General features: G+C 53.3%; 5 protein-coding genes across 6 annotated transcripts in view; 3 read left to right on the forward strand and 2 right to left on the reverse strand.

Moving 5' to 3' along the window:
• Positions 1 to 25567: 25567 nt before the first annotated feature.
• Positions 25568 to 56363, reverse strand: Tpcn2 (two pore segment channel 2). 2 transcript variants are annotated; one of them, XM_015999004.3, is made up of 25 exons: positions 56218 to 56363; positions 52554 to 52618; positions 51682 to 51758; positions 51150 to 51327; positions 50224 to 50340; positions 46962 to 47068; positions 46181 to 46256; positions 42873 to 42972; positions 42012 to 42077; positions 41076 to 41140; positions 40662 to 40744; positions 40088 to 40169; positions 39868 to 39954; positions 34521 to 34640; positions 34307 to 34366; positions 33294 to 33422; positions 32484 to 32533; positions 30927 to 31026; positions 29746 to 29817; positions 29128 to 29201; positions 28682 to 28763; positions 28453 to 28535; positions 27829 to 27910; positions 27004 to 27098; positions 25568 to 26199 (listed from the first exon to the last, which is right to left on the reverse strand). In XM_015999004.3, exons 1-25 carry the CDS (start codon positions 56276 to 56278, stop codon positions 26121 to 26123), a joined length of 2190 nt encoding a protein of 729 aa, XP_015854490.1. In that variant the 5' UTR covers positions 56279 to 56363; the 3' UTR covers positions 25568 to 26120. The 2 variants fall into 2 exon arrangements, with proteins under 2 accessions (XP_015854490.1, XP_042114181.1); XM_042258247.2 differs by lacking the exon at positions 50224 to 50340 and having other exon boundaries at positions 56218 to 56358.
• Positions 56364 to 74946: 18583 nt separating this feature from the next.
• On the forward strand, positions 74947 to 83143 carry Mrgprf (MAS related GPR family member F). Its single transcript, XM_006980490.4, has 3 exons — positions 74947 to 75167; positions 78142 to 78256; positions 81302 to 83143. Exons 2-3 carry the CDS (start codon positions 78209 to 78211, stop codon positions 82283 to 82285), a joined length of 1032 nt encoding a protein of 343 aa, XP_006980552.1. The 5' UTR covers positions 74947 to 75167; positions 78142 to 78208; the 3' UTR covers positions 82286 to 83143.
• An 11214-nt stretch (positions 83144 to 94357) lies between these two features.
• Mrgprd (MAS related GPR family member D) lies at positions 94358 to 95320 on the forward strand. Its single transcript, XM_006980761.1, has one exon. The coding sequence runs from the start codon at positions 94358 to 94360 to the stop codon at positions 95318 to 95320; it is 963 nt and encodes a 320-aa protein (XP_006980823.1).
• A 22851-nt stretch (positions 95321 to 118171) lies between these two features.
• Positions 118172 to 139578, reverse strand: Ighmbp2 (immunoglobulin mu DNA binding protein 2). The gene is made up of 15 exons (XM_006980491.4): positions 139289 to 139578; positions 138498 to 138667; positions 136679 to 136868; positions 136409 to 136506; positions 134180 to 134343; positions 132722 to 132922; positions 131634 to 131781; positions 129506 to 129680; positions 126446 to 126628; positions 126069 to 126187; positions 125263 to 125357; positions 124313 to 124436; positions 122627 to 123475; positions 119841 to 120010; positions 118172 to 118926 (listed from the first exon to the last, which is right to left on the reverse strand). Exons 1-15 carry the CDS (start codon positions 139372 to 139374, stop codon positions 118723 to 118725), a joined length of 2976 nt encoding a protein of 991 aa, XP_006980553.1. The 5' UTR covers positions 139375 to 139578; the 3' UTR covers positions 118172 to 118722.
• A 20-nt stretch (positions 139579 to 139598) lies between these two features.
• The window catches only part of Mrpl21 (mitochondrial ribosomal protein L21), a 9568-nt gene continuing 7834 nt past the window's right edge, over positions 139599 to 141332 (forward strand). Inside the window, exon 1 of the mRNA XM_006980492.4 lies at positions 139599 to 139755. Coding sequence (XP_006980554.1) covers positions 139656 to 139755 — 100 coding nt within the window. The 5' untranslated portion in view covers positions 139599 to 139655. The remainder of the gene's footprint in view (positions 139756 to 141332) is intronic.

A 141332-nucleotide genomic window follows, 5' to 3' on the forward strand; every position in this document is an offset into this window, starting at 1 on the left:
TGAGGTTAGCCTGGGCTACATGAGGCCCTGTCTGAGAAATAAAGATTAGAGTGGATCCTTAATCTGATTGGATGGGTCTTTTATTAAAAAAAAACGCAGATGCATGGAAGACAACCATGTGAGGAGGAAAGTTGCCATCTGTGACCCAAGGAGAGACCTGGGGAGCTGGTTCAGTGACGCTTCTGCCTTGAACCTCCAGTCTCTGGCATGTGGAACAATCTGTGTATCTATCAAAGCCACCAACTAGCCGGGCGGCGGTGGTGCACGCCTTTAATCCCAGCACTTGGGAGTCAGAGCCAGGTGGATCTCTGTGAGTTCAAGGCTAGCCTGGTCTACAGAGCAAGATCCAGAACAGGCACCAAAACTACACAGAGAAACCCTGTCTCAAAAAACAAAACAAAACAAAACAAAACAAAACAAAAAGCCACCAACTATGGGGCTCTGTTATAGCAGCCACTGGAAAAGATACCAGGACAATGAGGGAAAGTCCTTCATCAGAGCTGGCATCAGAGGGGGCCCTGCCCAGCACCTCCAGCAGCCCCCAGAAACACAACACCCAGCCCGGGCCCAGGCTTCTGCAACAGGCAGAACCCCAAGACAGCAAGGCAGCCTCCCAGCTCACAGGACCTGGCCACACTGGCCAGGGCTCCTCATCCCATCCTCTCACTCCACACGCCAGGGACCTCGTGGGCAGGAGCACATGGCCAGCTGGTCTGAGCCTTCTGCAGTGGAGGGGCTTGAGCACTTGAGCTGGACTCTGAGCTGCCCCCCTCCCGGCCACCACGCAGGATGACCTGTGCCCCAGACCTGTTTTGACTAAGCCCTGTGAACTGCAGCAATCGGCAGGATGTGGGAAAAGGAAGAGCCTGCCAAGGCCAGAGCCTTATCACCCCTCCAAAAAACGTGCTGAGAAGATGCTGAGTCTGGGGTCCTCCACAGCCCTGCATGGTGCTACACAGTCCTCTGAAGGTGCAATGTCCCAGATCCTCACAGCAGCCCCAGAAGTTGGAGGTCAACCGTAACATGCAGATCAGGAAACAGGCTCAGAAGACTGGAGGCTCATCGTCAAACTCCCATGGATAAGGTGTTGTGATGGGAGATACACACCCACCCCACCCCATACTTTCTCCTGGGAACCTATTGACCCCAGAGTAAAACTCAGCTCCTGTCAGAGGGGCTATCACTCCCTAAGCCCTGCTTGGGCTGGGGCCACACCCCCAAGGTATGGGAAGGGGGTAGATTCTTCTGATTGCCAGTTCTGGTCCCAAAACAGGGACCACAGGACAGAACATGGTCACCAGCATGACTGTAAGTACTCAGAGTTGGGGAAGGGCTCAGGAAGTGAATGAACAGGTTCCATGGCACTCAAAGCCCATATCTGAGTCTTGGGGCTCAGGCCCTTCCCTGTAGATTCAAATCTTACCTTCACTAGGTCCTTTGACCTTGTACAAGTTGCTAAGACCATTGGCTTCTTCAGCCATTAACTAGAGCTGCTGAGGTTCCTATTCTGGGCTGGCTGCAGCCCTTCTCAGTGGCTTCTCAGGTCACTGTTCCCCAAATTTGACCCAGAGCTCTACCCTCAAAAGTACCCCGAGGTTGTCTGGCCCAAAACATCCATGATGAGCCCTTCCAGGCCCTTTGAAGTATAATATATGTATGTTTCATGCTCATCTCTGCCACCCCAGGGGTACTTAGAGACCACCCAAGTCTTCCTGACCTGTAGACAAGAGGCTTTGCTAAATGCATTAGTCAAGGTGAGCTGAGTGTGTGTGTGTGTGTGTGTGTGTGTGTGTGTGTATTTGAGTGTATGTGTGTGTTTGTATGGGTGTATGTGTGTGAGAGTATGTGTTTGAATGTGTGTGAATGTATGTGTGTGTGTGTGAATGTATGCATTTGTGTACATATGTGAGTGTATCAGTGTATGCATTTGTGTGAGTGTATGAGTGTATGTGTGTCTGAGTGTGTGTGTGCACACGCGCACACATGACTGTGGAAGCCAGAGGTAAGTAAGCATCAGGTGTTTTCTTCACTTTCCATCTTAATTAATTTATTTAGCATATGTGTATGATTTGTAAGGGTGGGCGTGCACATGTCGTGACACACTTGTGGAGATCAGAGGACAACTCTTGGGGTCTACTCTCGCCTTCCCCCTTGTTGAGGCAGGGTTCTCGTGACAATTCCTGTGCTTCGTACACCATGCCAGCTAGCCAACAAGCTCCAGGGCTCTCCCACCTCTACCTCTCACCTTGTTGGAATGTGGGGTGACAGATGTGAGCCGCTGCATCTGTTTTATTTGTGGGTTCAAGGGTTGAGCTCTCCTTTGGCTAGTGTTCTCATGCCACGAGCCATTTCCCAGCACATCTCTATCTTTAGACAGAGTCTCGCCATGCAGCCCAGGCTAGCCTACAACTCTCAGAGATCCTCCTGCCTCTGCCTCCCCAGTACTGAGATGAAAAGCATGTGCCACTGTCTTAGTCAATGTTTTATTGCTGTGAAGAGACACCATGACCACAGCAACTCTTATAAAGGAAAGCACTTAATTGGGGCTCACTTACAGTTTCAGGGGTTTGGTCCATTGTCATCATGGAGGGAAGCATGGTGGCATGTAGGCACATCTGGATCTGCAAGCAGCAGGCAGAGAGAGACACTGGGCCTGGCTTGAGCATTTGAAACCTCAAAACCCCACCCCCAGTGACACACTTTCTCCAACAAGGCCACACCTACTCCAACAAGGCCACACCTCCTAATCCCTGTCAAGTAGTGCCATTCCCTGATGACCAAGCATTCAAATATTATGAGGCTACAGAGGCCATTCCTATTCAAACCATCACAGCCACCTTATTCTTACTCTCCAAGGGTCCCTCACCGAATCTAGAACTCACGGATTCAGATAGACTGGCTACCCAGTGAGTCCCAGAGGATCCTTCTGTGCTGGAATTACAAATGTACAGTGGAGTACTAGCTTTTTAAGTGAGTTATGGGATCCAAACTCAGAACCCCAAGAACCTTATCTACTGAACCATATTCCCTCCTAGCCCCAGTTAGGAATAAAAATTGACCACATGTAACTTTCTCATCATGAGGAAGAAGTCCAGGGACAGTAATTTCAAGAGAACTCACCAGGATGCTAACTTCCTTCTGAGTTACTGATTCACCACCCTTGGATGTAGCAAAAGATGGCTGCAAGAGTCATCACATCCACCCCCGAAGCAGCTGAGAGGGGAGGGCATGCCTATTTGCTCCAAGGAACCTATGCTGCTTAGCCCTCACTGGTTAGAACTCAGGCACGTACATGATGATCCCTGAGATGATCATGCTTCCCCACATGGATGACAGTTTTCGACTCCACCATTACTCCTACCAGGATGGGCTCCACCTTGCAGCTGGGAAAATGATACCACAAGCCAGAATCAGTGGGACTCACCCTGACCCACCTCAGTCTATCAGGCTGTGCAATGGCTGTGTAGACCAGCTCTCAACAAGACATCTTCCACACTGTGCTCAGTCTGAGTATCACAGTCCACAAGGGCTGAGCCCTGTACCTTTCATACAGTGTGTCCACACCCCACAGGTCCTGACACTCTGGCAGCATCGGGCAGCCCATACGGTGCTGCAGTTTTCCAGCTCCAGGCATTCCCTCCTTCCACAGAGGAGCCTCTAGGACCCTCCTTGGAGCCTTTGGAAGTGATGAAACCCTGCTGTTCCCTGGCTGTGGACTGCTGGCCTCGAGACCTGTAAGAGAACAGATTTCTTTCTTGGCAGCTGGAGCCACCAAGGTTACAGCAACTTGTTACAGTGTTTGTTTCCTTAACAACAGACAAACACTTCCACAGCCACTGGGCCCCCAAAGTCCAGGAAGGCAGAGCGTGAGTCTGACTCTGCTGGCATACTGGAAAGGCAAGACCCACCTCCCACAACAGCACCTCCCTCCTAGGAGCTGGAGTTCTTTGTTTTACTTTGTTCTTGTTTTTATTTTTTGAGACGGGATCTCTCTATTTAGTCCTGGCTGCTCTGGAACTCACTACATAGCCCAGGCTGGCCTCAAACTCACGGAGATCCACTTGATTCTGCCTCCTGAGTGCTGGGATTAAAGGCGTGCGCCACCATGCCCAGCTATTCTGGGAACTCTTCAAAGGCATTTGAAAGACATGCTTAGTACCGTACACCTACAATCCCAGCACTGAAGAAGTAGTGGTAGGAGGACCAGATGGTCAAGGTCATCCTTGCCATAAAGCAAGTTTAAGGCCAGCCTGAGCTACATGAGACCCTGCATACGAAGAAAAAAAGAAACCCTAAGCTGAAAATAGGTTTGGGGGTGCAGCACAGCCTGTAAAGTGCTAATTTAGTATGCACAAAATTCTGGGTTCCACCTCCAGCACGAAATAAACTCGAGTCTGTGGTTCACACCTGTCATCCCAGCATTTAAGAGGTGGGCTCAGGAGGATCAGGAGTTCAAGGCCATCCTTAACTACAGCGTGTGTCAGAGGCCAGTCTGGGCTGCATGAGACCCTGTCTTAATTAACTAATTAATTAATTAATAGGCACGTGAGTTCCCTAGCTTCTGCCTGCAACGCAGGAACTCCTCACCCACCCACTTCCTGCCCCTGCCACCTGGGTAGGAGGGCAGGTGCTCTGTGTAGTTACAGAAGCCAGGGTGGGGAGCCAGACCCAGAAGCCTCAGTGAACCCCAGTGCCCTTCAGGACAGCCTCGCCAGCATGGAACAAAGCCGGCTCTCCCCAGGGGAGGAGGCTGTCACCTGGCAGAGGTGCCAGGCTGGTGAAAGGCCACCACCCCTCTCCTGGCACCGCCATCCACTGCAAATGCCTGGCCAGAGTTGGTGCCAACAGCTTCCAAGGCTGTCACGTGCTGTGGCCACCGGCTGAAGGGCCTGCCCGCCCTCCCCGGGACACACCTTTGATTCGGAGGAATGTGTGTGTGTGCTTTTTATTTCTTGAAGGGGAAAAAGCTCCCTCTCGGCAGAATTCCTCCGGGGACCCTGGCTGCAGGCTGGTGGTGAGGAGTCCTGAGAAGGTCAAGCCTCCACAGGGACCCCAGCCCACCTTCCCACGGCGCTCCCTGAACCCACAAGTGCCCCTGCTTGGCTCCCTTGCTAGGGAAGGCTATCAGGGAGTGCCTCGTATGTCCACTACGGAGACTTAAGGTCCAGGAAACCAAGCAGCCCTCTCCCTAATGACCTTGAGCAAATCCAGGCCTTGCCTGAGCACCGAGCTGCAATGCATTCTCTCGACTTCTGGTGTGTGTGCGTGTCAGGGATGATGTGAAATTGACCGGCATCACCATGGGCTTTGTGACCCAGTGAAAGAGTGAGGCGCTTGGCCAATTAGGTGAGAGCCGAGCACTAACTTGCATAGTGCCAGCTCTCGACGACAAGGAGGTCTAATAAACACCCATGCCTGATGGCTGCTGTTTTCTCACACATGGGGCAACGTCACAAGGGCCTGTCACCTGCTGCTACAACACGGTAGCTGCTCCAAGCTCCTCTCCCAGCACCCCTCAAAGGCCACACTTCCCGGGAGCTTTTCTCGCTGGTGGGAGAACTTTCCTGTCTAAGGGCCAGTGTGGATCTCTCCTTCACCTTTTTGTTTCTGGTCTTTTCTTTCCTAATCACAATGTGTGCATACAGGACTCTGGAAGAAGGCCAGTTTCTGGGCAGTGTAGGGCCCAAGGTCCCCAGGAGCCAGGGGTCATGCACCTTTCTTTAAGGTTCTGAAGCAGCTGCAGGAGGTTTGGTATTACTGCACACAACCCCTTGGGGACGCCAAGAATGTGAAGGCCCCAGACCCAGCCCTGTCCCCAGCCCTCCCAGCTGCAAGCAAATCTGGACTTGAACCCGGATCCTGCTTGTCCTTCATGAGAGAGAGGCACTTTCTTCCCAAGCCCCCAGCACAGGTCACCTTCCCACAACGCTTCAGGATCTCCTCCTGCCAGAGCACCCTAAAGCAGCCAGAAACCTTCTCCCTCTTCTCAACCTGACCCCAATAACATTCAGAATCCATCCATGATGAAGTCCCATGCTCAAGGTGGGGCCCAGGCTCCCTGATCCCCTTCAAAGTGCTCCCAGACAACCTGCATTATTAGGTGAAGAAAGCCAGGATCAGAGAGGTTAGAAAGCTTGTTGAAGGCCACACAGCAGCTGGGCTGGAGTCTACCCCAGGTCTGTCTGGCCCCCTTCACCCTTTCCCTTCAGCTGAGCAGTAAAACCAGGGCAGATCCCCACGTGCCTCCCTACCCACTCACACACATGCGTACCCTTCCACCCATCAGCAACAGGAACTGGGGCTGACTCTTCACAGTGCAAAAAGGACCCTGGGCACCCCCACAGGACACAGTGCCATCAGAATAGGCTTCCTAGTAGGTGAGGGGGCAGAAGAGGGGACAATGAGGCCATGACTAGGGAGCTATGAGATGTTTTCCAAGCCATCAGGGTCCAGAAGGGAGGGGAGGGCTGACTGAGCAGGGCCTTTTAGGACCAAGCCAGGAAAGAGGTCTTTTATGTAGTATCTAGTGATGCCATAGAAGTTCTGAGCCCAGGGAAAGTGATACAACATGCCTATTATTATTTTGAAACAGGGTTTCATGTAGCTCAGGCTAGCTTCAAACTCCCTATGTAGCCGAGGATGACCTTGAACTTCTGATCCTCCTAACACCACATCCCAAGTACTGAGATCACAGGTAGCACCACCATGTCTGGTTCATGTGGTGCTGGGGGATGAAACCTGGAGCTTTATGCACACTAAGCAAGTGCTCTACCAGCTGAGCCCCAGCCCCAGCCTGGAAGCTACCATTTAGAAGTGCTCACTAGGAGACCCTGCCCCAGGAGAGCAGACAGTAGAGAGGAGGAATTGATGGGAGGCAAGGTGGGCGCTTGGGGTAGGGGCAGGCCAGTGAGAGACTTTGTACTCAGGGCTGTTAGCAGGACTGAGGAGGGACTAGAAGTCTGTGTATCACAGGTGTGCGTGTGTATTGTTTTACTGTCTTATGATTTTACCAAAAAAAAAAAAAAATGTTTCTGGAAGCCTGATAGAAAATTTGATAAATACAAAAATAAAAGCCTACTTGTATGGGGTGTGGTGGGTTGTGTCTATAGTCTCAGCTACTTAAAGGGTCTGAGGCAGAAAGATGGCTTGAGCCTATGAATTCTAGACCATCCTGGACAATATAGTCATACACACACACACACACACACACACACACACACACACACACACACACACCTCCCATGGCAGCTGACCCACCTGGCTCTGTGTCCAAGAATCCAGTGTGGAAGACTTCAGACTGGCCAATAACCCTACTCTGATAGGAATCTTTAGTAGCTGAAAATCACAGGAGGTGCTTGTGGTGGTCAGACTACATCATGAACTTGACTGGATTTGAAATCACCTAGGAGATACACCTCCTCTTCATGTCTGTGAGAGTGTTTCCAGGGAAGAGGGAAGGGGGAAGACTTATTCTGAATGTGGGCAGCAACATCCCATGTGCTAGAGTTCTAGACTGATTAAGGAGGAAGTCATCTCCCTGCTTCCTTATCTGCTGAGGTGTGAGCAAGCAGCCATGTGCTCCCACCGCCTCAGAGCCTCCCGGCCACCATACTTTCCCCACCATGATGGACTGTAACACACACCCCCCAAACTGTGAACCAAAAGTAAACCTCTCTTCACTGAAGTTGCTTGCCAGGCATTTGAAGCCAGCAGTAGGAAACACAACTAAGCAAGTTCCCGGGCCAGGCCCCCAGGTCCCCAACCCCCCAGGTCCCCTGGCCCTCTGGTTCCTAAACCCCCAGCCCCCCAGGCCCTCTAGCCCCCATGCCCCCAGCCCCCCAGGCCCCCAGGCCCATCGAGGGTGTGAGGACCCCAGCCCCAGAGGGATGCTCAGACACCAATGCCTGTGTCATTACCAGGGACCATGCAGACATGAGGCTAGCAAGAATCTAGCTGCCACCCCATCTGGGGTGGGCCCTGGAGGGGTGAAAAGAGGACAGCAGTCCAGGGTCACGGGCAGGCCAGACTTCCAAAAGGTAGAGGTAAGCATATACAGCAGACCCTGAGGGAGCCCGTGGGCCACCACAAGAGCCCTGTCTCTGGCATCAGGGGAATTTGCACCACCCCTATGGCTCAGCCATGGCCCAATGGGTAGACGGAATCAAGATGCTGGACTGAGCTATCTTGAGCTAGAATTTGAAATGCCACACGTAGCAAACAGTTAATGATCAACTGGTCACCCCTGTCCAGAAGTCCTGGAAGTCACAAGGCTATAAAATGTGTAAAATGCCTGCCCCTGACCATGCCAGACATGACAACTTCGGGTGACGATTATTCCTTGGTTTCTCCTTTGCATAACTTTGCACTCGAATGCCGGCCATGAGATTTGCTGTGGGAAGATCTTCCCACCACGAGCCACTGCACTAGAGGAGTTTCCCACGTACTCTGCTCCTCCCTGGCCAAGAACTGCTCTCCCTGTGGCCATCACCAAGAGGGCATGTACCCTTCTCCAAGCTGCTAGTCTGGGAAAGGAGCAGAGTGTGTGTCTTGGAAGCAAGAGAAGAGTGTGGGGACCGGACAGGGTTCATCCCACGGCTGCCCCGCCTGACGGCACCGGCTACTGTAAGAGCTGCTGACTTCTGCCAATTTATATGCTAATTCCATAAATGATTCTTCCCACATTCAATCAAAGCTAAGGAATGTTCCAAAGGTCCGAACAGACTGTACCCATGAACAGACAGGGAAAGATGTGCAAACGCTGCCATGGGAGTTCTGGGGGGGGGTTCACACCTGCCTAATTTTAGGCCCACATGTTCCTTCAGCTGACTTGGCCAGAGCAAAGTGCTTGGGCATTGAGAGCCTGCAGGTGCCCATCTTGATCGTGAGATCCCATTTCCCTGTAACCTCTGAGAAAACCGAGTGCGGAACAGAATTGGGGTTAGCAAGGGAGAAATGGGGAGGGGGGATGCTTGGAGAGAGGGATGGAAGAGGAAGAAAGGGGAAGAATTAATTTGGTTGATGAGTAGGTGGATGGGTAGCTAGAGGAAGCAGGAAGAAGGGAAGAAGGAGGAGGGAGGAAAAAATTACTTTGGCTGGTGAGTGGTGGGTGAATGGATGGATGGCTGGAGGGATAAATGGACATAGGAATAAATGGATAAATGTTGATGGAGAGATGGTTGTTGGGAACATAGGATGAGTGTTGGATAGATGAATGTTGGAGAGATGGATGGGTGGACAAACAAACAAGTGTTGGATAGATGAACGTTGGGGAGATGGATGGGTGGATGAATGGATGGATGGATGGATGAGGGTTGGATAGATGGATGGGGGAGAGGGAAATATTGATGGGTAGAGGGGTGGAGGATAGCTGGGAGAGAAACAAGTAATCCTCCAGAAAGCTCATTGTCTCCTTAGAACTGGACAAGGATCTCAAAAAGGGACAAGGCCAGGTCTCCCCTCAGTCTTGTGTTTGTCCCCTGAGCACTGTGCAGAGTTTTCTCCCAGGACACCTGTCCCTCCACATCCTGCACCCAAGCTTCACCTCCAGCTCATGCCCTCTGGCCCATGTTTCGGACCTATCCACAGATAGGTAGCCATGTGCCTCATACTCTCCTCCATGCAAGGACAGTGCAGAGGACAAATGTACCAAGCAGGTGACAGCACCATCCTGAGTAGTCTGGAGCTACTCCTGCATGATCAGAAGTGGATAGAGACCATGACAAAAGCAGAAGGGTGAATTATGTTGAGGCTCTCCAAGGGGCAGGAGTGACCCAGACAGCCACTAGGAAGTGGGTATCAGCTGAGACATCCAAGATGCACAAGAAAGGCACATCAGGTCCAAAGAGAACATATGAGTTCCCAGTGGCAGCCATGACAAATGATTTCATGCCCAATGGTCGGAAAGCAACTAATTCTTCCACATTCCCAGAGGTAACCAGTCTGAAAACAAGCCACGGCAGAGCCATGCTCCCTCCAGAGGAAGGATCCCACCCCCTGCCTCTCCAGCCTCTGGTGGCTGCCTGTGCTCCTTGGCTTGTGATCACATGCCCAGTCTCCACCTGTGTCCTTCTCTTGCCCATGTCTTTCCTTCTTCTGTGTCTTAGAGGACACTTGTCATTGGATCTCAGGCCAACAAGGATGACACAGAATATTATTGGCTTGAAATTCCTGTCATTCTGCTTTCTGTTATCAATAACACAGTAGCACAGGCTGGGTGAGTTGCAAAGACAGGTTTATTTGGGCTCACGGTTCTGATAAAGGGCTAGGGGCTGCACCTGGCACTAACCCTCTTGTTGGTGGTGTCCCCAGATGGCACAGGGCATCCTGTAGAGAGACATGGGGTGTGTGTGTGTGTGTGTGTGTGTGTGTGTGTGTGTGTGTGTGTGTGTGTATGTGTGTGTGTGTGTGTGTGTGGCTTTGATAAAGCCATCAAAATTCTCTCTCAGGCCCCTACTCTGGCCTCATCTGACCCTAACCACTCCCTGGAGGTTCCATAAAGCACCAGAGAGGATTAACTCCAGCTCTTTACACCACACAAAGGGAACCATGATCTCAGAGGATGGGCAAAAACCCAACATTGTGTTACCTTCATCACATGATGAAAGAGGGTCATGATCACGGGTCTTGATCTCTTCTATTGGAGACAGGGTCTCAATAGGTACCCCAGGTTGGCCTTAACTCTCAATCCTTTGCCTCCACCTCCTGAGTGCTGGAATTATAGGGGTGTGTGACTTCAGGGTCATATATTTTTCAGACCCCATCTGGCACAATATGAATGTTCAAGACACTGGCCCTGAGGCAGGGAGGCATACTACAGGACAGTGATAAGTCAGGACCACAGATGGAGGCATGTGGATGGTGAGTGATACATCCTCATAGTACCCAGGGCTACCGCTGGCAGAAGTCCATGACTGGATCTGAACCAGGGAGGGACATGATCCACTGGCATAGAAAACTAGAGAGGGCAGGAGAGGAGAGGAATCAGTGTTGGAGGGGAAGGGGCATGCCTGAGGTGTGTCTCAGACCAAGGGGCTCAGGTAGGGAAGGGAGAGGTCTAGCTGCAACAAGCCCTACAGGCTAGGGCATGGAAGGGAGCTGTAGCATTGGTACTGGGGCCTGGCATGGAAGGCCCTTCTCCTGAAATGGGGAGTAGGCATGGCCATGCATGCTAGCCCTAACATCCCTGGGTTCCACATTGCTCTCATCTCCTGGGGCCAGATCCAAGAGACAGAAGCCAGGGCAAGGAAGGCCCTTCCTTCTTCAGACTTCTCCAGCCCTGTAAAGCAGAGCCTCGGCCATTTGGAGAACATACTTGCTGGCCAGAGTCAACCAGTGGTCACAGCTCACCAAAGAGGGGGCGCCACCTGGGTGGCCTACCCTTCCCAGGATTCTGCCCAATTGCCACAGCTCAGATGTACACAGAACACCATAGATGTTCCTCCCCAGCCATGATCCCGAACCTCAAGTACTCCCTCTTCCCTCCCCATGGTTCCCGTTAGTCAGGAGCTGGGGTCACCAACAACCCTTACACTGGCCCCTTGCTGCCCCATCCTGTCCTCTGGGCCTTCCTTAGAGACGGACAGTTCAGCTCTCACCTGCCTGGGACCACACAGTAGGGGAGAGCTGAACACTGGTGGCACCTAGGCCTGTCCTCACCAGGCCAGTTCATAGAGGACAGGGAGTTGGGACCTGCCCCTTTCTTGGTGCCCACGGGCTCAGAGAATGGCCCAGAGGCATCTTCCCACGGAGGCCTGGGAGACAGGGCCAGCAGGGCTCTGGGCCTGGATGATGCGGTTTTGCACTGTGGATCTGGATAAACTGGAAATGCAAAGGTCTGCACTGGGCACGCGCGGAGCCGGGCACAGGAAGGGCTTCGGAGAGCTGAGAGGCGGCCCAGGCCAAGCATGGTCACTGGAGGCAATTGTGTGCACCAGCCGCTTCCCACCCGCCCCCCTGCACACAGAGCCCCTCCACAGCGGGATGCTAGGGGGCCTAGCCAAGCACGGCCTGTGTCCACGTGGTAGATTAATCAAACGCACCCTGATCGTGATCAATGAGAGCCCTTGGCAGCGCCCTCCTGGCCGGGCTCCAGACTCACCTTCCAGCTTTGGGAAGGCCGAGGGTGGCAAATGTGATCTTTGGCAAGGGATGGGGGCATTGTCTCCTGGCTGTGGGAAAATCATACCGTACAAACATTTCCTTAAAATGAACTTACGAGGAAATGTCCATGATGGCCTCATTAAAGATAACCACCCTGACTGAACATGACAAAAATAAAGTGCCCATCCAGACTCAGATCCGGCTAAGTGACCTCAGGGGACCACCCCTAAACCAATGAGGGCACAGAAGGGGTCAGGGGAGACACCCTGTTTGGTTGGACCACTCATGGACGTTTCCAGAGGGAAATCCAGAAGCCTTTGTACCCTCCCATCCCAAAGCTCCAAGACAGGGTGAGTTCACGAGGTCCCCAGGCTGGCAGAGCCAGGGTGGGCTGCATGTGGGAGGCACTTTGGCCTCCAGGGCCCTCACACAGGAATGTCAGGGTCTGGCTTAATTTCTGAACCTGCCATATGGCCCTGCGTCCTGGGACCCAGGCTAGTAGCCAAGGAAGAGCCGAGGGCGAGGTCTGCCACCCCACAGCTCAGTGCCTAGAGCCATTTTTCAAAGGTGTTTCCCAGGAGCTCTGGAAGGAAGCAGGCTTGGGACAGGGCCAGGCAGCGGTGTCTGGGGCTCTTGGCAAAAGTGCTACCCTCCTAAGATCAAAAGTCCTTCTCTGGGCTCCCACTGGCTTGAGAGCCAGGTGTGTGTGTAGGGGGCGGGGGCGGCACTCTGCAGGCTGGGCAACACCAGGGTTGTCTTTCTGGGCTATAGGGGGGCTGACCACAGGTGTGCCCCTCGGATCCATGGGAACCCTGGCCCAAGGGGATGTGGCTCATGTTACAAAGACCCACAGTGGGGCCCCTTCAAATGGGCAACTCCCTCCCTGAGGACACTGCCTGACTTGTTTGGGAATCACTAGCCGTGTGACAGAGGGGCCCAGACCAAGGAAATGGGAAAGCTGAACAGTTCACAGCCCTGCCAGCTGACATGGAACTGTCCATGAAGGCCCAAGGAGACCCGAGGAGAGTGATGGGAACCCCACATGTCCCACAGGCAGAAAAGGCCTGGCACAAGGAAATGCCTGCTGTGAGTGCCATAGCCTAAGGGCTGGCTATCATGGTCTTACACTCATTCAGGGTGGTCTCCCCACCAAAGACAAACTGGTAGCCACCTCTTGGAATTTACACTGCTGGGTCCCTTGGCCTGCTGGCTAGCAGCAGGGAGAAGGGCCCTGGGTGTTGTTGGCCTAGGGACCCTAAATTTTTTATTGCCAGTTTCATATGCACGGCAGCCAGGACCAGCCTCAAGTACATGATGTAGCAGGAAACTGAGGCAGTGGCCAGCTTCGTCCTGGGTACTAATAGGGGCATCATGGAGTAGACCAAGTCTCCAGAGAAAAGAAGGTTGCTTTCAGAAGACCCGGTCTGACGTTCAAAGGAGGGACAGCCACTATTGGCCATCTACAGATAACTGCCAAAGAACAGGAAGCATGTGACCCACTTGGCAGAGGAACCCCAACATCAGCCCTTGGCCCTTGGTCCCCCAGAAGCTGCCCCTGCTATCTCCATCTACTTCACGAACCAGCAACTGGCTGGAGTGGGAGAGAGATCTGTTTGCGCCATCCATCCTAGAGGCCAAACATCTATGAAGCCGCGGGTAGGGCTGGGGCTGAGAAGGGATGCCACAGCTACCCTGCCCTGCTTTCTCTTCTCCTATCTGTCCTCTCCACATCTGCTATGTCTAGCACATGTCCGTTCACAACAGTGCCAGGGGCAGGAGTCCTTGTGTGAGGCCAGAGGATGTGGCAGCAGGTAGACCCTGCTTGTCAGGAGAGAATACCTATGCTGAGCCAAGCATGTCTGCAGATTCATAACCTACCTCATAACACGGTTTTGTTAACCAGGGGTGTGCAGGTGTGACCAGCCAAGCCGGGGTCATACTGGAATGAGATGTGTCCTAAGCCCAGCATTGGCAGCCTTGTCAGAGGAGGAGTGTCGGGCAGAAGAGGAGGCCAGGTAACGGCACAGAGAGAGGCAGGACTGACCAGCTACATGTCTAATGGGAAGACTCATCCGCCATCATCAATCTGCCTGGATTCACACTCACCCGGGAGACACAACTCTGGGAGTCTGTGAAGGGGTTTCCAGAGAAGTTTAACTGAGGGGAGACCCCACCCTGGAGGTGGGGGGCACCACCCCACGGGGGAGGGTCCTCAGTAAATGAAAAGGAGAAAGTAAACTGGTCACCAGCATTCATCTCTCTGCTTCCTGAGCCAGAGTTGTAAGCAACTGCTCCCACAGTTACACAGCTTCCTGAGGCCATCGCGCCTTCCTCACCCCCGGGGGGCTGTGGCCCTTCAAACCATGAACTACACTGACTTCCTCCTCCCTTAAGTTGTTCTTGTGGGGCCAGAGCGACAAGGTGGATGATACACCAGGGACACCAGCAACATCAAAAGCTAGGAAGACCCTCCCTGCACGTCAGAGGCCGCAGGCACCACCCCACCTTGACCTTGAACTTCAGGCTTCCACATAGCCTGCTTGGCTTCCAAGGGGCTACCCCAGGAGGTCAGGACAGCACCCTACAGGTCAGCTGCTGCCCACCATGTGGACTCCATCCTTGTCACTTTCCTGACCACTTGGGGAGGAGGGAAATAGAAGCAGGTGGTCCACCACGGGGGGGGGGGGGGGGCCCTCGGAGGAGGGCTTCCTTCCCCCTCCCCTCGTCAGCTTCACCTCCCCGCCTCCTGCCTGGCCTGGAGTTCCCCTCCATTGGCCACCAGCCACCATCACTGGCAGGAGCAGAGATCACCGCTCTGCATGCCGTGGTCACGAGGAGTCCCTGCCCTTTAGTTATGTGGTAGAATGGCCTGCCAGGGGAAAGCAGGGCCATCCGGTCCCTGGTGCCCCCAAACACATTCCTGGCATCTCACAAAAATGCTGAACGTATCTGACTACAGCAGTGCTTTGGACTCTAAGGGACCATGAACCCTGAGCCTGAGGGAGGCAGTGACTTCACACCTCCACTACCCCTGCCTCCCCTTCCCCCCAACCCCCCCCCCCCCCAATCACCCCGCCAAGTGTGAGCTGCCTATCACATCAACACCAGCTCAGTCTCTGTTCATGCTCACAGCCCCAGGTTGATTTCTGGAAGCATCAGATGTGTACAGAAGGGGAGTGGGTATTAATGTGGGAGAGGTGTCTAGAAAGGCCTTGAACCCCAGTCCCTTCCCGTCAAGCAGAAATAAGGATACCCACGTGTGCATGTTAAATGGCACGTGACAAGTCACTCCAACACTGGACTAGCCCAAGGTCAACCATTTCCCCATTCAGGCTCCAGTGCCTTCTGCCTTCTTCGGTGTCCATAGAGAACAGAGGGTATGTCAGAACACGGCCAGACTGGTACTCCAAACTGGACCCCTTTACCCTCTGGCAGCTCAGAGGCACAGTGGAACCCATGTGGCTGGCCCAGCAGCAGACACTCACTCATTTCTCTGTCAATCTGCCCACTGGCTTGGTCAATAGATACTTAGTGGGCATCTTTCTATATGCTAGGACCTCACTGGTCATCAGGGACTTGACCAGAAGCAAACACAGCCCTATCCTGGTGGGGTTCACATTCTAGCCAAAGAAAGCCCATGATAATGAACCCCCAAATACACACCACACCAGCCAAGAGGAACATGGAGGCTCAAACCAGGCCAGGAGGGGAGGAAGGCAGGCCTGTATATCCAGAGGCCAGCTGCAGAACACTCAGAAAATGCTGTCTGTGGCCCCAGGACAGTCCTGGAGACACACTCCTGCCACCACACAGGTCCTGGGGGGTGGGGGGGTGGGTCTCTTAGGCCAGAAGATGGACAAGTATATGCAAATGGGGAAGGACAGTAGAGAGGACAATGTACATGGGCCTTGGGGGTCAAGGAAAGCTGCCCAGAGGAAAAGGCCTTTATGAAAATTGTAAGGAAGACCATTTGGGTAATCACCAGCCTAGCATTCGTGTGGGGGGATGAGGGTACTGGGACAGGATCCATCATCGCCACTGGAGCTCTGCTGCCCTCTGCTGGCCAGACCAGGGATTTCAGGTGCCCTGGTCTGGGACTCTTTATACCTGGACAACCCCGGGCCTGCCACAGGCCCTCACCTGTATGCAAATCACCTCTGGGCACCAGTTCATACTGCCAGCCGGACCCTATGAAGGGCACATATCCCATTACCCAAGCCAATGCTGGGCATCTTGTGTGTTTTTACAAGGTACTGGTGATGCCAGCCCACCCCAGGCTCCACTGGGATTAACTCAGACACCAGGGGCCTCTGGGTCTGCACTCAGGTGCCTGCTACCCCAGTGGACACTTCACTGGGGGAGGGATGTTGCTCAGAACACTCACGGGACAGGTGAACACAAGACCAAGCACTGGTGTACAGACACAGGGAAGAAGGAGGTACTGCCAGAAGCCCCAAGCTGCTGCGACATGCAGAGAGCCAGGTCCCCACTGGCCAAGAGCCCACGAGGAGTGAAGTCCCTTCCCTGTTCCACTGTCACACCAGACTTCTGACAGCCGTGCCCCAGTGATGCTACACACCGTACAGAAGCTTTCTTAAGAGCTATAGTCTCCAGAGTGCTTACAGTCCCAGAGGCCATGCCCATCCTAACATGTACACCAGGAAACAGAGGCAGCAGGAGAAGGTCTCAGAACAGAGCCCTGGTCTGGAGAAACCCCTGGCTCTTCTCTCCCAAGAGCCACTGGTAAATAGACCTAGCTTCTGAGGTCCACAGATCCCTGAGGCTGACAGAGCCATGTCCCCACCTGGGAAGGCAGTGGTGAGTACCAGCCAGCACATGCCTGCTTGGGGACCACTCCAGCTCAGGACAACATGCTTTCCCTATGACACAGCCTCATGACACGTCACCGCAGAGCAGCCCTCTGTCCCACGGGTGGCCCTGGCCCCAGCTCAGACAGCTTCCAATGCTACCACCGCAGAACAAAGTGGCGGGCCAGTGTGGACAGAACCTGCTTCCCTGGACCACTATGCAGAGACACAGCCAGAAAATAGCGTGTAAGCCACTCCATCCCCGCCAGCTTCCAACGCCAGTCCAACTCTAGGGGTCTCGGTGGCCTGGGGTCCAGCAGCAGCAGGAGATGCTGGTGAGAGGCACTTGAAGAGAGCGGTGCTGCCTCAAGCCTCTGTGACAGGCCACCACTAACTGGGGACTCAGACCAGATACTGTGTCCCTTCACAGCTCACAAGGCCCCATCCAAGCTTGTTTATTATTATTGAGTCAGGGTCTCATGTTGCCCAGACTGGCTTGGAACTCACCCTTGAAAGTCCCACCCTCATGTTTCCACCTCCTAAGTCTGGGGTGACAGATGTGACCACACCTGGCTAAGACTTGGAAATCACACATATGCCAGTGTATCAGGCTGCCAGGTACTCCCATCATTCAGAACCCCTCTCTAATACACACACTCCTGTTGTGTCTCGGGCACGATCTAAAATCAGTTCCAAGACAAAACCTGGGATCCTGTAGACCTGCAAAGGTCCTGAGCACAGAAAAGTACACAAGCCTAAGCTTTGACCCTTATCTCTACCCTATCCAGAATGTCCTATCTAAAGCAGCTCCTAAATAGTCACAGTTGGGATAGGATTTGGGGGAGGTGATTATTTCTTCAAACACCTTTGTTTTCCAGGTACTTGGAGTGTGCTGTGGAATGGATTAGAACACTGAGAAGCACAAGTCCAGGCCCAGGGGCCTGCAGATCCACCCTCAGGGGAAGCCTGGCAGGCTCACCTGAGCAGACACCTGCAGCAGGCAGGATGGTTCGGTGGATAGAAGTACTTGCCACCCAGCCTGATGATCTGAGTTCCATCCCGGATCCCAGGCTAAAAACAATAAAGAAGAAAAAAAAAGCAAGCCAGATGTGGCAGTGGGCATCTGTGATACCAGACTCCTACTGAGAGATGGGTGGCCAAGAGAGGAGAATCAGCAAGAAGCTGGTGGGCTGGCCAGCCTAGAGTGTGCTCCAAACAAGAGACCTGGCCTCAACGAAGTGGAGGCTGAGAACTAACTCCCCAAAGTTGTCTCTGATCTCCACACACATGCTGTGGCAAGCACATGCTCCCACCCTACTCCACTACACACACACACACACACACACACACACACACACACACACACACACACACACCTCAATAAAAACACATTTAAAATAGGGCATTTCCATCAGAACATGAGATGTGGCTCATTCAGGCAGGGGCCTTCTGACATCTAAAGATCTGGGGCTGGAGAGACGGCTCAGCAGTTAAGAGCACTGGTTTAAATCCAGTGAGCCTAGGTTAGATCCTCAGCACCAAATGGTGGCTAACAACGGTTTGAACTCCAGTTCCAGGGAATCCAAGGTCCTCTTCTGGTCTCCAAGGACACTGCATGCAAATGGTAGAGATATATTCAGGCAAAACATCTATACACACAAAATAATACAAATGGAGAGAGAGAGAGAGAGAGAGAGAGAGAGAGAGACAGAGACAGAGACAGAGACAGAGAGACAGAGAGAGAGACAGAGACAGAGAGACAGAGACAGAGAGAGAGACAGAGACAGAGACAGAGAAGAGGAGAGAGAAAAAGAGGAGAGAGAGAGAGAAGAGGAGAGAGAGAGAGAGAGAGAGAGAGAGAGAGAGAGAGAGAGAGAGAGAGAAGAGAGAGAGAGAGATTGAACAGGATAAATGGACCAGCACCGGATCCCTGGTTCTCATGTCCCGTGTCACCAGAGAATGCTAAGGGAGGGGGAGGTGTGTCCTCCAGTGCTAAGCCCAAGGACAACAGGGATGCCACCGTGGCAGCAGAATGGAGTGGGTTAGGCTAGGGGAGGGCTGCTGCCAGCCAATGTGGTGAGGGCAGATTTGGGGAGGCGAGAGCAAGGATGCAGAGGTGAATTATCCTAAGACCCGACAAAGGTACCACGAGAGAACACGGGTGTCCAGTAGGTCTGGAGACAGACAGGTTCTATGTCAGTATCCAGTCAGGCACGGGGAGAAGCCCAAGGTCCCAAAGGCAGCTGTCAACACCTGCCATCTTCTTCCCTGGGGAAGCAAAGCCTCTGACCCAGACCACCTCCCGCCAGTTCCACTGCTGCTGCCCTGGGGGAGGGTGGTTCCAGGAGGTTCGAGGGAAAAGGCAAAGGCCTCAGGTCCTGCTAAGAGCCTTGCAGGACTGAGGAGACAGCTGGGTTAAAATAAGTAAATAATAAGGCCTGGTAGCATGCACTTGCAATCCCAGTGCAAGTGTGTGTGTGTGTGTGTGTGTGTGTGTGTGTGTGTGTGTGTGTGTGTGTGTGTGTGTGTGTGTGTGTGTGTGGTGGCGGGGAGTCACTTGTTGAGTTCCAGGCTAGTGGGAGATCCTGTCTTAAAAACAAGGTGGATAAGTCCTGAGGAAGGGACATCTGAAGTCATCCTCTGGCCCCCACATGCATGTACACACATGCACCCGCACACATGAGCCACACAAATCCTTTCCAGGACTCAGATATCAAGACATTAGAGTCCCATTCTTTTAGTAACCACAAATGGCTAGAGTCCACATGTCCTTGGGAGTGTATGAAGCCCTGGGTTTAATCACAAGCACTGAAGAATATGATAAAAATAATGTGATGGGATGAAAAACTGGTACTTCACACCGAGCTGAGGCCCTCAGAGGCAGATTGACCCCCATCATGAGCCACGATGCTTGTCTCCAGGGGAAGAGGGAAGGGAAGGTTCTCCCATTCTGCATCCAGCATGAGTCTAGTGAGGCCATCATGAAGCAGCCCCCACAAGAGCAAGGGACCACCTGCTCTGGGCCACACAGCATCAGCAGCCCCTCTTCTCTCTGGCCTCAGTTTCCCTATCTGGAAAACAAGGGTCCTGACCTTGGTTTCCCAAGTGCCCCCATACAACGGATGCTCTAGGTCTGAGGAAGCTGTTGATCCAGATTACCATCCCTAAATACACCAGGCCCCTCCCCCAGCCCTGTCCAGGATTGGCCCTTGCTCTCTCCAATGGCAAGCAGAGCTCATACAAGACCACCAGGCGGAGTGGGGTCACCCCTGTGGCAGAGCCCATGAGTCTGGCTGGTCCTGGGCTCTAAGCACACGTGAACAGTTGGGCACTGATGGCCCCCAGCCCAGGGTAGGAGGTGGGGACACAGTGGACCCTAGCAGAGAGTGCAGCCACTCCAGAGCCTTCTCACCCATCCCCCAGCAACATCAGGGAAGGTGAAAGTCTCCTCATCCATTACCAAGGCCTGGAAACCCAGTGTGCCCTGCAGGAAGTCCCTGGTTAAGGTTGGGCTTCCTCACCACCTCATCCAGAAGAGGGACAGATGGAAGACATGCTTCACATATTTAGAACCAAGGCAGGAAGCAAGTGGGCCCAGACCTTGACCACCTCATGCACAGCTTCAGGTAGCGGCTACGCTGTGGGATTCAATCTCTGCCCAGAAACTCTAAGTCCCTCTCTGCCCCTGCACAGGACATGCTCCAACCAGGTTCTCCACGACCAACCAAGAGGCTTGAACACAGATCCTCAGGCAAAGTGATGGAGAGGAGGATGTCCTGCTAGGACCCCACTGGCCAAGGCACACATCCCAACCTCAGTGAGGAGGGGACCATGGCTAGAGCTCTTCCCCGAATCCACTGCCCACGGGGACCATTTGCATCCTCTGACCTCTGGAGAAGGGCCTGGGTTAACTGTGCCTCTCCAAGGCTGCTTTGAGAATAAAACCAACAGCAACTATGGATGTTCCTCCTGTTTGCTGGAAACAAGAAAGAGGCAGAGGAGCAGGAGGAGGGAGGCCAGCCACGCTCCCGGAATGGTCCCTTGGCCACCACCGCAGTCAGAAGTTCTGTGGCAGGGCCCTACACTGGGCCCACACAGTCCTCCTCTTGGTGCGTGCCAGGACTTGGACCTGGGTTCAGCTAGTGTCCTTGGCCCATCCGCTGTGGAAGGCAATGCACCTGTCAGCTGTGCTCCAGAGGTCACAGCTGGGGCTGGGGCTGAACCGGTGGACTGCTTGTCTAGCCCCACGAAGCTCTGGATTCGATCCTGGCACTACATAAGCTGGCCTTGGTGGTACAGGACTGTAATACCGACATTGGGGCGGCAAAGAAAGGAGGACCAGAGTTCAAGGTGAGTACAAGCCCAGCACAGGCTATCTGAGAACCCCACTTCCCATTACAGGCCAAAGGCTCAGGGCCAAGGAGGGGAGGAGGAAGGCCCGGATCACCCAGAGACAGGTGCTGCCGGGGGCCCAGTCCCTGCCGGGGGCCCAGTCCCCGCATGGATTAGCCAACTGCTGCAGGGCAGCTGCCCCACAGGTGTGTGTCCCTCTCCTGCCCGGTGAGGCTTTGACTGAATGACCCAGAAGAAAAGCTCAGGCCCCAAAGTGTGATTAGAGGGCAGGGTGATGCCCGCCTGCTGCCCCCCCCCCTCCGGCGTCTGCTGGCCACTTTGATGTGAAGCGCGTCACCTGAGCCCCACGCCTCCTCTAACTTTTAAGAGCAGTGGTGTGCCCAAGACCCACAGGCTTTCTTTCTGAAGCAAGGTGCTGTTCTAACCTGTGAATAAAAACCACCAATTATCTCCAAGGCTGGAAACGCAATCTGGGCTGTTCTAGGGAGAAGAGACCGCATCTAGGAGGAGCGGACCCAGACCACATCAAACGCCCTGCTCCTGGGCCCCAGCAACAGATCAGGCATCGGTCCTGGATCCCAGCCAGCCAGCCACCAAGAGGAGGCTATCAGGAGGCAACGGGAAGATGCCCGATGGCCACCATCTGCTCCCATAGGTGATACTGATGGAGAGGACAGCAGGATTCCTGCTCCAACTAACACTGCTCTGACCCCCAGGTGCAGTGGATTACATATCTACTCCAACCCCCACCCTGACCCCATCCAGCTGCTGCCCCAACACTTTCTCCTGCTACCACCTCTGTTCCACAGCCCTGTTCAACCACACACCACCCCCCCTCCCCAGGGTGACCAGGTCACCCCCTCTGCCTCAGCAGTGAGCTCAGTACCGTGCACATGGTCTGTCCACACAGCAATCCCATGTGGAAAACAGAGAACTTCCTCCCACCTCTGGAGCAAAACTGCCTGAGGACCCAACCTCGATCGCTGCCCAGCGCCTCTCTTCCCTTTCCTTCACATGACTGTGCACCAGGCCCCGAACCCCAGGCCCCCACACCCCTTCTCTCCAGTCCCGTCTCCCCAAGAGATGATGAGTACATCCTTTGGTCACCTCCTAAGGCACCTGGACCCAGAATTACTGGCATCTCAGTGGCCTCAGGGAATGGCTCCGGGTTGGCCCTGGCCCCACCCAAGGATACCAACATCCACGTGAAGTGATTCGGTGTTCTCATCCTGCACACTTTAAACCACACCTAGAAGACAACTGCAGCTCACTATGGTGCCACTCAGTGTCTACCATACATCACGGAGCAGCAGCAAGCCCCGGGCACATTCACAGTCTTCACATACTTTTGACTGTGAGTCAACACCGTGGCCGAGCGCCCAGTCACAGAGGCCGACTGCACCGTTAACACAGTCAGGCTGAACTTCTACCAAGAGCTCTTTGAAAACTCAGGCCAGGGCCAGTGGCTTACAATATCTCAGCAAGTGGGGTGCTGAGGGGGGAGGACTGGGTTCTACAGAGACCCTGTGCCAAGTAACAGTAGTAATGATAATGAGGAAATGATAAAACACGCAAGTCTAGTCTTCTCCAAATGTGGAGTTGGCCTTGTTTTGTTTCACACAGAGCTGCAATACGCAGCCCTGGCTGTCCTGGAACTCACTATGTAGACCAAGACGGCAACTCACAGGGATCCACCTGCCTCTGCCTCCTAGATGTGGGGATTAAAGGTGTGAGCCACCACACCCATCTGGCCAGAGTTGAGAAAAGCAAGTGATTTGCCTGCAATCTCGCAGCAGCAAAGCAGCTGGAACCTCACTGCAGTAAGTAGTGGTGGTGTTTCTAGCCAGATGATAAAGACTGGAGCAGCCGTTCCCAACCTTCCGAACGCTGCGACCCTTTAACACAGTTCCTCAGGCTGTGCTGACCCCAACCATAACATTATCTCGTTGTTACTTCATGACTGTGATTCTGCTACTGTTAAGAATCACAATGTAAATGTCTGATGTGCAGGATGTCTGACACTCGACCCGCAAAGGGGTCACGAACCACACGTTGAGAACTATTTATCTAGACAAATAAAGGTTCCCAAGGCCACTTTTAGAGACTAATGTGAGCCCTGGGGATGAGACTTGAGCCAGGGGCAACGCTGGGTAGCTCTACAAGTGGAGTGGGCAATGACAGGAACCAGTATCTGGTGACTGTCCTGGAAATGGTTCAAAGGCACCCATTAAGGAGACTGGCAATCAGGGAGAAAAAAAGACACCAGAAGGTTCCCTGTGTAGGGTTGACCCGGAAGTGCTAGGCTGGAGAGAAGGCTCAGCAGTAAAGAGCACTGCCTGCTCTTCCAAGGACCTAGGCAGGTCCCAGGTCTGGCCTGGAGGGCTCACAAAAAACAGGGAGGCAGGGCCACATAGCCATTCAAGTCCAGGCAGTGCTCAGAATATGACCTGGGATTGGGTGTCAGGGACTTACAGGAGCCCCTGGTGACAGCTGCTGCCCAAGGTGTCCATTGTAGAAAGTGAAAATGTCTCAGTGTTCAGGGCAGGCTGAGACCTGCAGGTGGATGTGGTTGGTCTCCATGCATCCTCAGGTCCCCTCATCGACTCCCAGTGTGGACTAGACGTGACTAACAACTCCAACACAGCGCTCTGCTGAAGTGTGGGCAGCCCAAGCTCAGGGCTGAGGCCAAGGGTGCCCACCCCACGCCACCTGAGCTCACTGTTGCTCTGACAGGCTCAGCCTCCCATGCCTCCAGAGCCAGTTGTCTTCTTCAAACATGCCTCCTGCTGACCCCAGCACTCCCTGGGCCATAGGGACAAAAGGCCCCTCATGGGGACCCAGACCCTAGCGCCAGGATCTTCAGCCTTGGCCACCTCTCACCCCCACCTTCTCTTCAGACTCCATCGGGGCTGTGTGACACCAGCCCTGTCCCACGCTGCGTGCTTCAGGCTCCAGCTTTTGTACCCAGTACCAAGAGGTGACGACAGGAAACGGGGAAGCCCGCAGAGCAACCATGAAGGCCCCCTGAGAAGCGCAAGCCCACACTCCTCCAAGAGCTTGTCCCTACGGCCGTTTCGGCCACCCGTGCTGCACAAAGCCCCCACCAGGGCCACTGGGGACTCACAGCATTTGAACAGGACAGGACAGTGAGCCGAGGAAGCCCCCAGAACACCACTGTGGTTCCTCTGGTCCCTCCACACACACTCCGGTGGTTATCATCTCAGGTACCCTCGCTGAGTGGAAGCCATCTCCCTGCACCCAGCTCTGCCTCATTAAAACGCCCTGCAGGGTAGATTCCTGCACAAAAGCTAGGGTGCGTGATACTGGGTGGGCTGGGCAACACTGCTTCAGCAGAGGCAGAACCAGGGCTGACATCCACCCGACAGGCACCGGAGCAGGCTCACTATGAGGTGAGGACAGGGGACCTGAGATTTGTGAACTGGCCTGGAAAACCAAGGAGCGGCTTCTGGGGAGTTTTAGAGGCCACCAGGCCTCGGTAGCATCAGCAGAGCCCATCTTACCAGTAGGTGGCACTCAAGACTTAGCATCGGGATCAAGGAACAGAGACAATAATATACTGCGGCCAGTCTGGTCCAGCCACAGGGCCAGAGACGAGCCCAGCTCCCGACAATTGGACAATTGGGTGTGTCCTCCAATCCAGCCTGCAGGGAGGCAGCTTGCAGAGGGGCAGCTCTCAGACTGTCTTCAGGAGTCTCAAAGGCCCCACAATGAGGATGTCAGGGAAATGACCAGGATTCCCAAGCCGCTCCTGAGCTTGGGTGCCCCGTGCCTCCTGTGGGGAGCCGGTACCTCCCCAGCACTCACAGCCAGAGCACTGTGCTTTCCTGAAGATTCCTCGATGACACGTCCCTCAGATTCCTCCCCCAAACCAGGGGAAAGCCCAGGAGCTTGCAGCCCCAAGACAGGGGTACCCAAGCCCCATCCCTTGTCAATGCCCACGGCAAACATCACTTGGAGGCAGCCCACAGCCTGAAAGACCCCAAGAAACTCCACCACCAACCCCCAGAGTTGGCATCTGAAACGAGAAAACCAAAGGCCAGTCTAGTGCCCGGAGTCAATGGATTCTCCTACTTTCCTGCCCTAGCGACCTCGGCCACAAACCTTGAGGACACACACACACACAGCCACCTCTGCCACAAACCTTGAGGACACACACAAACAGCCACCTCTGCCACAAACCTTGAGGACACACACAAACAGCCACCTCTGGCTTAGCCTTTGAGGTCCACAACGGACGCAACCCTACCCAACAGCCCTGGGGCAGAGAGAGAGAAGCACGGGCAGGGTAAGAACAAGCTCATTCTTTACAAAACAGGAAAACGATTGCCTCTGTGACCCCCAGGCATCCCTGATCACAGTCACCGACACTGTGACATTCTCGACACGTGAGAGCACCCCTGATGCCCCAGAAACCTGCCGGCTACCCTCCACAGACCCTGTGCAGGCTTGGGTTCCCACAGGCCACCAACGCTGAAGGCACAGATAAGCTCTGGGTAACAAGGGGACCTGGAGCTGAGGCCTTCTCACTTCCTGGGCTCTGAGGGCCCTGCAAAAATCACTCTTTCTCCTTCGCCAGTCTCACCAAAGCAGCTTGGAAGAGCAGCAAATGGAGGGATGCAGCCCTGCAGTGTCGACCACCCGTCTGCCGAGGCCACAGAGACAGCACGGTGGCTGCTGCTGAGCAGCCGCGGTCCTTGTCCCAGCCTCTGTCTGTCCCTGAGTGGACTGTCCCAGGCACCGTCTCTTCTTGCTTGGTCTCTCCCAGCTGCTGCCTCCACAGCATGGGCCCCCAGGTCAGCATCTCTGTCCCGCCAGCCCGGCTGGGAGGCCACTCTGACGTCACCTGCACAGCTTCAAGTACGGGTGCGTATGCAGCTTCTCCATCAGCTCCTCCTCCTTGGGCTCTTCTAGGATATCCCTGCAGGGTAGGGACAGTCACACGAACGCTTCAGAGAGAGAGAGAGAGAGAGAGAGACAGAGACAGAGACAGAGACAGAGACAGAGACAGAGACAGACCTGGGTCTCTCAGAGACAGCAAGCAAAGACAGCAGGCAAGGTCTGCAAGGGCCCAGACTCAGTGCCCAACCAGGAGGTGCTTTCAAAACAGGCTGTGACAGGGCATGGGGACATGGGCATGGAGGTCCTGCCTCAGGAAGATACAGATGCGGTGGTGGGTGGTGATGAGCACACCAAAGGGGACTAAGAGCGTAGCATGCACACAGCCTGGGCTCCATCCCCGCACCAAAAGGAATTAAATGAAAAGCCTGGAAGCCTAGACAGCCCTTCTCACACCAACTGGCATGACTGTAGCTGGCGGGTCACAGCCACAGCCAACACTGGTGAAAGGAAATGGAGCCCATGGCAGATGGCCCTGGGGTGACAGCCACTCTTCTATACAAGCGGAGGACAATCTCCATGATGCCACAAGAGGAGAAGGTGTGGCTCCTTCAGGCCACCTGGCTGTGTCCCGTGGCATCAACCAGATGCTACAAGACACTGGAGGATAGATGGTCCCTTCCACATGCTGGACCACAAGTGGAGAAGAGTCACTGTCCCTGGTGGAAGCAGAAGTGTCCACTGTTGTGCGGTGAGCATCTCTGGCCAGCTCAGTGGCAGCACAGATGACTGGGTGGAGGAGGAACCCTGCCAGAAGGCCTTCCTCACCCTCCCTCCCCTCAACTCTCAGCTCCATGCCCCAGAGACGCACTCTCAAGGCCCACACCTGAACATGAGCTCCACAGACATCTGATAGGTGTTCTGGTGGGCACCAACGAGGAGCTGCTTATGATTTTGGGGGTCCCATCTGTGGAGAAAGTTCTGGAACAAGAGGAAGGGTGTAAGTACCCATGTGGCCCCAGCTTCAGAGCTCGCCCCCATCGCCCAGTCTGCAGTCACAGTACAGTCCCTGTGGGGAGCAGCTCACCCTGGACAACTGGATGCAGAGCCTATGAGATCCACACCCATGGAATAGCAAGATGCCCGACTCCAGCCTCAAGCCAGCTTGGGGTCCTGAGAACCCCACAGACCCTATACTGACTGGTTTTGTGTGTCAACTTGACACAAGCTAGAGTCATCAGAGAGGAAGGAGCCTCAGTTGAGGAAATGCTTCCGTGAGATCCAGCTGTAAGGCATTTTCTCAATTAGTGATCAATGGGGGAGGGCCCAGACTATGGTGGGTGGTGCCATCCCTTGGCTGCTGGTCCTGGGTTCTATAAGAAAGCAGGCTGAGCAAGCCAGTCTGCAGCACCCCTCCATGGCCTCTGCATCAGCTCCTGCCTCCAGGGTCCTTACCCTGCTTGAGTTCCTGTCCTGATGTGATGAACAATGATTTGGAAGCATAAGCCAACCTTTCCTCCCCAACTTGATTTTTGGTGTTTCATTGCAACAACAGAAACCCTAACTAAGACAGACCAGCCAGGACAAGCATCTCAGGGGCCCCCAGCCAGGCTCCCTCCAGCCTACAGCCTTGGTGGGTAGCAGGGATCACCCACCAAAACTCTAGACAGCTCAGGAGCCAATCTCAGGCCCAGACAGGGATATCTGATACCTCCAGAAGCACAGCCAGAGACAGGTTGATCCAGATGACAGAGGACACCAACCACCATAGCACAAAATACACCACTGACCACCTGTGAAGGACAAGGAGGCCAGGACCCATTGTGAGTGGGATGAGATCATTCCAGAAAGTCAAAACAGCTCCCAAAGCACATCTGTGAAGGCCTCAGCAGACCCTGCTGCTAACTCCACAGTGTATACTGTGGTAATGTCCCCATAATACCAGGACTTGGAGGTGCCAGAGACACCAGAGGAAGCCTAGCATGAGGAGCAAGTTGGATTTGAACCCAGGCCCCTCTGCTGAGCTGGTCAAAGCTCTCCAAGCTTTGGGCTAAGTGAGCCACCTGACTGTTCCCCTAGGACTGCACGCCATGGAAACCCCCAGAAGCCCCAGGCAATCATATACACCATTTATTTCTCCCACACTGGCACCCCCAGAGTGCATAAGCCCAGGGCCCTGGCTATCTCCCAGTGTAGTGTAGTGTGGATGAAGGTTGAAGCCTGCCAGGGCACAGCTTGGTCAGCATTCCAAGGTCAGGGACTAATTCCCTTCTCAGTCCAGGCCCTGCTTCTCTGCTGTCCAACTAAGAACCAGTGCTGGGACAAACAGACTTACGGGCCTGAGTAGCGCTGATAGGCATCCAGGATCACCTGCCAATTGTTCACCACCATCACGTTCCACAGCGTGATCAGAGCAGCCTGTGGGGCAGCAGAGGTAGAGTCCAGGAGGGCCCAGGACAAGGCAGAGGAGGAACCCAGGGAACAGGGAACAGGGGCAAGGCAGAGGCGGGGTGGGGGTCCCAGGTGAGCTGGACCCAGGTGAGAGGACAAGGCAGAGGACTCACAGCAAAGTCATCAAAGTTGTTGGACCAATAATCCAGCTGCTCGAAGCTTCCACACCGTGCTGAGCTGTTATTGGGCACCAGGCTGGAGGCACAAGACCATGTCCCTTGGTTAGTAGCTGTAGCCAGGGGCCTGAGCAGTTGAACACTGCCCAACTCCTCAGCCCAGCATGGACTCTTAGGCCCCCAGGGGAAAGGGCAAAGGAAGACGTCACTTCCTGGCCACACAGGGAGAGTATATGACATGACCCAAGAGGCGCCCCATCCCCAGAATCCTCCAGGTTCTGAGGATAGCACTCTACCCCCAATCCCACCCCAGCACTGCCATAGCCTAGACCCCACGGGGGTGGGGGTGTTGTGCTCAGGAGACCCAAGTCAGGACACCTAGAAGAGACGTTTAGGGGAAGGGCCCACTGAGGTTTCGCCCTCGGGCATGGACAGCGCCTCACCTGCTGTTTCCAGGAGGTACAATGATGCCTCTGAATAGGTTGATCCCGATGATGGCGAACACGTAGTACACCACCTGGAGGAGCAGACGCTGTCAGTGCAGCCACAGGGCCAGCTGAGGCCAAAGGAGGGGAGTCAGGGGGGCACAGAGACGACCCCACCCTAAAGATGGCAGCTGGAGAGCTCAGAAGCACCAGGCTAGCTCTCCGGGAGGTCTGTGTGCTTCTCAGGTTCCACAGAGGACGACCAGGCCATCTGGCCCCAGCGGAGGCCCAGGCACATCTCAGCTTCTCTCTAGCACACATGGCTACAAGAGCATCTTGCAGAACCTCAAGCTTGGGCCCCCAGGGGCAGTGGGGACCCTGGAAAGGCCATCCATGATGTCCTCACTATTTCTCACTGTGGTACATGACCCAGGGACAGTTTACTACAAGGACCCTGGCATAGAGTGGGGATAGTAGTGACCCCAGGTCCTCTCTGGAAGGAAGGGACCCACCAAGCCTGGCATCTGACACTGCTGTGGGCCTCCTCACCAAAGCAGAACCAGGCCAGCCACATGTGACTTGGACTCCACAGAGCCAGCCCACCCAGGCCACCACCAGAGGAGCCCCAAGACTTACCAGCAGGATCCCACCAAATGCCCTCAAGTTCTGGATCAGGCCCAGGATGGTGCTGGCTACCACAGCCATTGGCTGTGGGTAAGAAGAAGGTTTAGCCTGACTCTTCCTGCCCCAGGGACAACAGCGTACCTCTCAACACACACCCTTACCCTGACCAGGAAAGCAGGATGGACCAGCAAGCCACTCCATAGCCATCCACACACATCTACACACACTTGGACACCCGCCTCAAGGCCATCTACACACCTACATACATCACACTCCCATAGCCACCCATACACTACATACATCCTGTACACATCCACCATATATACAAACCCTACACACCCACACACATTCACATACACTCACACCCACACGCATGCTCACACACTCCCCAAACAGCCCGGCCTCCTGTGGGTGCTGAGTCACAGGTCCCTTTGCGATCCTGGCATCCAGACCCTGTGCCCACCCTCTACCTGCCAGCCCACTGCGACCCAGAAGCTAAAAGAAATGAAAGCATGGGCTTGTGGTGGTATTGTGTTCCCCAAAATATTGTGTACTCTAATAAATTTATCTGGGGTCAGAGAACAGACAGCCACTAGATACAAAGGCTAGAAAATGGTGGCACTCACACCTTTAATCCTAGCATTCCAGAGATAGAAATCCCTCTGGATCTCTGTGAGTTCAAGGCCACATTGGAAACAGCCAAGCATGGTGACACACGCCTTTAATCCCAGAACGCCAGCCTTTAATCCCAGAGAGTGGTGGTAGAAAGCAGAAAGATATATAAGGCGTGAGGACCAGAAACTAGAAGCTTTTGGCTGGTTAAGCATTTGGCTGGTTAGGCATTCAGGCTTTTGAGCAGTAATTCAGCTGAGACCCATTCCGGATGAGGACTCAGAGGCCTCCAGTCTGAGGAGACAAGACCAGCTGAGGATCCGGCGAGGTGAGATAGCTGTGGCTTGTTCTGTCTCTCTGATCTACCAGCATGGACCCCAATAACTCGCCTCAGGTTTGATTTTATTAATAAGAACTTTTAAGATTCCTGCTATATGGGCTCTTGATGCAGTGACCCCACCCTAGCAGCTCAAGGACGCTAAGGGGGCTGGAAGGTGTGTTCCTAAGGGGCTCCGGTGACGGGTGTCCCTACCCAGCCATGGCGTGGGGGGGGGGCGCGGGCGGGAGAGATTCGACAATACCTTCACATTGGGGATGATGCGCAAGAAGCGAAACACAATCAGTGTGTTCACCAGCCGCGTCATGTCCCAAAGCGACAGCGGGCCATACTGCTTGGGCATCCTGGGAAGACACAGGAGCCGTGTTAGGAGCTCCAGGGGAACAGAGGGGCTAGGCAGCGGGGGTGAACAGACAGCAAGAGTTACTGTAGGGACACCCAGCAGGAAAAGCTCCCAGGAGGAGGGAGACTGCGTTTAGCCATACCCTACTCATACCCACCTATCCATAACCACAGCCATACCTCCCGGCACAGCCACAGCCATGGCCACACCTCCCAAAGCAGCCCCATAGCATGAAGGCAGAGATAGTTTTCAACGCCCAGGTCCCAGGTCTGCTGAGCTCAGTTCCTGAAGAACCGATAGGAAGCTTGTCTCAACCTCAACCTACTACCTGACCTTTGGCCCTGTCCCATCACCGACCCTGTCCCCATCTGGGTCTATGACTTCTGACCCTCTCCTGACCTAACTCCCTATCCTATGATCCCGTCCTGACCCCCAACCCTGCGGCCACCACTCCACTCCAGTATCCCCAGGGCTTCTCTGTACCCGGACTCCTATCTAAACATAAGCCACGCTCGCCCCAAATGTCACCCTCACAATTCTCAAGGTGATGGGGCAAAGCTTGAGAAGGACTTGGCTCACACCGGAAACAGATCACTGCTCTCACATGGCTCCTGCCTGGCACGTGGGCAGACTGTCCCTGCCCATCTCCAAGCTCTCCCAGCAGACACCCCAGGGGCCACTCTGCAGGTCCATGCTGCACCCCCAGCCCTCAGAAGCCTCTCCCAACTGCGTCACTGTCCAAGACAAGGCAGGGCAGGGATCCAAAGTGGACATTGGTGGCCCCAGGCCTGTGTTAGCCAAGTCTTGGCTCACAGGAGCCTCTTTCATAGCAACCTAATGTGTCCTTCTGGCCCAGGGTGGCCTCACCAACAAAGGTGCTGGTTCAAGCCTGGCACCCACACCCACCAGCCATACCAAAAGTCCCGGGACCCTACCCACAAGTCTCTCAGTACAGTAAGAATAGAGGTCAGTGGGCTCAAACAGTGCCCTAACACCTCAGGAAAGCCAGGGACACCGTTTACAAAAAGCAAACAGACACCAAGCACGGGGACAAGCCAAGGCCACATGCTGGGCAGACACTAGCAAGGGGTCTTCCCACACTCCAGCGGAGGGACCCAGCCCAATCAGTCTGTGACTCCAGACCCCCTAGACCTGTACTGGGCCTCATTTCCCACACTGGACACGGTGGGAGAGAAGAGACATGGCCACTTGGTAGAATACCTTACAGGGAACACCTCTGTCCACCAGGCCACTGCAAAGGGGTCTGAACAAGGAGTGGTGTCCATTTCTGCATGTCCCCCATGCAGGGCAGACTCAGCTCATGATCCAACAGCCCTACTGGCAGAACAGTGCATGCCAGTGGCCAGGGCCCCCGTGTGGTACCGGAATCTGTCGCCTGGGTGCAGTGAGACAGGTCACTGCTCAGGTGGTGTCCCCAGGTTCTCTGCAATCACATACCATCCTGAGTGCGGCAATCGGTATACAGCCAGAGTAGAAATCTCCAAAACCTGAACCACAGAGAGAAGGGGGCATCGTCCAGCAGTGCCAACCCAGGCGGCACCTCCAGCAGTGCCATCCCAGGCAGCTTGCAACAGAATCCCAAAACTTAAGTCCATCACTTGGGCATGCAGTGGGACTCAGAGCTCAGTCCTAGCCCCAAACATCCAGATGTTGGACTTCTGTCAGCAAGAATACTCTGGCTTTAGGAATCAGGACTTCGGAAGCCACTTAATCATGGATGGACCAAAAGTCCCGGTTCAAGTAACTCTTTCTATGCATGTCCCCAGGGGCCCACTGGCTCTCAAAATGTCACTTGAGGTCACTGCTGTGACATCCACACCAAGTGTGAGCTCCTCACTTCAAGCAAGTGGGAAGAAGAAAGTTCAAGGATTCCCAAGGGTACCCTGGGTAGCTGAGACCCCTGACACTCACTTGCCCACACCAAGGCTGCACTGTGAACCAGAAGCACTGAAGGGCTTTGCCAGGGGCGGCATTATGCTGATAGCTCTGGGTCCTGCTGGACCTCCCGAGGATGAGAAGTGGTGGCCCAGCCCCTGCAGCACTCCTACACAATGGAGACCAAGTTCCTGCATCCCGTCATGCACTTCACCCCAGGTCCCTCGAGTCAGGAGCCCTACCTCCTCCTGGGCAGTCCATTACACTGCCTGAAAGATCTATACTATGCTGTAACCCAAAGAGTCCAGGCAAAGCTACCAGCCAGGCTCCCACAGCTGCCAGGAGAGGTACCCCAGCTTCCGTGGACTTTACCAGGAGGATAATGGTGAGGACGCCATCGAACACGTTGCTAGGGTAGGACAGGTAGCCCCGCAGGCCCAGCGCAAACACCTTGAGCAGCAGCTCCAGCAGGTAGTACAAGACGAAGACGTCGTTAAGAATCTGAAGAGGCAGAAGAGGCCAGCCTTAGCCTCACCCACTGTATCCCCAGAGCTGGTGCTAGGCCTGTGGCCATGGCATTCCCCCCACCTCCTCTGCTGCCCTTCTGGGAACCCGTCCCCCATCCCTGGTATTTCTGCTTCTTGCTCTGTCCTATCTCTGAGGTCCACAGAGACCCCAAGGATGCACATCTTCCTCTGACCCAGGCCTCCCCAGCCAAGAGGCACTGAAAGGGAACATTCTAGGCTAGCCCTTCCCAGGGGGAACCTGAGCTTGTTGGGGAACCTGTCTCCCCAACAGGACAGAGCGCTTGGGGTGTGAGCTCATCAAGAAGATGGCCTCTGAAGAAAACGCAGCAGCTCTTCCTCTAAAGGGGTCATGGAGACTCCCCCCACCACAGGACAGACCACAGGAGGTTCACTCCCCAGGTGTAATGACAGTTCTTTTCATTGAGCCGTCAGCCTCTGAGAAGCCACTAACAGAATCTAACATGAGGACAACAGGCTTCTGCTCAAAGTTCAAAGCGAAAAGCTTCAATTCCCAAGGAATTTGACAGAACCTTTTAACATCAGAAAGGATCACATTTACTTCTCGGAGGTAAAGCTCAAAGCCTGAAGCCACACAGGCAGCCCACAGGACCCAGTCAACACTGCAGCCCAGCTGGTCTGTTCTCTCCACAGGACCCAGGACCCTCGGCCTCCCACTCCCCTAAGCAGGGGCCCATGTGTCCCCACCCAGACACTCTCTGCCCGTATCACCAGAGCCTCTAGCCCTGGGAGGGATCACCGCCCTGGGCTCAGCCACTCTGTCTCCACCCTGCTCCTTGTCACTGCTCAGTCCCTGGCAAAGCTGAGACAGCTTCACAGGCCTGCAGCCCCCGAACTCACTCCCAGGACAAAGTCATCACGTTGCCCGGGCATCAGGTCTGAGTCCAGCACCAGGAATACCTGCAAAGCCACAGGGGAGGATGGCTTACCACTGTAGCCAGCCACAGCGTGCAGGGGGGTGGAGGGGGGCGGAGGGGGGCAGAGGGGGAGAGACAGGGAAGGCTGGCTGCAGGAGAGGGCCTCCCACACCACCACAGGGTAAGCCCCGACTCACACAGATACACACGAGGTTTCCCAGAGCGATGAGGCTCCCCAGGTAGTCGAAGTAGCAGTGACTGAAGAGGAACTGGGCACTCTGCAGGAACGGAGACTGGTACTGGGGCTTCGGCGGGCGCTACCAAGGGAACCCACACTCTCAGAGCTGAGGTGAGGCAGGTGACCTGCCTCTTGTTCTGGGGTGACATCCTCCTGCCTTGCCCTATCTGGCCTCAGAAGTAATCCCAGACACATGAGAGCCTAGTCCCAGTGACCTTATATAGCTAGATATAGAATGATCTAAATGTCTAATGACTTGTATGTAAAGCATGTCACATTAGTCATTTGACATTTGAAATGTATGCTGCCGGGGCAGGGAGCACTGGAAAGATGGCTTAGTGGTTAAGAGGACAGGCTGCTTTTCTAGAGGACCCAGGTTCAATTCCCAGTACACATATGGTGGCTCACAACTATCTCTAACTCCAGTCCCAGGAGATAGAACACCCTCTTCTGCCCACAGAGGGCGTCAGCACACATGTGGCGCACAGATATACACGCAGACAAAAACACCCATACATATCAAATAAGTAAAATGGTTAAAAAATAAATAAATAAAATGCAGCCGGGACGTGGTGGCGCACGTCTTTAATCCCAGCGCTCGAGAGGCAGAGGCAGGTGGATCTCTGTGAGTTTGAAGCCAACCTGGTCTACAGAGTGAGATCCAGGACAGGCACCAAAACTACACAGAGAAACCCTGCCTCAAAAAACTAAATAAATAAACAAACAAACAAATAAATAAAATGCATGGGAGCTAGAGAGATGGTTCAGCAGTTAAGAACACTTTCTGTTCTTGCAAAGGACCTGGGCTCAGTTCCTGGCACCCATATGGTATGTCACAGCCACCTATAACTCCAGTTCCAGGTGATTCAATGCCCTCTTTTGACCTCCACAGGGACCAGGCACGCAAGTGGTATACACACATACATGCAGACAAGCCACTCATATACATAAAATATGTGAGTAAAGGCCTTGTCGCCAAGCCTGATGACCTGAGTTCTAGCCCTGGGGCCCACGTGGACAAAGAGAACATTGTCCTCTGACCTACACATGCACTGTGGCATGCATGTATGCACATAGATACACGCAAAAGGTCATAAAATACAATAAAAATTAAAATTGCACTAGGCAGTGGTGACGCATGCCTTTGACCCCAGCACTCTAGAGGCAAAGGCAGGTGGATCTCTGAGTTCTGAGTTCGAGGCCAGCTTGCTCTACAGAGAGAGTTCCAGGACAGCCAGGGCTACACAGAGAAAGCCTGTCTTGAAAAAACAAAAATAAACAAACAAATAAATAGCTAAGATTGTAAAAGCATACCAAATGAACACCACTTTGTGAAACATCCCTAACACTGCCTCACCAAGGTCGGGGACAACATAACGACAAAGCCAGGTGCACTGTGGCCATCCAGAGTGGACAGCCGTGGGGGAGAGCCTCACGAGACCCAGTGTTTTCTGAGGTCCGTGCCTTCCTGTGACACCTCTCCACCATGTCCAAGGACAGCGTGGGATGGTGGCTGCGGCAGATTGATGCGGCGGCGGCGGTGGGCCACAGAGGCAGCCAGCCTGATGTGCTGTGAGTCCACAGGCAGAGAGAATGCTCCTGCGGCCCCCAGGGTGGGAGCACCACCACACATACACGGTAAGTTTCAGGGATGAAACAGAACCACTGACTTCAGTGACTAGCAAAGGCCACATTTCAGGTGACAGCTCCAAATGGAGAATGATCAAGGCCACCAGTGGGGTGCAGCGAAGAGAGATGCATCACTAAGAGTGGAGAGATCCCACACTTCATGAACTCCGTGTCAGGGACAAATACACCTAGAACTGCACGGGATGGTGTCCACGGGAAAAAGTCGACACACCATGCTGAACAGAATAACTCCTCTGGGAAGGGTTCTGATTCACTGTCAACACCAGCCTCACTGTGAACACAGTTCCTGTCAGCATCCCTCACCTGCAGCAGGCATGGGGTGGTTCTCAACAGACAGTGCGGGACAAGACAGGAGTGTGCAGCCCCTGCAGTTTTAGGTATCATGCAGTGGTGTGGCATCAGGACAAGTGACTGTCCAGACATGAGTCCTCCTGGCACCCTAGAGCTTCAGCCTGACCTGCTGACATGTGAGCTAGTGTACAGGGGCTGCCTGCCTGCCCAGAGGCCCTTCAGCGCTCTGCACACCCTGGCCTCTGCTGCAGATAGCGTGGCCCCCGGACGCCATCCAGTACAGTTGTTCTCACTTGCCAATGACCCACAGACCAGCACTGGCTCAGGCAGGCCAGAGGTCTGTTCCCCAGAGGTCTGGGTCATCTTCTGCACAGGAATCTCAGTCACACTCTCCACAGATGTCCGGAAACCTTCTCCAGAGGTCTGGGCCACTATCTCTTTAGAAGCATAAGCCACACTTCTCCACAGAGGCCTGAGTCCGGCTGGGGAAGGTCCCCTTTTAAGGTCTTCCTTCCTCGGGCACTGTCCCTCACCCCAGAGCTCTTCCTCCTCTACAGCAGGTCTTTCATCACACCTGAGACTTCCTGGTAGGGAGGGGGCCTTGTTTACAGTCCCTCTGTGGTTTCTGCCTGACTGGAAGCACACTAACATCTTGCTGAGAGGTTCAGCATCTCCATCACATTCAGACTTAGCAGGATATAGCCACACACGCCTGAGCAACTGAGAGCTAAACCAATCAGTGTCCACGTGACAGAAGCTGCCTCTGGAGAGGGAGGGCAGTGATGGGGGTTTTCTAGTCTTTCACCATTTACACTGGTGGCTACCCTCACTGAAGGATTTTTTGGAAGCTGCACAGGGCCTGCTCTGCACCTACCAACATACACTCAGCCTCCTGACGACAGACAAGCAGGTCACGCAGGCTGCCATAGCACCAACCTATCCCAGGGTGCCTCTCTGAAGGGGCCGATCCAAAAACCACAGCCAGCCCCTAAAGTTAGCAACCCCTAAGTAACTGAACCTCAAAACTGAAATACAGTCCCCACTGCACTCCGTTTTAAAGGATAGAGTGGTACACCACCAGATAGTGTGGCCCCCCACACCATCCAGTACAGTTGTACTCTCAAAGGATCTCTCAAAACTTCCAGATTCGAACACACGTCTCAAGACCCAGTCCTAGGCTTCAGATCCCAGACCATCAGAAAGAGCATGGCCCACAGAGCAGATAAGCAACTGGGAAAGCCAAGTCTGGTCATGCATACCTTCAACCCCGGCATCCTTGAGCAAAGACAGTGAGTCTCTGTGAGTTTGAGGCCAGCCAGGACGATATGGTGAGTTCAAAGATAGCCCTGGCTACATAGGGAGCCCCTGTCTCAGAGAATCCAAAACGTAGCTGGGAAAGGGGGCCAGAGGAGGGATATGGCTCAAGTGCTAGGCTGTCCCCAGGCTGAGCCTGCTCTCCTGGGCCTCGACTGATAGACACAGTCTGTGTGTCCTTCCTCTGTAGCTCCGCTGCAGGAAGCTCCTCCTCGAGGAGGACAGACATCTCAATGTCCTGGCAGTGGGAGAGGGTGGGGTCAAGTGTGACGGTTACTGTGCTCCCCAGAGGCTGGCAAGCACCAGTGTAGGGAGAACCGGGCCAGCCCAGCTGGCACTGTGGGGCAAGACCAAGAAACAGAACCCAGACGGAGGCTGCTCTCTTGCCCAGGTTTGACTGTACCCAGAAAAGACTGGGTGGCAACCAACTCAGCCCATGTGGCTTCTAAGAGCAGCCTCCTGAGGCAACAGACCTCCTACCCAGGCTGGGAACCGCCACCTGAGCCTCCCAGGCCCCGGTCCTGGGAGGCCCGTCCCTAATCACTGCAAGCTGCATTCAACAGCATCTGCTTCCCACACCCCAAGTCAAGGGGCCCTCAACGCCCACCTGGTCCAAGCAGAGGTCTGATGGCAGACTATATACACAGCACCCCCTGCTGATACATCACTATCATCAGACTCCTGTGTCCCAAGGTGGGGGCAGAAGGGACACTCAGAAGGACATCAGCAACAAATACATGCCTCCAGAAGGCCTGGAGAGGCCCGAGAAAAACATCATTTTAAGACAACCACCAGGCTGGCTTTGAACTCACAGAGATCCCTCTGCCTCTGCCTCCTGAGTGCTGGCGGTGGTGGCGCACGCCTTTAATCCCAGCACTCAGGAGGCAGAGGCAGGGGGATCTCTGTGAGTTCAAAGCCAGCCTGGTCTACAGAGCGAGTTCCAGGAAAGGCGCAAAGCTACACAGAGAAACCCTGTCTGGAAAAAAAAAAAAAAAAAAAAAAGACAACCACCTGTGATGGGGACCTGAGGCCACAGAAGCTGAAAACCCTCCTGGAAAACAAAAAAGAAAGAAAAAGAAAAAAAGAAGACCCTCCTGAAGCAGCTAACAGGAAGGGCTGGCCCTTCACGCTCCACAGAATTCTCCATCCACTCAAGCGCAGCCCCACCCCTAGAGAATATTATGCCTTTGTAGATAATACCTTTCCAGAGGTGACTGTGTGAATGTGGGGTGCTGGGGAGGGTCTTATTACACATGACTATGTCCTTGTAAGAAGAAGATTTTGGGACACACATACACACAGAGGATGACCATATACAGACACCAGGAAAAGACACCATCGGCCAGCCATACGGAGAGGCCTTGAGAGGGGCTGGGCCTGTGATGTCTCCATCTCAGGCTTCCAGCTTCTAGGACATGAGACATTAGAGTCAGTTCCTGTGGCTATGGTGTGTCCTAAGGCATGCAAAGCAGCCAGGTCACACAGCACTGGAATTGTCAAAGCTTCACGCAGCAGGACACATCCCACCCCACCTTAGCCTGTCCTGGCTCCCGACCTCTCTTGGTTCTCCCAGGGCTGGTTGGCAGGAACAGCAGATCCCTGCCTGGGATCCCTGAGCTATGCCTGGCAAGGTTGCTCACCCCAGACACCCACACTGGAACATGCAGGCATTCTTGTCCTCTGACTGGAGCTGAAGAGGACACAAAGATCCCCAAGGGACTGTGCATAAGCTGTACAAGCATCAATAGCGAGAGGCAAAGGCCTTGGAGAGGGCTAGCATCTAGACCTCCCAGAGGAACGGCCAGGGGACTTGGTTTCAGACACAAAAATGCTGTGGAATGTTCCCCTGTGTTGGGCTTCCCCGGGCCGTTTTCCCAAATAGTAAATGTCTCCTGCCAACAAATTCACCCCAAATTGCCAAGAGCCGAAGGATTCCCACTGCCAACCCCAGGGACTGGGGATCCAGGGCAGGCAAGTGGACATTGGAAACAATGGGAAATAGAACCCCACTAGCCCAAGCTGGACAGGTGGCACAGGGCAGGCCTAGTTACCTCTTTGATCACACCTTTGTCAACCTCATCGAAGAGTTTCTGGAACTCATCGGCCAGCATCGGACGGCCTTCATAGGAGAGCACCTTCTGTAGAAGGAAGGCCAGGTGGGCCACTGGCCATGGGGAGCGAGGCCTGGGCCCCTCTCAACCCAGGGGCAGTAAGCGCTGGGCTGACGACCCACCCAGTAGGAGCCGGGGCAGACCCAGGAAGAGCAGCAACCTGCATGATGGCCTGTTTGTGGATTTCGCTCAGCTGGGTTTTCTGGAGTACTCGGAGGAAGTCCTCAGGATTTACCCCAACTCTGTGGCAAAGAAACCCCGCCCCAGTAAGCATGTCCAGTGCCAGCTCCTCCGGCCTGAAGTTGGCTAGGAATCCACCCTGCTAAATGGAAATGGAGCCCTGGTGAGCTTCCACCATGGGGTGAGCTGTAGGGTCCTACAGGCCCCATCTGAGATCCCCTGGAGACGCCCCCCATAAAGAGGGACAGCAGACTCTGCTGCCACTGAGAGGTCAAGCCCAGAACTTTCTCAGTGGCACACCAGAGCCCGCCTGCCTCCTTCCTCTGCCCACCTGGCAGTGTGGAAGCCTGCCTTAGACACAAGTGGACTCAGGCAAAAGCAAACAGGATATCGGAAGCACTGAGGGCTTGGCAGTTTACACAGCTCCAAATGGAATATCCAGCCTGGCGCCAGCCAGCAGGGGCTACTCAGGAAACCCCTAATGAGCACCCAGCTCCCCTTCCCAGAAGCAAAAGAGCATACTGCCCTCGGGGAGGGCCCCACCCGGCACTCACGCCTCAGGGGTGTCTCTAGCAAGGACTTCATAGGCCGCACGGGCTCCCAGCCGCCGCCGGAACAACGAGGTCTGTAGAGACTTCTGTAAAGAGCACGGCTCTGAACACCCAGCTCCGGCAGTTCCCACACACATCTCCGTCCTTGTCCGCCCTGCCCTGGGGAGTGTGCTAAGGGGGAGCCTAGAGAGCCAGCCCCTCACTCCTTGGGCACCACTCCAAGGGAAAGTCCTCAAAGCGGGGAGGCCAGCCATGGCAAGGCAGAGATGGCTACCGACCGTGGCTCACTATGTCTCTGAGCTGGTCCACAAGAGCAACCGGCTCCCTGTCCCATCAGGTCAGCTGACCCAGGGCCCACTCTGCCTGGCCTCTGGGGCCAGCCCTGGCACAGCTCAGCAGGGGCTCAGGGCGGCTCACCATCAGGTAGCCACGGAACTGACTGTAGATAATGGCTGTCAGCAGGTTCATCAGAAACAAGCTTCCTGTGAAAGGAAAAAAAACACACCACCCACCTGACCCGAGGCCAGCGGAGCAGAGCCTGCCGCAGCCAGTGACCAAAACCGTCCTCGGGCTCAAAGGTCTCAGCCAGCCTAGGCATGGTGGCCAGGAGCACAGGATGACCAAACCACAGTCACACTCACAGAGTTCCCTTCTGTCTCATAACAGGGGACACACACAAACCCCCAGACTCCTGCATCCTTGGCCATCAATGGGCTGAGGCCAAGCATTCCTAGCCATGGATAGGAAGACAGACAGGGACATCGTCTGTCACATACCACCAGGGGGAAGAGTGGAGCAGGCATGCTAAGATGAAGCTGGGGTGGGGAGCAGACTGAGGTAAGTTACCGGTGGTGTCGGGGCACACACAGGTACAGGGTGGGAAACTGGGTGAGCTATAGGGGTGGGACAGGCTGAGATGAAGAATGGGTCAGCAGTGCACAGAGGGACCGTGCTGAGGAGACGACACAGAGCAGTGATGCTGTGTGGGGAGTACGGTGAGGTAAAGACACAGGGCGGACAAGCTGAGACGAAGCTGTAAGTTGGGAGCAAGCTGAGGGAGCAGGCTGAGGTGAAATGACAGGGTGGGGACACACTGAGAGGTCAGTTGAAGGTGAAGGTCTAGGGGATGAGCTGAGGTAAAGCTATAAGGTGAAAGCAGGCTAAGGTCGAGTTAAGGGGTGTGGGAGATGGGAAGTTACAGGGTGAGGGCAGACTGAGGTAAAGTTACGTGAAGAAGCAAGCTGAGGAGAGTTAGAAAAGCAGAGGCCAGTTTACAGCCACTCCTGAGCCTAGGGATCCTGTCAGGCATGGGTGAACACCTGCCTGGTGTCTACCCAGACCACCAGCACTTACCGATCAAGGTGAAGGTTATGAAGAAGAGGGCGTAGGCCCGGTTCTTGATATATGCAGGAATCATCACTGAGACAAAGGAAGAGTCGGAGGCTGAACACACATTGCAGCACCCGGCCCCATGTCCATCCTGACCCCGCATGATCTGCCTTGACAGGGGGGCTGAGGACTTCATGTTCCACTACTGGTACCCCCCTGGGATGGAAGCTCTTTGATGGACCTGCCTGTGACCACACCCCAAGACACACAGCAGCTCTCCCACAGGGGCAGGCTTCGGGTCAAGCTGCACAGCACTTCTGGGATGGGAATCCTAGGCTGTCCTCAGGGGAGGTCTCCAAGGTCTTGAAACCCGAGACCAGGATAAATGGCACTAGCCACAGTGGCCAGGCAACAGCAGATATCAGGACTGCAGCCTTCCTGTCCTGGCACAGTTCACACTGGAGCAGTTGGAGGACCTGGCGGCACCCGACCATGGCCAGGTAAGACCTGAGGTCTCTCACCCTCGATGCGCCTGAATGGCATGCACCTCACAGCCGGCCCGGGCGGTGAGAGGGAGTGTGGCCAGGCCCCAAAGAGGCCACTATAGAGGAACCACTGACCAACGCCACATCACCACAGACCACCACACACTTTCAGTTTCTCCAAGGAATAAAATGACAAGACAAAGCGAGCCAAGAAGGGAAGAAGGGACTGGAAGGGACCGAGAACACAAAGGGTGGGAGGTAGAGAGAGGGACCCAGTACCATATCCCCATGCTAACGCAAAGGGCTCACACACTCGGGGCAAGCTCCAGAACTCAGCATCCCAACCGGCCCTCCCAGGCCAGGCTCTCTGCCCCTCCCAGCTCCCACATCCCACACCTACCATCTGGGTTGTTGGAAGTCGTCAGCAGCAGTAGGAGTGACATCAGTGCCTGTGGAAGGTTCTGGAAATAGGCCAGCCTCTCCTTGTCCTGTGCTTCATCCTGAGAGCAGAGGAGGTAGCCACTTGGACCTCTGTCCCCCGGCTGAGGTCTTAGTCAGCACCCCTGACCTGCATCTGCCCATCACTTGCCAGCAGGTTCTGAACTCAGGGCCTGCAGGTACGTCAGCAGGCTTCTGACCACGATGGCCGATCCAGAACCTCGACAGAAACCCTGAGCCAGCCTACCAGAGTGAGCATAGGAACCTGGCAGCCAAGCAACAACATGAAGGACCTGCCAGTCTCCTTGGAGCCAGGGGTGGGATGGGCAAAGACCTAGACTGGTAAGTGTGGGCTCAAGGAAGCTGCCACAGGGGAGTGGGGTGTCTCTAGTGATTTGGGATGGGACCCTCCCCCCACAGAAGAGACTCACTGTTCCAGAAGCATGGCGCTCCTTATCCACACAGCTGTGGCTTACCACAGGTGTCAACAGGGGTAGCCATGCATGGGCTCCCAGCCTCTGTCCTCCCTGACATGGAGGGCAGCAAATATGGGCAGTGTATCTGCCTCAAAGTAACCTCAACTCCATACTCCTGAACTCTCGGATGTCCCCTAGAGCTACCCTGTGCCCACCAAGCTGCGGACTCTAGCTAGAAAATGGGTGGCAATGTAAACAGGGCAAGTGATCTACAGGAAGCAGATGGCATGCACACAGAACCAACTTTCTCCTCAAACAACTTCCAAGGTGCCGCCGCCATCCAAAGGCCAAGCTCTGCCAACAGCCCAGCAAGCAGCCACCTGACGCAGCCTCCCCGCCACACGGGATCCAGGACAAGCATCAACCTCGGAACCCACTTGTCTCGTCTACAAAGCAGCACTGTCACCTGTCTGCCGCACATGGGGCCTGACAACAGGTCGGTGGTAACAGACCGCAAATGATGACTAGGGGTGGGGGACATGAATGTCACAAGAAGCAACAAGGCTGAGAGACATGCTGGGCATGGGAGAGGCAGGGTGCTGCTGCTACTGGAGGACCAGGGAGCCCCACCTGGGTTCGGGTTCAGGACATCAAACTCCTTCAAAGACACTGCTCAGCTAAGGGGCCCAGAGGACAAGCCATCCTCCAAGGACATGTCCAGGGACAGGATCAGAGGACTGAAGGTCTCTCTAGGGCTCACTGAGAGAGCTCAGGGAGGGTTTCGTGTTGGTCAAGGAAGGTCTAGCACCTGCATCCATCTCCAGACTCAGGCTGCGGAGCAGAGGGATAAGAGGCGTCCAAGGCAGGAGGCCCTGGCCTGGCCCATCTCCCCGCAGGCCTCTTGCAGCACCCCCATAAATCTGCTCCTTCCACGAGCTGTGTAGGCTCTTCTGAGCCATGGGCCCGAGGCAGCGGAGGGAACCCCGGCTGTAAGAACCTGGGTTCCCACCCAGCCCACCGCCAACACATGGCCACGGCCTGATGCGGCACACGGCCTGTGAGGCACACGGCCTGATGCGGCACATGGCCTGATGCGGCACACGGCCTGTGAGGCGTATTGACAGCGCTGCACCTAGGGACACCCCATGCCCCAAATGCCAGCACCATGTGGTGAGGAGGGTGTGGGGAGCAGGTGGAGCAGCTACAGCCAATGCCTACGGAAGGGGCTCAGACAAGGTTAGCTGCTGCGTCCTCGGCCAATACAAGCCTGGACACACCAGGCTGGACCATGCGGACATGCAGCAGGCTCTCAGCCTGTTCCTAGACCAGGCTGGCAAGGGTGGAGACGGCCAAGGACAAGGAACTCAGCAAGGCTCAGTCCTCACACCCTCCCAACTACAACAGAGGACAGGGAATAGGAAGACCATGACAGGAAGTCACCCTCAATTACACAACCCTCATCCTGCTGGGCCTAGTTCCCCTTCACAGGGCAGAAACCCAGTCTGTAGGAGGAATCTTCTGGTAGCTCCAGATATAGCACTCCTGGGGAGAGGCCCCCCACACTCCCTAACCCAGGCTCTGAGAAACAAGAGCGATCATAGTCACGGGGCAGTCACATAGAGGTCTTCAGGGTGTGGAAGGCAGTCCAGCCCCTGCCCCTGCCCACACAGACCCGGGCACTCACTAGACACATCATGGAGACACCTACAAACACAGAGGAGACACACTACACAAAGACATGGAAATATAGACACAGAGAAACAGACATGGAGACACATCCAGACATGCACACAGACACACCCATATTCACACAGAAACACACTCATTCATACACATGGAGACACACCCAGACACAGACATGCATACTCACCTATAGACACAGACACTCACAGACACGTACATGGAGAGACACCAACAGACACGCAACACACGGGACACAGACAAGCATAGAAACAAATGGCACAAACACAGACTCACAGACATGCACATGTCACATGACTAGCGGTGGAGGACATGAGTGTCACAAGAAAATGACAGGGTTGGAAGACCTGCTGGGCACAGGTGAGGCAGGGAACATCCACAGTCGCACACTACACATCCGGAGACACCCGCAGACAAGAGTTATCTGGAGAGTCATGCAGCTATGATGACAGGCACACAGATACAGTGACACTCACATGTAGGTACACCAGGTACACACGGACCACCCTAGCACCCCAAGGTTGGAAGGCACCATCTTGTCTTCTCCCACCCCGGCAGCACAGCTCCATTATGTCACCTCAATGTCATGAGGTGACCGGCTGTGACCGTACCAGCCATACCCCACAACAGATGCAGAGATGCAGAATGGCCCAGGCTGGAGGACAGAGACCTGGCTGGGACATAACCCTTGCTAGATGTGAGGAGAGACACACAGAACCTAAAGTTGAGCAACCAAGGCAGATGTCCCTGTAGACAGACAGGTGGACACCTCCCCATGACAAGTTACTAGAGCCCAAGCCTCAACTGCAGCTGGGCAGGGCAGGGACCCAGAGTCAGAGGCCAGGAACTTAGCCAAGCATTGCTGGGGCTCGGAGCAGGCGCCAGCAAGGACAGCCCTGGCTGAGGCATGGTCAGACTGGAGGGGTACCTTCAAGGCACCCTCAGTGGAGCCTGTCATACAGGGACTTAGAAAAGGTCGCCAGCACAAAGGACGGGGTGGACCAAGGCTTCGGTGATGGGAATACTGGCCATGCAGAGGTGTCATGACCCACTTGCTGGTCTGTCACCCTCAGCCACCCTGGCTACTCCAAAGCAGGCAGGCTTTGCAGGACAAGGGCCTATGAGCCCCACCTATGGCCAAGGCCATACTTACCGTCTCACCAATGGTGAACACCAGCATCCCAATGATGGTGAAGAGGCACAGGTGGATGGTCAGCAGCAGCCCGACACTGGGAGAAAGGATGGTGCTCAGCCTGGTCCAGCACAGGCCACACACCCGAAGAGGCGCGACCCCACCCTGCCCGTGGTCTCAGGTATGGGCACAGTGCTCCCTCCTCTCCTTGGAGACACTGAGGATTTTCAGCCCTGGGACAGGGACCTGAAGCCAGGCCTGCCCTGGATCCTCTGTTTGTGGTGGGACACAACCTCAGGGGCATGCCAGCCAGGGACCAGGACACAGAGGACAGAGGTCCCTTTCATCTTTTGGGGCTGGACAGGCACACGGCCTACCAGGGAGGGCACTGGGGGCAGAGGAAGGACACGGGTGACAGTTTTTTCTGGCAGGAGCCAAGAGGGGTGAGAGAAGTCTGGAGAGTTGAAGTTCTGCAGAGCTGGACCCTGAGAGCTACAGGGTTTCCCGGCCAGCAAAGCTGCACACAGTGTAAGAGGCAGCCGGACTGAAGTGGCAGGTGCAGACAACCAACGGGAGACCCCAGAGACAAGAGGCATCTGCTCAACTCAGCAATTGAGTGTGTGTGTGTGTGGGGGGGGGTGAGTCTACAATATCTGCCCAGGTCTGCCCAGGACCCCAAACAGGTCCTGCAGGATGCTGGGCTGGGAGTACCCAGGCGGCTGCCCCAACCATACCCACATAGGAGTAGGCCTACCCTCTGGTCCCTCTGGCCCAGCTTGCAGCTTCCAGCCCCAGTGCTCACCTGGCCATTTCTGGCAGCGACCACCGTATGCACTTCAGGGTCTTCTTCATCATGGAGGAATTCTGCATCAGGAAGAAGGGACGGAGTGACCGACGCACCCGCAGGGGCTGGAAGACAAGAAGCCGGCCACTGAACCAGGACCACACACATCTTCCTTCTAGGGATCCCGGAGCCTGGAGAAGGGAGTAGTCCTTGACAACCACTCCAGCCATCCTAGGCCTGCTGGCCACAGCGCTGACAGCTCACAGCATTCCTTGTATCTTGACCTGAGGTCTCCTGCCCTCTACTCACTGTCCTGAGTTCCCGTCCATCACAGTGCCTGTCACATTGCAATAATTTATCAGCAGCCTCTCTTTCTAGCACCTGGTAACACAGGACAATGGCCCACCAGCACCAACACATGACAGGCTCCCACAGGACCCTGGGCTTGTTGGTCCCCCTAGGCTGTGCTCACACAGAAGAGCCCCAGAGCCTGGAACAGAATGAGAGGGCAACAGGAACCACAACAACTGCCCAGGGCTCTGGCCCAACCTGGATGCCCTATCTGGCTCCAATGACTGAGAGATCAGTGCCCTCAGCTCCCCGAACCACCGCATACCACCCACAGTGGCAGCCAGGACCCCAGTGTTGTCCAGCCCTCTGGACACTCATCACCCTCCAGGAACCTGGACCACCTCCAGTCACACAGGGACACAACGGCTACTTACGGTCCTGCTGGCTGTGTGGGCCTAGCAATAGCACACAGACTGAGGATGAGAGAAGGTACATCCAGGTGACCATCTCCAAGGACGACACTGAGCATCAGAACCCAGATCCCAGAGTGGAAGCAAGCATCCAGAGATAGAGGGCGCACGCGGTCACAACCACCAGTGCCTGCAGACCTTGTCACCCAACCCATCCACCAGGAGGGCAGAAGCCGAACCTGGTCTGGCAGAGCAGGTCAGGTGCCTGGCCCTCCCTATCAAGCCACCCAGCATCTGGGGGAGGGCTTCAAGAGGGCCCTGATAGCCACAGAGGTCCTGAGTCATACAGCCACCTAACCAGAGATGGACCTCGTGTGGCAGGACGGCCTTAGGTGAAAGAGTCCCTCAGAGGGAGGCGGCAGGCAGGGATCCTGCTCACTGGACATGATTCCTGAGAGCAGAGAATGTCGTGGAAAGAACTGAAGGATTGGAAACAGAGTTTAGAGGACATACGTGGACAGGTCCCTCCAAACGGGCACAGGGTGCCCACGTCCCAGACCCCAGAAGAGTATGACCAGCATATCAACTCAGTAGGTCCTACAATTACCCTGAGCCTCTGACCTCAGCTACACATGAAATGTCCAAGCAGCATATCAACTCAGTAGGTCCTACAATTACCCTGAGCCTCTGACCTCAGCTACACATGAAGGAGCCACCAGGACACAGGTGAATGACACACCCACTCCGCAGAAGCAGAGCTCAGCACAAGGTCCTACATGTCCCCTGGTGACAGATGGCACTGTGCCCTTCCCCATGTGGGACACTGACCCATCCCTGGACAAACAGCTGTATCAGTCATGCTCTACCCTCCTGTCCATAGTGTCTCACCTCATCCTAGAGCTCGGAAATGACCCAGAAATTCCCACTAACTCAGTGTGACGAGGAACTCTCCTGCAATGTGGCTGCCAGATCCATGGCCTGCAGGAAGGATCCAGAGTCTCAGAGGACTCAGGCTCAGCTGGACAGGAAGCTGGGTATTGGCATCAGTGACCACATCTCTACTGTTCATCTTGCCATTCTGGGCCCTATTAGTCTGCAAGTACCCACTTCCAAAGGTAGAAGCCACCAAGGACACACACTGGTCCTACCACGTGGGAACCTAACTTGTCCAAAGGGCGAATAATCAACTCCAGAGGACAGCACAGGACACTGCCACTCAAGAGTGATAAGGAGGCGCCCCGTCCTCCAGGGAAAACTCCAGCTGTGGGGCCAGGGAGTGACTCAGTGGAAAAGCGTTTGCTCAGCATCATGCATGAGGCCCTGGAAGGAAGGAGCTGACACAACACTCCAGCTATTTAAAGAAAAGAGGCAGAATTCGAGAATCCACCTCTAGGAATGAAGGTCTCAGTATCCATGACAAACCTGGCCAGCTAACAGGTATGAGGTACAGGGACAGCAGCAGGCTGCAGAGCGACATTATAAAGACCTCTTAGGCGGCCAGGGCCGCTCGGTGCCTGTGCATCCCAGCCTTGGCTCATGCACTGGGTGGACTCTTTTGTGCATCCCAAGGAGCTTCTTTGCCCCGTCTCCCTCCCTCCTGGCAGCACATAAGCACCCTTGGCGGAGGTACGACTGGGAACTTGGCTTGCCAGGTGCAGAGACCCATGGGAAGCTTCAGTGAGAAATGGTGGCTACAGGGCCATCTCCCTCCTGTTCCGGGGAGGCATGGGCACCTCTTCCTCAATCAGAAAAGGAGCTGCATCTTACAAGGGAGGGCAAAATCCTGTCCTGAGTGGACGTAGGAAGTAGAAGGTAACGAACAGCTGTGGAACTGTGCCTCCGTGGTCCCCTCAGTCTCTGCTGGATACAGGGGCAGGGACCCACCACCTACCACTTTCTCCCATCAGCTCCCTGTAGGGCCTGGGGGAGGCTGCAGGCTGGTGGTGAGAGACAAGCTCCCCTCCTTCTGGAACTTCACTGGCTGTCCTTACCAGGCACGACCCACTCAATGAGCAGAGGACAAGACAGCTCTGCAGCTGGGATTCCCCCGGGATTCCAAGCGCTGTTTCCCATCAGCCCCCTCGGCTCCACTAAGTCCTCAGGACCAGTCTTAGTCCCTCTACTCAATTCCCACTGATGTACCCATCTTCCTGTCACATGCTAACAGAAGGCCAAACCAACATGCCCCTGCCTTGCTGCCCAGACCACCTCCCAGGGTCCTGGGTGCTTCTGAGGAAGCATGGCACTGTGGTCAGAGTGGATGAGGCTTATTAGTGCCAAGTTCCAACAGCTCTGGGTGTGAAACTATGGGCACAGGGATACCCTGGGATGGCTCTCTTATAAGGGACCTAACCAGGAGAGTTCACTGCAACCTGAAGGACCAGGAGTCACAGCAACCCGGACCCTGCTTCCAGGTCCTCTCACCAATGGGGCACGACAGGGGTTTGAAACCTTGGCCTTCAAGCCACAGTCCCTTTCCTGCAGTGGGGACACCAAAGCCCTCCAGGATACGGGCAGACATATGACCCAGGGCTCAGCTGCATCCGCACACCACACCTCAGAGCTGAGGCACCACCTACCTCCTCACAAGCGAGGCTCAGTGAGACAGTCCAGTCCACCACAGACACAGCCAGCACCACAAGGTAGGCCAGCAGCCACCGGTGCTCCTGTAACTGGGCCCGCCCCACCAGGTAGCCCTGCAAGAGATGGGGAGGGGTGAAGAGCGAGCCAGGCCGACATGGACCTGCAGCCAGGCAGAGGGCGACAGCGCACACCCAAGGACATGGGCGACAGATGAGCGGGGACGTCAACAGTCCAGTCTCTGTGCACTGGTGGGAGTGAGGTGCTGAGCAGGGGCCAGGAGTGCGCATTCCTGCCAAGGCTGCAAGTGACTCACTGTGCGACCTCAGAGGTGGCACCTAGCCTCTCTGGCTGGGTTCCTCACTGGTGACAGGAGTCCCACCAATTTCATCTAAGTCACCAGAGCATGCCAAAACAGGAGGACAAACAGGACATGCACTGGGTGGCTTGATGGCCACTCCAGGAAGGTGATCCAGAAGGTAGGGTCCTGCCCATCCTGCCCTCTTGATGTTCCTCTATCACATCTGCCTCCAGGGGATAAAAACCTCTGCTCTCTTTCACCTTGAGAATACACTCATGCACCAGCCACAGACCAGTGAATGCCAAATTCTCTCCAGTTAAAACCTAGAGCTGCCCATCACATCATGGGCAAAGATAGAAAAAACGAGAAACAACCCTGAGCACACCAATCTCTCTCTCTCTCTTTCTCTTTCTCTCTCTCTCTCTCTCTCTCTCTCTCTCTCTCTCTCACACATACACACACACACACACACACACACACACACACACACACACACACACACACACACACACACCAGGCCTTCATTCAGGTGCCAAGGCTCACCAGCAACCACACAACGAGAGCTCAGAGAATCTGGACAACACCAGGAGCATTGTGGGTAGACCCGCCTACCACCCATCTCACCTTCACAGAGAGGTCAACCAGGAAGACCAGCATGCAGAATGCCTCGATGCTCTCAGTCAGGCCACAGGGCGGCTGCCAGGGCTGGGAGCGGTAGCGCAAATCTGCGGTTCTTGTGAATGATGATGGGAACTCCACAAAAGCCAAGGCCAGGATCAGGAAAATGGCGAAGCCCAGCACTCTGGAAAGGAGACAAACACTGTCGGTGGGTGAGCGTTGGGCCAGGAAGCCAACTGGGAGGTGCACTGGGGTCTAGGGGGTGGAAGGCCAAAGCTGGCATTTTCTGGCTGTGGCCACCATGCTTGGCCAAGTAACACAGCCTTGCCCAAGACTCCGTGACTAGGCTGACCCAGCAGTCTGAGGAGGAAGCCCTTACCACCTTCTGACCACAGCTGGCTCCTCTGTGGAGGAGGGACCAAGGGTCATCCCTATGTCCATGAGGACTGGGAGCATGCTTAGCCCAAGACAGAGTAGGGTCGGCCCAAGCCCACCAAGCAGGTCTGCACAGCCTGGTTCCACTGGGGTGCGGTCTCACCGTTGGTACAGTTTCGAGTAATACCAGCGGTAAAGCCACAATGAGCCGGCATCCATGCGGTGGTAGATGGAACGGTACTGGGAACAAAGGGCACATGAGCATGAGACAGATCCTCCCACGATACTGAGCCCCACACACAGCAAAATGAGCAGGGTCCCTCAGTGCTACACAACACAGGGAAGTGACCAGGGTCCCTGGGCCAGAGCTGCGCACAAACAGGCTTTAGCACTGTCCCCAAGTGCTATACACAAAGAGATCTGAGTTGGGTCTCTCCAGCACCGCACACACAGGGATGTGAGGGGGTTCACCCAGTACCGCCACACACTGGGCTTGAGCGGGGTCCCCTCAGTGGCACACACATATGGGTGTGGGAGGGGTTCCCCTTAATGCCACATATGTGTATGCCCTGACTGCGCCCAATACCACACATGTAGTAATCCAGTCTCTGCAGAGGCAGGCCCAATCCAGGTGTGCTAGAGCGAGTCTGTGTCAGCAGGGGCACAAAAGAGGCCCTCACAGGGCCTCAGGCTTAGACCGGCACAAGCTACAGAGCTTGCCCGGTGGAGACAGCTCCCTTAGTGCAGGCTAAGGCTGAGCATGGAAGGCCAGCTCCACTCTCCAATACAGCTGTATCCACCCTGCAGATGTCTCCCGGACCTAGCACAGGGTGGCCCAAGGCAGGCTTTCAGTACATACTCAATCAATGACACCATGATTCCAACACTAAGGAGATGGCCTCCAGCAGAGGACAAGGGAGAGCCAGGTCCGGGTACCTGCCATTGTGTCTATCCTAAATGAAGGCCCCTGCCCCAGGACAGTAAGGAACAAAGGGACAGGGTAGACTTCTGATCAGCAGGACAGCCACTACACACCTTTATGGCATCTTCAACGAAGACCACAGCCTGGTCTATGCAGAGCTCCTGACTGGCTGCGGCATCTGCAGGCAGAGGGAACACAGCAGGTGAGCAGATGGGACAGCTGCAGCCTCACCTCCACAGGATGAGCACATGCAGGAAGGAAGCCGGCTGCGGCTGGCTGCAGCCAGAGGCTCCCCCCACTCTGAAGCAGGTACCTGTCCAAGCGAGAGTGCCCAACAGGTAAAAACACATGGCATGGTGGAGGACATCAGGCCCAGAGCAAAGGCAGCTCTACCCCAGGACCACCACTGCCCAGGCACAGCATGCACAAGGACACGGAGGCAGTAGCGACCTGCAGAACCCTGGTACCGCACTCAGGGCTCAGAGCCCCGCCTCATCTACTAACATGGAAAGAGCAGGAATGGTTGCCCTCGTCAAGTGGGTGCCGGTGGCAACCTGCTTGAGTCCTGAGTGGATGCCATGTGGTGCAGGAACCCCCTGGTGCTCAGGGAAGGGGCTCCCATCACCACTCGGCCATCATCACCTCTGCCACCTCCACCAGTATCACCAGTTCAGCCAGTATCGTCCACTGTGAGACGGGGTAACCTCTATCCAAGGAACACAAGATTTCACACCAACATGAGCAAAGGTATCGTTCTCACTCTTCAGCCAGTACTAACAGCCACAGAGCTCTCCCTCCCTCCCCACCTTCAGGACCAGGTGGTCCCCAAATATAACCCTGAGCAGAGGAACTAGGGGACTGCACAGCCCCAACAACTCACATCTCATCATGCTGGGAACAAAATGGGCAATGTAGCTATCTCAGTTTGCCGTTCTGATTTTTATAAAGTCCAGCCTCCTGGGACCCACAGGAGCCAAGCCCTGCTAAGAACAGAGCCTCCACAGCAAGAAGCCCTGAGGCCCGCCCACAACCATGGCCAGAGCCCCAGCGACTGCCTACACAGTGTGCCCTCTGTCTCTGAAGAGCCACCTGCTCTTAGCTCTTGGGAATCACGTCTAGGGTCACAGAGCAGAGGCAGTAAACCCCAGAGGATAACCAGAGATGTACCTCACTCCTGGCTTTACCCTGACCATGCTACAATACCTTATCAACCAGGACCTCGGTTTCCCCACATGTATGTCCATGAGGCTTATCCTAACAGCACCCTGTTTCTCAGAGAGGCTCTGAGAGTTGTGGGTGCTGGCACTCTAGAAGGTTTCCTGGGATGGCTATGAAAAGAAGCCATATTGCTGTGTTCCCAGCATGGCAGAACCGAAAACCAACTGGCCCAAGGAGAAAGGCAGCTGAGGGCATCCTGGGAGAGCCCAGAAGCCCGGTCATACCCTAGAGAGCGTAGCCTGGGTCTGGAGCCATGAACCACAAAAGCTTCTTCGACGGGGAAACAAGCTGAGGCTCAGAACTGGCTATAAGAATTCATGTCCACCCAGACAAGCCATCACAGGTGTGGGTCAGCACCCCAGGGCTCTGTAACAACAGGGGCCTCTCATCTAGCTTCCGGCTGTTGGTATATAAGAGTCTGGATCCTGCTCCCTGAGCTCACCCAGGCATCGGGTGCTTGAAGAAGCCCCTCCCACTTCAGCATCCTTCACACCCTGCAGCTCTAGGAAGCTTGTCACAAGTTCTAGGAAGCATGTCATGGGTTTCTGGGGGTCCCCGATGCTTCAGGTCCACACTCCACCCCATCTCGGCACTTGGGAACCCATTCTGGCCACCCATTCCATCTCCTGCTGACCCAGCCATGCCACACATTCTGAACTTGAACCTATTAACGCCTGGCTCTCCAGAGTCTCTAAGCCCATGCCCAGGTTGCCACTTTTGCCAGAGAATCCTCCTCTAACTTGAGGTTCCAGAGACTCCCCCAGGGCTACCTGGCCTGCCCTGAGCTCATCACTTTGGGTAAGCAACCACTTGTTGATACCTATAACTCCAACCATGAGGGCCAGGGGACTTCTCCTGGGCACACAGGGTCAGAATGAGGCAAAGTGAGGGCCAATAACAGGGGCTCAGACACTGTGTTCCCCACGATACCTACGGACAAGCCTCCCTACCTCTACTTCCTGACAGCCAGGTCTAGGCTTGCTCTGCCTCTCCCTCTAGACTCTACACAACCAACCTAGATCCCTGCCCAGCAGGCGGTGTGACTCTGGGCAAGCCTTTCTGCACAGTCTCCTCCACGACCCTTGCCAGATGAAGAGCCTCAGCTTTGCAGGTAGCCCACAAAGTCTGTAAACCCCCTCATCCTGTTTCATACCAGCCAGGAACAAGTAAAACTACTCTCTGCAACATTTGGCAGGGGTCAGTCAGGTAGGCCTGATTCAGCAGGACACAACAGCAGGAACCCCTGGGGTCCTTGGGGAGGCCTGCAGCGACAGCTACCCGCTCTGAGGGTCTGGTCACAGGGCAGCCAAACCCAGAGCCTGGAGACCATCTCTCACCCACAGGATGCTGGTGTGGAGACTGAAAGATGCATTCTCGTGGTGAGCCCAGCCCAGGAGATGCAAACACAAAGAGTGCTGTCTGGGTTCTCAACATCCCTAGCCAAAGCCACAGTGTTTGGACAAAGAGACCCCAGAGTCTCTCATGCGACACTGCCCAGCCTTAAGTCTTGCCTCAACAGAGAAGACTGAATCTGTCACTTGTCCATTCTGGAAGGCCAAGACTTATAAGCATCATGACACTGCTACCTCGGACATCTGTCAGGACCCACACACCAGACTCTACAGAATCTCTCTTTGGATCCCCCAAATGTGCCCCCCAACCCACCAGTCGTTACTGCCCCTTTTATGGAGACTCAAGCTAAGAAACCTGCCAAAGTCCCACAGTCAGCAACTGGGAGCCCCAGAAAGGTCCCCCAGATGCCCCAACATAAAGCACGTGTCCCCTGAACCACATGCCTCAACTTGACTCAGGAGAGGAGGGTAGGGGTGAGAGGGTGGATGTGTGGTCACCTCAGCCTCTAGCTTCCGCATCTCCTATTAGGGACCTCTGTGGCCTCGTTATTCAATGGAAAGGCATGAGCTATGGGCAGAGAGGGACCACTGTGCCAATCCAGTTGCTCCCAAACAGAAGAGGAAAGGAGGTCCAGAGAGGGAAGTTTGAATGGCCAGGCCTGCACACACAGGGCAGTACATACTGGCAGTGGCCACACGAGAAGGTGGGCTGTGACCTGCTCCTCTCCTCTCTCTTGGCCTCAGTTTCCTTACCTGGAAAACGAGAACCAGAACCCTCTGCCTCTCGGTCACTAGTAACCAACCCTCTGCAGATGGCTGGGAAGATGACTCCACTCTCCCTGAGTTCAGCAGTTTCCCTGACCACAGGAAGAGGAGAGAAGGAGAGAACAGATAAGGAGCCCCCAGCACTTAAGGGGACAGGGAAGGAAGCCACCCTGGCCTCAGGACACCAGCTTCAGCCCCTAGCAGCCAGAGCAAAGTCACTCCCAGCAGGATGTTCAGCCACTTACGCCTGGGGACCCTGTGTTGGAAAACTCTTCTCTCTCCAGGCCTCAGTTTCCCCCATGAGGAAGAAGTTGAAGTGACGATGCAGTAACCCCAGCGCTTGAGAAGTAACCCCAGGGCAAGAGAATCTGGAGTTCAAAGCTAGCCTGGCTACTTGAGACCCTGTCTCAAAAAGTTAGGAGAAAAAAGAAAAGTCACTCACCAGAGCGGGCCTGGCCACCGCCTCGGTCCCTGCCCAGAAGGGGCTGCACCTCTGCCGCCATCCCACCACCAACACAAGCCGGACTTAGCCCTACAGCGAGAGCCTGCGTTCCGGGAGGAGCGACCGCTCTGTGATGACGTCCAGCGACAGCCAATGAGAACGGAGAGATCGTGCTGGGAGGCGGAAGCAACAAGCCCCGCCTCCAATGGGTGGAGCTCCGCTTCCTTTCTGCAGGGAGGGGCAAAGGGGAGGGAAAGCTGAGCGCCGAGGAAGTTTTTTTACCAATGCAGATCACTGCCATCTCCTTCCAGCTCTAGGAATGTCAAACTCCCAGGGCTGGACCCAGGAATCTCTTGTTTTGTTTTGGGATTTTGCTTGTTTGTTTGTTTTTTATTTCCAGGTCCTTATAACACGCCCAGCAAGCTCTCTCCCTCTAGCTACACCCGGAACCCAGAAGTGTTTAAGCAAGCATTTTGCGTGACTCTGACACATGCAAGGATTGTGTACAAGAGATTAACCACAAAGGTCACCCCCTCCCCCGCCCCATGGAGCTCGAGTTTTTCCTCTGAAATTAAGAAAACTTAAATATAATTAAGGGTAAGATTTTAAACCATGAAGCTAGACATGTTGCTGCCCACGCCGAGAATTCAAACACTCCAGCAGCAGAGACAAGAGGATCTGCTGTCCTCTGCTGCCTGTCAGTCTTGGAGGTCAGAAGTCCAGGGCAGAAGTCTTCTCTATCTCTTGGGACCTCAGAAGGCTGAAACCAAGTGTGGCCACTATGCTGGGATCTTTTCAATCTTTTTCTTTTATTATTATTATTATTATTTGTTGTTGTTTTTGTGTGTATGTGTGGTATATCTCTGTGTGTGTGATGTATAGTATATGTGTGTGATGTGTATGTATGATGTATTGTATATGTGTGTGATGTGTGTATATGTATGTGTGTGTGATATGTGTGTGTGATGTATGGTATATATGTGTATATGGTATGTATGTGTATGTGTGTGATGTGTGTGGATGTGTGTGTGATGTATATGTGTGTGATGTGAGTGTGATGTATGGTAAATATGTATGTGTGTGTGTGTGTGATGTATGGTATATATGTATGTGATGTGTGTGATGTGAGTGTGATGTATGGTAAATATGTATGTGATGTGTGTGATGTGTGTGTGTGATGTATGGTATATATGTATGTGATGTGTGTGATGTGTGTGTGTGATGTATGGTATATATGTATGTGATGTGTGTGATGTATGGTGTATGTGTGTGTATGATGTGTGTTCACAAGTTCACAGCAGCAGTATAGAGCCATTCACAATACTGTACAGGGGACATCTCTCTCTCAAACCTCATCCATCTTGAGATACTGAAACGCTACCCTGTTCTCAAACTGATTTTATAGTTTAATGGTGTTATGCACAGATCACGGGGACCCCCAAAAGACCACCACGGAGACTGAATCCCACATGTAAAAGCAAAGAGCCTTTATTTTCAAGCTCCAGGGCTTAGTCTGTCTGTCCCACACAGTGGAGAGAGCAGAGAGCCCTGAGCCCAGGCAGAGTGGGATTTTTTTTATCATAGCAGAGGCTGGGGTGAGGGGATTTCCAGAATCCAGGACCCTGATTGGCTGACAATTGTCTAGGGGTATCTGTAAAACAAAAATAGGTGTGTGCTAGACTCAGGGACATCTGGCCACCTTATCTAATGGCTGGAATGTTTGGGATGTTAGGTACTTCCCCATCCCTGGGTGAATCCCTGGATGGTGTCAGTTTATGGCTTTTCCTGGATCTGGGTGTTGCCTGTCAGTAAGCCTGTCACAGAAGCTGTATCTGGGCCCCTAGGCCTGTCATGGCAGCTGTGTGGCCAAGCTGTTTTGGGGCCCCTCCACAAATGATATTTATTTCAAAAACATCTTGCTGAGTGGCTCAGACTGGCCTCTAACTTATAACTTGCCTGCCTAGATCCAGATAATCTCTGTCTCTTTAAAATTTATTATTTATTCATGTTGACAGTGTGTGTATGTGTAATTTTTTATTGTTGTTGTTTTGTTTTTCCAGACAGGGTTTCTCTGTGTAGCCCTGGATGTTCTGGAACTCACTTTGTAGACCAGGCTGGCCTCAAACTCATAGAGATCTGCCTGCCTCTGCCTCCTGAGTGCTGGGATTAAAGGAGGGCACCACCACCTTATTTTTGGTTGTTCTTACTTTTTAGTCATGGGGTCCCACCACCCAGCTCCCAAATAATTCACACATGGAGGCTTATTCTTAATTATAAATGCCCGCCTTAGCTTGGCTTGTTTCTAGCCAGCTTTTCTTAAATCATGCCATCTACCTTTTGCCCCTGGGCTTTTTCTTTTTCTTACTTCTGTATATCTTACTTTCACTCTTGCTCCATGGCTGGCTGTGTGGCTTTATGGCTGGCTCCTGGTGTCCTCTCTCTTCTTTTCTTGTTCCTTCCTTGATCCTCTCTTCCCAGAGTTCTCTTTCTCTTATCTCTGCCTGCCAGCCCCTCCTATCCTTTCTCTGCCTTTGCAATTGGCTGTTCAGCTCTTTATTAGACCAATCAAATGGTTTGGGCAGACAAAGTAACACAACTTCACAGAGTTAAACAAATGCAACATAAAAGAATGCAACACATCTTTGCATCATTAAACAAATGTTTCACAGCATAAACAAATGTAACACATCTTAAGATAATATTTTACAACACCCAGCTCTTTAATTTTTTTTAAACTGTCTAACCTAATGTAAGCAGGGTCATAAAGAGTGAAAGTCTTATGTATTCCAGGCTAGTCAGATGGTTCAGCAGGTGAAGGCTCTTGCCACCAAGCATGACAACCTATATTTGATCCCCAGGACCCATATCCCATGTGGAAGAAGGAGAGAACCAACTCCTGAAAATTATCTTTTGATCTCTACACACACACACACACACACACACACACACACACACACACACACAGCACACATGATCACACACATGTGCACACAAAATAAATCTAATACAGTTTTAGAGGTCAAATTTTCTGGGGCCTGGAGAGATGGCTGAGTGTCTAAGAACATTTGTTCTTTCAGATCCAAGCATCCAACTGTGTGTTCACAACCATTTGTAACTCCACTTCCAAGGGATCCAACACCCTTCTCTGATCTGAAGGCACCAGGCCTGTGGTGCACACACATGCAGGCAAAACACTCAGACACAGAAAATAAAATATAGTTTAAAGATGAGACCGTCCTTAGATAGAATGGACCAATGAAGCTGAAGGAAAATGTTGACATCAACAAGAGCATTTGCCCAGCATGAATAAGCCCCAAATGTCAAGAGGCTGGACTGTAGTTCAGTGGTAGAGCATTTGCCCAGCATGAATAAGCCCCAACACACACACACACACCCCTGGAGACAGCCCTACCTCATTAGAATACACACATGCAAAACAGATGCAAATGAACTCCACAGAGCCCATCAGTCAGCAGACATCAGAGGATCAGTTCTAGAAGGCAGGGCTATGCTTACCCCAGGGCAGGTGGAAAGAAACCATGATTTCAAGGTTATCCGTTTGCTTTGGTTTGTTTAAACAGAAGTTAAATTTTTATGATTTGTTTGGTTTAAAACAGGTCTCCCATAGCTCAGGCTGCCCTCAGACTCACTGTGTGTCTAGTTCTCCCTACACTGAGCCTCCTGCCTCCACCTCTGAAGTGCTGGGATCACAGGTGTGTACCACCACACCGGTTTCTTCAATGCTGGGGGTGGAACCTGGGACTTCGTACATGCTGGGCAAGTACTGTACCCACTGAGCACCTCCCCAGACCTAATTTTTTTTCTTTGAGAAAAAGAAAATGAGTTCATGTAGCCTCAGGGAAATGTCTATTGCAACTAAAGAACTTCCTAGATACTTCTAGAACTCCCAGAGGCTCGAATGGAAAATGGCTGCCATTAAGTAGTCAGTCTCCTTTAGAGGTAGACAGGGCTCTCAGAGGGGCCTTGTCACAAATGGGATACAGAAATAAACCACAAGAACAGGATAGCACCACAAGACGGCTCTGAGTCCCAGACACAGCGTGGCCTACTCCAAGTTCAGCCAGAATGTCCCTGGTGTGCAGGCGGGCAGCGTCCAGGAAGTCAGTCATGGAGTTCTCACAGGTGGTAGCCGATTCCGAGCAGCCCTGCCATCATGGGGACCTATGTGTGACTCTGCCAGCCAAGGCTTAGGACACAGCATGGGTGGGCAGTGCTGGCCACAAGGTTTGACCAGGGACTAGTCTACTCCCTGGATGCCCAGTGGTGCCCTAAAACACAATTCAATTCTGACACCATTTACCTAGAGCTAGCATAGAATCCACCACAGTCACACAAGACGGTACCACTCACATGCTAAGAACAAGCCTCCCTAGACTTCAAGGCAATAAACAGAGGGTGCCTACTACCCACTCTCAAGTTAAAAAAAAAAAAAAGCTAGAATGGCTCACAGAATTCAGGAAGACATTTAACTACTGCTGGTTTATTTAACCACATGTACGTGGGGGAGTGGTGTATGTGCACCTGGGTGCAATGCCTAAGGAGGCCAGGAGAGGGCACCAGGTCACCAGAGGAGATCATCAGATCCCCTCAGCCTGGAGTTTCACTAGTGAGCCACATGATATGGGTGCTGGGACCTGAACTCAGGTCCTCTGCAAGAGCAGGGAAGTGCTCTAACCACTGAGCCATCTCTTCAACTCCTACCATGGGTTATTATAAAGTACAGGGCTCTGGAACAGCTCGAGGGAAGAGGCCCATAAGACAAGGTCTGACAGGGGCCGGTGCTTTCTCAAGACGCGTCACTTTCCTGCCGCTTCCAAGCTGGGTGGTGGTGGTGGTGGTGGCGGCGGCGGCGGCGGCGGCGGCGGCGGCGGCGGCGGCGGCGGCGGCGGCGGCGGCGGCGGCGGCACACGCCTTTAATCCCAGCACTCAGGAGGCAGAGGCAGGTGGATCTCTGTGAGTTCGAGGCCAGCCTGGTCTACAAAGTGAGTTCCAGGATAGGCGCCAAAGCTACACAGAGAAACCCTGTCACGAAAACCAAAAAAGAGCAGCCCTGAATCCACCACCTCTTGGGCCCCTTTTAAGGAGTAAAATCAAGAGCAGTTTTACAGAAGGGAGACAATGGGACAATAAAGAAATATTTAAAAAAAAATCTTTAAAAAAATTATGTGGTCACCCACCACGTGATTAGGGAAGGGTCAGGGAGGGTCAGGGTAGTCTCAAAAACAAATCCAGGACATGGGTTGTGGAAGGTCTGATTCCAGGAACAGAGAACGGAGCAACTCAGTTCTCACAGTAAATGAGCACTTATTTTTTAAAACACAGCATAATTGATCCTGCTTTCAAAATGGAGTCAGGCAGGTTCCTCAGTGTAGCCCTGGCTATCCTAGAACTTGCTCTGTAGACCAGGCTGGCCTGGAGCTCAAAGATCCACCTGCCTCTGCTCCCCAAGTGCTGGGATAAAGTGTGCATCACCACGCCCAGCCCGTGAACACATTTCTACAATGGAAGTTCTTGGGAATTGTCTTAGTCTGTGTTACTATAACTGAGTTTCACTGGGCACAGAGGCACACAATGCAAGCACTCTGGAGGCAGAGGCAGTGGAATTGCTCATCCACACTGGAGGCCAAGGGACCTGTCACTCCTGAGTGCGGATAAGGAAACTGAGGCTGGAGGGGCTCTACAAGGTTCCCTCCCAAGGCTGGAGCATCCAGTGGACTGGAACAGTGTCCCACAACAGCTCCAGCCGGCCTCCCACTCAGTCCACGGCCACAAGCACAGCAGGTGAGCTGCCCACAGCTCAACCGGAAAGGCTGTCCAGAGCCACAGCAGGATCCTTCCTGTTGTCAGTGTGCAGGACCAGATGAGGCGTTCAGACAGCCAGAGCCAGGAGTTTGGGGTGCAGATAAGAAAGGGGGCTTGCTGGAAACTCCCTTCCCTGCCCCCCAGGCATGCAAACAGATGAGATTCACATTGGGACCCAGCCCCTGCCCCCCACCATGGGCACCACACAGTGTACTCTGCCACACCCACTGCCCACAGCGGCACTACCCTGAGGTGCTTCTGTGGTCGTGGATCCTGCAGTGAAGAGAAACAACCTCTTGGTGGAGACACTGGCTTGGACTCAGGCCCTCCTACCTCCCAGAGAGTCACTGCAAGAATCTTGCCCAGCCAGTGCTAGGCTTCTCTCCCAAGAGCCCTGGAGACCGTGCCAAATGTGGCTCTAAATCAGAAACATGCCCTCAGGCTCCCAACACTGTTGGGATGTTACTAGGAGCGTGCTCACCACATCAGTGCCCCTGGGTTTTAAAAGAACCCTCCAGAAATGGAACCAAATCCTGAACCCCAATTCACTCCCACCCAGCTTCACAAGTATTCCTAGAGATAGAGAAAGCTTGCCTTCAAGGGAGGCTGCACCCTGCACTCTTCCAAAGAGACCCAACCATCCTCATGATCTGGCCTGACAGGCTGAGGTCTAAACTGCACCTGCTCCAGATGCTTCCTCCCCCAGGTGAACCAGGGCCTCCTGCACTCTGAAGCTGGGTTACACGGATGGCCTGAGCAGCTAGCATGTACCTACATGGGTTTGAACAGGTAGCTTTCTGGATTTTGTTCCTTCATCCACTCATTTACATGTGCATTTATGGAGCATCTACTGCATACCAAGAACTCTCCCTCCCTCCACACTGCTGAATAATGCTTCAAGCAGAGCAGAACAGCGTCAAGTGTTTCTAAAAACATTTGAGAGAAAGCGCACATCACCACTTGCTGTCAAGTGGACAAGGGATGGGCCTTTACCACCCCCAGCCTGATACTGCGGGGGCCCTCAGGTTTACATCCATCAACTGGGGATCACAGTGATCGAAGCCTCTGTCTCCGAGTCTATTCTCCCGGCCTCCTTCCCTTCACATCCAGCTTGGGGCAAACAGTAACAAGGAGTTCTAAAATCATATTCCCAAGCTACATTGTGGTACAAGCCAGTAATCCCAGCACTCTAGAGGCTGAGGCAGGAGGATTACCATGAGTTCCAGGCATGGTCTACAAACCAAGACTCTGTATCAAAGGAACAAAACAGAGGCCAGGATTGGAGTTGGTAGAGTGCTTAGCTAACACACATGGCGCCCTGGCTTCCAAACCACATAAACCAGGTAGGGAGTGCACGCCTGTAATCCCTGTGCTGAGGTGGAGGCAGGAGGATCAGGAGTTCCAGGTCATCCTCAGCTACACAGGGAGTTAAAGGCCAAGCTGGACTCCCTGAGATCTACCTCAAAAACAAAACAACAAACAAACACACAAACACATTCCCTTCTCTACTGCCAGTCTCACGTGAGCCTTCAAACACCCCCATAGGCCGCCAGAGTCTGCTGCACTGGGGGAGACCGAGACTCAAATGTCCCCAGGCTTCACATGGGGAGTGGGGCTCAGCAGACACACAGCCTAGCCTATGCCTGGGGAGAGCGTGCAGGCTGGACACAGACCCCAAAGCAGGCTGTTGGTGAGCAATCCATACATCCCTAAGCCGAGGACTGACCCTTGCCCCTGGGGACTGCCCCCTGGGAAAGCCAAACCCTTCCCAGGCCAGGCCTGGGCACTGCTTGCTATTTTGGGCTCCTTTACCCGTGACACTAGCAATGGGAATCTGGGGAGACACCCAAATGGCTTGTTTGGTTGGGAACTCGCTGATGTGGTGGCAGCTGAGGGGGAACTGAAGGGTCAGGAGTCTCCAGGGTGGGGGCAGGAGTGTCCTGGGCTGCAAGGCAGCCCTGGGAGGACACTGAAGGGGACGTGGGAAAAGCAGGCAGGTTAGGCTGTCTTGGAAGCTGATGGGAGGAATGTTGTAAAAATGGCATGCGCAGCAGCCTTGAGCCGAGGTGAAAAGACAGAGAAAGTTATATTATTAAAGGGGGAGGGGAGGGGGAGGGAGGGAGGGAGGGAGGGAGGGAGGGAGGGAGGGAGGGAGAGAAAGTGGAGGTGTGTGCAGCCTCATGGAAGGAGAGAAAGGGAGAGAGGAAGAGAGAGAGAAGGGGAGGGGTTTTCTCTTAAAGGGGACTTTACGTAAGATGACATCAGGACACTGGGTAGGTCCCCAAGAGGCAGGCCAGAATGCTAACAGGGAGAGGGTCTGTATCATCAAGTCAGATCCCCTCCCTTCACACAAGCACCATCTTAGGTCAGAAGTTCTGCACACAGCAGGGACACCAGTGGTTAGGGACAGAGGGAAGCAGGGAACTGTGGCTGGCTTAGCCCCAGAGATGTGTGTTCCTAACTATCTGATGGATACTGGCACAGGGTGAACGTGGCAGGAGCTGTGGAGGAGACAGAGACCCCTGAGAAAAGTCTGAGCTTGAGACCGTCTCCTAGAGCAGTGGTTCTCCACCTTCCTAATGCTGTAACCCTTAAAACAGTTCCTCCTGTTGTGGTGACCCCCCACCATAACATTATTTCATTGCTGCTCCATAACTGTAATCTTGCTACTCTTATGGATCGTAATGTAAACTTCTGTCTTCTCCGATGGTCTTAGGTGACCCCTGTGAAAGGGTCGTTTGATGCTAAAAGGGGTCCCAACCCTTGGGTTGAGGGTGGGACAGGGGGTGGTAGATGTTAACAGACAGGAAAAGAGAATGGTATCGACTCAAGACCCCGAGAGGGTGACAGAGACGAGGTTCAGAGGGCTCAAGCATTGTGCCAGGTTTATTAGGGGGCAAAGGTGTTTGAGGGCACTGACCTCAGTACTGGGCAGGAACTGAAATGGAGACCATGGAGGAACACTGCTTACTAGTTTGCTCCCTCTGACTTGCTCAGCTACCTTTTTAAAACATCCCAGGCTGGGTGGTGGTGGTGCACGCCTTTAATCCCAGCACTCAGGAGGCAGAGGCAGGCGGATCTCTGTGAGTTCGAGGCCAGCTTGGGCTATAGACAGAGCTCCAGGAAAGGTGCAATGCTACACAGAGGAACCCTGTCTCAAAAAAACAAACAAACAAAAACAAAACACATCCCAGGCCCACCTGCCTAGGGATGACACAACCCACAGTGGGCCGGCCCTCCCTCCATTAACTGATCAATCATTAATCAAGAAAATGACCCACAGACTTGGTCACAGCCCAATCCAATGAAGTCAATTCCTCAGTTGAGGGTCCTTCTTCCCCAGTGACTCTTGTTTACATCAAGTCGACAAAAAACCGACCCAGCACAGAACTCATCCCTCATGCCTGAAACAACTGAAGGTGTCTATGAGCTTTGCTGAATTTCATTTTGGAGCAAAACCTCCAAAATTGTAGAGAAGGGCGCTCACAAACTACAAGAGGAACAGAAGTGGATTGTTATGTGACTCGCTTGTGTCCAGCTAAACGCCCAGGAGGGCCCTTCTCCAAAGCTGGCCAAGGGGACTGTTGGGCTTCAGTGTAAAATGTCCCTGTCTTTGAACATTTTGGCCCCAGGTGGTGGTGCTGTTTGGGGAAGTGTTTGGAACCTTTGACATACCAGCCATGAGGGGCAGGCGTGAAGAAGTTCAGCCTCACCACCTTCAGCCTCAGCTCTCTGCTTCCTGTCCCCAGCTGCTGCAAGCTCCCAGCACCCCAAATCCAGCCACCATGCCTGCCCCTCCCCTCCACCAGACGTGTGCAACCCACAGGGAGCTACGGATGTAGCCCAACACAAAATGATAAACTGTGCAAGATGTTGTTGTTAACTCAGTGTATGGGTCTCCATCGGGAACCTTGTAGACAGCGTCAGACCCTGCTCATAAGCCTAAATAACTTCTCTTTTCTCAGGTGCCTCACTCAGGTCCTCCTTCACAGCAATAAGAAAAACAATAAATACAGAGGTCCTGGGTCCAATCTCCAGACACACACACACAGAGGCATGCAAGCACACACACACACACACACACACACACACACACACACACACACACACACTACATTTTAAAAGGAAATAACCAAAACAATCCTTTTAGAAGCCTTGCTAATACATGGGCATGTGGGGGTGGGGGTGGCTGGAGAGATGACTCAGAGGTTAAGAGCACTGGCTGTTCTTCCAGAGGACCTAGGTTCAATTGCCAGCACCAACATAGCAGCTCATGACTGTCTTTAACTCCAGTTCCAGGGGATCTGGCACCCTCATGCAGGCTTACATGTAGGCAAAACACCAATGCATATAAAATAAGTAAGTAAATGAATGAATGAATGAATAAATAAATAAACAAATAAATAACACTGGCATGTCAGAGGGTGAACATAATGTCTGGTCCTTAGTGACGTGTGCAGGGATGCATCGGTACCAGGCTGGAGCAGTTTTTCTTTTTTTTTTCTTTTCTTTTTTTTTTTTTGGTTTGTTTGTTTGTTTTCGAGACAGGGTTTCTCTGCGTAGCTTTGTGCCTTTCCTGGAACTCGCTTTGGAGACCAGGCTGAACTTGAACTCACAGAGATCCACCTGCCTCTGCCTCCCGAGTGCTGGGATTAAAGGCGAGCACCACCACCGCCCGGCTGGGGCAGTTTTTCTAAGAGGAAGCTGCAGGGGCTGCATCAGGTCCTTCCTGCCCACAGGCAGAAGCACTCAGGCCCCCTCAGATCTGGATGCTGCATGGAGCTCATCAGGGGGTGCTCTCCCACACCCCTGTTTTCCATAAGGCTGCCAGAGCTCAGCAGACAGTAGTACAAGAGTAGCCCTCTTGTCCCAGCCACAGCCTCTGTGTGCTTGAGTTCTCTGATTGTGCAGTTCCCACAGACCGTGAGGGTCGGGGGACCTGGGGACCCTGCGTGGGTCTTTGTCAGATGCCATGGCTGTTTTCTACATTCATTAATTTTGTGCTTAGGGGTGGGGTATGTGCACCCCACTGCACTTGTAGAGGAAAGCTTTCCGGAGTCATTCTCTTCTGCCATGTGGTCTTAGGGATTGAACTCGGGTCATCAACCTTGGCAGCAAGTGTTTCACTCACTAAACCATCTCTTTTACCTTTCTGTCAGGCCCTCTGTGTGACCCAGTGTGACCGTGGAGCACAAAGCTGCCACAAGACCCTAGTGCCTTTTTTGACTGGGGGATGCAGCTCAGTGGTGAGACACTTGTCTGGCATGTGCAAGGCCCTGAGTTCCATTCCAGTCCATGATGACAATAAATTGAAGAGGAGGAGGAGGAAGAAGAAGAAGAAAAGAGGAGGAGAAAGGAGAGAAGAAGAAGAAGGAGAAGAAGGAGAAGGAGAAGGAAGAGGAGAAGGAGAAGAAGGAGAAGAAAGAGAAGAAGAAGAAGGAGGAGGAGGAGGAGGAGGAGGAGGAGGAGGAGGAGGTACAAGCCCACAGTGGCATGGCTCCTGCAGACAGGAAAGTTGGGCTCCCCTCTGACATGGTGAAGTTGTAGGGAGCCAGGGAATTTGGGGAGGAGACAGGCATGTGTTCTTGGGATCACAGGACCAAAGCTGCCATGGTTCCGTGTGTTTCTTTCCTCGAATGTATTGGCATCAGCCACTGCACTGGCTACTTCCTCACTGCTGAGACAAAGCTTAGGGGAGGATGGGTGAATCTTCCAGCGTGAGAGGTCCAGTCTATCAAGCCATTGTCTCAGAAGGAAAATCATCACGCCAGAGAGATGGCTCAGTGAGGAAAACGCTTGCTGCCAAGGCACAGCAGTAGGGGTCGGAGGCTGCTTGCTCACATCTGAGTGGACCAGGATGGAGAGAGAAATGAGTGTCGGTGCTTAGCTGGTGTGGTGGCTTGAAGGAGAAATGTCCCCTCATAGTCTTGGGTATTTGAACACCTGGTCCCCAGTTTGTGGCGCTGTTTGTGAAGGCTTGGGAGGTGTGGGCTTGTTGGAGGAAGTGTGTCACTGGAGGTGGGCCTTGAAAGCCATTTCTGGTTCGCTCTCTCAGCACTGTGTTTGTGGTTCCAGATGTGAGCTCTCTGCTCCCTGCTCCTGCCACCTGCTGCCTCTGTTCCAGCATCTGGACTGGATCCCTCTGCGACAGTAAGCCCAGATGATCCTTCTTCTGTAAGCTGTCCGGGTCGTGGTGTTTTATCACAGTGTGGAATAGTGAGAGAACAGCTGGCTCTCTTCTTTTTCCCTTTTCAACTGTCCCTGAGTGCTAGCCCGTGCACGATGCTGCAATTCAGAGTGAGTCTTCCCTCCTCCGTCTCCTCAGGGAATACCCTCGCAGACACAACCCCTGGCAGACATGGGAAGTGCTGCTGTATACAGACTGTGGCAGGCTAACTGAAGAGGGGGCTCCATCTGTGGGGTTACAGAGCAGGCACCATCTGCACTGAGTGAGACTCCCAGGACAGCTGCTGTGGGTCCCCCACAATCCTGTAGCTAATCCCTCACCCATGCTCCTTTGTTTTGTTTGGTTCTCTTTATTGTTTTTGCTTGTTTGTTTTTGAAACAGGGTCTCTCTATATAGCACTGGCTGTCCTGGAACTCACTATATAGACCAGGCTGGCCTTGAACTCAAAGATCCACCTGCCTCTGCCTCCAAAGTGCTGGGATTAAAGACATGCACCATGTCAGGCCCTCACTCATGCCCTTTTAAGTAATCCCAATAGTCTCACTGGTTTACCAAGTCAGACTTAGGTGGTGTTGTGCTTTGATTTGTCCCTGGAGTCTTATAAGGATGGAGTAGGCATTTGCTTATGTCTTCTTGGGGAAGGAATTCTGGAAAAAAACACCCACATCCCCAAAATAAAACCCTATTGGAGGGGAAAGACTAGAAAGGAGAAGTAGAGGAAAGGGAAGAGAAGAAAGTGTTTGAGAAGGAAGAAGATAAGGGAGAAAAGAATGGATGAAGGAAGAAGGAAGAGAGGCAGGAGATGAGGGGAAGAAGAGAGGAAGGTGGAGGCATGGATGCAGTAGAAGACCCCGTGGTTAAAAGGAGTGTTTCCACCAGGAGACCTGTTTGGACCCCACAAAAATAAATGGATAAGGATAGTGGCCAGGCATGTCATAGTTTTAGGAATGTCTGGTTGTCATTAGTAGGAATGCTAAAGCTTCTGTGGGCTTTTCATATGTGGCTCACTGCTGGGTGTGTGCCAGAATGGCCACAGATCCAACCAAGAGAATACTAATGGTACATGGGCAGAACAGGGTTGGTGCTCCTGTCTTTTCACAGGGACTTTGGTGACCTGCCTGCACAATCTGTGATGACACTCGTCCTCAAGACTCTTAACCTCAGCATACCTGCAATGTCCTTTTATCTATGTGTCAGGCCACTTAGTCTCAGGATCTGATTAGGACATCAGCATCATCAGGGGACCATTATTTAACTTACCTCCTTCTCCCTCCTCTTCCACAAATTTTCATCATCAAGCTTTATTTCCTCATGGCACAGACCCCTGGTTAAAATTGTTGGTTCATTTGCTTTCTGTTCAGCTCCTGATTACATTTCTTCATTTCTAGGTTTTCCACAGTTCTGTCCCCAGAACCAACATTGTTGGTGTTCATTGAGTCAAATGTAGTTGATAATGAATCCATGGGTAGATGGGCAGATGAATGGATGAATATGTGTGCAAGCAAATGGATTGATGCATGGATGTATGAATTCAGCCATTGACGGGCTGTTAGAGAATGGATGGGTGAAGGATGAATGTGTTAGTATGTGGATGGATGGGTGGATGGATGGATGGATGGATGGATGGATGATGGGCAGGTGGAGAGACAGAGGGATACGTGGATGAGTGTGTGGATGGGTGGATGGGCAAGAGATGTGTGTGTATGTGGATAGATGATAGATTTGGTGGTTTGAAAAAGAAATGTCAGGTTATTTGAACAGTTGTTTCCAGTTGGTGGCACTGTTTGGGGAGGTTTAGGAGGTGCATCTTGCTGGAGGAAGTAAATCACTGGACAGGTTTTGAGAGTTCAAGGTTTCATATCATGCTCAGTTTCACTTTCTGCTTTGCACTTGTGTTTAGTGGTATGAGGTCTGGCTTCCTGCTCCTGCCACCATGACTTCTGATTGTTGCCATGCCTTCCCTTCCCCCAGGATGGACTCTAACCTTCGGGAAATGAAAGCCCAAATAAACTCCTTCTTGTCTTAGTTAGGGTTTCTATTGCTGTGAAGAGACACCATGACACAGCAGCTCTTATAAAGGAAAATATTTAATTGGGGTGACAGCTTACAGTTTCAGAATTTCAATCCATTATCATCATGGTGGGACATGGCAGCGTGCAGGCAGACATGGTGCTGGAGAAGTAGCTGAGAGTCCTACATCTTGTAGGCAACAAGAAGTGGTCTGAGACACTGGGATGTATCTTGAGCATATATGAGACCTCAAAGCCCACCCCCACAGTGACACACTTCCTCCAACAAGATCACACCTACTTCAACAAGGCCACACTCCCTAATAGTGCCACTCTCTATGATATTATGGGAGCCAATTACATTCAAACTACCACACTTCTATAAGTTGCCTTGATCATGGTGTTTTATCATAGCAACAAAAAAATTAACAAATGCAATAGTGGACAGGTGGACAGAGGGTGAGTGGATAAATGTGTGGGTAGAAGGATGGGTAAGTCTGTGAATACAAGAAGCTTGTATTCACATGGGAGGAAGGACAGGTGAAAGAGTGAATATGTTAGTGGATGGATGATGGATGAATGGATGGATGGACAGGTGGGTGGATGGATAGACAGACAAATGAACAAGTGAAAGAATGGTCTCTCACATGGAGAACAGAAGGGAACAGAGGCTCTGGATTTCCTAAGCTGCACTTTTCTTCACTGGGCAGCCAACCTCACTGCAGAAGGACATCCCACACCCTCTCAAAACCAGGAACGCCAGAGTGACCTGGGAGAGGACTTTTAATCTTAAGGCTTGAAAGCAAAGGGCTTCAAGGGTCGTGCTAGGAGACAGAGGAGGGGGGTCTCCCCAGGAGAACCTCAGCTCTTCCAGGGTTAAGTCAAGAGAAGAGGGCGTTCAACACAGACCCCACCTGAACCAGCCCATCACCATCAAAAGGGATGTAGCACAAGTACGCTCAACTTTCCCTGGTCCAGCACTGTCATCCTCAAAAGACCATCCACGTCCCGAGGGCCTTGCCCCATTGCTTCTGTACAGTGCATTCACATTCCTGGGTATCTGGCTGTGACCAGCCTCCTTGCCCACTCAGCTTGTTTCAAGGGCAGGGGTCTCAGCTATCTCGTTCATCCACCCAGAGCCCAGTAAACACCGACAGTGTGACGGTGACGTGGAGCGCTCTGCTCTGCTGCTGGCTGTAGAGGGCCTGGGTTAGCAGTCCACACCATCCTGCTGTAAAGCAGGGCCAGTCATAACAGCAGAAGCACACTGAGCGACCCTTGTGCCTGAACTGGACTCCTGCCTCAGTGGAGGAGGGTCCAATCCTGAACCCTTGAGAGGGAAAGGCATAGACAGCTAAGTCCATCTGCATGAACTTTGACAGAGGACAATTCAAAATAAATTTCCCACAGGGTGTGGTGGTGCATGCCCATAATCCCAGCACTTGGAGGTACAGACAAAAATATCAGGAGTTCAAGGTTAGCCTTGACTACATAGACAGTTGAGGACTTCCTAGGCTACATAAAACCCTATTTAAAATTAACTAATTTAAAATTTTTCCTTTTTACTGGAAGGGGCTGAGGAGACACCTAATAACAAGATGTAGCTTTTCAAAGCACGTAGGCAGAATATTAAGAGCAAGGATGACTCAGTGGGTAAAGATGTTTGCCATCAAGACTGAGTTCAGTTACTGGGACCCATATGGCCCAAGGAAAGAACTGACTTCTTCAAGTTATCCTCTGACCTCCACAGTGGCCCTGCAGCAATCACACAAGACAAATAAATAAAAATACAATAATTTTTTGGGGGGTGTTTCAAGACAGGGTTTCTCTGTGTAACAGTCCTGGATGTCCTGGAACTTGCTTTGTAGACCAGGCTGGCCCCAAACTCACTGAGATCTGCCTGCCTCTGCCTCTCGAGTGCTGGAACTAAAGTCATGTACCACCACTGCTGGGCTACAATAAATTTTTACAAAGAACTGTAACGTGAATTGCTAAATGATCTTATTAATAAAATAAAAAACTGGAGCCAGATATTGAGGTGAAAGCTGAAAGATCAGAGAAACAGCCACGTTCTTCTATGAAATCCTCAGCCTCAAGAGTTTCCTCACACCTTATATACCTTTCTCTGCCCAGACATCACTTCCTGGGATTAAAGGCATGTGTGCTTCCCAGTGCTAGGATTAAAGGTGTGTGCCACTACTGCCTGGCTCTGTTTCCACTGTGGCCTTGAACTCACAGAGATCCAAATGGATCTCTATCTCCTGAGTGATAGGTTAAGGGTGTGTGCCATTACTGTCTGGCCTCTAGGTCTAATCTAGTGGCTGGCTCTGTCCTCTGATCCCCAGATAAGTTTTATTGAGGTGCACAATATATCAGCACAAAGAGCAAAAACCATGTCTGCCAGCCCCATTCTGTTTACCTCAAGTCTATGCCCTGAGCCCTGATGAGTGAGCAAATGATGCCAGTCACACCTAAGCCCAGGGCACAGATTTTTTTTTTTTTAATAATAAAGCAGGGGAAGGGAGTGAGGAGGGAGAGAGAGAATGAATGAATTTGTTTTAAACACTATGATCAAAGGCAACTTTTTAAAAAGTTTATTTATTATGTATACAGTGTTCTGCTTGCATGTATGCCTGCACACCAGAAGAGGACACCAGATGTCATTATAGGTGGTTGAGAGCCACCATGTGGTTGCTGGGAATTGAACTCAGGACCTCTGAAAGAACAGCCAGTGCTCTTAACCTCTCAGCCATCTCTCCAGCCCAGGCACAGAATTTTTGAGGCCCAATGAGGGTGGTTCTCCCAGGTATCCAACCCCTCACTGCCACCCCAGAAGAAAACAAAGTTCCAAAGTAAGATGTGACGTTCCCAGGGTCTTTCATGACTAGGAGCAGCCATGGGACTCTCTACTGTCCCCATTGGAATGCAGCCTCTAGGTCTCCTCCCCACACAGCCTCACACCCATTTCTCCAGGGAGACACAAGTGATTGCTGTAGACTGCTTGTTTGTGTCCCCCTCAAAACTCATGCTAAAATGGTCACCCCCCAAACGGGGTAGTGATAGGACTTGGGGTCTTTTGGAGGTAACTAGGTGATAAACATGGAACCTTCCTGAAGGGGATGGATGTCCTCATGGAAAGGATCCCAGAGAGCTGACGGTCCCTCGTAACATGAGGCAGAAGGTATACATGCGATCCCAGGATGATGTGAGCAATGCTCTTGCCAGACTGTCCAGCCTGCAGCACTCGAAGAAGGAACTCCAGGAGCTCAGGAACCGGGGCCACGGCTTCTGTGGGTCCACAGCAGCCCCAGTGGACAGGGTCAGTGGCTCAGGGACTCTGCAAACTCAGGGTAAGACAAGCTCCCACTAGCAAGCACCTCTTCTCTTGTTTGTCAAAGAAACATATTTCCATACCAAATAAGGCCGCGGACTCCACAGCCTCTGCCCACTTCACACAATTCCTTTTAAGTGTCCAAGCGCAATTATACTTGGACGGTGCTGGGATTTGGCCTCCCCCAGCCTCTCAGTGTAAACAAGTGGCCCAGCTGGGACACAGCTGCCTGCCCTGGAGGAGGAGGCTGGAGGGTCACCGTCCTCCCTGCTGCCTGCCCAGCCTCTCTCAGCCTCCAGACTCCCAGAAGATCCCTGCTCCCCCCACCAAGTCCCAGGAAGCCAGCTGGCCCCAAGCGGGCCACCATCCAAGGCTCCCCGCTCTCAGGCTTGTTTGGTCCAAGGGACAGAGTGGCTTCTCCATGGGCAGGAGGAGGAGGCTCCAATGCAGGTGCAGAGAGAGGTCTATTTCTGGGCTCACTGCAAGATGCCCACAAGGCACACTTCCCCCAGTCTCAGCACTGCTCACTCCCATAGGAAAGTGTGGCATTCGTTCCTCAGGCTTCTTGGGTCATGAGAAAGTTGGCCCAGGGCAGAAGGAGGCCTCAGCACCCCACCCTCATGGTCAACCCTCTGTTCCCTCCGTACCCACCCCAGGCTTGGGCTCCGTGCCCTGGCCACTAACTTTTTCCAGGACCCCCTCTCTGGGGGAGGCTGACTCATCTTCACTGAGGAGCGCACGCACCAGGCAGGGTGGCTTGCCAACTTCCCTGCTCAGCCCAAGTGAGCAAGGGCTGTGATTTTCCATTTGTGACATCTGATTGTTATTAGGGCTAGAGAGAAGGGAATTCCTGGTTCCATAGGCCCCAGGAGGCCCCCAGGAAGACTCTGGGGTGGCAAGGGGGGAGTTGGTGCCATCTGGGTTGTGTGACCTTCTCTCTGCCAGTTCTCCACCACTCTCCATGGGGGTCCCTCGCCTGCTGCTTCCTGGTTTCTCTGTGCCAGGCTTTGAGTCAGTTCAAACAAGGGAGTGGACATTCCCCTACCCCCCCCCACCCCCACCACTGCATGCCCTGAAATGCCCACTGGAAGCAGGCCAAAGGCACCAGGCGAGTGAACAGCCCGGAGCTCCCTCTGCTGGGGCAACCCTCTGAGGCTGCAGGATATGGGAGGTATTAACATCTGGACTCCAGCCCCAGTGCTCAGGCCAGCGTGACGTCACCAGGCAGAGATGAGTTCCCAGTGGGGATGGGGGGGAGGCTCCCGAACTGGGCATTCCTTCCTCAAGCCTCATCACTGTTCAGATACTCCTCCTCTCCCTCCTCCTCCTTCTCCTCCTGCTCCTCCTCCTCCTCTTTCTCCTCCTCCTGCCCTCCCTTCCCCCTTCTGCTGGGCCTGGAATTGGGTTTGGGGCGGGTTCTGTTTCCAAAGCCATCTCCAACAGGCCAGGCGGGTGAGAGCTCGTCCTCCACCCTGAGCCCAAATTTTCCAAGGCTCCAGGCATCACTTGGCTAGCCTGCTGCCCTGTGGGTCAGCAAGCTCGGAGTGCTGGGAGAAGATCTCCGCAAAGGAAAGGCCTCAGAGGATCAGGACAGCCACAGGTAGCACTCTGGGACCCAGAAACTGGGGGAGGGAGACTGGGGAGGGGACTGCAGGGTGGGGGTTAAGCAGGCCAGGCAAACGAGATTGGCATCCTCAAGGCAGGGAAATGGGCATCGTAATGACCAGCAGCTTGCAGAAGTCCCATCTCTCTGAGCAGGGACCTGGAGTGAAGCTGTCCCCATTCTGAAGACCTGTCCCACCCCTTCCACAGCTCTGCGTATCCCTGGAATATTGGAAGGCTTTAAGAGCTCCCCTCTTGGGCGGCATCTCCTGACACCCACTCAGCTGGCCTTACCCCTAGCCTCAAGACATCCTCCAATACCAGCTCCCATCCTGTCCCCCTGAGGGTGGGGGGCTCCCCATCCTTCCTTCAACTTTACATCCCAGCCTGGTTTCTGGAAGGGTTTGAAGGGAACACCCAGTGGGCAATGGTTCAAGTATGGAGCTCTGGTTCCCATTGCTCTCAGGCATGCTGCTGGCCATGAGGACAGCAGTGGACAGCTCTTTGAGATCGGACAGCTGACCGGCTCACCTTCTCCTGCTCCAGCCAGGCCTGGTGCTGTTGTTGCCTTCAGATGAAGCTGTTTGCCAGAGGTCTGCCAAATCTCCATTCCCTGTATGAGCAGGGACCTGAGTCCTGGCGGAAACACAGGCTTTCTATGTATCTGAGGACAGCAGCAGACTGCCCCCGCCCATGGCCAGTGCACAGACCAAGCCATAGTTAAGGAATGAGGGGAGAGGCTGGGTCAGGCTTTGAAGAAGTGAAATGAGTTGGGGAACTACCTTAGGGCTGGTCTGTCCATCCATCAGTCAAAGCAAGTGAGTAGGTGAACCACCAGGCTGTTTTGAGGGGAGGGACCAAGGGTACAGACAAGGTAGCCTTTCAGCTTTCGTGAAGTCGGTTCTGTCCCGGCTCAGATTCTGGCTAGAACACATGCACTCAATGCATCCCTGTACACGTTGCACACATGTCTTTAATATGGCCCATCTGGGGTCCACTTGGCTTTCTGGATCTCTCTGCGTGAGCGAATCACTTTGCAAATGATCTGGGGTAGGAGAGGGACCAGATATAGCGATCAAAGCAGTCACCGAGGTGATCAGGGAGCATACTCACCTGTCCCAGAGGAAATGTGTCTAGTAGGCATTAAGCCTGGAGGGATGAAATGTCCCCTGAGTCAGAGCATCACTGGGGAGAAAGTTGGGAGTAGCAGGTGTCTGGAAGAGTGACAGCAAGGGGGGGTGCAGTGGATGCTTACCTCCGGAGGTGCAGGTACCCGGAAAACCCGGGCTAGCCCCATTGCATAGCAACGGAATGACGCCTGGGTGGGAGGGGGCAATCTGCAAGCTCTCTGCACAAACATCACTTATGCCTACTTATACGGTGCTGCCCCTTGGGACTCGCGAGCAGGCCCCACGAGGAGACACTCTTAGTCGGGCTACAAACGCACCAGAAGGAGCATACATGTAGAGGGCCTGCGGGATAACCAGGGGCCGGGAGGGGCTCTGAGAACCCTGGTTAGGAGCGTGCCTCTGTACACCATCCAATAGGAATGAGGGGCTGGGGGTGTGGCTTAAGACCCCACCCGGCTCCTTGGCTCCCAGAGAAGCAAAGCGGCCTAAAGTTAAAGAGGGGGCGCGTCACTCGAGCGAGCGGACCGGACACTCTCACACTCCCAGCAGCCAATGGTGGGCGCAGCTGCCTGGGCCACATATCCAGGAGGGAGGAGGCAGTGGCTATGCTCGTGGCGGCTGGGGATCCGCCCTGCTCGAGGAAGGAATTTATGAGGAGTAGAGCAGTGCGCTACCCACATCCCGGCTCTGGGAGAGGAGGGTCTGGCAGCCTGTAGCCGGGCTGTGTCCTGAGTCACAGCCTCAGACGTCCCACCTGCTCTGTGGGAGGGGTAGGTGCTTGCCTGTAGGGCAGAGTGCAGGCTGGGGATGGGGCGTAATTCCAGGAGACCCAGAGTGGATATTTCAATGAGCTGTTGCCAACTAGGGTGGACCAGCCTCAAGCAGGGTCCCCCGCCCTCGCTTGTCACCCAACACACCCCCAGGCCTCCAGATTGGCCGAATGAGGCTGAGCCTTGCTTCTCTACATCCAGTCTGGAACCCAGGGCCACCACAGCAACCTCTTGGCTTGCTTCCTCCAAGTGAACCTTGCAGGGGACAGCCACTGGGTCTTGGAATTACACAGATCTTCAAAGTTTCATTATGCGCCCCGGTTAGGAGTGTGTCTCTGGGACCAAGCGCACCATCAAAAAGGAACGGAGGGCTGGGGATGTGGCTCCATTGGTAGACGCTTGCCTAGCATGCACAAAGCCCGGGGTTGGAGTCGCAGCACCACATAAACCAGCTGTGGTGGTTCAGCCTGTAATCCCAGCACTCAAGAGATGGAGGCAAGAAGATCAGACATTCAAGGTCATCTTCAAGGCCAGCCTGGAGATGTGTGAGACCCTGTCTTTTACAAAAGGGAGGAATGGACACCCACTCCAGAGTTAGGATGAGGACCATGATAGAGCAAGACCCAGACAAAGCTGCCTCCTCCAGGAAGCCCCTCTCCCAGAGAGAATCTGCCCCCTATCACCCATTTCTAGGACTGACTGCAAGGCCTCTTAGCAGAACACAAAGGAGGTGTTCCAAGCGTGCATGCAAGGAAACCCATCATCGAAGTTACTAGAAACATTCTGGCCCAGACCCCTTGCAGTCCAATGGGAAGAGAAAGGAGAGAGCATCTTCCCCGGGGAGTGGCAGTGGTACTCCAGGAGCCAAGAAGGGTCTGACCGTGAGCCCACAGGCAGGAGGACAGGATGGGCAGGACAGGCATCGAGTCCCCACCTCAGAGGGAGCCAGGGTAGCCCTTCCTCGGAGGTGAGAACCACAGGCCCGAAGGCCTGGGGGCTAGCGCTGGTGGGCTGGGAGGTAGAGAGGCTCTTGAGGGGACGGGTGTTGACTTTACCTCTACCCTCTCTCTAGGCTCTTGCCAGGCAGGGACGTCAGTTTGTGAGCTCCCAACGGGAGCCTGGACTCCAAAGTCTTGAAGATGGCCGGAAACTGCTCGTGGGAGGCTCACTCTACCAACCAGAACAAGGCAAGTGCCACAGGCAGGGGGTCCATGGTCTGTGGAGGGTATAGTTGGGAGGGACGACACAGCCCACTTTCCCCGCCTGCCCTCCAGCCCTGGGTTCTAGTGGTCAGCAAGCACATCTGGACTCTGTGGCCCGGCCCTGGTTAACTGGTTCCCCTGAGGTCAGTGTCATCATCAGTGAGGCAAACACAGGCACCGGGCATCCTGGAAGTCCCTTTCCATGCTGTCCTTGGGTCATGGTTTCTCAGCTTTGGAAGGTTTCACACCCTCCCCCTTTCCCTGCAGAGATGGGACGGTCGTTGTTTACTATGGTCAGACCAGGCCAGAGAGCCTCTGCTGGTCCCATGGTGGCCCTGTATCTGTTGTGTGTACCACTCTGGGCCACCCCAAGCAAGTGTTGCCCCAAGTCTGGGAGCATGAGCCATGAATGTAAATCTGCAGCTGGCACTAGCCCCACCTGAAGCCTGGATAATGGCCTGGGCTGGACCTTGCTTCTCCCTGGAAAAGTGTGGACTTCCCTTCTTAAGCTGGGAACCCCTCTGGTTTATTTTCTTATCCCAGCCTCCCCTAGACTTGAGAAAATCAAGGCTTATGTCAGGATAACTGACTCCAACTCTCCTCCTCATCTCCCACCATCCCACCCCCTACCCCCACCATGTCCTTGGTCCTTTCCTTCCTTCCCATAGGAAGCACTGAGGAATGATGCCAGCCCAGGAGGCAGTGACTGGGCATGCTAGGGGGCATCTCAAAGTCCCTAGAGAAGAGGGAGATAAGGCCCTGGGAGGGAGCAGGCTGCAGAGTGGTGTTCCACAAGGTAGTGTGGGGCTGTAAATAGTAGTTCCCACCCAGTGACTCACCAGTGCCCCCCCCAACACCCAGTGGGGGACTGTAGACTTTTTCCAGCTGGGTGATACACAGAGGGCTCTGCCCAGCCCAGAAGGCCAGCGCCCAGTGCTGAGCTGGTCCTCATGGGACAGGGTTCTGCATCTGAGTTGAGATTCTCCATCACTGAGTCGGCCCTCAGAGGCCTGGAGCAACAACAGATCAAATCCAAGGAAGGGGATCAGAGAGAAAGCTAAGCAGGTTTAGGGATGGACAGGAGATGTTAGCCAATAAATTCTCAGAGGTGGACAGGTAGAAAGCAGAACCCCACTTGTTCTGACAATACAGTTTAGCCAGCACCATTAGTTCCTGTTTGTAAACTCCTCTTGACACAGCCAGGCCAGAGGTTACTTCTCTGCATTAGAGAATGTCCACACAAAGCATTTTCTCAGGGCCCAGCTTTCTGCCGAGGCCATTTGGAAGGTGACAGGAAAGATCTTGCCCCTAGAACCTTCCTACTTCCCTGAACCATGAAAACAAATACCAGACTTAAGGAGAGAGTCCTGGGATAGATTAGTGATGTCTGCAGGGAGGAGGGAAGGGTAGCAATGTGCAGAGGGCAACCTTTGCCACTAAAAAAGGAGGGATCAATACAACCCTGAGAACACAATGGTGTGTCACTGGCTCACATTATTGGCTCACACAGTTGTTTTAAAATGTGAACCCAGAAATATCAAACTCTTTCATGTTGCCATGTATAGATATGGCTTCTCTGGGACTGAAGGGAGGTACTATCGCTCCACCCACAGGTCCTCCATACCCTCTGGCTAGAGTAGAGAGGCCACTTACTTTGTTAGGAAGGCGTGCGTGTCCTTGGTTTTGCAACTGTGTCTCTGCTCCCAGTTTCTGAGGCCTGACCCAGCCTCATGCATTTATGTGCCAGCTCAGCCCTCAGGGCCAGGACTGGTATTCAGCTGGGCTGAGCTCCTCTACCCTGCCCAGTTGTAAAATGCTGAGCCCCTCCCTGAAGCTTGAAGAATGACCACCACCTCAAGCCTCTCCCCTCCTGGATACCCCTGGCACCCCCAAAGGCAGCCCTGGTCCAGCAGAGGGCAGCTGACTCTCAGCCCCAGTGTCCTCTGGTCCAACTGTGGGACAGTCCTACTCCAGCTGTGGCCAAGGTCTTTTGTTTTTCCCTACCCCCACCCCTTACCAGTAATTTTATTTCTTTAGGAATAAGTATTTTCATGTTTTAAAGTTGAAACATCATATGAACAATTTACTAGAAAATTACAAGAACAGACTGTGCACACATCTACCATCCCCTCCATCATTCATTATTTAGTACTGGGGATTGAACCCCAGGCTCCCACATGCTGGGCAAGCATTGCTACCAAGCTTTATCTCCAGTCCTTTTTGAAAAAGTGTGTGTGTGTGTGTGTGTGTGTGTGTGTGTGTGTGTGTGTGTGATGTGTATGTATGTATGAGTGTGTTGTGGTATGTATGTGTGTGGTGTGTGTATGTGTGTGTGTGTGTGTATGTATATGTGTGAGAGTGTGTTGTGTGAGGTGTGTGTGTATGTGTGGTTGTATGTGTATGTGTGGTTGTGTGTATTGTGTGAGTGTGTCTGTATATGTATGTATGTGTGGTATGTGTGAGTGTGTGTGTGGTGTGTGAGTATGGGGTATGTGGGAGGTATGTGTGAGTGTTGTGTGAGAGTGTGTGGAGTGAGTGTGTGTAGTCTCTCAGTTAAAACCAGAGCCGGCTGAGGTAAGCAATCTAGCCAGCTTGCTCTGGGAAATCCCCTTTCAAATTACAGGAGAGCCACTGGGCCCACCTGGCATTTACAGGGAGACTGGGGATCTGAACTCTGGTCCTCACGAGTGCTCAGCAAGCATTTTATGCACTGAGCCATCTCCCCATCCCTCTGCTTTCTGTTGTCTTGGACATTTGAACCCAGTGGACCTGTGGGCAGCCCAGGGCTGCTGTCTGGTCATCCTGTGGTGATGCCGTCCTGCAGGCTCTAGAATCTGAGAACCAGTGTTAGCATCAGCGGGTACCCCGGCTCTTTCTGCTCTGGCCTCTGCCAGTTAGTCATTCCACAGGCAGAGATCTGGCAGATGCTGCCTCCTGGGTAGCTGATGGAAGCGGGTACAGGAACAGGCCTGCCGAGGGCCAGGGAAGGGCAGACAGCCTTACAGATGTGTCCCCTCTGCACCTACACAGATGTGTCCTGGTATGAGCGAGGCTCTGGAGATCTACAGCAGAGGCTTCCTGACCATCGAGCAGATAGCCACGCCCCCTCCGCCCGCCATCACAAACTACATCTTCCTGCTGCTTTGCCTGTGTGGCCTGGTGGGTAACGGCCTGGTCCTCTGGTTTTTCGGCTTCTCCATCAAGAGGACGCCCTTCTCCATCTACTTCCTGCACCTGGCCAGCGCTGATGGGGTCTACCTCTTCAGCAAGGCTGTGATTGCCCTCCTGAACACGGGGGCCTTCCTGGGGTCCTTCCCTGACTATGTGCGCAGGGTGTCCCGGATCGTGGGGCTCTGCACGTTCTTCGCAGGTGTGAGCCTCCTGCCGGCCATTAGCACCGAACGCTGCGTGTCCGTCATCTTTCCCACCTGGTACTGGCGTCAGAGGCCCAAGCGCCTGTCTGCTGGAGTCTGTACCCTGCTCTGGCTGCTGTCCTTCCTGGTTACCAGCATCCACAACTACTTCTGCATGTTTCTGGGCCGAGAGGCCTCAGGGACAGCCTGCCGCAACATGGACATCTCCTTGGGCATCTTGCTGTTCTTTCTCTTCTGCCCACTCATGGTACTCCCCTGCCTGGCACTCATCCTGCATGTGGAGTGCCGGGCACGGCGCCGCCAGCGCTCTGCCAAGCTCAACCACGTGGTCCTGGCTATTGTCTCTGTCTTCCTTGTGTCCTCCATCTACTTGGGAATCGATTGGTTCCTCTTCTGGGTCTTCCAGATCCCGGCCCCCTTCCCCGAGTACGTCACTGACTTGTGTATCTGCATCAATAGCAGCGCCAAGCCCATCGTCTACTTCCTGGCTGGGAGGGACAAGTCTCAGCGCCTGTGGGAACCTCTCAGGGTAGTTTTCCAGCGGGCTCTACGGGATGGTGCCGAGCCTGGGGATACGGCTAGCAGCACACCTAACACAGTCACTATGGAGATGCAGTGCCCCTCTGGCAATGCATCGTGAGAGGCCAGGGTCTGGGGCAAGGCCGCAGCAGAGAGCGGCCAGTAGCTTCCAGAGACACTCTGCCCAAGAGCAGAAGAAGCAGGGCACCTGCCCCTTGCCACCACCGGGGAGAAGAGCTGCCTCTAGCCCAAGGCATCTGCCTCTTGCCAGGCGTGGCCAAGAGACTGAGCAGCCACCTGTGGACAGACCCTGGGGCCTCTGCTCCCCGGCCATTCTGCTTCTGTGACTCATTGTACCAAAGTTGCTCTTACCAGTGTGGCGGGGTCCCTCCTCCACAGAAGTTCCTCAGTGGAGGTGAGCAGGAGGCCACCTCCTGCCTCTTCAGTCATCCCTCCTCAAACGTGACTCAGTCACCGTCACCCCTACCGGGACAGCAGCCTCAGGTCTACCTGCAAGGAGTCGTCCAGCCTGCCAAGACAGCGTCTGAATTAACCCGAGAGAATGGTGCTATCTGGAAGAGGGTCCTGTCCACCTGCCTTGTAGCCTGCAGACAAGTCCCTGTCCCTTTGATGAGTCACCTGGTGACTTTAATGGGGTAGGACCTGGCCCTGGCAAGCCGTGTGAGACAGGAAGGACCTTTTGACACTCTGGGTAGCTGACTGCATTTCTGACACCCCCAGCCAGCTCTGGGCAGCTGACCACACACTCGGTGTCTTTCAGGCCACTGTGGTCCATTGTGGCAGCTCCCTACTAAGTCCCCAAATTCCAGTGCCCATTTCAAAGTGGATCTGGTTCCATCCTGGCCCCCTGGGAGCTGCCACCATGGTGTCATTTGTCATCCAGCACGGTGGCCTGTGTAGCCAAAGGAAGTTTTTTTTTTTTTTTTTTTTGGTTTTTCAAGACAGGGTTTCTCCGTGTAGCTTTGCGCCTTTCCTGGGACTCACTTGGTAGCCCAGGCTGGCCTCGAACTCACAGAGATTCGCCTGGCTCTGCCTCCCGAGTGCTGGGATTAAAGGCGTGCGCCATCACCGCCCGGCCAAAGGAAGTTTTATAACAGATAATAAAGTATATATCAATACACATTTTAAAATCTTGCAACAAGGAAACAGGCTCATTGCCCAGTGTCTTCTCTTTATCTCCATAGTGAGGCCAGCCAAGGGCAGCTGGAGTCCAGGGTGGGTGGCCTTTGCTCTTGCTCTGGGACCTCCCGGTTGTCTGGCCACACCTCTGGGCTGCCTTCTACACTACCTGACTCCGTCAACACCAGGGCTTCTGTGGTCTGTGAGGATGTGTCACCAATGGAGCTGCATTCCTTCACAGGGAGCCAAGGAGGGCGGGGGGCGGGGGGGGGGGGGAGGGAAGGAGTGAGCAGCATGCCCACCCAGTGCTAGACATGCTAGCCACACACCCCGAGTCCACTGAGTTTTAGTCCAGGCCACACAATCCCAGGGCAGGGACTGTAGCAGTAACTCATGAGGGTAGCAGCTAACTCCCCAAGGTCACGTCCCTGATGGTCCATCATCCCAGCCACACTGATCGGTTCTTTCCAGGCCACAAGCTACCTATTCTCCTCTAAACAAGGAGAGCTTTCATGGTGGGACAGAGCAGGTGACGCCAGGAGCTTCCGGTATGCAAGGCCACCTGCCCCTCACCTGTGCCTGGATGAGGCTGTCTGCTGCTCTGCCCCTCCGCATTCCTGCTCAGAGAATCCTAGAGACAAGGGGTGGGAGTCTGTGGCCTCCACCCTTGCGATAGAGCACAGAGAATGGGCAAGTCCACAGCTAGGAAAAATACTAATGATCTCAGTGTCATGTGGGGAGAAACTTCTCAGAGGCCTGGGGGTGCCTGGCTGAGGGGCCACCTAGAGTCTCCTGGCTCCCCAGAGCTCAGTCAACCCCCACTCCTGCGAAGTCTTTCCTTAAGAGCCTCCCCCCCAGTCCTCACACCTGAATCCCCTGGGAGTGAGCTGTGCCCCCACAAGGGCGCCTCCCCACCTGGATCCCACTCGGGGTTCCTAACTTAGGGCCTGTGTACAGACAGCACCCACCCTGGGGTTGCTGAAGTGGAGGGTGGGGTGATTCTCTGCAGAGCATCCAAGTCTTGTGGAAGAGGAGGCTTTTCTCTGCTACCCCATGAGCCCTTAGCCCAGGTGGCTCCTCTGCTCTTCCCCAGACCCCTACTCTGTGCTAATGGAGAAGAAGCCAGAGGACTAAGTGGATGGAAACCGCGGAGGCCCACCCTTTCCTCCACCCTCCTCCGCTGTTCAATTATTAAAGTGAGCTGCGAGGGGCCGGGCAGTGGTGGTCGCAGGTGCACGACAGGTCTCCTGCAATTCTCCCAAGCCGCCTTCTTTCTGGGTGGTTCGCAAAGGCAGGACTCCCCACATACTGCAGATTTTTCTCCCCGAGAGCCAAGAGCGAAGCTGTTCTCCACCACGGGACAGCTCCTATTAAGGTGCTGCCTGGCCACGAGGCTGTTACTAAGCTCGACTCTCACCAGCACGTGACCCGGAGACGGGCGGAGAGGAGGAGGGATACAGGGCAGACAGCACTCAGGGCCTTTTATACTTCCTGCCACCCGGTAACGTTGCGAAGACAAACAAGAAGAGGCCCCGCTGTCAGCCAGAGCAGGGGGAAGATCAAGAGTGAGCTCAGGAAAGTAGACCTGCCACCTGGCAGCCACAGGACCGTGGGCCACCCGTGTCCGGACTTCAGGAGTGGTGGCATGCATCTGAGCACAAGACAGGGAAGGAGAAGTGGGCATATGTTAACACACAGCAGCTCGGTTGGCAAAGTTCCTGCTATAAATTCACGTCTCCAGCACTCATGTCAGAAGCCAGGCATACATAGCGAGGTGTGCCTGGGATCCCAGGCCTGGGGTGGCAGAGGCAGGAGGATCCTGCTCCATGGCAGGTCAATCTAGATAAATCTCTCTAGTGAGAGATCTCAGAAAAGGAAGGTGGAGAGTGAAACCGGAAGGCACCACATGTTGACCTCTGTCCTCCACACACATGCACATACATGCATACACATGTGCACACATGCACACACAGCCGGCTAAATCCCAAGCGCCAGTGATCAGGGCAATGGCTGATTGTTAGGGACAGACTGTGCTTACAGGCTCCCAGCTGATCTTTCCATGTAGATTTCTGCGTGTCTCTACAAGGTTGCTCACACCAGTTGCAGGAAGTCAGAGCTCACAAAACTGTCACTGTGAGTCTCTTCACAGTGACTTCTGATCTTGATGTCTCTCATCAGCAACGTGTTAGGAGTCATATTCTGGGAGATGCCAGGAGTAGACTGGGCCATCACAGTCCCAGGTGAACCCAGTTGGGTCTGGCTGGCTTGCAGTCTAAGAATGGGTGTTTGGCAGAAGGCAAATGGCTGTGAGCTACCACAGCCTTCTCCTTATCTCCCAGCTCACCAAGGGATTCAGGTGCTTCTGCAGCCTTGATATGGCTTTGCCACACGCCTGTGGGGGGACTCTGAGATAACTTGGCTTCATTCTCTAAAAGCTCACCCCTTCCCTCCCTCCCTTTATCCCTCCCTCCCTCCATTTCTTCTTCTTCCTCCTCTTCTTCCTCCTCCTCTTCTTCTTCCTCTTCTTCTTGTCCCCCACCCCGCCTCTGTGTACACGCACGTCTATATAGAGGCCAGGGGTGAACGTTAAGTGTCTTCCCCTACCACTCTCCACCTTATTTTTAAATTTTTACATCTACTTGCTTACTTTGTGGGTAGTGGGTGCACATGTGTAGGCCAAAGGATTGTCGGTGGGAGTCGGCTCTCTCTCTCTACCGTGGTTGTCGCAGGGATCAAACTCGGGGAGTCATCGTGTTTGGCAGCAGGCACCTCTACACACTGAGCCACCTTGCCAGCCAGCCACCTGTTTTTGAGATGGGTTCCTCTCGTGGGAAGGAGGAGAGATGTAAGCCTGGGAAAGGGGCCTTCAGACAGACTGGCGATAAAGACACAAAGTTAGGGAAACGCTCTGGCAAACTTCTGGCGTCCAACCACAGAGTGCAAAAACATTCTGTTGTGAGCCAGCAGGGAGCTGAGAGCTGGAGAACTCAGAAGCAGCCAGGAGCAGTTTACAAAACCAAAGCTCACGGAAAACTCTGCTTGGATGAGTCAGCTGCCAGCTCGGAGTTTCCTGGCAGTTTGAGAGAGACTCACCTACTTGGGCACATGATTTTTTAAAGCCTTTGGAATTAATTAAACTGGAGCTTTAATGAACATCCGATCAAATCCATCCACATATTCCCGAGCCACTGAACAGCCATCCAGTGCCTGGCCTGCCCCGCCCAGGGCGCCCGCCCATACCTGTGCTTTATGCGATTGTCCATCAGCCCTGGCAGCAGGCCTTTATCTAGGACAGAAACATCGTTAATCCATCTTGGCAGTGCACGGGATTTGGGTAAAGAAATTTAGTGACCCCTATCCAGAAAATTCCAGAAGGGACCCTGGCTTTCAAGACTGCTGAGCCAGGACCAGGAACTTCAAGTAACATTCTCTAGGTCCCTTGTCTCCCCCCCCCCCATTTGATCTAGAAACAGCTTCTCCTCCCTCCTCCCCATTAGAGGAGCCCTGGGAAGGAGGCATTAAACTGGCCCAAGTTTATTTTCCTGTTCTTTTTTTAAAGGTTTATTTTACTTTTTATGTGTATATGGGGGAGGGGCTATGGATGTGAGTGCAGGTGCCCTAAAAACATTGATTCCCCCAGAGCTAGAGTTACAGGTGGTTGTGAGCTGCCAGACTTGGGTGCTGGGAACCAAACTTGGGTTTCTCTCCCAGAGCAGCAAGTGCTCCTAACCACTGGACCATCTCTCCAGGCCATTGGTTAAAGATTCTGAACCAAAAAAATGTGCTGATACAGAAAAAAAAAAAAAATGGAGTTTAATTTAAGAATTCTGGCACAGGGGGTGGGAGGGAGGGATGGCCCCCAGTGGTTATGAGCATGACTGTTCTTCCAAGGGACTGAGTTCAACTCCCAACACTCGCATGAGCAAAGTCCCAGCCAGCTCCTGGGAGGGGGGTGGGACCTGATACTTCTGGTCTCTGTGGCCACCTGCACTCACGCGCACACACCCACATACCAGTAGACGCACATACGTATAGTTAAAAATAATATAAATAACTAAATAAAAGAATCCTGGCATAAACTATGAAACCCCAGGCTGGGGAGATGGCTCAGTCAGTCATGTTCCTGCTGTGCAAGCATGCGTGAGTTCCTGAGTTCTGTCCCCCAGCACCCATGTGCTCCCACGTAAAAAGCCAGGCACCGGGGTGTGCCTGCAATGCTGGTGTGCGAAGGTGGAGAAGGGTGGCTTTTCAGTTTGTGTTACATTTCATCTTAAAGATTTATTGAGTGTGTGTGTGTGTGTGTGTGTGTGTGTGTGTGTGTGTGTGTGTATACGAATTGTTTGTGTGTAGCTTCCTTCAGAGGTCAGAAAAAAGGCATCAGACCCTCTGGATCTGGTGTTGCCGATTATTGTGAGACACTCGATATGGATTCTGGACACTGAGCTCAGATCCTCCACAAAGTCAGCAAACACTCTTTTTGCTTTGTTTTGTTTTTCAACACTGCAAACCAGGTTGGCCTTGAGAGCTGCCAACTTCTGCCTCATGAGTGCTGGCATTAAAGGCGTGCACCACCACACCTGGCCAGCAAGCACTATTAACTACCGAGCCATCTCATCAGCCCTACATACATACACACTTATATATACACATACATACATACATAATCATGCACACACAAAAAGCACACACATCTGCATAGGCTTATACTACTAAAAAGTTCAGGTGTGGCTAGGTGCAAGTGTCCCAAGAACTTCTGGACCCAGGTGACTTCAGCCTCCATCCTGTCTTCTGAGGCCCAGCAGAAATGTGAGGAAGGGTCACCATCCAAGGCCAAGAGCATGTGTGTGGTCTTCACTTCTCACTGGGATTTAGAGGGTCAGGGAGGAATCCCCAACCCCTGGTGAAGACTCTGAGGCTCAGTGAGATTGCCTGAACCCGTAGTCACTCAACTCACAAGTACCAGAATAAGATGGCAGACTCCCCATCGAGTGTCTCCCCACCTTCAGCAAGCTTAGCTGGGTAAGTACATTAGCTGAGCATCCCACCATATTGGTGCTCCTAATGGCCTTTCCCAGCCCACAGAACCCCCACTCTTTGAGGCCCCACCCCAGCTCCCAGACTCATGATGGGACTGCTAATGCTCTGAGGCATAGGGAAGGGACAGGCTGCCAGGATGATGCCGGAAGAGGTGGTCCTCTCTCTAATCCTCAAAAGCCCCCAGCCTCAAGGGGGACCTGGGTGGATCAGGGGAGGGCCATGCCTGGGAGGCCCATTAGCCTTCAGCTAGGCTCCTGTGGGTCCGGTCTCCAGAGAGTGGGCAGGCATCCTTCTTGCATTTATATCTGGGGCTCCTTCTCACACTTTTCAAAGCGAGCCAAGGTTCTTGCGGAGAGGTCCCCCAAATCAAGGTTTTTATGAGACAGGGAGTAGACAGACAGGAGCAGCCTTGTTTAGTGGAAGAGAAACTGACTCAGGAAAGTGCAGGAGCAGCTGAAACCCCAGGTCCAGGAGAGCTGTAGACACCTCCAGGGAGCAGAGCCGAGAGGGATCAGCACCCTTTGCAGAAGGACAGATTGACACATCCGGGAGCAGGTGAGAGCTTGTTTTCTCTTCTTCTTCTTCTTCTTCTTCTTCTTCTTCTTCTTCTTCTTCTTCTTCTTCTTCTTCTTCTTCTTCTTCCTCCTCCTCCTCCTCCTCCTCCTCCTCCTCCTCCTCCTCCTCCTCCTCCTCCTCCTCTTCCTCCTTTTTTCTTTCTTTTTTTTTTCAAAACAGGGATTCTTTGTGTAGCCCTGACTGTCCTGGAACTCTGTTCTGTAGATGAGGTTAGCCTCGAACTCAGAGATCCACCTGAAGGCTTATTTCTTTTTACAGTCTGGGTGGAGGCAGAAGGGTATAGCAGTTCAAGACCTACTAGAATGCAATGACAGCCTGGCCCTTCAGGGGCAGCTTGCGGACCTAGGCTGGTGTCTCAGTCTCTCTAGTCGGGCTTTAAAAACTGGCTCATGAGTGTGTAAAGTGAGACCAGAGGTAACAGCAAACCAAGGCTGAGGGCGGGAAGAGCAAGGCATCTGGTTAAGGAAGAGACAGAGCTGGAAGTCATGAAACTCAGCCTGACAACTGAATTCACATGGTAGATTTCAACACACTGTGCTCTGCCCTCTGCATAGGTCATCTACAGCACCTTCTAAACTAAGGCTGCAGGGCGGTTATCTGTCTATATTCTAGAGACACCTCAAGAGCAATAAGAAATGGACAACAGGACACTGGGAACAAAGATTCACATGATTATTAGAGAATGGGTTGCTAAGGCTGGCAGACAGCCTTGCATTCTAAGGTTCAGCTGACAAAGAACAGTTGAAGGCAGAGCTAGCTTAGCACGCTCTCAGCCCCACCCCCACCCCTGCTCCCCACCCCACCCCACCCCACCCCACCCCACCCCCACAGAGAGAGAGGGAGCTGGGAGGGAGGGAGGGAGAGGGAGAGAGAGAGATCACAATGTCAAAATGAACTCTAAACTCAATCTCATTTTTGGACCATTCATTTTTTGGCTGTGAACAGAGAAAATACCGTTGTTTGTTTTGAGACAAGGTCTCATATAGCCCAGGCTGGACTCAGATCTTGAACTTCTGTTGCTCCCGATCCAACCTTCTAAGAGCTAGGACGGCAGCTGGGAACCACCACACCCAGCTCTTGTAAGTCTGGCGAGGAACCCACAGCTTTGAGCATGTCAGGCGAGCGCATTACCCGCCCAGCTACATGTCCAGCCTCTTTTCTTTCTTTCCACTTTTTTCTTCCTTCCTTTTTTCTCTTCTCTTTTCTTTCCTTCTCTTTGATATTTTGTTCTTGAGATCTGGGCTCTGTAACCCAGGCCTGGAACTCTATCTTTGCTTGTGAGCCTAGCCTTTAATGGCTGAGCCATGTCTCCAGCCTAAGGCTTGGAACTCTATAAGAAGCCCATGCTAGTCTCAAACTAGTGATTCCCCTGCCTCCGTCTTGCAAGCTTTAGTATTACAGGCATGTGCTACCACATCCAGTATGGATCCAGTGCTTCCTGCATGCTGGCAATTGCTCTGAAAACTAATCATGTTCCCAACCCAAAAAAATGCTTTCAACATTTATTTATTTATTTGTTCATTATGGCCCAGGAAAATTTAAAATCAGAAATATTTTCACGGAAGGTTCAACCATGATACCTCAGCAATATGGCTGCCTAAAGAAGACATGAATAGCCAGGCAGTGGTAGCACATGCCTTTGATCCCAGCACTTAGGAGGCAGAGCCAGGCGGATCTCTGTGAGTTCGAGGCCAGCCTGGTCTACAGAGCGAGATCCAGGACAGGCCCCAAAAACTAAAAAAAAAAAAAAAAAAAAAGACATGAATAAGGTCAATACCAGTGGAAATGCTAGCATGGGAAAGGGAAGTTTCACAGAGTACCACCTCCAGATAAAGAACTACAGGCATCTAAGGGATGCAGAGAGAGAGAAGAGCAGTCTCCCTAAGGGAGGAGCCCACCAATGGATAATCTGATAATAAGTGGTTAGACCCCATATCACTTATATGCAAGCAACACTGAACAGTCTCAGCAGATTGTGTGTGTGTGTGTGTGTGTGTGTGTGGTGTGAATGTTGTTGTTGTATGTTTGTATTAATATGTGTGGTACATGTAAGTGTGTATGTGGTGTGTGTGTGGTGTGTGTGGTGTGTGTGTGGAAAGTGTGTGTGGTATGTGTATGGGTGTAGTGTGTGTGTGTGTGTGTGTGTGGTGAGTGTGTGTGGTATGTGTATGGGTGTAGTGTGTGTGTGTGTGTGTGTGTGTGTGTGTGTGTGTGTGTGTGTGTAATAATAACAACTAGAGAGGAGGCCAGGAAAAAAATCAGGAATATTTATTTTACGCTCAACAGCTGGGGAATGAATACATGAACGATATGGCACTTGTATCTGAAGTTCAGTGCTATCATCCTGTCAGAGCCAAGGGACAGGGCTGCAGGGACCATTCCCAGATCAGAAGGCCAAATATCCCAGCGACATGGGTGATACCTTCATGGCACAAGCAGTATCCCTTTCCCCAGGCCAGAGTGTCTCCTGAGAGGCGTAGTCACCCTCTACTAGGAGGAGAGCAGCAGTCAGGATGTTTCTCAGCTCTGCTGGGGAAGAGCGAGCAAGCCTCAGGTTCAAAGTTCTTGGAGTAACCCGAAGCTATCCTAGAGGCCCCCAAAAGGCTGACTGATCCATGGTTCCACAAGAGTCCAACAAGCACTCAGCGACCAAATTCTGTGTGTTCCCCACATGATGGGAACAGGCACTGCCATGACCTAGAAGAGAAGGCCATTGAGGGTGGCTGTACCTACTCTTAAGTCCCCACTGTGCCCGCTGCTGGCCTCAATGGTGAGGGCTCATTCTCCCCTCTCCTAAGTTCAGGGTTAACCGCCAGGAGTGCAGCTGTGTGGCCGTGACAATCGTGGCATTCTGCTTTTGCAGTGTGTGCTCCCCGTGGTTGCTGTAACAGTGACCACAAACCAAATGGCTTCAAACAGAGTCTGAGGCTGGGCCAGCTGGATGGCTCCAGGGTTAAGGCGCTTGCTGCAAAGTGTAGCAGCTTGAGTTCAACTCCAGGATTCACATGGTCAGAGGAAAGAACAGACCTCAACACATTGTCCTCTGACCTCCACATACCTGCTGAGGCATGTGTATGTGGAGGTCTCACACACACACACACACACACACACTCTCTCTCTCTCTCTCTCTCTCTCTCTCTCTCTCTCTCTCTCTCTCTCTCTCTCTCTCTCGCACGCACGCACACACGCGTGCGCGCACACACACACAAACACACAGTGTAATAAAAACAAGAAATTTAAGGTTGTCCTCAGCTACACAGGGAGGCCAGCCTGGGCTGCATGAAACTGTGTCTCAAAAACAAAACAAAAGCTTTCTGTGTTGGTCCAGGTCCAGGTCCAGGCCCCCCTCTCTCCAAAGCACCTTTCTTCCTTAGTACCACCTGGGCCTCCCTTCCATCTGGAGAGTTCTAGGAAAGGGCATGGAAGTCCCCCCACCTCATACCCCTGACCGCCCACATGGTGGAAGGAGAGAACCACCCCCTGGAAGTCGGCTCTGACCCTTGAATACACGACACCTACCCACCCCCACCCAGCCCCAGAAGAAAACAACTGAATTAAAAGAAAATGTTTTTAATGTTTTTTGTTTTCGTTTGGTTTAGTTTTGGTGGTTTTTTTTTTTTTTTTGGTTTGTTTGTTTTTTGTTTTTTGTTTTTTTGTTTTGTTTTGTTTTGGAGACAAGGTTTCTCTGTGTAGTTTTGTGCCTTTCCTGGAACTCACTCTGTAGACCAGGCTGGCCTTGAACTCTTCCTGAGTGCTGGGCCCCACATTTTTTGTTTCAGAGCTGAGGTCCGAACCCAGGGCCTTGTGCTTGCTAGACAAGCACTCTACCACTGAGCTCAATCCCCAACCCCAAGAAAATGTTTTATAAAAAGTTCTTGAAAAACAAACCTCTGGCAAAGTAAGAAAGAAAACAAGCAAATAAAAAAATGACAGAAAATTGTGGTTTTAAAATCATGAGATGCTGGATTGGTGGCACAAGCCTTGATCCCAGCACTCGGGAGGCAGAGTCAGGCAGATTCCTGTGAGTCTGAGGCCAGCCTGATTTACGTAGTAAATTCTAAACCAGACAAGGCTACACAATGAGACCGGATCTCAAAAACAAATTAGTAGAAGGGGCTGGAGAGATGGCTCCATGGTTAAGGCTGCTGCCTGCTCTTGCATAGGACCTGAGAGTTCCCAGCATCCATGTCAGGTGCTCACAACCACTGTAACTCCAGTTTGAGGGGATCTGACAAACTGGTCTCTGTGAGCACCCACAGACCTGTCTTACATACACTCAGATGCACACACATAAGAAAAATAAAAAAATAAATCTTAAAAGTGTTTTGAGAAAATATGAGAACACTACAGCAAATTTTATACTGACAAGTGGGGACCCAGAAGGCAAGATTTTTTTTTTTTATATTAACAAACGACACTCAAACAGAGATGTACACCTGAATAGACCTAAACCACGAACAGTGGGATTCGGAGCTTCGTTTTGGAGCGCTGAACGTCCAGTCCCACACACAGAAATGACCAGATGGTTTTGCCTTCTGCCAAGGCTTCACAGAAAGCTGATCTTCCAGGGCACAAACTGCTCTGGAGGCAGAGGGACAGTCACACCTCCAGCCTGTTTTATAACTGCAATAACAACACACAAAAGCAGCCACAGGAGTAAAACAAGTGGAGACAGAGGTGCTTGGAACAAAATCAGGTCACGTCAGTGCGGAGACACATGGCCTGCCCTCCCCAGCAAGGGGGAGGGAGGTGGAGGCGGGAGGATCAGGACTCCTAAACCAGCTTGGGTTACACGATACCCATCTCAAAAAAAAAAAAAAAAAAAAAAGTACAAGAAGCCATATAAAACTAGGAAAAGGAAGGGGTTGAGGAAAGGGAGGTAGAAGGGGTGGCTGGAGAGACGGTTCAGTGGTTAAGAGCACTTGCTGTTCTTGCAGAGGACCTGGGTTTGGCTCATAGCTCACAACTATAACTTCAGTTCCAAGGAATCCTATGCCCTTCTGGTCTCCAAGTGCACTGTATGCCTATGGTACATATACATACATGCAGGCAAAACACCCATATACATAAAATGAAAATAACTTTTTAAAAAAATGATAACACCACACTGGGTGTGATGATATACAGCTTGAGCCCCAGCACTTGGGAAGCTGAGGCAGGAGGATCAGGAATTCAAGCTCATCCTCAGCTACATAGGGAGTTTGAGGCCAGCTTGGGTTACACGAGACCTTGTCTCAACAAAAGAGAAAGAAACTCAGGCCGGGAGAGGGTGGAACTTGAGGAGGAGTATATTTAACAGGTTGGTGTCTGTCTGGTCCTATGGCAGATTCAGCCACAGTGGGAGCCTGGGGATGCCTAAAGAAGAATTTCAGTGTTCCCATGGGTCCGATGGTCCGGCGACCCAGAATTTAACACGGGTCCCTTCTTCCCTTCCTTAGGAATGAGCTCCACTCAGAACAGCAGTCTGGCCCCAGGTCTGACCATCATCCCCACCATGACCTCTGTGACCTGGGTCTACTTTTCAGTGACATTTCTTGCCATGGTCACCTGTGTTTTGGGGATGGCTGGCAACAGCGTGGTGATTTGGCTGCTGAGCTTCCGTGTGCGGAGGTCCCCCTTCTGTGTTTATGTCCTCAACCTGGCGGTGGCCGACCTCCTCTTCTTGCTCTGCATGGCATCCTTGCTCAGCCTGGAAACAAGGCCCCTGTTCACATCCAGCACCTCCAGCAGAGTCTACGAGGGGATGAAGAGAATCAAGTACTTTGCCTATACGGCCGGCCTGAGCCTGCTGACGGCCATCAGCACCCAGCGCTGCCTTTCTGTGCTTTTCCCCATCTGGTATAAGTGCCACCAGCCCCGGCACCTGTCATCGGTGGTATGTGGTGCGCTCTGGGCACTGGCCCTGCTGATGAACTTCCTGGCTTCTTTCTTCTGCATCCGGTTCTGGCATCCCGATGAAAACCAGTGCTTTCAGGTGGACATGGTCTTAAGCAGTCTCATCCTGGGGATCTTCATGCCCGTCATGATCCTGTCCAGCACCATACTCCTCATCCAGGTACGGAAGAACACCCTGCTGCGGAGACGGCGACCCCGTCGGCTCTTCGTGGTCATCCTGGCTTCTGTCTTCGTCTTCCTCACCTGTTCTCTGCCCCTGGGCATCTATTGGTTCTTACTCTACTGGGTGGGACTGCCCGAGGATGGGAGGCTCCTGTATATCTGCTTGTCACGCTTCTCTTCATGTTTGAGCAGCAGTGCCAACCCAGTCATCTACTTCCTCGTGGGCAGCCAGAAGAGCCACAGGCTGCGGGAGTCCCTGGGTGCTGTGCTGGGGCGGGCACTTCGGGATGAGCCTGAGCCCGAGGGCAGGGAGACGCCATCTGTGTGCACCAATGATGAGATCTGAAGGCAGCCCACCTCCGGCCTCCCCGCCAGCCCTTCCCTCTGAGTACCCCGCTGGCCTGTAGTGGGTGACCCCAAAGGCCTTGCAGCTCACCATGTTGGGGTCACTTTCCTCTATACCAAAGGGCTCACTGCTATCACCCTGTGTCCCTAATCTAAACTGGGATATGAGGCAACATTTCTTTCCATTTCACCTGTTTAGACACAGATCCTAGGCTTGGACCCCATCTTGTGCAAGGTTGGCCAGGAAAGATGGGGTCTCCAAGTGGAGACCTGTGGGTGAAAAAGGCCTTTCCCAGACACCTTGTCCCCTTGACATAGAGTCTGTCCTAGCTTCATTTCTGTTGCTGTAACAAACTCCCTGACAAAAAGCAACACAGGGAAAGAAACAGTTTACTTGGCTTACAACGGCAGCTCACGCAGCCCATCATTGCAGGGAAATCAAGGCGGGATTGAAGCAGCTAGTGACATCATATCCAAAGTCAAGAGTCAAGAATGAAAGAAAGAAAGAAAGAAAGAAAGAAAGAAAGAAAGAAAGAAAGAAAGAAAGAGAGAGAGAGAGAGAGAGAAAGAAAGAAAGAAAGAAAGAAAGAAAGAAAGAAAGAAAGAAAGAAAGAAGGAGCAAATGCATCGATCTATCCTTGCTTGCTCGCTCTCAGCTAGCTCTCCCCTCTCTTAAACTCTTTCTGCCTAGGGAATGGTGTCGCCCACAGTGGGCTGGGTCTTCCTGTGTCAATCAACAATCAAGACAATCCCTCGCAGACATGCCCACATGCTAATCTGATCTAGGTAATTCCTCACAGAGGCTCTCTCCCTAACTGATTCGAGGTTGTGCCAGGTTGACAGTTAAAGATAAACAACACAGCACCTAGGACTTGGGGATGCCCTGGTGACATCACTTGGTGCTCAAAATAAAGGCTCTGTGGCACTTGCCATTGAGTGTGCCTGCAGCCTATTGTGTGACTTGTCCTGGGGTGACAGGAACACACACCTACACATCCCAGATAGGGCACTGACAACAGACCAAGGAACAATCCCATGCAATCCCGGTCTGATGAGCCAGTGAGTTATTGACCCACAGAAGTGTGGATCAGGGGTTACTTAAAGAGATGTAGGTCAGTGTTACAGAACTGTAGGTGACCCTAAAGCAGCCACATCACTGAGAAGTCCCACCCTAGCATGGGTGACCATTTCCAGAGGCTGTGTAGATGGAGGGCCCCCTTACTAACCATCTACCCTCCTCATATTAGCACCTCCCCAAACCAAGAGCAGCTGGAGTTCGGTTATTGCGGAAGGAAGGGGGAGGAGTCTCAGACCTTTCTACCCTCCTTTCTTGAGGGGACCCCCACAGGCTTCATTCTGAAGGTCTCTGGGGGAGCTCACAGCTGCTTGGTCACAGAGGTAATGGTTGTGACTGATACTCCGAGAACAGAACTCCACAAGCCAACCAGATGCATCACCTTCTCTCATCCACATTTCTCTGTCCTCAGCCCCCACTTGACCCCTGGCCCACCCTCAGGCTCTGACTTGGCTTGTGGGGTTCTCTTGTATCCCTTTCCCCCTGACAGGCCCATAGGCTTTTCCCAAGATGGCTGCACGGGTTGACTTTGTAGCAGTAGAGGACAGAAACATGTCAGCCAGAGGCTGGGAGGAAGGAGAGAAGTCAGGACAGAAAGAGGTGACTGAAGAGACGGCACAGCAGGAAGCCTGAGTCAACAGAGGGACCGCTCCCGGAGGATCTGGAAGGCCAGCGTGGCATGTTTGAGGTGACAGGAATGCAGGTCACCCCGCTGTGTATATATGTATCGAAATGGCACCTTGGACCCCATAAACCTGTATGATTCTTACCTGTAATTAACAATAAAAGGCAACAGAAAAGAAAAACAAAACAAAACTCACAAAAAAGACCTTTGTGTTTTTATTCTGACTCTGGTCTCTGAATCCTGGACATTACCTTCGACACTACTCAGTAAACAGCCCCCAGTCACCTGCCCCCCAACTGAAGGGTGCCTCAGTGGCGCTTCAGCCCAGTTATTAGCCTAGGAACCCTCTCTGGAATCTCACTGGGTTGTTTGGCATGTGGGTTTGGTTTGGTTTGAGTTTTTTGAGTTTTTCCCCAAAAATTGAGAAAAAGATCCCCCTTGGGGTCAGATCAGGGGCTATTCTAACAGGGAGCACAGCCTCAGTCATCTTCTTTTCAAAAAGATTATTTGGGTCAGGGGTTGGTGGTACATGCCTTTAATTCCAGCACTTGGCAGGCAGGGGCAGGTGGATCCGAGTTTGAGCCCAGCGAGGTACAGAGTGAGTTCCAGGACAACCAGGGCTTCACAAAGAGACCCTGTCTCAATGCCCCGACCCCCAAAAAAGATTATTTCACACCCCCCAAGATTACCTATTTTAATTTTATTGTGTATGATGTTTTACCTGCATGTATGCCTGTGAGCCATGGGTGTGCCCAGTGCCTGTGGTGGCCAGAAGAGGGCGTCAGATCCCCTGAAACTGGAGTTGCCTACAGGTGGTTGTGAGCCACCATGAAGGCTCGGCCTTCTTTTTACTTTTTTTTTTTCTTTAGTTTCTCAAGATAGGATTTCTCTGTATACCCATTGTGACTGTCCTGGAACTCACTTTGTAGACTAGGATGGCCTTGAACTCACGGAGATCCGCCTGTCTCCCAAGAGCTGGAATTATAGGCGTGCGCTGCCGCCGCCGCCGCCGCCGCCGCCGCCGCCGCCGCCACCACCACCACCACCTGCTTTACTTTTTGTTTTAAGACAGAGCCTTGCTGTGCAGCCCCAGCTAGACGACTTGAACTCACTATGTAGCCCAGGCTGTCCTTAAATCTGTGATCCTCCTGTCTCAGGCTCCTGAGCATTAGGATTACAGCTTCTTTTCACTTTTTATTTTATGAAATAAAAAGTCTGATAATAAAAATAAAAAAAAAAAGATTGATGGGGTCTCCATCAGTCATTCAGACAGACCTTGAGCTGTGAGAAACATGGAGACGCAGAGTAGCAAACTCAAGGCAGGTTTATTACTTGACTTTGCAAAGCCAGACATCAGCACAAAATCAATCATCCTTTAAAACTCTAGCGCAGGCCACTTCCTCCCACTGGCTGAGTAATCGGGAAGTTACAGTCTTACAGGGGGCTGAGTCTCCTTTTTGTTTATGTTCTTCTGGTTCTTCAAGACTAGGTTTCCCTGTGTGACTCTGACTGTCCTGGAACTCACTCGATAGACCAGGCTGGCCTCGAACTCACAGAGATCCTCCTGCCTCTGCCTGCCGAGTGTTGGGATTAAAGCTGTGTGCCACCACCACCTGGCTGTGAGCTGAGGTTTATCTCTTCCTCTAATGCCTAGGTTTGACTTTTCTCAACAACAACAAAACACCATGGTTGGACTTACCTCTATGTTTTGAATCATATTTACTTTAAAGCTTATTCGACACAGACCGCTTCACCTCTGTACTCAGGTCATTCAGCAGGGGTGGCTGTTAGTCATTTTCTACTGTAAACTAATACTTTGGGTGACAGTAGCTGGTCTAGCAGAGCTTGGGTGGGGTTAGCTAAATTTAGCAGGGTACCAGAAAGGGCTCTGTATATAATCCTCCTGCCTCAGCGTCCAGAGTAGCTGGGATTACAGGTTTGCAGGCACCTGTTCTTGATCCAGGTCCAATAGTGGCCTGAGTGGTTCCCATACCACAAGGGAAGAGGCCAGAGGCACAGGGGTCTGGGCACAGAGTGCTGGAAGATAGATGGGAGCTTCAGCCACAGCCTCAGACCTCTCAGAAGTCCCCGGAACTCTAAGTACAGCAGGTGCTACAAGGGGACCAGGGCAGCTGAGCAGAGGGCTAGAGTGCTGGAGGTTCCCTGGAGGGGCTCCCTGGGTGCAGTCCAGGCCTGAGGTCAGAGAGAGGTGCTCACCAAGTGGTCCCCCTTTTAGGGTCAACATGGGGCAAAGATGGGGAAAATCCTGGGGACACAAGAGCCCCTCACCCAGGAATCTGGTTAAAGACCCTTGCCTGTCAGAAGTGGAGATTCCAAAACTAACTGTCCAGGCCTTCCCCTCCCAGCTGGGAATCTGCAGTTTCTATGAATCTCCCAGAAATCCTGTTGACAGCAAGGGATGTGTCCTAAGCCCCTGTGCAGGCTTCCAGATTCACCTTATCAAGTTTAACCCATTCAAGGCATCCCCCAGAGCCACCTTATAATCTCCCTTAGAGAGAAAGGGAAAGGGGGGGGGCGCTTAGCAACCCTTGAGATGTGACTTGAAGCCAGCAAAGGAATGTGTGCGGCTAAGGCCTCACAGCAGCTCTGCCTTGAGACACTCAGACCACGAGTGTAGCTTGTCTTATCTCTGCTACTCTCTTTAGAAGTCCACACCCACGTCTTGGGTGTATTTCACTTCCTCCCGAGCCTCTCTTTCTCCTAACCCTAGTGTTAAGTCTAAATTAAAATGTTTGGTGCTGGGAGATAGCTCAGTGAAGTTCTTGCCAGCGCAAAGACTTGAGTTCTGATTCCCAGAAGCCACGTAAAAAGTTGGGCACAGAGGTCACACTCTCCTGTGACTCCTGTACTGTGGAGAGGGCAGGGTGGAGACAATCACTCCCTGATGTGTGGCTAGCCCCACCTCAAAAAATAAAGATGGAGGGGTTGGAGAGATGGCTCAGAGGTTAAGAGCACTGGCTGTTCTTCCAGAGGACCTGAGTTCAATTCCCAGCACCCACATGGTGGCTCTCAACCATCTATAATGAGATCTGGTGCCCTCTTCTGGCCTTCAGGCAAACATGCAGACAGAACACTGTATACATAATAAATAGATAAATCTTTAAAAAATAAATAAATAAAGGTGGAGCCCAATGGAAGACAGATACCAATATCTACCTCCATACTCACACACTCACACATTCACATACGTACAGCAACAAGTACATCACTCATGCACAAAAGCCACAAACTGCTTGTTATTCTAGCTCCAGGGAATCCAAGGACCTTCTGTGGCTTCAGAAGGTATGCACACAAGTACAGAGAGAGAGAGAGAGAGAGAGAGAGAGAGAGAGAGAGAGAGAGAGAGAGAGAGAGAGAGAGAGAGAGAGAGAAGGGGCTGGAGAGATAGCTCAGAGGTTAAGTACACTGGCTGCCCTTGCATAGGATCCAGGTTCACTTCTGAGCACCCACATGACGGCTCACAATCATCCATTACTCTAGGTCCAAGGAATCTGATGCCCTCTTTTGGCCTCTGAGGGCACTGCTCGCACATGACACTCATAAAGACATGCAAATACACATACACACAAAATAAAAACAACAACAATTTAAAAAATAGTAGTAGCTGGGCAGTGGTGGCCCACACCTTTAATCCTAGCACTCAGGAGGCAAAGGCAAGCCAATATCTGTGGGTTCAAGGCCAGCCTGGACTACAAAGGAGTTCCAGGCCAGCCAGAGCTATTACACAGAGGAACCCTGTCTCAAAAGGCAAACAAACAAAATAATAATAGTAATAGCAATAAAATACAAAACAAGTCGGGTAGTGGTGACACACACCTTTAGTCTCAGCACTCAGGTGGCACAGGCAGGTGTATCTCTGAGTTCAAAGCCAGCCTGGTCTACAGAGTGAGTTCCAGGACAGCCAAGGCTACACATAGAAACCCTGTCTCCAAAACCAAAACAACAACAACAACAATAATAATATAAAACAAAATTTGGTCAACCATGCCTTTAGTTTGAATTCTAACTCAATATTCTTATAGGAACATAATCAAAACTGTTGACCTATGAGAAGGTCATCAGCACACATGGCCTAAAATGATTAAAAACCACTTCACAGTTTTCTGGATTCTGGATTCTTTGCAGCATCTGTTGCTCTCCACAGCCTGCAGCCTGCCCTGAACTCTTCCCTTGTCCTTGCTCATCATCACAGCTGGAGCCGAAGTCACCTGTGTGAGTCACCTCCCTCAGCATGTCTCCCTTCTTAACCGACAAGCTTAGGGTCACACAAAATGTGAGGGCATGGGAGCCCCCATTTCAATCCCAACTGGTCAGCAAGCCCCACAGGCCAGCCAGGGACAGATGGAAAGGGAAGGGAGGGTCCTGTAGGCTGGAGCTGCCTCTCCCAGCAGCCCCGGGTGCCTGGAGTCACAGAACGACATCTCAAACCCTAATTCATCTTATATCTGAGATGAAACCCCAAGGGGTCTTCTACCGCCAAAGCTGAAGAATAGAAGACCCCTATTCCCAAAAACCAGTTAGGGGAAGGAAAGGGAAAAAAATCCCTCACAATACACTTCTGTAGTTTCTGAATTAGAGCATTTATTGGGCTAAGAGGGTGACTCAGTGGGAGAGGACTTTCCTAACACGTGTGAGGCTCTGTGTCTGGTGCCAGTACCACAGAAATGGGGGGGGCGGCGGGGGGAGGAGAGGAGAGAGAACTCTTGAGTTTACAGCAGCCTAGGTCTGCTGTTCACTTAACAAACCTTCCTGAGCACTCACTGTGAGCAAGGTCTTGCTCACAAGCCGCTGCAGAGCTTGGCCTTGGAAAAAGAGATTAGCAAAGTCCAGAGAGGACAGGGCAGCTGACAGCTCCCCACGGGCAGACCTCCTCCCACTCTCAGGCTGCTCCTACCCACAGGGACCCCACCCCACCCCACCCCACTCTGCCTCACCCACTCTGAAGAATCCCTGCCCTCCGAGGGGACTCTCCACTGGGACTAGTTCCTCTCCCAGCCCACCCTGTGGTCACCCCAATTCCCTGTCAGCTGCAGATGGTCAGAGAGGAAAGGGGCCCCAGATGGAGGAGAGAAGAACTACAGCTTCACTGTAAGTGTTTGAGGGAACAGGGTGTGGGGTGCTGCATCCTGTCTGCACCCCCAGCTCCATTCCCTGGTGCTCAGATTTGTTCCTGAGTCTCTGCAGGCGGCTTAGCGAGTCTCCAGCTCACCCAGCCCAGGGTTCCTGTGTCAGAGCTCTGGGCCAAAGAGAGCTGATGTCAGGGGAAAGGAATGAGCTTGGCATGATTGCCCCTCCTCCCTACTCTGCACAGTCACAGAGAAGACCCAGAGACTGTCTGCCAGGGACTCAGGCCATACCCAACACAGGGACACCAGGATGGCCTCAGATACCCTCTGTGAGCACATGAGAATAAAGCTTCAGCTCAGTGGTTTAGGGCCTCCCCTGGTCTGGCAGCCAAACTCCTCTTTTCTCAATTCTTTTTTTTTTTTTTTTTTTTTTTTTTTGGAGACAGGGACTCATGTAGACCAGGATGGCCTTGAACTCACTGTATCCAAGGATAACCTTGAACTCCTAATCCTCCCGCCTTCCTTTCCCAAGTGCTGGGATTACAAGCTTGTATTGCCAAGCCTAGCTGTATGTAATGCTGAGCATGGAACCAGGGCTCCATGCATGCTGGGCAAACACTCTACCAACTGAGTCACAGCCCGTCCCTCACTCCTTCCCTCCCTAACCTTCCTTTTTTCCTCCCTCCTGCCCTTTCTCCTTCCCTTTTTTTTTAAATGTCTTTCTATGTTATCCAGGCTGACTTTCAAATTGTGGGTCAAGAAATCCTCCTGCCTCAGCTTTCCAAGTCAACTAGGAGTACAGATGCGTGCCACCACACCCTGCTTACCCAGCCTCCCACCTTTTAAAAACTATTTGTTTTTATTTGTGTGAATGTGCGTCTCTGTGTGTACTACGTGTGTGCACTATGTGTGTGCAGTGCTCTCAGAAGCCAGAAGAGGGCAGTGGATCCCCTGAGGCTGGAATTCTAGGTGTCATAAGTGACCCAGTGTGAGCTCTGGGAACCAAGCTCCTGTCCTTAGCAAAGGCAGGAAGTCCTCTTAACAACTGGGCCACCTCTCCAATCCTCAATTCCCCCTTTTTTTTTTTTTTTGGTTTTTCGAGACAGGGTTTCTCTGTGTAGCTTTGCGCCTTTCCTGGAACTCACTTGGTAGCCCAGGCTGGCCTCGAACTCACAGAGATCCACCTGGCTCTGCCTCCCGAGTGCTGGGATTAAAGGCGTGTGCCACCACCGCCCAGCTCAATTCCCCTTTCTAAGCATCACTACATCCTTGGTCCCCTCAGGAATGGTCCCAGGCTTGATGGGAAGTAAACCCAGCCTTTCCTCCCCAAATGCCTTTCTCCTCAACCACAAAGCAAGTTCAAGACCAGCCTGGGCTATTTGAGACCATCATCCCCTAAAAGTTCTATTACTATGGTTTTGGCAGGTGTAACTGGCTAAGGCAGGGTCCTAGTGGATTAGGATGACCTCTAATTGAAAGTGGCTGGTTTCCTTACAGAAGATGTGTGCAGGGACAGACAGAGAGGAGAGGAACACTGAGTAATGACCAAGGCAGACACCATTGATGCACCTATGAAGCCAAGCTGCTAGGCGCTGGAAGGGGCCCCGTCCCACGGAGGGAAGAGGAATTTACTGCTCAGTTACTGAAAACTCCAAACGTGGCTTCAGGCTCAGGTGGACACCGGTGACCAGAGCAAGTCCTCAAGAACTGCTTCCTTCCCATGGCTCGACTCCCCTGTGGACTTGACTTTCAGACAGAGTTCTCTCTCTGCTGGAATAATGGATTTCCACTTCTCAGATTCCATTCTACCAGCTCAGGGGCCCCAAGAGAAGGGTGGATCCTTTTCTTCCATGGTTCCCATGAATCTCCTGGGCCTGACAGCTGCTGGATGACCTGGATGAGAGTCCATTTGGACTAAACTTATGCACTTTTCCCCAAGCTCACCAGAAAATCCAGGGGCCAGGATCTGCTGCTGCTGAGCCCCAGGCATATTATCCAGAGCCAGCTGTAGGGTCAGAACCGCATCCCCAGCCCCCCAGCCCCCCAGCCCCCCAAGTCCCCAACCCCCACACTGAGAAACACCTGGGCTCCTCTGCTTGGGAGAAGCCATGGATCTTGGCAGGCTGGGCCTGAGGTGTGGCTAGCAGCCAGCTTCCTTCAAAGCCAGTCTCCGTGTGGGAATCTGCATTCCATCAGCTACTGAGTCAAAGCCAAGGCCTAGCAGGAGTCGGGGTCCTTAAGTGAGCCCGGAGGGCTGCTCCTCCCACTGCCTTGGCCCTGCTGCTGGTCTGCTGGATGCTGGGGTGAGGCTCGGGTGAGGCACTGTGGGAGCTGAGCAGAGCTAGCTTCCCTGAGCAACATAAGGAATATCACTAGCCTGTGCACTCACCAACCGCAGCATCGACAATATGTGTGTGTGGTGGCGGTGTGTGTGTGTGTGTGTGTGTGTGTGTGTGTGTGTGTGTGCAGGAAAAGCAGGAGGTCACAGCAAATAACCTGCCACCAAAGCCAGCGGGGACTAAAGCCAGCTGTTTACTCAGGGTGCAGTCACAGGATGGTAGTTGTCACCCTCATTTTCTGAGGCTGTGGGTGCTCCTGGAACCTGCTACTACTGCATTTACTGGGTGGTGTGTTCTGTTAAGCGTTCATTTGTACATCCCTGCTAGGGCTCCTTTGACTGCCCTCCAGTCCAAGATTCCGGCCTAAGGGACACATGGTACCTGGCTTCTTGGGCAGGAGCTGTGTCCTCTGCCATTGCTGGAATGTGAAGCAGGGATCCATGGCTCCCTGGGGGGTTGAGTTACTTGTCCCTTAGTCCCTTAAGCTGCTGACACCAGCAGAGAGGACCTCTTCCCATTGCTGGGAGTCCTATCCATCCCAATGTCACTTTGAGATACTGGGTTTGATTTTGGGGGACCTTCCTGAGGCCCCCACCACCAAGACTCCATCATGGGCTCAGCATGTTTCTCCAGCTCACATTTGGAAGCCCTGCTCACCTCTGGTACATCAGAATGTGACCGCGTTGGGAGTAAGGGTGGGGTGACCACATTAATGTGGCACCAAGGGTCCTACTCTGAGGCCACTGGGGTCTTCTCAGAGGAGGACATAAGATCCAGGCAAATAAAAGAACATCCAAGAAAGGATGAGAGAGGAAGCCACCAGCAAGCCAAAGAGAGGGTCCTCAGAAGGAGCAGAGCCTGTGTACCTGAGGCCCAGTCCACCTGCCTAAGCTGCCCTGTATTAAAAAGTAAACCATTCTGGGGCTAGGGAGGTAGTTTGGTGGGCAGAACACCTGTCAGGAAAACATGAGGACCTGAGTTCAAATCCCCGACGCCCACATCAAACTCTAGGCGTGGTGGGGCATACTATAATCTCAGCACTGTGGGGACAGAGACAGAGGATCCTGGAGTTTGCTGACAAACCAGCGCATACGAGTCAGCAGGCTCCAGGTTCCATGAGGGCCCCTGTCTCCATAAAAGGTGCATGGTGACTAAGGAAGACACCCACCCGACGTCGACCTCTGGCCTCCACGGGCACACGTACACACCCACCTACTGCCTGAGTCATATGTGCACGTGTGATTCGGTATCCATGAAGCTGAGGCAGGATGGCGAGCTCAAGGCCAGCCTGGGCTACATAGCCAACTGCTCTCTCAAACACACACACATAAACACACACACATAAACACACACACATAAACACACACACATAAACACACACACATAAACACACACACATAAACACACACACATAAACACACACACAGAAGGAAGAAGAATCAAAAGGACAAAAATCATACTTTTGTTTGCTTTATTAAAAAAAAAAAAAAAAAAACAGATGGAAGCCTTGCGAAGTGCCCCAAACTGTCTTTAGGTAGGCTTTGTCCTTCTGAAATGTGGCTCTTTGTGAGCCCAAATGCAGGATGCAGGACTCCCTCTGCCAGGAAGGGGGGGGCTGCTTTCTGAGGTGGCTGTGTATCTTGGAAGACAACGGAAAGGCATGAGGCCAGCTCCCCAAGCCAGCATGGGTGGGGGGCCGAGAACATTCCATCAGAGTCAGTCATGAGGCTCGTGGCGGGAGGGGTCCTCTTGGCAGGGACCCCACAATCTGTGTTGCTTTAACTCAATAGTGTTAAGGCTCCATGCTGGGTAGACAAACCTAGTGTGGCCCCTCCAACTCTCTGGACCATGAAGGACACTGTACAACCAGTTACATACACACATTTGAGGCCAGTCACCTGTCAGGTGTGAAGGGGCACAGCTGAGGGCAGGGATGAGGCAGGAGTAACAGATCTGGGCTGGACAGGCAGTGGCTGGGACCCCCTCAGTGGGTGAGGGGTGTCCTGGGGACATGTTATCAGCAGGTGGAAGACACCCCTGCCCCACCTACTTCACACCTGCATGTTCCCACTTCTCTGACCTCCTCAGCGCAGTGCCTCCCGCCCCCAAAGCTTTGTCCAGGCCCTGTGTGGGGACCTTTTTTGGAGAAAGGGTCTTTGCTGATGGTGGTGGTTAGTTCCATGTGCTAGCCTGGTTGGGCTAAGGTTGCTTGTGAGCCATTGCTGTGGGCATGCCTGGGAGAGGTTCTGAGCACGGTGAACTTCAGGCTCCATGAGTGGCATAGGGAGGGTCCACCCTTCTCAGTGGGCGTGGGGATGCTATGCAGAAGAGGAAGGCAGAGGAAAGGTAAATCTCCCCCACCTCTTTCTGGAGCTGGAGCTGAGAGTCCAGCATCTGCTTTCTCCTCTTATCGTCAGAGCCCCTGGTCCTCAGGCTTCTGGACTCAGGCTCCACTAGAAACCCCTTCCCAGAGCCTGCACCACACTGCTTGAACTATTATCCTCCAAAACCATGAGCTAACGTACCTCTTTTGCTTATACAGCATCCAGCATTGGGCATTTCACTACAGCAACGGAGATGGGCTGAATGGATGCACGAATGCCTCGGGGTTGCCCCAGCTTCAGGTTGCACCCTAACTCGGCAGCCCTGGTCCCACCCTCCCAATACAGCGGGCAAGCAATAGACAGGAACTCTTTCCTGGGCACAGACATCGCCACCCACGGCTCCTCCTGTCCTCCAGCCTGCTGCTGGACACACTGACAGTGAAGTACACAGACATCTTCCCTCCCACGGTGGCCTCAGGAACACTGTCCTCTCTGCTGCCACCCCAGAGCCTGCCCCAGCCTTGGTCTCACCCTGGTGTGAGCCTGACCCTGTCTGTCTGTCTTCATGTCACTCTCTCAGGCCCTCACTGACCTAGAAACAAAGTTGCCTCCATCTCCATGCTCTCCAGGGTAAGAGCGGCAGGACTCACAGCCAGTGGCTTTTTCCAAGGAACTCTCCCCAGGGTCTCACCCCGATCCCCGCTGCCTGGCTCTTCTGACTCAATGCTGCTTCACACAGTCATGCCTTTTGACTTTGGCTATTTTTGTCATGGTTGCTTTTTGAGACAGAGGCTCACTACGAAGCTCCAGCCGGCCTCAAACTCATGAGCCTCCTGCCACGGCATCCTGAGTGCTGGGTCGGCAGCACCAGTGGGTCTATTTCTTCTGAGAAGCTGTCCAGCGGCTTCTTTTTTTTTTTTTTTTTTTTTTGGTTTTTCGAGACAGGGTTTCTCTGTGTAGCTTTGCGCCTTTCCTGGAACTCGCTTTGGAGACCAGGCTGGCCTCGAACTCACAGAGATCCGCCTGGCTCTGCCTCCCGAGTGCTGGGATTAAAGGCGTGCGCCACCACCGCCCGGCCCCAGCGGCTTCTTATATCGACACCATAGCCAAGATGGATACCAGGGACACAGTTTCCCTGACGCTTGACCACGGCATCACAGGGCCTAACTGCGTGGCCAGCTCAAGGCGCTGGACCTGGAGTTCATGGCTGTGTGGGTAGGGTCCCACAGATCTTCATAGCCTTCTCCAGGCATCTAAGGAGACTCTACTGTGTGTGTGTGAAGTATGGCCGGTTCCCTAGTTATTCTAGTCTCCTCTGTTTGCTGGGTCTCTGGAGCCTTGGACGGTCATCTAGGTGGTTCAGGGGCATGGGGATATTGAAGGCTGGGCAGCCCAATGCCCGCGAGTGTGTTCTGGCCTCTATGGTTACAAAGCAGGGGTTGGTGGGCACGTCTTCAGCGGCCATCAAGCTTCCAATGAAGAAGAGGTCTGGATCACAGTACAGTTGGGGTCCCTCTGCTCTTTGCACTTAGGTGGCCTACACATCCTCTGTGACTCTGTACTGCATGACCGTCCCCACTCAGCTTCAAGGAGGCTCCCAGGCATGGTAGCCAGACCCATGAGACTAGACGAGGCCATCCTGGCATCACCCTCATACCTGCACCCTGACCTCTGACATCTCCAGGCTCAGCTGCTCTGGGGTGGCCCTGCCCTGGACCCTCTGTTTGGCAACTTCAGACACCTCACCTGTCGAGGAACAGCAGCTCTGACCCTGTCACTTACTTCCTGTAGGCACTCGGAGCCAGCAGAGGCTGCAGGAGCCATCAGGGACCACGATAATGCCCCCCCAAAGGCTGCAGTGAGGTGGTCGTCTTCTATCTGTACCCTGACACCTGGCTGTCAGCTGCCCCTTCTCACCCGCTGCAGTGGCCTGAGTCCACAATCAGCCATCATGGTCCCGACTCACAGCTGTCTGCCTCCCCCACACTGGGCACCCTGTGGTCACTAACTGGTAGTTGATTAGCATGGGTCAGGTCTGGGGTAAGGGGATGCAAGAGCCAGTGTGTGTTGGGATGGCCCAGCTTCCCTGTCAACCTGACTGGATTTAGGAATATCTGTGAGGGAGTTTCCAGAGAGGCTTAGCAGGAAGAAGACCCACATTGACCGTGAGTGGCACCATCTCATCAGCTGGGGCCCCAGACTGAATAAACAAACTGAGCACCGGCAATCATCTCTCTCTGCTCCCTGAGGATGCGATGTGACCAGCTGCCTGGAATTCCTGCCACCACGTCTTCCCACCATGATCGACAGTGAACCAAAATAAACCTTTCTTTCTTTTTTTTCTTCCTTTCTTTTCTTCTCCCCTACCCTCCCCAACAGGGTTTCTCAATGTAACAGTCCTGGCTATCATGGACCTGGCTCTGTAGACCAAGCTGGCCTCGAACTCACAAAGACCCGCCTGCCTCTGCCTCCCGAGTGCTGGGACTAGAGGTATGGGCCATCGTTGCCAGACAACCCTTCCTTTCCTAAGTTTCTTTCATGGGGCTTTTTGTCGCAGCAACAGGAAGTGGCTGAGGGGGTAGACAGAGGACATAGGCGGGTTCCACTGAAGTCCTGGTGGCCAGGAAGGCACCCAGGCCAGGCGGCCAGGCCAGGCTTCCTGGTCCCTGACAGGTGCTGGGCCCTGTGTGAGGTGCTCATTCCTCAGTTCCTGGATCATGGTGAGATCTCGGTGGTACTGGGAGAGCAGCTGGGACAGGGCAATGGGGGCGGGGGAGGGGGGGACCCCGGGGGTGATCTAGTTATCAACCAGCACAGGTGCATCCATCAGGGGCCTCCAGGGCCTGACTGTCAGCCAAACGGCAGCACAGGAGAGCAGCCAAGAACTGGAAGGAGTTCAGTGATCTGAGTGGGACAGATGGCCGGCACAGGGGGACAGCAGGGCCTGGCAGGGGCCTGTGCAGGCAGCGGACAAGCTTCGCTGGCCACTTCTCTTACCCTGCATGACAGGAGAGAGGGGCAGGGTGGGATCTGTGTTTTCTAGAGGAACAGCCAGGGTGGGGAGTGGCCAGAAGGGAAGGAGTCTCCCAGGCCATGTATTCTACCACACCGGGCCACGGCTCTGCCGGTTCCACCCACCAGGAGGCCTGCAGACCAGGAGCAGGGCAGCTGGTGAGTGGTCCCCAAGACATATACCATAACCCACTAGACACCTGACATCATGCCCAGGCCATACATACAGCAGGCATTTCATGTGTGCTTGATTGTGTAAACATGCTGCTTTCCTGGGCTGAGCCCGATTGCTCGCGGCCCCTTTGCACATGGACTGTGAGTTCATCTCAATGCCTCCTTTGAGACCCTTCTTGTCCCTCCTGCACAGGCCTTGTCTGCAGCCTGCATGGTCTCCCCGTATGTCTTCTACCACTTCCTGCTCCCTCCTCCACTATGCCTCAGGACCTTTGCACCTGCTGCTTCCACTTCCCAGCATGCTCCTGTGTGCACAGATCCCACCCTCACTTTCTTTTTTTTGTTGTTGTTGTTGTTTTTAGGTTTCTTTTCAAGACAGGGTTTCTCTGTGTAACACTCCTGGCCATTCCGGAACTCACTATGTAGACCAGGCTGGCCTCCAGAGATCCACCCGCCTCTGCCTCCCAAGTGCTGGGCGTGAACCACCATGCCCAGCTCCACCCTCTCTTCCTACAGGTCACAGTTAAAGATCTCCTTTTTAGTGAGGCCTTTCCTGACCACCTTCTATGAATTAGTGTAACATACATGCATGCACTCACATACACACACACACACACACACACACACACACACACACACACACGCACATATGCATGCACGCATTCACACATGAATGTGCACACATGCATGTACACATGTGCACAAGCTCACACATTCCTTGCCCCTCCCACCTGCTTCACTGACCCCCTGCATCTATCACTATCCAATGATCTCCATGTTTTCACATTCACAGAACAGGGAGCACATCTGATTTGGTCATTGCCTTGCTCAGGCGTAAGACAGTGCCTGACGGAGAAGTGCTCAGGCATGCAGGGAGGGAGGAAAGAAGAGCAAAAGGCAGGACACACTCTGTCTCCAAGATGGTCCTCCTCCAATATAGCCTAAGCACCAGCGGGATCGCCCACGCTCCCACCGACATGTGTGTCTGCTGAAGTGAGGGTAGATAGTGAGGCCTGTGGGTACTAGCTTCTGCTCCCCACCTCTCATGCATCTTCAGTACCTGTAGGTGGATATTTCTGTCCTGCCAGCCCGCTCCCAAATAAACACACAGAGACTTCTTATTAATTATGAAGGTTCAGCCGATAGCTTAGGCTTGTTACTAACTAGCTCTTACAACTTAAATTAACCCCTATTCTATGCTGTGCCACGTGGTGGTACCTTTTTCCAGCAAGCCGTGTTCATCTTACTTCTCTCTGCCTCTCCTGGTGACTCCTTCTTCCCTGAACTCTCTTCTTGTCCACAAGTCCCTCCTATCCTCTACCTGCCCAGCTACTGGCCAGTCAGCTCTTTATTAACCAGCAAGAGTAATACATATTCACAGTATACAAATAGATTGTTCCACAGCATGTACCCTCTGAGCAAAGGTCAAACTTGAGATGGAGGCCTGATTCCTCAACTTTACCCAGATGGCAAGAGCACATCATCAAAAACATCTGCCATGGGCCAGGCAGTATTCAGGAGCAGAGGCTGGTGGATCACTGTAGAATGGAGGCCGACCTGGTCTACATAGGGAGTTGCAGGCCAGCTGGGGCTGTACAGTGAAACCCTGCCTCAAAAACAAAGAAACAAAAAAGGGAACATGGCTCTTCAACTTTGAGATTTGTTGCTTTGTGGTTGATTACGCCACTCCAAACAACCTAAAATTGGGTTATGTATTTTTTTTTTTTTTTTTTTTTGGTTTTTCAAGACAGGATTTCTCTGTGTAGCTTTGCGCCTTTCCTGGAACTTACTTTGGAGACCAGGCTGGCCTCAAACTCACAAAGATCCACCTGCCTCTGCCTCCCAAATGCTGGGATTAAAGGCATGCGCCACCACTGCCTGGCAGGGTTATGTCTTTTTAAAAATATCTTTTTCATTTATTTTATGTATACAGGTGTTTTGCCTGCAAGTATGTCTGTGCACCATGTGCGGGCCTCATGCCCACAGAGGCCCAAGAGAGCATTAGATCCACTGGAACTAGAGTTACAGTTATGAGCCACCATGTGTTTGCTGGAAATCGAACCCAAGTCCTTTGGAAGAGTAGCCAGTGCTCTTTAGCCTTGAGCCATGGCCTCTCTAGCCCCTGTGTTGTGGAATATTAGCTGGAGATGTGTTACATTCATTTATGCTGTGGAACATTTGTTTAACATGCAAGGATGTGTTGCCTTTTTCTTTTCTTTTTTTTTTTTTTGAGTGATTATTTTATTTTTTTTTTTTCTTTTTTCTTTTTTTTTTTGTGATATATATTTTTTATTTTACAATACCATTCAGTTCTACATATCAGCCATGGGTTCCCCTATTCTCCCCCCTCCCACGCCCTCCCCTTACCCCCAGCCCACCCTCCATTCCCACCTCCTCCAGGACAAGTCCTCCCCCGAGGACTGTGATCAACTTTTTAGACTCAGTCCAGGGAGGTCCAGTCCCTTCCTCCCAGACTAAGCCAAGTGTCCCTGCATAAGTTCCTGGTTTCAAACAGCCAACTCATGGAATGAGCACAGGACTTGGTCCCACTGCCTAGATGCCTTCCAAACTGATCAAGCCAATCAACTGTCTCACCTATTCAGAGGGCCTGATCCAGCTGGGAGCCCCTCAGCCTTTGGTTCATAGTTCATGTGTTTCCATTCATTTGGTGTTGCCTTTTTCTATGTTGCATTGTTTAACTCTGTGAAGCTGTGTTACTGTGCCTGCCTAAAACACCTGATGGTCTAATAAAGAGCTGAACGGCCAATAGCGAGGCAGGAAAAAGGATAGGCGGGGCTGGCAGGCCAAGAGAATAAAAGGAGGAATCTGGGAAGAGGGGACTGAGGAAGGAAAAATAAGAGAAGAGAGAGAATACCAGGGTAGCCAGCCACACAGCCAGACATGGAGTAAGAAGTAAAGAAAAAGGTATATAGAAATACCAAAGCCCAGAGGCAAGAGGTCGACAGGATAATTTAAGAAAAGCTGGCTAGAAATAAGCCAAGCTAAGGCTGGGCATTCATAAGTAAGTATAATACTCCATGTGTGATTATTTGGGAGCTGGGTGGTGGGCCCCCAAAAGAGTAAAAGAGTAAAAAAATCCAATAACTATACCCCTGAGCTGTGACTTCGAAATTATACCCACCACCGCAGCAAGTGGCTCTACAAGCAGCGACTCTCCTGCCCAGTCAGCACTCATAGTCCACAGCTGAGCAGCAGGGTAGCCCTCACAGAGGGGCTGCGGGGACTGAGGACAAGGACTTCTCAGCTCCCACGAGTACCTGGGCCTGTCTGCTGCCCTCTCTTAGTCTCCATTTTCTCTCTTTGGAGCAGGAATGGTCCTCTGTCCCGTCCTCTCCCGCCTATGAGTGAAGAAAACATCCCAGGACATGTGTCAGTCGGTCATTGGCACTGGACGGGACTCCAGGCTACCTGGAGATGGGGTGCTAAGGTGGCCTAGAGCTCAGGCCACAGAATACGGCCACAGCCCAGCCCTGCCTGAGTACCCTCCTCCATCTTGCCTCTGCATCCACCAAGGATGTCAACCCAAGGGTGAGAGTCTGTCCAAATCAGCCTCTGGTCCCTGGCTTCTGTACCTCCTGTAGTTAATATTCCCCAGCGGGGCTCTACCCAAGTCTGAACCTGGAAATCCACTTTAGACAGGAACAGCCAGGGGGAATGGGGAGACCAAGGTGGCCAGGGAAGGCCATATGCTGTCTGTCCTGGCCCGCAGCCTCCCATATTGCCAAATGCCATCAACCTTATTGACATCAGTGAACAATCTGGAACTCTCCAGAACCTTTGGGGCTGAGACTTCCCAGCAGCGGTTATGAGTTCCCACTGCAAGTCCCAGGTCCAACCACATATGCATACTGTCCAGCCTCCCCACCCGTCCATCGGGACAAGAGGCAGGTGATGGGAGCTGTCACTCCTGAACAAAGGCCCCTCCTCATCTATCTGGCCTGGTAATTTCCTTTGACTTCCTGGGTCTTCCTGGGTGACAACCTTCTCCACAGGGTGGTCACCAGGGGTTTTCTGAAACACGACATCTACCTCCCCTTCCTGCTCCCTGTGAGGCCCAGTCTGCTCCCGAGGGACAGTCTTCCATACACAACCTCCACCATCAATGGCAGCATCGAACTGTGACATTATAGAACTGAGGAGGCTGAGGGGGACAAGCATGGGTGAGAGTCAGTCAGAGGCCAAGTGAAGATCCATCAGAGAAGAAGAGGCCACACGGGAGTTAGGACAGAGAGCTTGAGGTCTTGGCGGGGTCAGCAGAGTGAGTGGAAGGTCCGAGAGAAAGTCCAGAATGTTTAGAAGTCAGGGCAAAGAGGAAGTGTCAAAGCCAGCTGTGGGGTCACACCTGTAATCCCAGTGCTTGGGAGGTACAGGGAGGAGGATAAGGAGTCAGGGTCATCCTTGATGTCTTAGTCACTGTTCTCTTGCTGTGAAGAGACACCGTGACCAAGGCAACTTACAAAAGGAAGCATTTAATTGGGGGCTTGCTCACAGTTTCAGTTCACAGCATCTCTGCAGTTCTCAACAGTCCCAAAGCAGAAGCAACCACTCTCCACCTACAGGTGGATGAATTGAAAACCTGTGGTATGTCCACACAATAGGCTGTTACTTGGCAATAAAAAGGAACAAGACTGATGCATAACACAACCTGGGCAAAACTTGAACACAGGATGCCAAGTAAGATAACTCAGAGGCAAAGGGCTGTGTACTCAATGACGTTTCCAGGTCTGTTTTCAAGTACAGGAGGTGGACCCATGGTTCCTGGGACTGTAGGAAGGCAAAGGGATTAAGCACAGACTACAGCTTTTGTGGGAGGCGGGGACGGACTAAGAGTGCCCAGGACTCTACCTATTAACTCCTGTAGGGTCCTGCACTCTCGAGGGTGAACTGTGTGGTGGGGGTCATCACTGCTCTTTGGAGAAGCTTCATGACGGTTCCTCCTGGCAGCAGAGGGTCGGGAGAGGGCTGAGCTGGGAATCTAGTAGGGAAGGACAGTCAACCAGCCCAGCAGAGAAGCAGGGAAGGTGTACAGCCTTGCCACACTGACGGCCAGCTTTGTTTGCTGTCGCCGGATGCTAAGGAGCGTTGGGCCTGGGGAGCATTCAGTGATGGAGGTTCTCAGTACGTCCAGATCCTGTCCTGGGAAAGAGTCACATCTCTGCCTGCCCACTAGAGGTCCACGGGCCTGCTCCACATTTCCTTCACTCGCAGAAGTTTCCAGACCAAATAAGGCTGCGGCTCTTGCCAAGCTCCTGGCGCAGACTGCAATTCCCTGTAAGTGCCAAGGTTGTCACTTGGGCCGGGAACCTCCTGAAGGAGTTGTGTGCCCAGCAGCCCACTGGGGCCACCCCTCTGGGCAATGCCACAGAGGCACGCTGGTGATCTTTGACCAGCAGGGGCAGCATTGTGTTTTGGAACTGTAGCCACCTCAGCACCCTGCATAGTGGCTTTGCCAGAGACCAATGTCACCAGAGCCTGGCACTAGATTTTCTCTAACCGTCACAACTGTCCCATGAGGTGGGTCCCGCAATGCCCCATTTTACAAATGAGGAATACCTGGGGCTGCAGTATGAGGAGTAAAGCCCCTCTCCACCAAGGAGGCAGGGCCACCTGGGCACCTCCACAAGAAACTTCTCACTCCTCACGAACGGAAGCTCTGTGAGCCACGCCCTCCTGGGAGGCTGTCCTGGGGACCCAGCGCTCACAGTGGCCGGGCCAGACATCTGGCTGCCTTTGCCATTTCCTGGGCTAACCTGCCCAGCAAGGCTACAGGACATTTTTTTTCAAGCAATCAGACACAGACATTTTCTTAATGAGGGCTCTCTGGGATGAGACATGGAAACTTTTAACTCAGCCACCTTTGATGCCAGCAGTTTAAGGCGCAGCAGTCAAGGTGAGGATGATCCACAAGAGGCTTGTGGGGTGTGGAGACATGGTGCATTCCCTGGCATGGAGACCTGCGTACAGGACCCAAGCCACGCTTTTTACTGCCAAGAGAGGCACAGCCATTCTCCTACCCTGCTTAGTAGAGGGACAGGCAATCATGTGTGTGTGTGTGCATGGGGTCGGGGGTGGGGTTACCTGCAGAAGTCACACACTGGCGTGATGGTGTTGACATTACTAGGACTCTGCATCTTCCCAGGCCCCAGCCTGTGCTAGCCTAGCTCCTCCTGGAGGGCCATGCATGGGAGCCGCTCCCGGTGGCAACATGAGATCTGGTCTTTCTCAGTGGACAGGGACACTGGATCGGCACAACCGCCATACCAGAATGCACAGACCCAGTAAGACACAGACGTGTTAGGCCGGGGAAACAGCTCAGCGGGTTAACTGCTGCTCAAGCACCAGAACCGGAGTTTGGATCTCCAGACCCATGAAAAAGCCAGTCGTGGAGGGGAAGATGCCTGCCGCCAAGGCCGATGGCCCGAGTGACTCCTGGGAACCGCACTGTGGAAGCGGGGAACTGACTCTTGCAGTTGTTACTCCCACACATGTGCCCCTTCTCCATCACACACACACACACACACACACACACACACACACACACACACACACACACAGGTATTTTTTTGAAGATGTACAGCTACAGGCACAACTGGACCAGCAAAGTGCCTTTGGCAGCAAGGCACAGAAACCCAAGGTGGACTCTGTTCAGCCAAAAAGGGACTTACTAGTTTAGAATGCAGGGAAGGATGGAGGTTGGGTGTGGCTAGATCCAGGGGCTCCAACCCTGTCACCAGGTCAACCCCCAGCCTCACTGGGAGGGCTGTTTCTCTTCGGATCCCTTCCCTTCTACAGACAGCCTTCTAGAAGGCAGGCAGGGTGGCCGCTGGCCTCCAACACGAGAGCTGGCGTCTGGCCTCCAGTGGACATGTCAGCACTGGAGCAGAACTGGCTGGTCCTGTTGGAGTCTGGTCTATCCCTGAGCTCAATCCTGGGGCTCCATCAGGGCTCATACCCACAGGTCAGGGGGGCCGGGCAGCTTCTACCCTGAGCTCTGCAACCCTGGAGTAACACTTCCACATGGCACGGCATTCCCACTGCATCTTGGGAAGAGCACAGCTCGCCGTTCTTGGGATGCATGTAATGCCCAGCGCTGCACCGGTGGCAGTCCAGCTGCAGTTCCAACACTGACTGAGCTCCGCACTGGAGTGTAATGCAGCCTCAGCCATGTCCCCTTCCCAACAGACACCATGCATGGACACAAGCAAGGAAGGCAACCATGAGCTCAGGAGGGGGGTGGTGTCATATGACTTCTTCTGGGACGATCTCACCCCAGCGAGACAGATCACTGCAGACCAAAGGAAGGATTCTGTCCGAGTCTAATTGGGTGAATGGGTGAGTACTGGCTTTAGGAGCATGGGTGACTCTGTACTGCCTGGAAGTCCCCTGGGCATGGGTGACTCAACAGCAGCTGTAGCATCTGGAAGTCCCCTTGGGGGACATATGGGCAGTTGCATTACCTAAGAGTTCCCCCGCCAGCCAACTGTTTGCCTCTTAAACAACCTCAAGAGGGGAGGGGTCTTGGGAGACCTTAGGCAGGGGGCTGTTAGGGAACCCTGTCTCCTGAGGTCTTGTGCACATATTATAGCTGTTCTGGTTCAGGTGGCCATGGTCATGTCCAACCTGCAGGACACAGCCACACAGCAGAGGGCGAGGGTGGTCCTCCTGCCCTGGCAACAGCAGAGAGGTCAAGGCCTGCAGCCACCTGAGGGACAGTCGTGTGACTGCAGCATGAGCAGGCTCCCAGGAGGGGAACCTCAGGCACCAGGCCAGGAAAACCATGCTGCCCTTTGCTTGGACAAAAATGACCCTTAGGGGAGTGGGCAGACAGCAGGCATGAAGACCCTCATGGGAGGGAGGATTCCGAGCCTGGCTCCACCAGGAAGCATCCCACCCAGTCTATGTTGGGATCCCCAGCATCTCCCTGCTGCCTGGGTTGACTGTCCAGTTACATGGTGCCAAACTTCCCAATCTGAAACCCCATCCTCCTTGCTAGGAAAGTCAGCTGAGAGGGGGTCCTTTCCTCCCCACGTATCATGAAACCTCCCCAGCAATGGCCTTGCCTTGTCCATGCTGCCAGACTGCACATCACCCATCCCATCACTCTTGGATGCCCTGGGGCAGGTGCCATCACTGCCCATTCACCTCATGTGCAGGGTGACATCTGAGCCAGAGGTAAAGGACGCTCACCTCCGACATAAGCAAAGAGCCACTAATGTGCACTTTAATTTGCAAATAATTTATAATCTTTTGAAACAAGAGTCTGAGGCTAAAATATATCTGTTGAAGTTCCCATGAGCAACTGTACAGGATGCAGCAGAGGATGCAGTCTTTGTGAGGTAAGCAGTGAGGTGCCCTGGGACAGCTCCATCCCATAGTCACCAAGCAGCAGAGGGCAGGCCATCCCAGGCTAGGAGCCTCTAGGAACCTCTCGTCCCTAGAGTACACAATCTGTGCCCCACTGTGTCACTGAAGAAGACAGGATGAAGGTGGCCATGGCCTGCTTTGCAAGGTACTCACTTCTCAGGACATGCATCTGAGCAGCATCAGAGGGGCCTGGCCAGTCAGGGCAGAGTTACTCTGATGGAGTCTAAGACCAGGCAGATCTCCTTACAAACGACATCCTTGTCATGGGAGAAGCAGGGACATGCCAGGTCAAGCAGAGAAGTGGCTCCACCTGCTGACCCTGAGGAAGCTGGTCCCAGGGTCTGGCCCTCTGCCCCACACAGCCCTGCATGAGGATGTGGCCTCATGTAGCCCTCTCCTTCTCCTTCTTCTTGCTTGTCCTCTGGCTGCTGAGCTCGCCCAGCTTCTTGTCCAGCCTCCTCTGCAGCTGGGCCCTCTTGGCCGGGTCCAGGGCCCTATCCCTGGTCCCACTGCCTGCATAGAGCACTCCTTCCCGACTGATCCTCTGCCGGGCGTGGGCGCGAGCCTTTTCACCGCAGCCGTGGATCTGAAAAGTCACAAGAGCCAGGGTGAGTTGTGGCCACGGCAAACTGCAGCCTGCAGATCGGCATCAAAGGTGCGAGACCGTGGACCTGCCCTTCCACCCTCCCCAAGTCCATCCTTCACAGCTACCCAGCAAGGGGCCTGAATCCTGAGGCTGGAGTCCTGGAGACTGGGGACAGGGGACAGTACCTCTTGTCTGCCCACAGGGTAGTCAACATGGTCCCTGCAGCTGCTTCTGCTCACCAGCCCCGACTCCCCAAGCTGCTGCCAGTCTGGTGATACCATGGCCCTGGTCACACTTTGTGCTGCCCACACCTGACTCTGACAGCCCGGGCCATTCCACCCAACCCAGCTGTCTATGCTAGAAGGGCACGCTCTGCACGCTAGAAGGGCAGCCTGCCATCACTCTGTACTCCCCGGCCAGCCTAACTTCCACCCTGTGGGCCTCAGCCCACTAACCCCCAACTGTCCTGGTTCCTGGATTTCCTCCTGGGAGCACTCAGTAGTTTACATCCCCTACTCCATGCCAGTGTCCTTCTCAGATCCCAGAGTAGTCAAAGCTTGCTCTGCCCCAAGTCCTCAGAGGTCCTGTACCTGACCCCGAGGATTCTGGAGGTCCACTCAGTCTGCAGGCCAGAGCCCCTCCCCAGCCTCTGCCTGGAGCTAGGTCAGCCAATCTACAGAGTGTAGGATGGACAGAGCTCCTCTACCCAGAGTTCCCACTTCTGTGGCTGCCCCTCGGCAAAGGTGCACTTTGCTTCCTTGTGCCCCAAGTGTTCACATCAGATCATGATCAGCATCTGCTTTGGCTTTTACAGAAAACGCTAGGCTGGTCTGGCTACACCAGTCCCCCAACACCACCCGCAGCCAACCAAGTGATGCCCCCACCCCCCACCCCCCGCCTGGGAGGGCCGTCACCTCGGGCAGGTGATGGCTGAGGCAGTAGCAGCGGTTACAGTGCATGCAGAGCTGGCCCAGGGTGGTGGTGCTGGCCGAACACTTGGCAAAGCTACAGGTGTTGTCAGCCTTAACCACAGCGGACACCAGGGCATCAAAGTCGTCCTCGCAGGGCAGAGCCGCATGTAGACCTGGGGAGGAAGAAGGCAGAGCTCAGGCCAAGGAGAGGACGGAGACCAGACACTGCAGACAGTGGACACCTCATCCCCAGAGTCCTTGGTGGGATTTGCCATCCGCCCAGGACGCCAGGGTCCTCGCCAAGCTGACAGCCTACCCACCCCACTGCCCAGCCCCGAGGGAGGAGGACAGGGTGTAGAGTGCCTCTAAATGCACACCCTTTCACCTAGAAAAGCCTTGGGAGGTGGGGTGCAGGCTCCCTGTGATACGACTGAAAACAGAACCCAGGCAGACTTGAGTACCACCAGGGACGGAGGCTGCCCAACTCGGGCCCCAGCTGAAGCCTCCCAGACCCTCAGGCAGGGGCAGGAATTGCTTGACAGTGAAGTGTCTTACTTAAACTGTGGGTGTTCTGGGGTCAGGCTGGAGTCGTGAAAAACTCAGCAACTGTGAAAGGCTCCAGAAAGTACACATCTCTTCAGAATCAAAGGTGTGCGGCACGGTGCCTCTGCAGAAGCCTTGGATCTCAACACACAACACGCATGCTCAGCACTGCCCCACCGTCACACCAGAGTGGCCACCCTCTGCTGCGAGTCCAGCCACTGGAGGAGCTGGGTGCTTCACTGCATGTATGTGACTCCATTCTCACAAAGGCCTCTTGTTCTAACGCCAGACACCAGACACAACGGGGCACTTCCTGCCCAGCGCTCCTCAGAATTTATCAAGTGGTACATCTTGGGGCTGTGTTGTGTTAGACAAGTGTCCAGATGACTGGATGCAAATCTGTTCTCACCTTTAATAAATGGTAAAATTTCATGTATTCCAAAGAACTTCTAAAACACAATTTTATGACTTACTAAAGTAAATATTTGATTTGCACATTCTGTATCTACGTGCTGAGGGCCAGGGAAATCTCTCAGGAGAAGGCAGTGGGAAGGCTCACTGGTTAAGAACACTGGCCTCCAACCCTGGCGACTTGAGTTCCCTCTGTGGAATGAAGAACACTGACCCTGCAAGTCACCCCTGGACCCCCAGCTGTGCTACGGCACATGCACCCAATGTACACAATAGATAAATGTCAATGTCATTACAGAGTCTTGGGTGATGGAGGGTGGGAGTGCCAATGTTTAAGAAACCCTGTTTCTGCTGGGTGGTGGTGGTGCACGCCTTTAATGCCAGCATTTGAGAAGCAGAGGCAGGCGGATCTCTGTGAGCTCAAGGCCAGCCTGGTCTACAAAGTGAGTTCCTGGACAGCCAGAGAAACACAGAGAAACCCTGTCTAGAAAAAAGAGAAGAAACCCCATTTGTGTCACAGAGAAATCTTGGGAGTACAGAGATGCAGCAACACAGTGCAGCCCCACAAAGCACACACGTGTGCAAACACAAGGGACAGAGAGCACTGGCCGAGGAGGGCCCTGCTCTGCCCCTGGCCCTGGCCCCACCCCACCCCCGTCTCTCTCTCTCCCAAGGCTGTATAAAGGGGAAACTGAAGCCACCCAGTCACTGGCCCCTGCCACATCCCAAGTAGAACAAAGTGGCTTAGAGAGGGCCTCGGGGAGGGTGCACCCCGTTCTGGCAGTACCCTCGGTGAGCATGCTCAGGAGGTGGATGGGAAAGAAGGACCAAGCAGAGGAGTCAGACCAGATGGAGGGTGCTGCTACCCAACCCTCCTGCCTTCAGCTCATCCTTCCTGCCAGTTATCACTCCATGACCAGGGCCCCGAAGAGCACCAAAGAGTGGCCACCTATGTGGTACCTCGGCTGCTGGGCAGGGTACTGGCACAGGGCCTGAACCTTTGCAGGCCCTGGGGACTCTGAAAGATGGTAGCCTGAGGCAAACTCAGAACCCCAGGAGTAGATGGGGCTCCGAGGCCACCTAGGCCTTGTGGCAGGAACAGCAGACGTGGGTAGGTCCAGACTTGCCATGGCATAGACACAGTGCTTTTCCATCTGAGGCAGGGGTCATCTTGGTCACCAGCACATAGCCTGGCTACAGGAGCCACCCCACGAGTGCTGTGGCATGCACGGAGCAGTGCCACCCCCCTGGGAGCTGGTTCTGAAGCTGAGAGCTGCACCCGTGAGGTCTGGCTCTGGGAACAGTGCCCCAAAGGGAGCTGACGGTGGTCCCGCTGGCAAGGGCCCGCTGAAGTGTCCAGAACACCTGTACCATTCCCCAGTGGGTCCACCCTCGCTGTGCTGGAGCATGTGTGCCAACTCAGGGGTGGAGTCACCCAGGGGATGGCAGGCACAGTGCAGGCTGAATGCAGAGCACACAGTCTACTGGGCCCTGGCGCGGTGCCTAAGAACGGTGGTCTCAGCAAGCCTGCAGCTCTGAGTACCTGCCCCTACAATGCCACTCAGAACACGCCTGCCCCAGAGGGCCCTAACCGCCTTCTTTCCCCAGAGGGACAGCAGCACTGAGCATGCCAGGGCTTCCCTTTCGTGCCCCTCAGGGCTCTAGGGATGAGCAGGTGACCTGCCTGTCACTACCCTAGGGGAGGCCAGGCCAGCGAGACAAGAGTCATCCACGTGGCCAAGGGAGTCTAACTGGCTCCTGAGTGGCAGGTGGCGGCAGGTGGTGGCGGGAGACAGGAACCAAGTGGCACCGTGTGCTCGAGAGATGTGGCTCACCTTTCATTTCTTTTTTCTTTTTCTTCTGTGGAGCCTTCTGAGGTCGCAAACCCAGCCCTGGCTGAGCCTTGGCTGCCTGGGCTTGGCTGCGCGGCTGTCTCTGCAGCCTCTCCAGGTGCAGCGCCTTCAGATCCAGCTGGGTGGGGCCCTGGGACTGCCCCCGGGGCTCTTCTGCCAGTGGCTGGGGCTCGGCCTGTGCAGGGCTGGGGGGTGAGGGAGGCCGTGGGGCTACACCGCCCGGCCCTGCAGGGCTCTTCCTGCTGACGGTGATGTGCCGGGCCTTCCCCTCCCCGGTGCTGTCATGCCTCAGCCCAAACTCCTCAGCTATCTGGTGGACTCGCAGCCTGTCGTGGGAGCTCAGGGACGTGGGAAACTCCAACTGTGACTCCTTGCTGGCCACAAACTTCTCGATCACGGCCCTCAAGTGCTCTGTGCGGTCTGTGCCTCCAGTTCTGTCGGAGTCGCTTGCACCGGAGCTGGGCTGGGGGTGGCCCTGAGAGCCTGGGAGCCTCCCGCTCGGCTTCCTGCGGCCCTGTCCAGCAGCTGCTCTGGCCTCCTGGCCACTCTCCTGCTCACCGGAAGGCTTCCTGGTGGAGGTGGCAGGGCCCCTGGTCTTGGGGCCCTGGCTGTGTCCCTGGGAGCCCTCATGGGTGTAGTTCTCGGGGACAATGTCATCCAGGTACTCAAAAGCTGTGCGAACCTCCCCATGCTCTGTGAAGTAATCCACCAGGGTCTTCAAAAAGGCGTGGCTGTTGACAGTGCGGGAATCACAGACGACCGCTACGTGGCGTCGGGCACGGGTGACAGCGACGTTGATCCGCCTGTCCTCGGCCAGAAAACCAACTTCACCTGAGAACAGGCCAGATAAGGTTAGAGAGACGGAGATCCAAGTCAGGGGACAGGATGCTTGTCGGGGACAGTCACTGCCGGTCACATCATCAGAGTTACAGCAGTCTACAGCTGCCCCCTTGCGTTCCCTGTGCACACTACCCGACCTGCCATCGGCACGGTGGACAGCATCTGCTCTGATGCTCGCCCCGCTGCTGACCAGTGCAGTTCCCCAGTCAGTGTGGGAGCGCTGAGACGGCACCATTGCCGGGCAAGTACAGCCTCCTCCGCACGCCTGGACTCGGGATGCCAGGAACAGCTGCTGCGGACACAGGGCAGAGCTCTGTGCCAAAGCCATCCCCTCCTCGTCCATCCCCAGCCTGCTCCCAAGGCTACTCTGCTAGGGCCTGGATGCAGTTTTCTCACTGCATGGCAAGCTGTGGCCACACAGAAATCATATCATTCCTCCAGGCTAAAAGACAGGGCTCTAGGGCATGAAGGGGTAGTTCCTCCCCTGGACGGGGTGACCAAGTCACTTGGGGCCCAGCCTGCCTCCCCAGTCACCTGCTCCTTGACCAGACTGAGTCTATTCCCTTTGCTGAGAACACCATGCTCTCCCTCCCGACACTAGGGGGAAGCTCTGTTCACGTGTCCTCCTGGGATGCTCCCTGCCTCCCCAGCTCTGCTGACCCTCAGGGGTCAGTACCATGCTCCTTGTTCCTGTGCTTTACATGAGCCCAGAGGGCAGAGGCTGACCACTGTGCTGCTACCCATGCAGGAGAGTTCCACGTGCCTTCAGGGTCAGCGCCCTCACTCCCAGGCTGTGCACAAGGCTCCAATGGGGGCTGCACTACGTACCTTTCCTGTTGGACCTGACAAAGGTCAGGATCACGGCCTCCTTCTCTCGGCCTTGGAAGCCATCAACAGACTTAATCTCGAGCTCGGGGTGCTTGTGGGAGAGGCTCTGTCTGAGCAGGTCCACCTGAAACAGAAAGTTTCGGGGCCGAGATCTTAGCACCAAGTCAGGGGACTTCAAGACCCCTCGTGCCCGGAAGCCTGCCCTGCAGGAATGGCCACCGTGGGCCCCCTTCAGTGACGACAACAGCAGCAAACTGCCATGACACTGTGTGTCCCTGAGGCTTGTAGCCTTTCTCTCTTCTTAGCCTGGGAGTGACAGCACTGATCCCGAAGGCACGTGGAACTCTCCTGCATGGGCAGTGCCAGTGGTCAGCCTCTGCCCTCTGAGCTCATGTAAAGCGCAAGCTCAAGGAGCATGGCACTGGCCCGAGGGTCAGCAGAGCTGGGGAGGCGGGGGCATCCCGGGAGGACATGTCAACAGAGCAGTGGGGACTGACTGGGACCTCACACACCGGGGAGAGATCTCCACTAAGCTATGTGCTGGGAGGGTGGTAGCACCTTGTCTCCTTGTCTCCGGTGGCCTCCTGTGTGACGCCGGGAACCAGAAGGGGGTGACACTTGTTTGTGAGGACCTTGCACTAAGCAGGCAGCAAGCTTCTCCCACCAAAGCCGATGTGGGGGGCAGGGGACACAACCTGGGCCAGGCTGATCCGCCAGCATGGACTCTGTCCACCTGGGAATGCTGGCCAGTGCTCAAGGGAGCGGGGACCAGGCTGAGGTCAGGCTCGCGGCAATGGCAGGTGCAGAAACACATACACTCTGGTGCTGCTGTCCAGTGAGGTCCACTCTAGCCCTGGACTCTGTAGTCACAGGAGCCAACACACTAGCCTGTCCTTTCAGCCTCTAGCTGAGTCCAATGACACAAAGACACAGAAGGAGGTCCCTCACACCTGGAGGTTGTAGGGAGCGATGACAGCAATGTCACCTGCGTGGACCCCGGCATCCACCAGCGCCTGGATGTGCAAAGTGACAAGGCGGACTTCGCCTGGGGAGGAGAGAGGGCAGTGTTCAGTGAGGGCCTTGCTATGCAGCCTCTGTTACTGCGCTGTGGGAAACACTTTCTGCCTGTTGTGAGCAGACCTTATGCTGGGCCAAGGGCAGGGGGCATCCTGGGAGTGGCCAGATGACCAAAGAGAGGGTCAGCAGGCTGGCAGATGAGCTTCACAGGACCTGGGTACTGCAGGCTTAGAGAGATTCTTAACCCAAGATGAACCAAGCAGCCAGGTTGGTGTTCAGAGTATGGGAAAGGCTACCAGCCCTGGGAGCCCAGGCATCAGCTGTGCCCCAGGAAGAGCACACAGATGCTGCCCTGGCCCCTGGAGTCCAGCCAGAGCCAGGCCCATAGTTCACCGGGAGCTTGTCCTCATCTCTGCCACCCAGTCCTCGCTAAATCAGGCCTGGAGTGACCTGTTTTACTTCATTTTTAAATACATATTTCTAATTACGTATAGATGTGTGTGTGTGTAAGCACAGCCACACATGCCTGGGTACCCGCACAGGCCAGAAGAGGTCATTAAATATCTTGAGCTGGAGTTACAGGCAATTGTGATCTGTCCTATAAGGGTGCTGGGAACTGACCTTGGGTCCTCTGGAAGAGGAGCGATGCTCTTAACTGCTAGGGCACATTTCCAGCCCTGGAGTGACTTGTTATAGAAGGCAGCCCAAGAAGGACAGAGGATCCTGGCTGCCGACTCACCCGGGTTTCCCTTGGACTGGCTGTCCTCCTCATTCAGCTCCAGCAGCCCACAGCCGGCCGTGTCTATGAGCAGCAGGGGGACACGTGTCTCCTCTGTGTCAGCCACACCTGGGAGATCCCTGGCACAGGGGTGAGCAGAAGGTAGGACTGACCCCCTTCACAACAGCACTGGCCCTTCCCACCAAAGAGACAGAAGGGCTGCCCAATGGGTCCAGCTCCCAGGAAGGCCCAGGCAATATCCAGAAGGTGAGGGTCAGCAGCTTCTGCCACCCCAAACTCCTAACAGGACACACTTCCCTCCCACAGAAGGCCAGCTGGGGCTGGAGCCAGGTGAGGCAGAAGAAAGATCAGGGGAAGCAAGAGGCCAGGTCACTCACTTCAGGAGGTGTCCCGCCACAGAGGGATGGGCGGTAAGCTGCCCATGGTACATGGCCTCCGAGGCCCAGCGCGTGATGGCCTGGTGCATCCGGTACTGTACCGTCAGCATCCTTACCACACCAGCGCCATGCTTCTCCGCCAGACGCTCCATCAGGCTGCGGGACAGCCCAGCCAGTGCTGCCCTGTGCTCGAGTAGGAAAAGAAAAAAAAAAGAGTGCTGAGTCCAGATGTGACACCGTGGGAAGGCAGGGAAATCTGCAGCCCTCAGTCTCAGGACCCAGTACTTCCCCAGCTTTCCGCACGGTGGAAGGGGAGACTGGGCTGGGCTGCAGCAGTCAACATAACCACCACAGCCTAAGAACACATCCATCCCCTTCAGAGCAACAGGCTCTTGGCAGACAGCAAAGACACAAGAGGAAGACAGGGCCCAAAGATTCAAGGGTACCATGCTGCTGAGAAGATGGGAGAAGAACCCTGAGCCACCACCTGCAGTGGCCTTGAAAGGCAGGTAAGGCAGACACAGGTCCTCCCTAAAGCCTTGAGACCAGGCAGCCCCTTTCAGAACTGAGGCCCCAACACTGTAAAGTGTGCCTGGATCCAGCACTCGGGAGGTCATGAATTCAAGGCCACCTTCAGCTACACAGTGAGTCCAAGGCCAGCCTGGGCTACATGTCTCAAAACAAACTCAAGTGTGTTCCAGTGGGTAGCAGTCACCACTACAGCCAGCCGCTGTGGCTGAGTACTCCCCAGGCCCACACTGTCCGGGGATAAACACACTCATTCTCTACTGCTGAACCATTTCTACCTCATCCAAAGGAGAGTGAGACCTGAGAGCTTAGGTACAGTCTGAGGCTGCCCATCCACAGAGACTCTGGCACAGTGCCTCTCTCTCCATGTTGAAATGTCCAAGACCATGAGAAAGCTCCCCCATTCTGTCTCAGCATGCCCCTAGGAATTACAAAGTCCTTCAAGTTGACAATCAGCTGATTCTTACTAAATATTTATTTTTAAAATTGTACGTGTGCAAGTGTTTTGCCAGCACTTTATGTTGTCTTTGTATCCGACATGTGCCTGCAGAGGCCAGAAGAGAGCATCGGATCCTTTGGAAGTGGAATCTGACAGTTATGAGCCTCCATGTAGGTGCTAGGAACCAATTCTGGATCCTTTGGAAGAGCAGCCAGTGCTCTTAACCCCTGAGCCATCTCTCCAGCCTCAGATTCAATTGATTCTTTGCACATGCTAAGCAAGTGCTCTACCACTGAGCTACATCCCCAGACTCCCTTAATTGATTCTTAAGAATCATCGTCACCGAAGTAACTAAAGCCAATGTTGTGGAATAATCTTTTTGTACACTGTAAAGATTCGTTGCTCTCATTGGCTTAATAAAGAGTTAAATGGCCAATAGCTAGGTAGGAAGAGGTAGAAGCAGGAGGGCCAGACAGAGAATTCTAGGAAGAAGGGAGGTGCTGAATGAGACACAGAGTGAACAGGATGGGAAGTATGCAGATGAGGTAAACAAGCCTTAGGGTAGCACATAGATCAATAAAAAACAGGTTAATTTTAGTTATAAGAGCTAGTTAGTAACAAGCCTAAGCTATCAGCCAAGCACTTATAATTAATAAGAAGTCTCTGTGTGGTTATTTGGGAGCTGGCTGGTGGGACAGAAAAGTCTGCCTATAGGCCAAAGGCAGGATGCCTGTCACACCCCCATAAACCCAGAAGAGCACAGCACAGCCACTGATATCACCCAACTTTTCCAAGGGACAAACATGGTCCATCTTTTCCCAGGGACAGCCCAGATTCCACCCTCAGCTCCTTAGAGGACAGAGCCATCTGCTGTCATACTCTGAGAAGCCACCAGGCACATACCATGAGCCTTCTCACTCCTGCTCAGACCCCTGCCCTTCCGATCAGGACTTCCATGCTCCTCAGAATCCTCCAGTCTACCCCCTCAAAGATCCCCCCCAAGCCTGGTTCTGAGGGGCTGCTGTAGGTGCTTTTCTTCAACACACCCCTGCCTGAGCACCCCACCTCTACGGTCACCCCGTCCTGGGAGGGTCCACACAGCACCTTTCCTAGCAATTCTTTCACCACCAGAGTTCAGGCTGCACCAGGACCTCTGAGCACATGGGAAGAGGCAACTTCAAGTGCGGCAGGAACCAGGGCAAAGCCTCCCCAGCTTCAGGGAGGCCACAAGCAGGCTGAGGGCGCTGGCTTCTGGAGACTGTCTTTCCGGAACTAGGCCCATCTGCTAATGACTACTCATATGTCAGATCCTGCACACAGGCCCACAGTGAGCTTTCTAGATGGGGTGACAGGCAGACAAGAGAGATAATCACATGACACTGCCAGGGAGTGAGTGATTCGAGCTCAGAGAAACCAAGTGAACCCTAAAAGAGACTGACAGGAGCAGCTGAGAAGAGCGGACACAGGAAACCACACAGGGTCCATCTAAATGAAGAGCAAGGCTACCCAATACCCAGGGAGGCAGTGGTCCAGACAGGGACAGTGAGGCAGGGGGCACACTGAGGTCCGAGGAGGCCAGCGTGGCCAGAGCAGTGAGAGGGATGACAGGGAAGAGTGTGAAGAGCTGCCCAGAAGAAGCACTGGCTCCACCCAGGAGAGGCTGAGCTGGGCCACCCCACCAGTCCTGCTGAAGGCCTAACATCCACACTGCAGAGCCCAGAGCAGGCTGGGAGCTAACTGCCACAGGCCAGCATGCCCTGCCTGAAGGGGTTTTCCTAGCTCCACCATCAAGCCTGCCCATCCTTCACAGGCTCTCAGAGCAACAAGCCTCCAGTGAACACAGGAACAAGCCAGCTGCATGCTAGGACCTGAAGCCAGGACGAGGATGACACAGCCCCCATCCTCACACAGCACACAGCCCAACTGGTCAGCTGTGTAGACACCTAAGTTCGGCACAGGGAGGAGAGGCAGTTGAGAGCCATATGAGAGAGGAATACCCAGACCTCATAGTGAGCTCGGGCATGCAGGATGGCCCTGTGGGACAGTAAGGAGCTAAGGGGAGGGTCAGCAGAGCAGGCAGGCAAGTGTCTTACTTGTGGGAGACAGTGGTAGGTGGCAGCTGCTTGTGGTCTCCGGCTAGGATGCACTTTGGGGCCTTCAGTAGGGGGATCCAGCAGCTGGCTTCCAGGGCCTGGGCACACTCGTCCACCACCACCACATCAAAGTGGTCCTCAGGCAGCAGCTTCAGAGGGCCATCGGAAGACGCACCTGGAAGGCAAGGGAACCAAGCTGGCTCATTCATTTCTGCTTCATGACCTAGTCTAATACTAAAACTACTGTGTACAAGGCCATGGAGAAGGCTCAGTGGATAAAGAAGCCTGGTGCCAAGCCTAATGACCCGAGTTCAATCCCTGGGACTCACATGCTGGAAGGAGAGAACTGACTTCTGCAAACCGTCTTCCGACCTCCGTGTATTATCCACCCACACAATACACACATATATATATACAAAATAAGTAAATATAAAATATCTTATTTAGGATTTTAACTAAAATTTAAAAGAAAGAAGAAAAAAACCAACACTAGCAGACACTAAGTGGACGAACACAGCCATATGAGATTGGTGGTGCACACCTGTGGCCCCAGCACTTGGGAAGGAGAGGCAGGAGGATAAGGAATCAGGGTCATCTTCAGATACAAATCAAGTTTGAGGTAGCCTGGAGCCACATGAGACCCAGATTCAAAAAGCACCAAAAAGTTGGCAGCTGGAGGGATGGCTCAGTAGTTATGAGAATGTACTGCTCTTGCAGAGGACTGAGTTCAGTTCCTAGCACCCATGTGAGGTGGTTCACAAATGTAACTCCAGCTCCAGGGGATCTGATGTCTCTGGCCTCCACAGGCACCTGCATTCATGTGCATACATGCGCGCGCGCGCGCGCACACACACACACACACACACACACACACACACACACACAATTAAAATAAAACTTAAAAAAAAATCCCAAAACAAATAAATGAAACCCTTTCATGATGGTGAACTGGGCAATTAATCAAGAAGGCAGGACCTATCATTCATGTCTCTGAAAGTGCGTCCAAGGAGTCGAAGCAAGAGCTGAGTGTCTGGAGAAGCACACAGGTGCACACTTTCCAGCCTGAACCTGTCCCACTGTCTCTCTGTGACTGAGCAAACAGAACAGGCTATCAGCACCCTGCTATGATCCCACTAACACCATAGCTCCCTTTCCCAAGGAGTACACACAGGACATTCTGGATAACTGAGCACGCTGTGGACCACGAAGCAAGTGTCTCAATGGACCACCCAAGTCAAGGCATCACATGGAACTGGACATGATAGGCACAGAGGCAAACTGAAAGCCAGTCAGGAAGGTAGCACAGGAGTCCCCAACTAAATAAAACTAAACTAAAACACTGCTAACTAAGTGAGTCAAAACGGAAACCAAGACTTCATGGCATCCCCTCTCCCCAACAACAGGTAGCAAATCAGCTTTGAAATGAGTGAAAACGAGAACATGGAACTTGTGGGCTGCCACAAGAGGAGCTAGAAGCCGTATCAGAGGAGCCAGTGTGATGGCACACACCTACAAGCCCAGCAACCAGAGACTGAAGCAGGGGCATCACTTAGAGTCTGGGGTCAGACCGAGCTCCACAGTGAGTTCCAGGCCAGACCGGACTACGCTGCCTCCTCTAGGGAAGTAGGGGGAGGTCGGGGAAGATGGCTCAGTGGGTAAGAACACTTGCGGCAGAAGCGCAAGGACCTGATCCAACTCCGCAGTGCCCACGTAAACAAGGGGGGGGAGGCCCCACAGAGCCTGGAGCCCACTCTGTCACGGGTGGGGGCAGGAGCTCTGCTGGTCCTGCTGGCCACCGGCCTGCCCAGGTCCAGTGAGAGACCCTGTCTCGGACACGGTGCAGAAAGCAGCAGAGGGGGATATCTGACCTCTTCCTCTGGCCTGTGCATGGCACACGTGCACATGTACGTATGTACACATACACACACACACACACACACACACACACACACACACACACACAATACCCAGAATAGCCCATGTCTGTGAAAGACATTGATTTTGTAGTTACAAGACTCCCCACACAGCAAATCCCAGCCCAGAGGCTCTGTGAGTCCCAGGAAGAGAGAGCACCAGCTGTTGCAGACTCCGTGGCCAAGGCCGTGTGGCGGGAGGGCTGGGCTCTCACCTGTGTTGGTCGCTAGGACCACGTCTGCAGCAGTGAGGCTCTGAACTATGGCTGCTTCTTCTCTCTCCTTCAGTTCCTTCCTTAGTAACTTAATTTCACTTCGAAAATTACTTTTCTCTCTCTTGTCCTGGGTCTTTTTGTTCTTGCCCTAAGAGAAAAGTCGGTAATTACCCCAACAAGACTGCACTTCTTTTCTGTTACGCTGCTCTCAGGCAGTCAGAGATGCGGCTCAGCAAGTTCCACCAAGGAGTGCCAAGGTGAGGCAGGGGGATTGCTGATGGGAGGACAGGGCCCAGCCCAGGAAACCAAGGAAAATGTGGATGTGGATTGAACTAGAGATCCAGTTAACCACCAGCTTCACCCGGAGCCCACCACCACCTTGCTCTACAAGCCTGGCGTCCTTGGTACGGGAGGTGACACGGACCAACAACTCCAGAAGGGATTTACTTTTCTACGTCTTTTTGGTCTTGTATCAGCCAGCCCACCTTGCCAGTGCTGGGGAGGCACCGAGGAAATGTTTATTTTGGCTGCTTTTCCTCCCAGTGCCGGAGATGAAGGCGAGGGCTGTGCACACACACTGGCACTTGCCCCGCCCTGCACCTCCCCCAAGCCCAGGAAACACTTCCTTCAGGACAGTTTCTCACCTGCTCTACACTCCCAAAGCAGCAGGATCCCCACTAAACGCTCAGTGCAGTACCCCGCCCCCAGTAAGCAGTCCAAACTCAAGCGAGGTTCAACACTAAAGAGTGGTCCGGTTTGTCTCAGGTAGCCCAGACTGGTCTTGAACTCACTATGCAACCTAGGATGACTTTGAACTTCTGATTCTCCAGACTCTACCTCCCAAGAACTTGAATGACATGCCTGAGCAACCATGCTCAATTCTATGTGGTACAGGGGTTGAACCCAGGGTTTGTGCCAGCTAGGGAGGCACCGTACCCTGAGCTACACCCACAGTCCTGGATTATAAAATACTAACTGAGCTAACAGAAGCAGATTAGGAGGAGGAACCTGGACAAAACAGAACATCTCTCTAAAGACTGAAGCTCAGACAAGCTCATGCCAGGGATGACCGGCTCCATGACACCTACAAAGACCTGGTCGATGTCCTTTCTGATGTCAGCAACAATCTGGGCGTTGTCACTGCGAGCCAGCACGGCATCCAGTGAGTGCTGCTGGGCAGACTCCAGGAGGCGGGCAGGGTGCCCCAGGCGCAGAATCCGCTTCTTACACAGGGCCAGACGCTCCACCAGGTTGTCCACAGCGATGTTGGAGGGGGCACAGCACAGAACCTGGGAAAGCAGGCAGCGAGGCTTCTAGCAATTCCCTTCCTAGTTAAAACCACTTACAACCAGGCAGTGAGTGGCCCAGGCCTTTTATCCCAGTACTCGGGAGACAGGAGCAGGCGGATCTCTCTGAGTTTGAGGCCAGCCTGGTCTACAGAGTAAGTTCCAGGACAGCCAAGGCTACACAGAGAAACCCTGTCTGAAAAACAAAAAACAACAACAAAAACAAACCAACCAACCCACTTACCAACACATTAAATGAAACAATAACCCTTAAAGAACAGGAAGTGGGTACTAAATGAGAGAGTAAATACATGATGTCGAGGGTGCATGGCACTCAACCCAGGCCACATCTGGATAACCAGAACCCAGATATCCACAACCTATGCATACCAAGCACTGAGCACTGCCAGCTGACTCCAAAGCTGCTAGTGCAATGGCACATATCTGTGACCCCAGTGCTCAGGAGGGTGAGGCAAGAAGGGCAATGTGGGTTCAAAGCCAGCCTGGGCAATACAGTGAGAGACAGAGAGATGGGGAGAGGGAGGGGGAGGAGGGGCGAGGGGAAGAGAGTCTCTGGAGGGTGGGGAGGGGAAGAAGAGGGAGAGAAGGGGAGTGGAGAGGGAAGAGAGAGGAGAAGCAGGAAGGAAAAGATTCAAGTGGAGAACACCAGAGAAGCCAGGGAGTTTTCTCTCCTCAGTTTTGGCCAGTATTAACCCATTTCTTCTGACCAGCTCCTGTCTGCCAGTGTTTTGGTAAAATGGCCAGCAACAAACAGCCCTGAGTTCAGTCACAGCTTTGGCAAGCCTTTACCAGGTGAGAGGCCCTCCCCCAGCAACAGATGTTTTATTGGAAAGGGACCCTACACTTGCAGCTGGCCAATGGCGTGGGTCCCAACTTCAGGCGTTGGCAGCCTGTGAAACATACCTCACTGGTAACTTCTGGTTTCTGTACCTTGTCTGTCTGTCTTGCTTGCCCAGTACAAACAAGATTGTATTGCATTGATGTGGAAAGTCTTCACCGGCTTTTTAAAATTATTGCCAGTCTACAGAAAGAAAGCATGGGGAACCTGTCCTGGGAGGTCAGGAAGAACCAGCTGTGAGCTGAGGGCTCCCAACTGGACCTGAGAGCTGGTGCCCCAAGGACTTTCCCAGTATCATAATCTAAGATCAGACACTTCATGCTGAGGTGAGGAAATTCATCCAAAACAGGAGCAGAACCCACACGCTAACTCCAGCACTCTTATGACTGCTCTTTACCCACCTTTAAGTCTCGATTCACAGCTTGCAGGATTATTTCCACCACGGTTGTCGTCTTCCCGGTACCAGGAGGTCCGTGGATGATGGCAAGTTCTTTCTGGGCCAGTGCAAAAGATACAGCTTCTTTCTGGGAAGGGTCCAGGGTCGTGTTGTAGAAAGTGGGTGGGGCTGTGGGAGAAGTGCCATTGTCAGCAATCAGGAAGAAACAGTACACAGAGCAGGCTGGACTCCAGGCTGAGCTACACAGCACAGAACCAGTCTGCTCTGTTTTCTTGTTCTTTGAGACGGGATCTCACTATGTAACCTTGAATAGTCTGGAATTCACTAGGTAGACCAAGCTGGCCTCACAACTCAGAGACCTACCTGCTTCTACCCCTCAAATTCTGGGATTAAAGGTGTGCTTGTACTTTTTTTTTTTTTTTTTTTTTTTAAATAACAAGGTCTCATATTGCCCTGGCTAGCCTCAAACTCTCTAAGTAGGTGAAGATGACCCTGCCATTCTGATGCCATTCTGATCTCCTGCCTCCACCCCATGAGTGCTGGGATTACAGGCTACACCACCACACCTGGTGTAGTGGTGCTGGAGATGGAATCCAGCCTTCATTTGTGCTAGGCAAGCGTGCTATTAGTTGAGCCACAGTCCCAAGGTCTCATTTCCAAAGCGAGCTTTCTCCAGGAACAGGAACCAACACCTAGCCTGCTGTTGACTGTCCCTCATTTTAGGAGAAAGTGCCATGCCATTTGGTTATAATCCAACCAATGGCCGCTGGGTGCCACAGCAGGTGAGTTACAAAAGAGATTATATGGCCCTAAAGTCTAGATGTCGACAACCTGCTTCCAAAGAACTTTGCCAACTCATGCTCTACAATAACAGACGTGAAGGAACTGTTTCTTGGGGCATATTCATTTCCATCGTTTTGTCACTCTTAAGTGACCGTAAAATAACAAAGACCAAGGATTGTGCCTTTATTTTGAACAATGGAAGACTCAAATAACTAATGATGTTCTTTTAAAAAACCATCTGTATGTGTGCGAGCATGCATGTATGTCCATGTGCCTGTGTGACAGTATCCTTGTAGAGGTCAGAGGACAACCTCGGGTGTTGTCCTCGTCTTCCACCTTCTGTTGTTGACCAGTGTGCAGCCAGGTCAGCTGGCCTACACACTTCCAGGAGCTTTGTTTCTACCTCCCATCTCATAGTAGGAGTGCTAGAACTAACTACATGCGTGACCATTCGGATTCTGGGGATCTGAACTCGGGCTCTCACACTGCACAGCAGGCACCTGACCCACCGAGGCACTCCAGCCCAAACGGCCTCTTGTGCTCAGCTCCGCCCCAGTGTCCACCAGGGACACCCGAGTGCACCAGGCTCCTACGAGAAGGCGCTGACCTGGACCTGTGAGAGGCAACAGGCCTGTAACTATCAAAAGAGCGGGATGGGAGACAGAGCACGCACTACCAAATCCCAAGTTTCTGGCACATTCTATATTTTATCTAAGTCTTGTTAATGAGATAACAGCTACAATCAGGACATAACAGTCTTTAAAGGCAGCTAATATATTTCTGAGGTGAGTATTGTGGCACTCGGGACATAGAAGCATGTCAGGAGTTCAAGGTCATTATTGGATATAGAGTAAGTTTGAGACTAAGACCAGCCTGGGCTACATGAGACCTATTAAAAAAGAAAGAAAGAAAAGATAAGAGTATCATTTAAAACTGTGGTGTGGAGCTGGGGAGACTGCTCAGTAGGCAAAGTGCTTTGCCACCCAAGCATGAAACCTGTGTTCGGGTCTCCAACACCATGTAAAACCCGGGAACAGTAAAGCACATCTACAGTCCCAGCACCGGGAAGTGGAGACAGGTGGATCCCTGGGACTCACTGGCCAATCAGCCTAGCTAGTCAGTGAGCTCCAAGTTCAGTGAGAGACCCTCCCTCAAAACTCAAACATAAGCTGGCGTCAGTGCGTAACGGTTCAGTGCATAACGGCATTGCCACAGCTGACTATCTGAGTTCAGTCTCTAGGGCCACGTAAGGCAGGCAGGAGAGAACCAACTCACAGGGCTGCTGCCTGACCTCCACATGCACACAGGACACACAATAACAGAGAAAAAACAGGGGGGAAAGGAAAGGGACTGAGGAAGATACGTGATAGAAACACACACACACACACACACACACACACACACACACACACACAAATAAATCTTAAAAAAGAAATTAAAAAATCCTCACGTATTTCGGTGGAGGGACTTGGGGTGGAGTCACCCAAAAGGACATCTATGAGTGAGGATGCTGGCCCAGAGTGGTACTTCTTCAGTGTCAGCAGCGCTCTGTGAGGAACCAGAGCCAAAATGAGGCGCTCTTTGGGACAGCAGTTCCGGGACACCATCACCTCAGAGCACACCCAGCAGACAGGCCACTCCCGCCCTCAACACAAATAAGGGTGCCCATGAGTCCCATCCAAGGAAAACACCCCTCCGATTTTCAGCCTGGAATGCTCACTTTTTCAGTCGCTTGTAGGTAACGTCATTGGCGAGCTTCAGCAGTCTGTAGGTGTTCTCTCGGTCCAGGTTCAACTGGAAATCATGGGACTCGTCAAAGGCCACCGTGACTGACTTTTGAGTGATGCGGGTCAGGACCCCAGTAGCCAGCTGGCTGCTTTCGTTAGCATCATACAGACCCACAATATCACCTGCAAAAACAAACCCAGCTAAGTATTATGGTATGTGATCATTTCCTGTATATTTCAAATAAATATATATGATTTCAAACAATATATATCATCATGCATTTATTTACATGTGTGTGTCATGGTTCGTTATGTGCAGGTCAGAAGACAGCTCGTGGCATTGGTGTGTGTCCCCTGTCCCCATCCCCTCCCACCTCCCCCACCCCGCTTCTGCGATGTGGATCCTGGGAACTGAATTCAAGCACCTTTCTCCCTGGAGCCACCTCACCCATATGTGAGTTTCACCTGTGCCTTGAATCTTACTGGTCTCCTCCCTGACTTTAGAAAGACAAACGGGATCTGGCAAGAATGCGGCAAGGATGCTCCGGGGGCAGAAGCTGAGCTGTGTGTCAGACTCCTCATCTCAGGATTGCTACTTCTGAGTGACTGAGACTTGAGACTGCCCCTCAGAAGATGGACAATAGCCACATCCCCTGAATTTGGTCAACAGCGGTGTCCACACCCCACCACTCCAGCTCGCTGGTGTTCCACACAGAGGCTCAATTCCCGTCACCACCACCCATCATGGCAGTCACTCCACACAGCTTCAGAGAGGACAATGAACATGCTCCGCCCTGCTCCCTCACGCCTGACAGTGGCAGGCACTCCTGCTCCCATCTCCCGAGGGGGCGGACTGGATGCAGCTCCCTTAACAAGGTCACGATCTCAAGTTCTGCTTGGTCTCCCAGCCACCAGCAGCTTCCTTCATTGTCTTCTCCTTCCCCTCATCTTACCTTCTTCAAACCCAGCAGGGGAACTGAAAATTCTTAGAACAGGAGTCTATGAAGTCAAAGACTGCCACTCAAAACAGGACAGCACAGGACTGGACAGATGGCTCAGCAGTTAAGAGCACTGGTTGCTCTTCCAGAGGATCTGGGTTCGATTCCCAGCACCCACAGGGCAGCTCACAACTGTCACACAGACATACACGCAGGTAAAAACACCAATGCACATTAAAAGACAAAACAAAAGAGGACAGCACAGGCAGCCCCGCTGGCTCTCAGCCTTCAGGGCTGAAGGCAACCTAGCATCCCCGGTGTGTGGTCAAAAAGCCCCAGGGTGTGGTGCAATGGCTCGGCACTTGCTCAGCATGCAGAGGCCTTGGGTTCTATCCCAGACGCTACAAAGAGAAAGTGGCAATCTGGGCAACCAAAACGCAGTGTAGTCACAGTCAGATGTGGCAGTGCATACTTGCAACCCCAGAACTCAGTAGGCAGACACAGAAAGCCCACTGCAACTTCTAGTACAGCCTGGTCTACACAGAAAGTTCCAGATGGACCAGGGCTACACAGTGAGTCACATTCCTGGCTCCAAAACCAACAAAAAGTCAGGCACAATGGTGTAGGCCTGTAATCCCAACAACTGGGAGGTAACGGCAAGATCAGTTCAAGGCTCAAAGTCATCCTCAACTACACAGTCAACTTCAGACCCTGACTCAAAACAACAAGACCAGCCATGATAATTGTCCCATTTCTGAATAGGAAGTTTTCATTGCTTCATACTCCATCTGGGTCTGTCCTGCAGCCTCTGGGAGAGCACAGGCCTTAATCTGAACACCAGCAGTGTTCACACAAGCCTACATCAGACACCTACCAGAAGTGAAGCTGTTGCTGGGAAGCACCACCACAGGCCCGAATTTCCTAGGCTCAAAGGTGACCAACCGCTGTCCGTACAGCCCGGTGCACTGGCTGGATACTTGAAGCTTCAGCAAACAGACCCCTCGGCTCTGGAGCTCTTTCAGAGAACTGTGTTCCTGCCAGGACCTGGAAGATACCCAGGATAGCTGTTTGTGTCCACACCCTTCCTATTTCAATCCCTTGCAGGAAAAGTAATCGAGGAAAGAGATCTGATTATAGGCACCAAATTGGAATCTGCTCCAGTCCAATCCTTCCCCTCCCACAGCTCCCAGGATTGGTACTGCCTAACCTGCTCCAGGTCTGCCAATAGTCTTCCCATGCCTCTACGCCATCTTTCAGCAAGTCCTGTGGGCCTCCTATTTATAACTTACTCCCTCTCTGCCTCTTACCCCCAACACCTTAACCGTGGTTCAAGGTTCTAGCTTGACTTGCAGATTATTCCCTCTCTCCCTCCCTCTCTTTCTCTTCTTTTTTTGGGGGGTAGGGTGGGGGTGGGAGTGGCAAAGGATCTCCTGTAGCACAGGCTGACCTCCAATTGGCCATGTAGCCAAAGACCTTGAACTCACGATCCTCCTGCCTCGACTCCCCGAATGCTGGGATGACATGCGTGCGGCCCTGACACCGCTTTGCTTTGCAGACTCCGCGTGCTGCCCACTGGCCCGGCCCGGCCCGCCGCCAACACCAGACCCGCCCCAGGAGACTAGAAACGAGCGCTGCAGAGGCCCGGAGATCCGCGGCCGCACTTACCTGCGCTCCTCCACCTCGGCGTCCCGCTCCAGCTCCAGCAGCTGTAGCTGCTGGGCCACGAAACTCTCCACGGTGGACGAGGCCATCTCCTCCGCGGTGCAGCCCGATTGGTGCTTCCTGCTCAGCCAGTTGGTCCTGTGGGACCTGTGTTCCCGTCGGACCCTGTCCCCCACCGGGCCAGTGTCCTCAACGGACTTGTACTCCCTGTCGGGACAGTGAATCCTGAAGGACCTATTTCCTGTGTTCTCTGCTAAGCCAGTGATTCCAGTAGGACCCGTGTTCCCCTCTTCCAGGTGTTTCCCACCCGGATAGTGAGTCGAAGCACGAGGTTTGCGTAGCTTCCGCTTCCGGATGGGACTGTGGAAAAATGGCGGCGTCCATAGCTGCCTCGGCATTGCCAGACGCTTTGAGGCGGCTGGCGTCTGTATGTAGCCGCAGCATCCTGGCATCCTCCGGACCCGGAGCTGGTGAGACCAGGGAGGCCTGGGGAGGGAGGAAACAGAAGCAGTGCGCCCGCTGTTTGCTGCACGTTGTCTGAGTCCGTCTTGGTGCCTGGTGTGTTGGTTGCTTGCATCGTGAATATTGCACGGGATTTGGGAGTACAAGAACCTGGGATGAGAACGCGGTTCCTTCAATTCGTTGTTTAATAATAACAAGCGCTCTTAAACGTACGTGTAGGTCCTATATTACAAAGACTCAAACAGGCTCAGAGAAGTGCCACCCAGGGCCATATAGAGGGGACTTAGAAGCGGTTCGGAAGCCTCTGTATAGGGTTTCAGTGCCCGAACGTGGACATTTGTCCTCGGGCTTCTAGCCACCCTCGGATCTTAGACCATGGGATGAACCATCTTGAAACATAACTAGTAACTTAGTAGTGTGTCTTTAGTTTTGTCGGCCGAACTTTTTTGGGTTGAATATGTGTTGTGTGTGTGTGTGTGTGTGCAAGTGGGTGCAAATGCCTGAGTGGAGACCGGATGACAGTGTCAGGTGACCACTATTTGTCTTCTACCTTTTCTTTTTCTTTCTTCCTTCCTTCCTTTCTTTTTTCTTTTAAAATTTATTTTGATGTTTATTTGTGTATGAGAGATGTCTTATATGTGCATTTTAGTGAGGGTGCTTTTGGAGTCCAAAGAAGGGATCAGATATTAATCTCATAGGTTTGAGGAGAAAAACCACCAACCCAAATCATCATGGACAAATCAATTAATGCAAGTTTTTTTTTTTCTTGTACATAGCTGCTTCCCCCTAAGGCAGAGTTCAAAAGGTCAGCATTGGACTTGGGTGAGATAAGTTCTTATAGTTTAGGAGTAGGGAGTTTCCAGATGGAGGATTTGGCAGGCAAATAGGTTACAGAAGTAAAACATAAGCATAACAAGTTGGTCATGTTAACCTTCTGAAACAAAGACATGGTTATAACAAGGTGGTCTAACAACAGGTGGTCATAATAACCTTTTGAAACAGAAAATAGCTGTTTCCTGGAACAGGCAGTACAGAACCATGTGTAGTTAAGTCACAAGTGGGGCAAAACCTGACCCTTGAGAAACAGATTTAGTCATAAACATGAATGAACCTAGTTTGTTTTTACTCTAAGATGGCTTTCACACCTAAGATGGAGTCAGGCTGACTTATCACAGACTCCCCCGGAACTGGGAGTTCCAGGCAGTTGTGAGCTGTCATGTAGGTGCTAGGAAAGAGTTCTGCTTATAGGCACCAAATCGGAATCTGCTCCACTCCAACCCTGCCCCTCCCACAAACTTCGCCCTCTACAAGAGCAGCCAGTGCTCTTAAGCACTGACCTATCCCTCCAACCCCTCCCCACCTTATTTCTAAAGGTTTCTTACTAAACCTGGAGCTGGCCATTTTGGTTAGATTAGCTAGTCAACCAGCCCCTGAGATCCCTTTGTCTCTCTTCCCCAGTGCTGGGGTAACGGTGGGTGGTGCTGTGCCTGGTGAATCAGCCTGTTTTCGTGCTGCTGATCTGAACTTGGGTTCACACACTCAAAGCAGGTACTTAACCCCCGAGCCAGCACCAGTCCTCACCTGG

The sequence above is a fragment of the Peromyscus maniculatus genome, chromosome 1, assembly GCF_049852395.1.
Source record: "Peromyscus maniculatus bairdii isolate BWxNUB_F1_BW_parent chromosome 1, HU_Pman_BW_mat_3.1, whole genome shotgun sequence".
NCBI classification, from domain to species: Eukaryota; Metazoa; Chordata; class Mammalia; order Rodentia; family Cricetidae; genus Peromyscus; species Peromyscus maniculatus.

Coding starts and splice junctions, on each gene's coding strand:
- Tpcn2 (XM_015999004.3), bottom strand. CDS start 56,278: ATGGCGGCAGAGGTGCAGCCCCTTCTGGGCAGGGACCGAGGCGGTGGC. Junction 34,367..34,520: donor GAAACCTCGTGTGTATCTGT/GTGAGTCGGGGC, acceptor GTGGCTTTGCAG/GTATTCCTGGTGCTGGACTC. Junction 29,818..30,926: donor GCATCATCCCCAATGTGAAG/GTATTGTCGAAT, acceptor TCTTACCCACAG/CCAATGGCTGTGGTAGCCAG.
- Mrgprf (XM_006980490.4), top strand. CDS start 78,209: ATGGCCGGAAACTGCTCGTGGGAGGCTCACTCTACCAACCAGAACAAG. Junction 78,257..81,301: donor ACTCTACCAACCAGAACAAG/GCAAGTGCCACA, acceptor GCACCTACACAG/ATGTGTCCTGGTATGAGCGA.
- Mrgprd (XM_006980761.1), top strand. CDS start 94,358: ATGAGCTCCACTCAGAACAGCAGTCTGGCCCCAGGTCTGACCATCATC.
- Ighmbp2 (XM_006980491.4), bottom strand. CDS start 139,374: ATGGCCTCGTCCACCGTGGAGAGTTTCGTGGCCCAGCAGCTACAGCTG. Junction 136,507..136,678: donor ACCTACAAGCGACTGAAAAA/GTGAGCATTCCA, acceptor GGTTCCTCACAG/AGCGCTGCTGACACTGAAGA. Junction 124,437..125,262: donor TCGCTCCCTACAACCTCCAG/GTGTGAGGGACC, acceptor TTTCTGTTTCAG/GTGGACCTGCTCAGACAGAG.